The 140,277-nt window shown below is 51.1% G+C and overlaps 4 protein-coding genes and 2 non-coding genes across 21 annotated transcripts; 1 reads left to right on the top strand and 5 right to left on the bottom strand.

Annotated features, from left to right (window-relative positions):
* Positions 1 to 22,171: 22,171 nt before the first annotated feature.
* MIIP (migration and invasion inhibitory protein) lies at positions 22,172 to 34,160 on the bottom strand. 14 transcript variants are annotated; one of them, XM_059913430.1, is made up of 13 exons: positions 34,078 to 34,160; positions 32,456 to 32,651; positions 32,104 to 32,206; positions 31,880 to 31,980; positions 31,364 to 31,445; positions 27,256 to 27,364; positions 27,112 to 27,170; positions 26,282 to 26,411; positions 26,024 to 26,120; positions 24,922 to 25,056; positions 24,134 to 24,306; positions 22,635 to 22,708; positions 22,172 to 22,477 (listed from the first exon to the last, which is right to left on the bottom strand). In XM_059913430.1, exons 2-13 carry the CDS (start codon positions 32,567 to 32,569, stop codon positions 22,422 to 22,424), a joined length of 1,233 nt encoding a protein of 410 aa, XP_059769413.1. In that variant the 5' UTR covers positions 32,570 to 32,651; positions 34,078 to 34,160; the 3' UTR covers positions 22,172 to 22,421. The 14 variants fall into 14 exon arrangements, 13 of the variants coding, with proteins under 13 accessions (XP_059769413.1, XP_059769390.1, XP_059769353.1 ...); XM_059913407.1 differs by having other exon boundaries at positions 22,172 to 22,541; positions 31,880 to 32,206; XM_059913370.1 differs by having other exon boundaries at positions 31,880 to 32,206.
* A 4,452-nt stretch (positions 34,161 to 38,612) lies between these two features.
* On the bottom strand, positions 38,613 to 38,739 carry LOC132354733 (small nucleolar RNA SNORD22). The gene has a single exon (XR_009499384.1). It is a non-coding gene; the product is annotated as a small nucleolar RNA SNORD22 (small nucleolar RNA).
* Positions 38,740 to 45,145: 6,406 nt separating this feature from the next.
* MFN2 (mitofusin 2) lies at positions 45,146 to 73,458 on the bottom strand. 3 transcript variants are annotated; one of them, XM_059913358.1, is made up of 20 exons: positions 73,221 to 73,458; positions 71,849 to 71,984; positions 67,028 to 67,206; positions 62,783 to 62,918; positions 59,536 to 59,698; positions 58,722 to 58,846; positions 57,894 to 58,002; positions 57,673 to 57,780; positions 56,112 to 56,265; positions 55,877 to 55,944; positions 55,614 to 55,735; positions 53,760 to 53,886; positions 53,235 to 53,339; positions 52,856 to 52,958; positions 52,000 to 52,040; positions 51,784 to 51,921; positions 51,081 to 51,236; positions 49,443 to 49,639; positions 48,467 to 48,601; positions 45,146 to 47,243 (listed from the first exon to the last, which is right to left on the bottom strand). In XM_059913358.1, the coding sequence occupies exons 3-20, from the start codon at positions 67,200 to 67,202 to the stop codon at positions 47,174 to 47,176; spliced, it is 2,232 nt and encodes a 743-aa protein (XP_059769341.1). In that variant the 5' UTR covers positions 67,203 to 67,206; positions 71,849 to 71,984; positions 73,221 to 73,458; the 3' UTR covers positions 45,146 to 47,173. The 3 variants fall into 3 exon arrangements, with proteins under 3 accessions (XP_059769341.1, XP_059769323.1, XP_059769333.1); XM_059913340.1 differs by having other exon boundaries at positions 51,784 to 52,040; XM_059913350.1 differs by having other exon boundaries at positions 51,820 to 52,040; positions 73,221 to 73,457.
* A 5,384-nt stretch (positions 73,459 to 78,842) lies between these two features.
* PLOD1 (procollagen-lysine,2-oxoglutarate 5-dioxygenase 1) lies at positions 78,843 to 114,172 on the bottom strand. Its single transcript, XM_059913328.1, has 19 exons — positions 114,017 to 114,172; positions 107,408 to 107,499; positions 97,502 to 97,635; positions 96,890 to 97,053; positions 95,631 to 95,743; positions 93,703 to 93,766; positions 91,964 to 92,061; positions 90,999 to 91,100; positions 90,293 to 90,424; positions 88,690 to 88,811; positions 86,878 to 86,982; positions 86,327 to 86,452; positions 85,876 to 86,017; positions 85,153 to 85,266; positions 84,407 to 84,472; positions 83,653 to 83,757; positions 82,275 to 82,421; positions 81,380 to 81,505; positions 78,843 to 79,944 (listed from the first exon to the last, which is right to left on the bottom strand). Exons 1-19 carry the CDS (start codon positions 114,090 to 114,092, stop codon positions 79,789 to 79,791), a joined length of 2,184 nt encoding a protein of 727 aa, XP_059769311.1. The 5' UTR covers positions 114,093 to 114,172; the 3' UTR covers positions 78,843 to 79,788.
* A 4,607-nt stretch (positions 114,173 to 118,779) lies between these two features.
* Positions 118,780 to 124,474, top strand: KIAA2013 (KIAA2013 ortholog). The gene is made up of 3 exons (XM_059913316.1): positions 118,780 to 119,847; positions 122,185 to 123,038; positions 123,768 to 124,474. Exons 1-3 carry the CDS (start codon positions 118,815 to 118,817, stop codon positions 123,783 to 123,785), a joined length of 1,905 nt encoding a protein of 634 aa, XP_059769299.1. The 5' UTR covers positions 118,780 to 118,814; the 3' UTR covers positions 123,786 to 124,474.
* Positions 124,475 to 132,693: 8,219 nt separating this feature from the next.
* LOC132355106 (U5 spliceosomal RNA) lies at positions 132,694 to 132,809 on the bottom strand. Its single transcript, XR_009499526.1, has one exon. It is a non-coding gene; the product is annotated as a U5 spliceosomal RNA (small nuclear RNA).
* Between the last annotated feature and the right edge of the window lie 7,468 nt (positions 132,810 to 140,277).

Below are 140,277 nucleotides of genomic sequence, written 5' to 3'. Positions count from 1 at the left end.
TTTCTCTGAAGGTTCAGCTTTAACCCTTCCCTTCCACCACCACCCGAGGCGCACTAGGTACCCCAGACTGTTTCCAGGAACGCAGCTACTAGCACTCAAGACAAAAAGGGAGCAAACACGTGCAGAGATGACTCAGGAAAGCCACACTCCCCTTTTGCTGTTTGAATGGCCTGCCCCGGATTTGACAGAACCGGGTCCTGCTGCTTCGGGGTGGGGGGGTGGGGGGTGGGGCAGGGTGTTGCCCAGCCCAGCTGGGCTGAGGGGCGGGGAGAGCAGCTCCCGCCCCTGGATGGGGGAAAGGGGGCGGGTACTCACAGGAGATCGGGAGGCTCCAGTGGGTCTCAACCGTCCCACCCCAACCCAAAAAATGGTGACACCTGAGTAAGTTCCTGCTCCTGACGCTCTAATCGACCCAGACCTTCTCTCCTGACCTGGAGATTCTTTGGAAAGGACCGCTGGAGTCAGGAGACTGCAGAGAGAGCCACCATCAACAATTCACTCCCATTCATAAATATTTGGTGTAAAATGAATCAGTAGACGGATGATAGATGGTTGGGTGGGTGGGTGGCTAGGCAGATGGACTGACTGTTGGAGGGACTGATGGAGAAAAGAACAGACATTGGTTATCAATCCACAGGTGTTTCCCTGCCCCCTGAGAGTTTTCTGCCTAGAGGAGGAGACTAGCACTTTTCCCTAAAAGAAAGAAAACGTACAAGCCTCATTCGAATTAAGTTCTCACTTGCAGCAGATGATTTTCCCTTCCAGTGCTTCTCCATCCCATGGGTTCTCGGCTCCTTTCATTCTACATTTCATACATATTTGTTGCACGTCCACTGAGTATGCCGCAGGCCAAGGGTTCATTTGCTTGTCTTGTGTTTGTTTTTTTTCAGAAGTGGAAACCAAGGCTCAGAGACAGGCAGCTGGTCCTAGGTGCTCTGACTAAAGATGGCCAGAGGACATCCAAGGACCGAGGACCATCCAGGTTAGCCCGCGGACCCTCAGGATTCTGCACTTCAGTCTGTCTTGCAAGGCGTAAGGCCCCCATCTTCCAGAAATACCTCCATCTCCTTGGGCCACTAGCAGCTGTCTCCCATCAGGACCCTCCCAACACAGTCTCCACAACTCTCCTTGAACTCCTGGATTCCACTTGAAAGGTGCCCATATTGTGCACCCTCCCTGGAGACCCACTTCTGGGCTCTCCCCGGATGCACCAGGCCCAGCATCCTGGGATGTTTGAGCCGGGATTGTGGTTAAACAATTAAGAGATTATAGAAGTGACCGCCATGGCGTCCACAGAACCAGGCAGGGGCAGGAGCAACCCAGGACGCCTGCTTCCCAGTCCGGAGCTTTCTACTGTAGAAGAGCTGGTGCTCTGAATAAATAAATACTTGTTAAACACACATCCGCACACAACCAAATAACAACATCAAAACAGCTGACGCAAAGGGAGATACAAATTAACATTAATTACAATCATGAAAATTCCACCTTTCTAGCAATCGAAGAGATGCAAATCAAAGCAAATTAAAGCAAATTTTGATACCTTTTTAGACTTATTAAGTCATCAGGGTTTTTTTTTTCTTTATAAAAACAACTTTGGTAAAATCCAACCCCAAAGTTGTGGTGAAACCAGAATACACGTTCATACTCTGCTAGTAAATGTTACAACCCTTTTCAGAAAGCAATATGGAAGTTCTTAACAAACACCCCACCCCACCCCCCTAAAAAAAAGCTTACGACGTGTGGCTCAGTAATTTCACCCTAGTAAAGAAAAACTAAGAACGTAGTTGAACTGGAAAAAGAAAAAAGAAAACTATAAACACAGTCACGTTTCCTAAAACATTATTTATAAATTTTGGAAATACCCTAATAATCACAAAAACAAGGAATGGTTGAGGAAATTGTGGTATGCCCATTTAATGGAATACTACACATCCATCAGAAATGATCATTATATGATCATTATAGCAATGCAGTGGAAATCTGTCTCTCCCTCCTGTCCTTCCCCTCCTTGGGCAGAAAGGAACCCTTCACCCAGCCTGCTCTGTCGGGGTTCTCATCACCTGACAAATTGTATCATTTACTTATTGTAATAATAGTAGCTGCCTTTGAGTGCTTATTTTGTGCTAAGAGTTTTCAGGCCTTGGTTCCTTGAATCCTCAGGGAAACTCCATGAAGAAGATCCAATTTGTGTGCCCGTTCTGCAGGTGAGCAACTCTGAGGCAAGAGCAGTGAATCCACGAAGCCCGGGGTCCCCAGAGCCAGTGGTGCTCAAGGCCCTTCCCCGCCTGGCTTGGTCCTACGTCTCCAGCTTTACCTGTGCCTCTCCTCCTCCCTGCCACCCCCCAGCGCTCCAGCCTCTCAGGCCACACTCCCCCCAGCCCCACGCCTTTGCACACAGGTCCTCCACTTAGAACACACCTCCGACTCCTGTTTGTCCTCAGAACCCGCTCCAATGCCACCTCCTCTTTGCAGCTTTCCTGGCACTGTTCCCTCCCCTCCCCCAGCCATCTTCCCAGTCAGAAAGGCGGTTTCTCTCGTTTTTTTGGTAGCTCAATTCTAGAACTGATCTCACTGTGTCATGACTGTAATGACTGATTCATGTATCCCTCTGCCCCAGGAAACGGTGGGTTCCTGGAGCACCAGGATGTCCTGGGGAGCCTGATACAGAGCCTAGCCCAGGGCTTCGAGCCAATGACCAGCCAGCCCAGAGAAGGGCGCATCCTGTGGCCAGGGAACAAGCTGGGTCCCAGGAGGGGTTGGGGGCCGGGGTGGGGGAACGTCAGCCTCTATTGGAGAAATTGCAGCAGCCAAGAAAAATGGATGCTTGGGGGATTCTAAAGGGCAGGCACTGGCCAGAGCTGAGTCCCTGTCTTCTGCAGGTTTCAGGTGGTTCGCCAACCCCTGAACGCATGTGAAAGTGCTTTGAAGGGCGGGAGGGGAAGTCCCGAGGGCCCGAGCGAGGCACAGCAGCGGGTCCTGTTGTGGGATCGCGGGGGGCCCCAGCAGAGCAAGCTGTGGAAGCCAGGCCCCCAGGCCTGCAGGAGGCAGGAAGGTGAACGGCACTGCCCGGACCATCTCATCTCGGAGGAAGGGGGCGGAAAGCAGGTGCAGCAAGAAGCTCTCTGCAGAGGACTGGGAACCTGTGTCACCAAAGGGATGCTGAGCAAGACACCAGGTTCCGACTTGGTTCAGGAAATTCAGGGACTTCCCCAACAGCTGGAACCCCAGCCCCAAATGGCCCCAAAATACCCTCAGCAGATAAAGGGATTCTTTCTGCCGCAGGCAGCAGCAGGCAGGTAGGAGGCTGAAAGCCAGAGGGGGAAAGCCTGGACCTTTTTTCTCTGATTGGCACAGGTGCTTCTCTGAGTCCCTTTCTTGAGAGCCTTGATGGAAGTGGGACTTCATTTGGGGGCTTCTCTGGTGGGACCTACATGTCAGGCTGCCTTGCTTGAACTCAAGCCCCCAGAGCTCTCCCCTCCTCAAGGCCCAGGACTAGCTAGACCCTGGTCACTCAGCTCTGGCCCCTTGGAGGGGTGGTAAGAAATGGTGGAGTTCAGGCCTCTGCATTGGGAGAAAATATTAGGGGCTCTCAGCTGACTGGGGGGGACCCCAACAATGCACAGCGGCAAGCCGGATACCCAGGCCCTTGGCCAGACATTTAAGCCTGGCAACAAGATTTTATTCAACTCAATATTTCTATCTCCACTTCATAGATGAACAAACTCAGAGTAGTTAAGTAACTTGCCTGAGGTCTCACAGCTTGAGAGTGGCAGGGCTGGAATTTGGCTCCAATCCACTCTAACTTTCAAGCCTCAGCTGCCTTCTCTTCCCTCTCTAGGTCCCTGGTGCCCTTGCTTTCCCCAGGAGAAACAGCACTGGTATGGGAGTCCTAGTCTGGCCGCGCGACTGTGGGCGAGTCATTTCTTTTCTCTGAGTGTATTAGTTATCTATTGCTGTGTACCTCAAACCTTAGCAGCTTAAAATCACAAACATTGTAGCACACTGTTTCTGTGGGCCAGCAATTTGGGAAAGACTGGACAGGGTGATTTTTCTAGTAAGGTTACAGTCAAATGTCAGCTGGGGCTGCAGTCATCTGAAAGGCTTGACTGAGGCTTCCAAAATGAACCACTCACATGGCTGTGCAGGAGGCCTCAGCTGCACAGGGCTGCTTGAGCGTCCTCCCAACCTGGCAGTGGGCTTCCTCCAGAGCGAGTGGTCCCAAGAGAGCAAGATGGAAGCCACATTGTCTTTTATGATCTAGCCTCAGAAATCACAATTCATCATTTCCACGATGTTCTGTTGGTTGCACAGGCTACCTCTCCTCAAGGTGAGTGGGGACTGCACAGGGGCAGGAGTACCAGGAGGCAGGTGGGGATCATCTGGGCATGTTTCCTTCTCTGCCAGATGTGGATTTTAGCGCTACCCGGCAGCCTTCTGAGGGTTGCAAGGAACCCTGAATGAAACAATGGACATAGAAATCTCTTTGGATTAGAGGAAAGAAATCAATGTAAGGGGCTTTGCCGTCCTTTGCCCTAAGCCCACCAGGTACCCAGGCCCCTGCTAGGGCACCAGACCTCTCCATTCAGGACCACAGCTGAAATGCCCATGGCCTGGTAGTCCCCTTCCCAACGGGTGAGTTGACCACGGCATTCACCATTCCAGCCAAGAGGTGACTCATGCAGAGGCCCACAGGCAAGGCCCCTGGGGATCAGAGGTCTTTCCCCGCCCCTCAGGTGATGCCAGGTGGGTGCCTCAGCACACCGAGCCAGCTGGTCACACAGCCACTGTGGGGACCCTTCCTCGGGCCTCGGGCACCCAGGTCTGGCCTCAGCCATGGCTCCACCTTGATAGGTAGCAGTTCTAGTGTGCGAAGACCACACGGAGAGTGAGGAGCCCAGCCTGAGGGCCAGCTCGTCCTCCAGCCCTGTGACTTCTCCTCCCGGGGGCCTCTGCACCGTGGTCTGTGAAATGAGGGGCTGGGATTTGATGATCTGCTCTGAGGCTCCAGGGAGGGTGAGAGAGATAGGAGGCCTGCATCCACATCTGGGCCTGGGGGCTCCTGGAGGATGCTTCCAGCTCTCTTCTGGGCTGGCCTAGACCTTGCAACGAGACAGCCCGGTCAAATCCCGTCTCTGCCACTTACTACCTGTGTAGATTTGGCCAAGTTTCTCGTCCTCTCTGAGCCTCAATTTCTTCATCCATAATATGGGAATGATGATGTCTACCGTAAAGTGTTGTAGCGAATGACACCATGGGGAAGCTCTCTCTCCCAGCCCCAGCCCCAGGAAGGGCATCTGTCCTCAGCGACAGCCTAGCCTCCAGGCTCAGGCACCTGTCACCCCATCCATAGCCCTGTGGCTCTTACCCCTCGTGAACTCCTGGGACTGGTGGCTGGGGAGCCATCCAGCCACCGGTCCAGCCACTGTCCAGGATGTCCCAGTCCTGGGACATCTGCTGTGTCCCATCATATCTTTCCACCTTCCAGAGAGGCGGAGGAGGAAGGTAAGACCAGAGAGGGAAAGAGACTTGGCCAAGGCCCACAGCATGGCGGGGATGACTCCCTGGGCCAAGACTCTCCATCATGGAGTCCCCGTCTCCCCCAGACCTACCTGCTCAGCAGGGCCGTTGTGAATGGGGGTGAGTCATTTAGACTCTCAGGAAACCAAACCCAGTCCAATATTAATCACGGAATCAGAGGCATCGGGTGCAAGAAGGAAACAGAAGCAACGGATGGCGGCGGCGACTCAGCCGGAGGTGCAGCCAAGGAGTGTGTACTCATGGGCGTGTCCGCACAGGGAGCTCCCCGGTCCCGTGTGCCCCGACGGGAAGGCCAGGGCTGCACCCCGAGAAGGAGAGGACCACTCCTCACAGGGCCCTTCTTATCCCAATGAGCCATTACTCTCTTCAGAAGCACTGTCCCCACCCTACAGAAGGAAAAATTGAGGCCAGGGTCTGCTGGCATCTTGGGAGGAAAAGCATCACCCAGGGCAGGGATTTTGCCCATCATGTTCAGTGCCTGGCATCAGCAAAAAAGGCAGAATGAATCAGAGGTGCTTACAAGATAGCCGGCACAATGGCCCTGCAAAGTGACAATTTAAAAACATTTCATGAGAAAAGAGACGCTTGGAGAAGTCCGTTGCTCAAGCCACACAGTAAGTTCTAGAGCCATGATGCAGACCCAAGTCTGTGACTCGAGGGTGGCCCTCTCCCCTCTCTAGGGCGGTGGTTTTCCTTGCTGTAGCTGTGCCCCCGCCTCCTGTTGTCCTGAAGGCCGAGGGGCGGCCCGCACCCCCTGGTCGCCCTGGAACCTGCTGTTGGCTCCCAGCGGTGTCTGTGGTGAAGGAGTTTGCTATGCAGAATTGCCCTTGGGTTCCTTGTCACCCCACTCCTGCCCCACGTGGGCCAGGTCTCTGGCAGTCAGGCTGAGGAAGACTCCCAAGGGCCGGCTCTGGAGGATTTGAGGGGGCCAAAGGTACCCCATCCTCAAATCAAGACTTACAGCACAGAATGTTCCAGAAGCCAGTTTCACTTTCCTGAAGGCTGAGAACTTAGAGACCCAAGGAGGGATTGATCAAGGCTCCATGTACTGCGTGCCCCTCAGCCTGAAATTCCACCATTACTCACTCCTTTGGGCCAAGGTATTGAAGGCCCCAGTTAAAATGTAAATCATTTCTGGGGGAAACCACTTGATAAGTCATTAGCGGGTGTCACTGCCCCACATGGGCTGGTTTCTCAGAAGAGCCTGGGAGGAGAACGGGGCCAGAGGGTCTGATGGCCAAGTGTAACGTGCTGCTCTCTCAGCAATCTGAGGAATGCTCAGATTCAGACCCCAGCTTCTCAGCTCGGCCAAAAAGTGCCCCAGGTGGAGCTCCTGCCCCCCTGACCTTATCCCCTGTCACATTCCCCACTGGCCTCCTTTCTGCTCCTGGGGCCACCAAGTTTGTCCCTGCCACTGGGCCTTTGCACTTGCCAGTCCCTCCGCCTAAAACCCTCTTCCCCCAGCTCTTTGCCCCTCCCAGGAAACTTTCGGGGTAATGGATATGTTCATTATCTTGGTTGTGGTGATGGATGAATACAGATGCCAAAATGTATCAAACTGTACACTTTAAATAGGTGAAGTTTATCATACGTCAATTACACCTTAATAAAGCTGTAAAATGTATATATATATATATTTTTTATGCAGCCCCTTCTCATCCTTCAGGTCTTAGCTTAGATGAAACCTCTTCAAAGAAGACTTTCCTGACCACCCAAGCTGATATTACCACTCTGTGTCACCTCACCCTGTTTATTCCTTTCAAGGGTCAACACACCACACCACCATCTGAAACCGTGTATTTGCCAGTAGCCTGACATTCCCCCTAAGATGGGAGCTCGCGGGCTCGGGGACTCTCTGATGCAGATGGGGGCTTGGCTTAATGCATATTTTCTGGAGGACTGAGTGACCAAGGCCAGGGGCCCTGGGAGGATGGCGGACATCAGCCCTGCCTCCCGGGCTTCCCTGCAGCTGTGCGGCGTGGAGACTGAGAAGGACAGCCTCTGCTCTGAGAGTGAAACCGGAACGGAGCCTCTGCCCGCGCTTCCGAGCCATCATCCACGTGGTCACCGCAGGAGGGCAGCGGGCCGCACTCCCGGCAGGAGGGACCCTGTTCCCTCCGGGGTTTTCCTCATCAGTCCCGCCACGCCACTGGGGGAGGGTAGGCCCCACACCCAGGCCCTTCTCTCTCTCCAGATCGGAGCCATGAGGCCTTAAGGTCTGGGGAGGCCTGGAGCTCACCAGCCGTGAAATCTGGGAGATCCGGGGAAACTAAGGCATGGTCCCACTCTGGCCTCAGTTAGGTCTAGAACTCATGGGGTTCCTGCTGGAGACTGGGACATGGTCTGGGCTATGGAAAACCAACAGCTGTCATCCACAATCCCAGCTGCTCATGATCAACTAGTTTCTGATTTGCGTAAGAAGGTGATCCAGAGTGTGAGAGCCGAGGGGATCTGGAGAGTAAGAGTCCCTCCGCCACCTCTTCACACTGACCCTGAGGCCAAAGTCATGCAGCAAGTTAGTGCAGGGACAGCCCCCAGACCCAGGCTTCTGACACTCCCACCTTCGCCACCACCTGCTTTATCGTGTTTCTTTGCTGCTTTGGAGCATCTGCCTTCTCCAGGCCTGCCATCAGGGGAGCAAAGGCTTGACCCCAGAGTTTCAGACCCTGGCAAGGGAGGCAGGCGGGGAGCCGGATGACTGCAGAGGCTGATGGAATGTCAGGGGTTGGGGAGTGGTCGGCCTGTTTGAACGCTGCAGGCACAAATGCCCCGCGCACACACCCGTGCCATCCCAGACACCCGGCACAGCAGATCCATCGCCACCTGGAAGTGGTCCTGGTGTCTGTCCAAAGAGATACTGGGGAAATAAGCACCGCACCAAGAGTAAGAAATGGGTGTGTCGTCTGCCCCGTGCCCGCCTCCCGGGGATCTGTGTGTTGGTGGGCTGACACTGCGTTTCAAACGCCCACTAGTTGGCTGCAGTAACCCAAAGGAAGCAGCCTGTCCTGTGCTCCTTGAGGCCTAAAGGCCAGCCACTCGCCGGCATCCCACCCTTGTGCTTGGCAGCAGTTAGAGCAGCTACTGCCCTTACTGGGAGGGACCCTGCTCAATGGACCAGGGGCCTTTCTGAGCCATGGCCTTTCAGCTCTGTAAGAGCCATTGAACTAAGCCACATAAAGAAACTGTCAGTACCTACAGGTAGTGGTGGCCGTCACTGTGTCCCCAGCCCCTGAGGCCCCTTCCGTGTTGTGCTACAGGGACCAGAGCTTGGCCATCCAGGCCTGTGTGGCATGTCAAGTAGAGCTGGGTGCCCACCAAGACCTGGAACTCAACCAGGCCCACATCCCATGGGACCCGACCAGTGCCGCGGGTTTAACCCGCCTGCAGGAACAAAAATGTTTGGATGAGAGGAACACATTGCCACTTGTTTGAGGGGGTGAGTGGTGGGAGTTGTCATTTATTCATTCAACAAACACTACAGGGGTGTGGGTAGCAGGCCCCCGGGCTAGGTGCTGAGGATACAGCAGTGAACACAGTCAAAACGCCCTGCCTTTGAAGAGTTTCCATTCTAGTGAGGGGAAGACAGACAACACAGAAAATAAATGAGTAAAGCGCTGGGATTTTTGAGGGGAAAGTGCTGTAGAGAAAAATAAGGGGAAAGGACAAAAAGCAGGTATGCTGGGGCGGAGGAGTACACATTTAAATAAAGTGATCGAGAAAGGCCTCACAGAGAAAGTGACTTTTGAGCAAAGACATGAAGAAAGATTGAGAGGGAGGGAGCACAGAGCAGCCAGTGCAAAGGCCCTGAGGTGGGGTGAACCAGCCCGGGGGGCTGGCAGGGGGTGAGGTCAGAGGAGCAATGCAGGGTTGTGCAGGGCCTGTGGTCTCTGTAAGGACTTTGGCTTTTACTCTCACTCAGATGGGGGCCACTCAGGAGCTTTGAGCAGAGGAGAAGCATGACCTAACTTGGGTTTTGCCGGGGTCACTCCAGCTGCCATGTTGGAAATAGGGCTGGGGAGTGGGGTGGAGGAATGGAAGCAGGAAGGCCAGGTAGGAGGCCGACTAGAGCATTCAGTGGAGAGGTGATAGAGGCTTGGACCAGGAGGGAGCAATGGAGGATGTGAAAAGGGGCCAGATTCGAAAGGGAGAATGGACAGAATTGGCTGACAGAGGCATTGAGGACGACTCAAGGGAACCTGGGAAACTGGAAGGATGGAGTTGCCTTCAGCTGAGATGGGAGAAGGGGATAATTAATTGGTCACCCACTGGTGACTGTTAGGAGGGAAAGCGAGTGCTGCAGAAGCACATGGCAAGGCCACCTAACCAGACTGTGACGTGGTGCGTGTGGTGGTCAGAGAGGGCTTCCCGGAGGAGGTGACATTTAAGCTGCGACCTGAAGGAAGAACGAACGGGCTGGGGAGAAAGGACGAGAACCAGCAGAGTAGGGCTGCTGGGAAGACTTCAATGAGGGCAGTTAGGGGGAACTTCCAGCAGCCCCAAGGGGCCCGAGTGCGCTGAGGGCTGAGGGTGAGGCCAGAGGTGGGCAGGACTGGCCGGGCTGCTTACTCAGCACCCAGAAGGGAGGAGGCTTGGCCCTGGAGCAGCCCAATCAGACCGAGAAATGGAAATGGGTAATAAATAGCCGCAAATGAGTCATCTCAAGCCCCAATTTTGAGCCTGCTTTGCAGCTCTCCCCAGCCTGCATCCTTCCCGGGTGGGGCCTCTGATTTCAGAATGACCAGGTCAGGCAGAGCTCAGCCCCCAGGGCCCCCCTTGCCGGGAGCTCACCCCTGCAAAACCCCAGGCGGTAAGGCAGCTCTTCTTGCAGGAGTTGGGTCCACATCACCGTCCTCAGGACTCAGACTAAAATGAAGCACACACAGAAAACCTTTTTCAGACCATCAGTGCTTCACATTTTTTTAAAAAAGAAAAAGAAAAACTTGTACAAATAAAATGCAATTGGACGTACTCAGATGTTTGTTTGTTTTTAAGCATTTGAAAAAGTCAGACAAAGTTGGGTTCAAATCCCACCTCTGCCGCTGCCACAACTGAGCAACTTGGAACAAGTCGGTTAACCTCCAGGGGCCTCTGTTTCACCCACTTCATAGGGTTGTGCAAAGATTAAAGGAGATGATAAATCTTAGCACAGAGCCGGGCACACAGGAAGCTCTCGAATACTCATTGCCCAACTGCTACAAAGACAAGGATCTCTTCTAAATATGTGGCCACCTAGTCAGGGCCCAACCACATGAACAGAAAGGGCCGCCATTCTTTCCATAGGCCTCCCGGGTCCCCTGGGCCGGAACGCTGGAGCACCTGCCCCTGGCGTCTCAGGACCTCTTCTGGAAGACACTATCTCTGTGCAAACGTCCTTGAAAAGATTGTCCAGGCCAAAAGCTGACCTAAGATGTGTAGAAACACCAGGGAGAATTATCTCTCAACAATAATATTGACTACCTTTTACTGAGCAGTTACTATGTACTCGCCAGAGCTCACCATACTGGCCCTTGGATTAGTTTGCTGCTGCTGCTGCAACAAAATACCACAGACTGGGTGACTTAAACAACAGGAATTTATTTCTAACAGTTCTGAAAGCTGGAAGACCAAGATCAAGGTGTCAGCAGCTTTGGTTGCTCCTGAGGCCTCTCTCCTCGGCTTGCAGTCAACCACCTTCTTGCCGTGTCCTCACATGGCCTTTTCTCTGTGTGTGCACATCCGTGGGGTCCTTTCCTCTTTTTTTTTTTTGGCCACGCCGCGCAGCTTGCAGGATCTTAGTTCCCCGACCAGGGATTGAACCTAGGCCATGGCAGTGAAAGTCGGGAATCCTAACCCCTAGGCCACCAGGGAACTCCCCCTTTCCTCTTCTTTTAAGGACACCAGTCCTACTGAATATGGGCCCCACCCTTATGACCTCATTTAACCTTAATTTACCTCTTTAAAAGGCCTGGCTCCAAATACAGTCACACTGGGAGTTAGGGCTTCAACATGTGAATTTTGGGGGAACATAACTCAGTCATGCTTCCCTGCATGAGCACATTTATTCTCCCCTGTATCTCACAAGGTAGGCATTATAATAGCTAATTTATAGATATGAAATTGAGTTGAGAGGTGAATGTCCAACAACGCATCAGGAAAAAAGATACAGGCGCAATTTCCTGCTATTCAAGTGAATAATACACTTCTCCCTGCCCCTCCCCCCCCAACTCCAAATAACTCCAAAGGAAGAGGGAGTCATGGGACTTGGGGTCTGAAAATCTCGATTACCCGTGCGCCACAACTACCGAGCCTGCGCTCCAGAGCCCGCGAGCCACAACTACTGAAGCCCACGCGCCTGGAGCCCGTGCTCCGCAACAAGAGGAGCCACCGCAATGAGAAGCCCATGCACCACAACAAACAGTAGCCCCCGCTCGCCGCAAGTAGAGGAAGCCCGCGCGCAGCAACGAAGACCCAACACAGCCAAAAATAAAAAAATTAAAAAAAAAAAAAAAAAACCCACGAGAGAGATTGAAAAAGAAAAAAATCCTTCCCAGTCAGAGTGAAAAGTGAGACTGAGAGAAACTGAGTGAGAAGATTTCAGCAAAAGAAAAGCCAAACGTCGGCTTCCATGAAAGGACGCGGCCCAGTGGGTTGTTAAATGACTAAGTGCTGGGGCCACAGTGACAGAGACAGGGCCTCCTGCGGCACGTGTGTGTGTAAGGGTGAGTGTGAGGGTGTGTGCATGAGGCTGTGTGCCCACAAGGGTGAGAGGGCGTGTGCCCTCGAGATTATGTGTGCACAGGTACAGAGAACAAACTAGTGATTACCAGTGGGGTGGAGGGGCAATACGGGGGCGAGAGTGAGAGGTACAGTCTCGGGGGTATAAGATAGGCTATAGGGATGTACTGTACAACACCGGGAATATAGCCAATATTTTGTAGTAACTGTAAATGGAAAGTAATCTTTAAAAATTGTATAAAAATAAAAAAATTTTTAATTGAAAAAAAAAGACAAGAGGTAACAAGTGTCGGGTAGGATGTGGAGTAAAGGAAGCCCGTGTGCACTGCTGGTGGGAGTGTGAATTGGTGCGGCCACTAAGGAAAGCAGTATGGAGACTCCTCAAAAAATTAAAAATAGGAGTATCATATGATCCAGAAAAAGATTATGTGTGTGCCCATGGAGGCATGAAGTGTGTAGACACAGGATGCGTGTGTGAGAGGGAGCCCGTGGGCCCGCACACGTGTGAGGCCGTGCGGTCAGCAGAGCATTCAGGATCCTCCCCAGCTGCACAGCGGCCGGGGCAGAGACGCCCCCGTCCCCCGGGGAGGGAGGTGAAGCGCAGGGCAGCAAGGTCACTTGCCAGTGTTCCCCGGCCCGGGGACCACACTCAGGACCCAGGCTTTGCCACGGCTCCCTGCTGAGCTGCCTCCCAAGGAAAACTGGAGTCCAACCCCAAGCCAGCCCCCGGAGGCAAGACATACCAGGATGGTTGTCCCTGTGGGTGTGTGGTGCAGGTTAGACACATGAACTGTGGAGTTCATGGTGGTCTGAGTTCAAATCCTGACTTGGTCATGGGCTAGCTGTGTGGCCTTCGGTACGTCACTTGACCTCTCTGTGCCTCAACGTCTCCACCTATAAATGGGGATAATAACTTTACCTCATAGGGTGGTTTTGAGGACTCGAAGGGTTAAGAGATGCAGAGCTCTTAGAACAGCACCTGGCATATAACAAGCGCTGCATAAATCTTCCTTGTTAATATCATAGCAATGAGCTCCCGGGACAGGTGAATCCCAGGATTATAAAAATCCCAAAATGCATCAGATGCTGGAGTGACAGAACACCAAGAGCGGCCAGGCTGAGTCCCAGCGTGGTGGTGACCGGGGCAGAGGCAGGTGTGGTGAGGCACCTTGTCCCCAGGCCTGTCTGCTGCTCACCCCCTAAACCTCCGCCATCTGCCCCAGATCTCCTCTCCTCCACACATCGTCCGAAAGACGCTGGTTTGTCTGGGAAGGTGACTGAATTTCCAGGCAGAAAAAACAAGGCTCAGGCCAGGGCAGCTCTGGGGTGCAGGGTTCACGGGCGGGGGCTGTACGTGTTACCCCAGCTCCCTTCCACCTCCTCAAGCCCCACGAGGAGTTTCCCAGCACGAAGGGTGTCTTGGTCTGCTCGGGCTGCCATGACAAAGCCCTACAAACCGAGCAGCTTAGACAACAGAAATGTATTGTCTCACAGTGCTGGGGACTGGAGTCTGATATCCAGGCTGTGGCCTGGGTTGGGTGATGGGTGTCGGGGAGTGGCTGGGCAGGGAGGCCGAGGACAAGTTTGGGCAATAGTCCCCGGAGGAGGAGACAGACAGAGGCTTATGTAACCTCCACGCCCACAGCTGCCATCTTCCAGGCTGTGTCTCACACTGTCCCACGCCCCCAGACTTTGAACCCAAGGATTCCTGGAAGGGCCTTAGTGCTTTCCAGGCCTCTGACCCTTCCACCTCAGCCCAACAGAATTATTCTCACCCACCCAACTCTCCCAGACCTGCAGGCCTACGGGGGCCCAGCCCAGCAGGGACACCGAGCCAGAGTCCTTCATCAGTCATTTACTGGAGAAGCTACCTAGAACTTTTCCCTTCACCCTCTCTCATTCCTGTGTTTCAGGCCAGATGAGGTAGACTGCCCCCAAAACAGGACCCCCATCCTGCAATATGCACATGAGCCCTTGTTTTCAAATAATAATATCTCATATTTATTAAGCATTTATTAAGCACTTACTAAGTGCCAGTTACAGCTCTAAGCATTTCATTACCTGACTGTCTCATTTACTCCTCAAAATACCCATGTGATGTAGGTAGCATTATAACCTCCATCTTACAGATGAGGAAACCGAGGTTCAGAGAGGCCCACTGGCTTGCCCTCAACCCCAGGCCTCAGCTCCAGGTCCAGTGCTCTGCTCACACAGCTGGCACCGGCCCCAGACAGATCCAGGAGGCTGTTCCTTCATGCTGCTGGCAGACTTGGGTGAGAGGATCCAGGGGAAGTTTGTCAGAGTTCTTTGGGAGCGGGAAGGATGGGCAGCTGGGCCTCCATCTGGGCTGGGGTCTTCTGATCCTTCTGGTGCAGGAAGGGTCCCCCGTACCAGATCTGGGACCTGGAAAATTCTCAAAGCCCCCGCCTCGCCTCCCCTCTCTGCTGAGACGCCCCGGCTCCTGAGCCCTGGCCAGCTGAGAACGGTCTCTTCACCTTGGCAGCTGGAGCCTAGCGCGCCTGGGTCCTTCTGGCGCCCTGCCCAACATGGGGCCTGGGGGGTCTCTGTTGAATTTCAGGGGCTGTCGGGGGGTGCTCCTGGGGAGGGAGGGAGAAGCCTCATGGCCTCTGGCCACAGACAAAGAGGGCCTGAGGGAGAACACCGTGTGGTCAGGGCTCAGCCCGGTGCCACGACAGGGGGATGTCCCCAAAGGCCACCTAAGCCACCGTCAGACACCTAGTCATCACTGGGGCCCAACCTCATGCCACAGCATGGTCCCACAGGGCCCGGGTTTCTCCTCCCGACTTCCTACACAGCCCCGGCCGGCCACCATAACCACCTGGGGCGCTGGCCACGGGCAGGGCGCTGGTCACCACAGCCCCGCTGGCTGCCTTAACCTCTCTGCCTCCCTGTGGGCAAAGCCCTAAACCTGGTGAGCTGACCGCTGGCGTGTTTGCTGCAGTTGCTCTTAGCCCAGAAGCAAGGAGTAGCAGGGAGAGCCAGGCTTTAAATCAACTGACTTGATACGTTATTTCTGGTTCCCTTTTATCTCCCCAGGGAAGGTGTGAGCTCGACCGAGTGAATTCAGAGAGGGCAGGCCCCTGTGCCTGTTAGGGTGACATTGGTGTCATGACGGGATGGGGTGGGGGGACAGGAAGAGCTGATGACAATCATGGTGTCTTATCACCCTCTTCTCGGGCCAGCCCATGGGAGCCCTCCACCTGTCTGATCTCCTGTACCTCTCTCTCCCTGGCACTATCACCCTGCACAGGTGATGTCACTGAGCTAGAGGGGTGAGGGGACGTGCCCAAGGTCACAGAGTCAGGAAGCAGGATTTTCTATCCTGCAACTTTAATGAATTGGTTTATCGTTCTAACAGCATTTTTGTGTGGGCTTTAGGGTTTTCTATATATATCATATAATCTGCAAATAGAGAGTTTTACTTCTTCCCTTCCAATTTAGATGCCCCAAACGGGGGGGAGGAGGGGGAGGGGGTCTGAACTCCAGTCTCTTTGAAGCCACGTTCTGCGCCCCTCCCCCAGGTCAGGCTTTCAGTGTGGCTCCCCATTTGGACCAGTCGGACTGGCAAGGTTGGCGCAAGCCCAGCAGGAACTTTTGTTGCAACAAAATGTACATCCTCAGAAATCAGGATGCTATGTTCAAAAGGGACCTGGGGAAATGATTCTGGAAAATCCTGTGCTTTGCGTTTCCTGGGCCATGCACGGTCCACCTCCATGAGGTCACAGAAGCAGGAGTTGAATGGTCTCTCATCCCCTCCAGGGAGAACCACCTCCTAGATGGCAATCAGGAGATGATTCTGTTCTTTGGGCAGCTGGAAGGGTCCCTTGGGAAGCCAGCTGGGGTTCATTTGTCTTCACACACTCCCCAATCTGCTCAGCAAGGGCCTGGAACCCACGGCTGCTGTTGGGTGAGGGAGTTGTCACAGCTGTCCCCAGTCACTCCCCACCTCCCATCCCGGAAGGCCAGACACCCCAGGGGGTGCTGGTGCTGAGCAAGACCCATGATGATCTGCCTGAGACACAGGACAACATGATGTACTGAAAACCAGGAACAGCTGCAGCAGCTACCGCGCACCCCCAGTGTCACATTCCTGGGACACACTCACTTCAGGTCCCTGAGCTGTGTGGCCTGTATCTTCCCAAGACCTGGGGGCTCATTCACTTGTTCATCCAACATCTATTTACTGCGCACCTGTCATATGCCACATGCCGTGCTACAACAGAGCCGAGGACAAGGCAGGCCTGGTTCCTGCCCTTGAGAAACATTACAGCTGAACATGGGGCTCATGGGGACTGTTCCTGTTGTTGCCACTGTGTGGTTTACCACTGCGCCCGCAGAGCCTGGCACAGAGGCTGGCACAGGAGGGGCCCGATGCGTATGTGGTGAATGAATGAATGAGAGAACGAATGAATGAATGACCTGTGCGGGGCTGTGTCTCTGCTGTGACACAAGTGACAAAGTCAGACCCTCTGTTCCCATTTCTAAATGACTGGCATATCAATTTTGTCAGACATAAGTGAATCTTGCTTTTTTTCCTTTGGGACGTATGCTAACAAACAAAAAACACCACTATTATTAAGCATGTAAGGTATCCAACCACAAGGGTCCTTGGGTTCAGAGAAATTAAAGCATCCTTCCCAGCACCTTCATGATGCAGGTGGGAAATCAGGCTAGAGGGAAAAGCCAAGTCCTGAAATACAGTTTGGTCACTACTTTTGAGAAAACAGGAGGAAAAAAAAAATTCCAACTAAGAGAAAAACGCCACCTCTGCTTAAATTCTGGCAGGGGATAGGGAGACACTAAAGCAGTGAGCCTCATGGTTAGTAATTTAATAACACGTGAGGGCTGGGATGGAGAACGGCAGGGAAGTGCAGTGTGCGATGCGGTGGGTGCATCTGAGGGGCCCAGGGGTTCAGGCAAGGCCCTCTTGGAAGAAGAGACCCTCCAGCTGAGATGTGCAGCTGGAAGGGGTGAAGGTGGGGGACAAGAAGAGATCTGGGCGACCCCAAGTGAGAGAGGGAAGGCCGGAAGGAATTATGAATGGCTTGCAGGTACCTGGGAGGACAGCGGTGACAGTCCTGGAACAGTGGGGAGCGTACAGGTGAGTGAGGCACGGCTGGAGACTGGAAGCTCTGTGCAGGGGCCTCTCTGCCCATGACGTTCATTCTCGGGGCCCCTCAGGTTTGAAAAAGCCTATTCCCCAAAGAGCCTATTCATTCAGAGTGGCCCTAGAGAGGCAGCATGGGCAAGACAGAAGCTGGAAACCTTCTAAATTTTCAAAAGAATGGGTCCTTCCAGAGAAACCACTTGCCCTGATGATTTAAGGGACCCCACACTGCAGTCTACACTTTTGTGGGAAAGAAACATTTCTATCTTGTTCAAGCTGTTGCTCTTCTGGGTCAGCTAAACTTAGAAGGTGATCTCAGCTGTAAATTTCATCATTTTGTTTGACAGAAGGCTTCCAGATTCTCTTCTCCTTCTGGACAAAGAATTTCTAACAAAACCGCTGATTCCCACAGGCTCTCTGACTTAAAATCACATGTTGAACAACAGAAAAACAAACAACCCGACTCAAAAATGGGCAAAGGAGTTGAACAGACATTTCTCCAAAGAAGATATACAAATGGCCTATAAGCACGTGAAAAGATGCTCAACATCACTAACCATCATCAGGGAAATGCAATCAAAACTACAATAAATAAGATAACATGTCACACCCATTAGGATGGCTATTATCAAAAAAAGCAGGAAATAAATGTTGGTGAGGATGTGGAGCAACTGGAACCTTTCTGCATTGCTGGTAGGAACATAAAATGGTGCAGCAGCTCCTATGGAAAAGAGGACGGTGGGTCTTCAAAAGATTAAACATAGAATGACCATATGATCCAGCAATTCCTCTTCTAGGTTTATACCCAAAAGAACTGAAAGCAGGGGTTCAAACAGATATTTGTACACCCCTCAGAAAATTTAAGAAAACTGAAACCGTATCAAGCATCTTTTCTGACCAAAACGTTATGAGATTAGAAATCAATTACAAGAAAAAAAAATGGGGGCTTCCCTGGTGGCGCAGTCATGGAGAATCCGCCTGCCAACGCAGGGGACACGGGTTTGATCCCTGGTCTGGGAAGATCCCACATGCCGCGGAGCAACTAAGCCCGTGTGCCACAACTACTGAAGCCCGCGCATCTAGAGCCCGTGCTCCACAACAAGAGACACCACCACAATGAGAAGCCCGTGCACTGCAACGAAGCCCCCACTTGCCGCAACTAGAGAAAGCCCGTGTGCAGCAACAAAGACCCAACACAGCCAAAAATAAATAAATAAATAAATTTTAAAAAGAAAAAAAAACTGTAAAAAATACAAACACATGGAGGCTAAATGGTGCACTGCTAAATAACCAAGAGATCACTGAAGAAATCAAAGAGGAAATTTAAAAATACATAGAAACAAATGACAACAAAAACACGACAACCCAAACCTATGGGGAGGCAGCAAAAGCAGTTCTAAGAGGGAAGTATATAGCAATTCAATCTCACCTCAAGAAAAATCTCAAATAAACAATCTAACCTTATACCTAAAACAACTAGAGAAAGAAGAACAAAGAAAACCCAAAGTTAGTACAAGGAAAGAAATCATAAAGATCAGAGCAGAAGTAAATCAAATAGAAACAAAGAAAACAATAGCAAAAATCAATAAAACTAAAAGTTGGTTCTTTGAGAAGATAAAATTGATAAACCTTTAGCCAGACTCATCAAGAAAAAAAGGGAGAGGATTCAAATCAATAAAATTAGAAATGAAAAAGGAGAGGTTACAACTGACACTGCAGAAACACAAAGGATCTGAAGAGACAACTACAAGAAACTACATGCCAATAAAATGGACAACCTGGAAGAAATGGACAAATTCTTGGAAAGGTGCAACTTTCCAAGACTGAACCAGGAAGAATTAGAAAATATAAACAGACCAATCATAAGTAATGAAATTGAAACGGTAATTAAAAATCTTCTAACAAACAAAAGTCCAAGACCAGATGGCTTCACAGGTGAATTCTATCAAACATTTAGAGAAGAGCTAACACCTATCTTTCTCAAACTCTTCCAAAAAATTGCCGAGGGAGGAACACTTCCAAACTCATTCTACGAGGCCACCATCACCCTGATACCAAAACCAGACAAAGAAATCACACAAAAAAAGAAAATTACAAACCAATATTACTGACCAACATACATGCAAAAATCCTCAACAAAATACTAACAAACAGAATCCAACAACACATTAAAAGGATTATACACCATGATCAAGTGGGATTTATCCCAGGGATGCAAGGATTCTTCAATATAGGCAAATCAATCAATGTGATACACCATATTAACAAATTAAAGAATAAAAACCATATGATCATCTCAATAGATGCAGAAAAAACTTTTGACAAAATTCAACACCCATTTATGATAAAAACTCTCCAGAAAGTGGGCATAGAGGGAACCTACCTCAACATAATAAAGGCCATATGTGACAAAACCCACAACAAACATCATTCTCAAGGGTAAAAAACTGAAAGCATTTCCTCTAAGATCAGGAACAAGACAAGGATGTCCACTCTCACCACTCTTATTCAGCATAGTTTTGGAAGTCCTGACCACAGCAATCAGAGAAGAAAAAGAAATAAAAGGAACAGAAATTGGAAAAGAAGAAGTAAAACTGTCACTGTTTGCAGATGACATGATACTATACATAAAGAATCCTAAAGATGCCACCAGAAAACTACTACAGCTAATCAATGAATTTGGTAAAGTTGCAGGATACAAAATTAATGCACAGAAATCTCTTGCATTCCCATACACTAACAACGAAAGATCAGAAAGATAAATTAAGGAAACAATCCCATTTACCATTGCAACAAAAGAATAAAATACCTAGAAATAAACCTACCTAAGGAAGTAAAAGCCCTGTACTCAGAAAACTATAAGAAACTGATGAAAGAAATCAAAGATGACACAAACAGATAGAGAGATATACCATGTTCTTGGATTGGAAAAAGCAATATTGTGAAAATGACTATACTTCCCAAAGCAATCTACAGATTCAGTGCAATCCCTATCAAATTACCAATGGCATTTTTCACAGAATTAGAAAAAAATTTTACAGTTTGTATGGCAACACAAAAGACCCCAAATAGCCAAAGCAATCTTGAGAAACCAAAACGGAGCTGGAGGCATTGGGGACCTTTACTTCAGACTATACTACAAAGCTACAGTAATCAAGACAGTATGGTACTGGCACAAAAACAGAAATATAGATCAATGGAACAGGATAGAAAGCCCAGAGATAAACCCACGCACCTATGGTCACCTAATCTATGACAAAGGAGGCAAGAATATACAATGGAGAAAAGACAGCCTCTTCAATAAGTGGTACTGGAAAAAGTGGACTACATGTAAAAGAATGAAAATAGAACACTACCTAAACACCATACACAAAAATAAACTCAAAATGGATTAAAGACCTACATGTAAGACTGGACACTATAAAACTCTTAGAGGAAAACATAGGAAGAACATACTTTGACATAAATCACAGCAAGATCTTTTTGACCCACCACCTAGAGTAATGAAAATAAAACCAAAAATAAACAAATGGGACCTAATGAAACTTAAAAGCTTTTGCACAGCAAAGGAAACCATAAACAAGATGAAAAGATAACCCTCAGAATGGGAGAAAATACTTGCAAATGAAGCAACTGACAAAGGATTAATCTCCAAAATATACAAATAGCTCATGCAGCTCAATGTCAAAAAACAAACAACCCAATCAAAAAATGGGTGGAAAACCTAAATAGACATTTCTCCAAAAAAGACATACAGATGGCCAAGTGGCACATGAAAAGATGCTCAACATCACTAATTATTAGAGAAATGCAAATCAAAACTACAACGAGGATCATCTCACACCGGTCAGAACGGCCATCATCAAAAAATCTACAAACAATAAAAGTTGGAGAAGTTGTGGAGAAAAGGGAACCCTCTTACACTGTTGGTGGGAATGTAAACTGATACAGCCACTGTGGAGAACAGTATGGAGGTTCCTTAAAAAACAAAAACTAGAACTACCATATGACCAAGCAATCCCACTACTGGGCATATACCCTGAGAAAACCATAATTCAGAAAGACAGATGTGCCCCAATGTTCATTGCAGCACTATTTACAATAGCCAGGTCACAGAAACAACCTAAATGTCCATCGACAGATGAATGGATAAAGATGTGGTACACATATGCAATGGAATATTACTCAGTCATAAAAAGGAATGAAATTGGGTCATCTGTAGAGATGTGGATGGACCTAGAGTCTGTCATACAGAGTGAAGTAAGTCACAAAGAGAAAAATATCGTATATTAACACATATATGTGGGATCTAGAAAAATAGTACAGATGACCCTATTTCCAGGACAGGAACAGAGACACAGATGTAGAGAACGGACGTGTGGACACAGGGCGGGGTTAGGGGAGGGTGGGATGAACTGGGAGATCAGACTGACATAAATACACTACCATGTGTAAAACAGAGAGCTAGTGGGAACCTGCAGTATAGCACAGGGAGCTCAGCTCAGTGCTCTGAGATGACCTAGCTGCAGGGATGGGGGGGGCGGATGGGAGGGAGGTCCAAGAGGGAGGGGATATATGTATACATATAGCTGATTCACTTCATTGTACAGCAGAAACTAACACAACATTGTAAAGCAATTATACTCCAAAAAAAACCCACAAACAACTGAAAGCAAGGATTCAAACAGATATTTGTACACCCATGTTCATAGCAGCATTATGTACAATAACAAAAGGTGGAATTGACCCAAAGGGCCATCGGCAGATGAATGGATAAACAAGATGCAGTAGATCCATACAAGGAAATTTTTTTTTTTTTTTTAATAAATTTATTTATTTTTTTGTCTGCGTTGGGTCTTTGTTGCTGCGCCCGGGCTTTCTCTAGTTGTGGCGAGCGGGGGCTACTCTTCATTGTGGTGCACGGGCTTCTCACTGCAGTGGCTTCTCTTGTTAGGAGCACGGGCTCTAGGCGCGCGGGCTTCCGTAGTTGCGCCATGCAGGCTCTAGAGCACAGGCTCAGTAGTTGTGGCGCACGGGCTTAGGTGCTCCGCGGCATGTGGGATCTTCCCGGACCAGGGATTGAACCCGTGTCCCCTGCATTGGCAGGCGGATTCTTAACCACTGCGCCACCAGGAAAGCCCCGGAAATACTTTCCAGTCTTAAAAAGGAAGGAAATTCTGGCACTTTACAACATAAACCCTGAGGGCATTATGCTAAATGAAAGAAGCCAAATAAGAAACAAAAGACATACTGTATGATTCCACTTGTATGAGGTCCCTAGAGTAGTCACGTTCATAGACAAAGTAGAACGGTGGTTGCCAGAAGCTGGGAGGGGAAAATAGGGAGTTAGTGTTTAGTCTGTACTGAGCTCCAGTTTTGCAAGAAGAAAAAAATTCTGGGGATGGTTGCACAGCAACGTAAATGGACTTAGGGCCACTGAACCGCACATATAAAAGTGGTAAACTTTGTTATGTTTTATACCACTGAAAATAAATTTTTAAAAATTAATTTTAAAACTTACATGTGGAAGAGACTTTGTTTCTTCAGGTGCTAGAATCAAGTGGCAAACCATGACCTGCTGCTGAAATCTGCCCAGACACGTACTTTGGATCAGAGGCATTTGAACTTGAAAGCCTCTGGAGGGGATGCGTGCTTGCCAGGTGGCCCTGAGCCCCCCACTCCCAGGCACCTTACTTGCCTGGCTACTGAAGGCGTTGGAGGCTGGAACCCCAGATGGAGCAAGGGAAGACGTTTAGGCGAGAGCTCGTAGTGTCTGTTATTTTTGCGAATGGCCTTTGCTGCGCAGGAGGCCTGCCTTGCGGGGACAGAGCTGCTGAAGTCAGGATGTGGAGGACAGTAACGCTCACCCAGTACCCCATGAGCCCCCTCCATGTCCCAACTCCCTGTGACTAGTTCTGGCCAATGAACCATGAGCACAAGTGACCTGTGTGTCATTTCTGGGCTGAAGCAACTGGTGATGTCCCCCACAGTGGCGCCTCCATTGGCCTGGGTCCCCGAAAGACGATGTCAAAACAGAGGCCCCATGTGACCCATGACAGACAGGTAGTATGAGCAAGTCAGCAAGAAACAGGCCTTTATGTCAAACCACTGGGATTTAGGGGTTAATTTGTTACCGTGGCATAACCTCGCTTATCCTAATATATGTGCTGTGCTGGATGGGGAAAGGTTTTCTCAGCTTCACAAGCTCCAGGTGGGAGCCACGGACCACAGCCATAGTTCCACCGCTCTAAGCTAGAAACCTCAGAAAAAGCACATGCTTCCCCTGGGCTTAGGTTCCCCAGCTATTCCATTTGTATCCTAAAAATCAGGAATTTCATATTGTTCAACCTACGGGAGTATAAAGACAGGTGCTGCTTACTAATCCAGGAGGGCAGATCTGGGCTCTCGGCCAAGCTTGCCTCTGACTCCAACCCTCCTGGCCCTGTTTCCCCATGTGTCCCTGACGGGGTTCTAGATCACCCGTGGCTTCTAGGGCTGGGCTAGAGATGGGAGTGAAGGAGCCACCTGGCCCAGGGACTTCAAGAGAGTCCCTCCATCACTGGACCCGTGTCAGGGCCCAAGAATAAGGGGAGAGCTCACTCATTCCCCTCTGTCACAGCTTCAGCCTCATCCACAGCGAACAGCCTGAGACCCCAAGCCCCTTGCTGAGATGGATTTTTAACGCTGACCTTGGCCTCAGCCTACTTTGGGGAGCCTCACCCCCACCTGTCTGGTGGGGAGGCCGCCTACCCAGAGTTAGAAGCTGCACAAAGAGCCACACTCAAGGCGCTGGATCCACCCCGCCCAGCACAGGTTGTCAGAGGTGTCCTTCTGCAAGTGAGGGGGGGCAGGCCGAGGCCAGGGCACCTCCAGGGCTCTGAGGGCATCAGCAGGACAGACCCGGCACATGTGGGAATCTGGAGCTGTAGGGAGTGCCGAGCTTTATTTACAAACGTGTCACAGAGTCCCCCCTCCCAACCCCAGGGTCTCCTCTGTCCCCAGGAAGGAGACAGGCCTGAGGCCACCCACCGGCCCAGCCTAGGAAGGTGGGGCCTGAGTCCACCGCCAGCTGAGGCTGGGCAAAGCTCCCCTATCGTGGGCGCCCCCGCCGGAGGGGAGAGGCGGAAACGACGGTGGGGGCACTGTCCACCTCCCAGTGGCCAGTCCTCAGGGCTTCGGCCGGGGGGCGTGGGGCTGGGGCACGGAGAGTTCTGACCAGATCGGGGTGGGGGCTGGGACCCGCGTTGGCACGGCCTGGAGAGTGAAGGGAAGGGTGTCAGAGGGGCCTCTTTGGGGGCAGCCTCATCCCCTTCTGGATCTCAGAGTTGGGGTCACCTTCCAGGGTGGGGTGGGGTAGCCAGCGGGGAGCAGTGGTGCCTGGAGAGGTGCCGTGGGTCAGGGCCAGGGCTAGGGCCAGGGAACCCCACAGAGAGACGTTTCCAGGCTCTGCACTCCTACCCCAATCCTGCCCCCCAGGACCCTGCGGTCCCCAGGCTGCTCCAAGGCATCTGTCTCTCCCAGGGCACCCTGGACCGTACCCGGTGAGAAAGGCTGGCGGCTGACAGCTTCCGACGTTGGGCCTCAGAAGAGACACTGGACCAGAGGTCCAGGCTCTTGGGGGCTGAGCTTTTCTCAGACTTCGGAGGAAGAATGTCCCAGCCCAGCAGGCAGTGCTGTGGAGAGCAAAGGGTTAACGTGCCTGGCCTGGAGCGGGGCTCCCCGCTGACTGGGCACACCCCAGGGAGGGGCTGTACCTCTCCTCTTGGACTGGCAGCATCCTCTAGGACAGGGCTGTGTCTCCCATGAGGGTGAAGGGGCCCCCCAATCACAGTGTCCCCCATGGACTGAGGCTCCCCGAGGGCAGGGGTCTTATCCACCACTGTTACCCCAGGCCTCCCTTTCCTAACCCTGCTGACCCAGGCCTTGGGCCCCGACCACAGATGGGTGGAGGGAAGGCCGTGTATGCTGATGGAGCACGTCCTGTGTGCCAGGTTCTGTCCCAAGCCCCTGACAGGTATTGACTCACTGACCTGCCCCTTGCCCACCCCATGAGCCTGAGGACAGTATGTTGTACCCATTTTACAGATGAGCAAACTGACTTTCCTCGGTACCCCTTCTCCTCCCCACAACCCCAGCACCCCCGGCCTCAACTGGGAATGAGTGGGGTCCCCAGTGACCCCTGTCCTACCCAGGAGACACAAAGGACCTGGGTTCAAATCCCGGCTCTTCCATCCGGCTGACCTTGGACAAGTCACTTCCCCTCTGCCTCAGTCTCCTCATCTGTAAAGTGGGATAACAGTAGGACCTGCACTCTCGGTTGCTGTGGCTCCACGAGATAACTGCCCTAAGGACTGTGCATGTGGCCACAAGAGCGCAAGAAATGGGGCCTGTGTGCACTAAGCCAACGCACTGCACGGGCAGACAGTCCTCCTGGAAGCCAGGGGCTGGGTGGGGAGCCCAGCCTCCCTCAGGGAACAAGCACGGTACACATGACATGAGTGGCCCAGCCCAAACTCCAGAGACTTGGGTCCTTGAGCCCAGCCTCGCTGTGTGGCCTTGGGACAGTCCCTGGCCCTCTGGGCCTCAGGACACGTCCAGAGACCTGGGCCAGACAGGGGGCAGCCCCAAGGCCATCCTCACCCGGGGCAGCGCCAGCGTGTCGGAGGCGTCGAAGCTCTTCCGCCGGTGGATGCGGTACCGGTGCGGGGGGTCCAGGACAGACAGCGGGATGCTCACCCTGGGCGGGGATGACAGTGGGGGTATCGCTGCAGGCGCCTCCAGGCTGCTGTGGCCCATCCTGCCCTCCCTCAAAACCACAGGCCCCAGGCTCTGCTCTCGTCCTCAGCTGCGGCTGCCCCTACAGCTCCCCCCCGCGTCCTGCCTGCTCTGGCCACTCACCTGACCTGCGCTGGCTCTGCCAGGGTCTCTGGACCCCGCTGGTCCCGTGGTGTCCGGCACAGGCGGCAGGGGGTGCCGGGATCCGAAGGCACCAGAAACAGGCGCCGGTTGACACGGTAACAATACACACCTGTGAGACCCATGAGAAGCAGAAGCCCCCTCTCAGCCAGGGAACCTAGGTCCCTGGACCCCAACCACACAGGCCCACCCACGTGTACACAGACAAGAGCATGCACACGCACACGTGCTCACATGCAACAACACTGAGCACCGCCTTCTACTCAAGCGTGACACACGCATGCACATGCTGGCAACTTCACATGTGCAAATGTCATCCGTGCAAACACAAAGCACGGCTTCATACAGTCGTATCTGTGGACACACATGAACGTACCTACACTTGTAATCACACACACAGGGTGCACACACACGTACATCCATAGGAACACGCCTCACACACATATGTACACACATGTATACACTGTATGCTGCTCGTGCAAACCCACAGCAAAGATTTGGGTGCTCACGTGACTGAGCTGGCACCGCCCCCCCACTGCCCACCCAGACGACCCCTGGGCAGAGAGGAGGGGGAGGGAGTGGGGACACATGGGAAAATGAGGCAGCTGGGAGGAAACGGAAGGCACGGGCGAGGGCCGAGGTGGGTAGCACAGGGCTGGCCCTGTTCCCCATGAGGCCAGGCCTCAGCTCACCCCAGGCTCGCGGCCCCCTGCCTGGACCCCAGGCCTCCCTCCCCCCGTCCTCAACACCTCAGCTGCCTCCCCAGGCCCCCAGGCCTTAGCTGGGCTACGGGGCGGCCGCCGAGCGCTTACACTCACATTCGTGGTCCCCCTCCACAGCACCACTGTCCTGCAGGCCTAGGAACTGGGATCTGTGAGGGCGAGAGGGTGAGCAGGCCAGGGTGACACAGCCCCTGAGCCAGCCGCCCCGCCCACCCTGCGCCTGCCCCTGCTCACTCGGGGTCACTGCAAATACACTCCTCCTTGTTGGCTTCCCGGAACTTCTGCAGCTTCGAGAAGAAGGCCTCGGGCTTGCTGGCGACGGGAGAGCTGTTGTCCAGAGACCCTGGAGTGGGCAACACACAAAGGAGCTGCTGTGTGGCCAAGACTCAGGGGACACTCGGCACTGGCACCCCAGGCCACCTGCTTTGACCTCACCATGCCTCGTACAGACCTGGAGGGGACCCTCCACTCAGGTGACTGTTGGTTTTGTCTCGTGTCTGTCTACCCTCATGCATATACAATCGTCCATGCAAAAAATATTTATAGAGCCCCTACTATGGGCCAGACGCTGTTTTACGTGCTGGGGAAAGAACAGCGATCTGGACAAAGCCCCTGCCCTCGTGAGGCTTACATTCTAATGTGGCAACAGACGAACTGGTCACCAAAGAAACCTGTAATACAACATTGACAGGTGACACCTGCCAGGAAATAAAAGAGAGTCAGGAGGGACTTCCCTGGTGGTCGAGTGGTTGACAATCTGCCTTCCAACGCAAGGGACGCGGGTTTGATCCCTGGTCAGGGAACTAAGATCCCACATGTCACGGGGCAACTAAGCCCACGTGCCGCAACTACTGAGCCTGCACTCCACAACTAGAGAGAGAGAAGTCTGTACGCCACAATGAAGAGCCCACGTGCCAAAACTAAGACCTGACACAGCCCAAAATAATAAATAAATAAATAAAAGAGAGTCAGAAAACTGAACTTGGTAGGGCAGGGGAGCCAGAGGAAGTTTCCCTGAGGAGGTGACACCTGAGCAGAGACCTGATGAAGGGAGGGAGGGAGCCGTGGGGTCATCCCAGGCAGACAGAAGAGCAAATGCAAAGGCCCTGGGGCAGGTGTGGTTGGTACATTTGAGGAACACCCAGGAGGTAAAATAGGTGTAGGGGTGAGGGTGGGGGGGATGAGGCTGGGAAGCCAGCAGTGGGTTTGGGGACAAGGAGTGACGCAATCAGATCAGCCATGTACTTTTACAGGACCCCCCTTCTGGCTGCTGCAAGGTGAGGGGAAGCAGGGGCACCAGTTAGGAGGCTACTGAAGGCATCCTGGTGGAGACACACAGTAAAATTCTAGAAATATGTGGAAGGCAGGATTACCAGGATGCACAGTGTGTGAAAAGGAGAGGAAAAACTCAAGGCTGATCTCAAGATCATGGCCGTTAGCTCCATAAATGCAGTTGCCACTAACAGAGACAGAACAGACTGCAGGAGGACCAGGTGGGGCGGAAATCAGGACCTTGATTTTGGACCTGAGATTAGTCTAACACACCTAATGAGCTCTGCAGAGAAGAAAGCCAGATATACAGGTCTGGAATTCAGAGGAGTAGCACGGGTAGAGATAAAGTCAGGGAGAAGAGAGCATGGAGAGCCTCGGCACTGAGGGGGGCACCTCTGGAATTTGGAACAAGGAAGTGGATCCAGCAGAGACTGGACAGAGCAGCCAGGGAGGTGGGGAAGAGCCAGCGGGGGTACCCGGGCCTGGAAGTCAGAAGAAGAAAGAGCTTCGGGGAGGACGGAGTGGCCGCTGTGTCCATGCTACCCAGGGGTCAAGAAAGCTCTGGACTGAGCACTGAGCCGGGAGCTGGCAACGCAGAGGTCACTGCTGACCCGGCCGAAGACAGCGTCGGAGGGTGTCAGGGGCTGAAGCCCAGTTTAAGAAAAAGTCGGGGAGAGAAACAGGAGACAGCGAGTCTAGATGGCCCTTTTGAGGAGTTTTGTTATAAAGAAAAGCAGAGAACACAGGCAGTAACTAGAAGCAAAGGCAGGATATAAAGGGAGCGATGCTTCCTCAGGATGGGAAATCACAGACTGCAGCTTTACCCCGACCAGATGTGAAACTTTGCTAAGTTTTTCAGTCTCTTGATGCCTCAGCCTTCTCATCTGCCAGTGGGGACAGTAACAGCATCCACCTAATCAGATTATTGTGAGGAGTCAAGGAGTGAATGGGAGCGAAGCAGAGGAAAGCTCCTGGGACAGGGCCCGGCACATAATAAGCACTCACTGAAATCAACTGTCATTAATATTCCCTGGCGTTCGTAGGCTGACGGGGCAGAGTGATGGTGGAGGAAGGAGAGGAGAGAATCACAGGGAAAAAACCCTCTGGGAGGGACTTCCCTGGTGGTGCAGCGGTTAAGAATCCGCCTGTCAATGCAGGGGACACGGTTTCGAGCCCTGGTCCGGGAACATCGCACATGCCACAGAACAACTAAGCCATGCGCCACAACCACTGAGCCCGCGAGCCACAACTACTGAGTCTGCATGTTGCAACTACTGAAGCCCACGCGCCTAGAGCCCGCACTCCGCAACAAGAGAAGCCACCGCAGTGAGAAGTCCGCGCACCGCAACAAAGAGTAGCCCCCGCTCGCCGCAACTAGAGAGAGCCCGTGCGCAGCAACGAAGACCCAATGCGGCCAAAAATAAATTAATTAATTTAAAAAAAAAACCCCTCTGGGAGCCAAGAAGGGATGGGGCTCGAGCACACAAATGCAGGGACAGGACGGGGGCTCGGAAAGGGGGGAGAGAGGTGCGCGTGCACACGCACACACACACACACACACACACACACACACACAGGGCAGGCAGGGGGCAGCCGCCTCTGCTTTCCTAGAGACAGGAAGCAAAGCAGTGAGCTGGCAGTCAGGGAAGTCCTTGGGATGGGGCCTGTGTCCCCACCACCGCAGGGTCTCAGCAGCCCCACGGAGCACCTGCCTTGGGGCAGCAACTCAACTTCTCTGTACACCAGTTTCCTCCTTTGTGAAAGTGAGGGTCCGACAGCACCAACCTCCTAGGGCTGCCCACTCACTCACTCAGCCAGCGTTGGCTGAGGGCCTACTACGTGCTAGGCACCGTTCTAGGCTCAGACTCGGGGAGCACAGCAACAAAGAGATGGCCAGGCCCCTGCTCCAACAGAGCTTACAGTCCACCGGAGGAGTCAGACAAGAAACAAGCAAACAAGATGACTTCTGAGAATGAATGAATGATACAAGGAACATACAAACGGCTGATGCAATAGACAAGGATGCAGGCGTGGTGGCCCTACAACGTTGTGCTCGTGGAAGGCCTACCATTTGAGGTGAACACTCAGTGACGAAAAGGAACCAGCAGGTGTGAACCTGGGGAAGTGCATTCAAAGCAAAGGGCACAGCAAGTGCAAAGGCCCCGAGGTGGCCATGAGCGTGGCAGGTTCAAGGACCAGCAAGGAGGCCGGCATGAGGAGTCAGAAGGTAGATGGTTAGAGGTCATGTCACAGGGCCAAGCAGAAGCCAGATCACACCTCAAAACTCTAGATAAGGATTTTAGATTTTACTCTAAGTGCTAAGTACTCTGAGTGACATGATCTGATTCCGTGTTTAAAAATTCGTTCTGGGGGCTTCCCTGGTGGCGCAGTGGTTGAGAATCTGCCTGCCAATGCAGGGGACACGGGTTCGAGCCCTGGTCTGGGAAGATCCCACATGCCGCGGAGCAGCTGGGCCCGTGAGCCACAACTACTGAGCCTGCGCGTCTGGAGCCTGTGCTCCGCAACAAGAGAGGCCGCGATAGTGAGAGGCCCGTGCACCGCGATGAAGAGTGGCCCCCGCTTGCCACAACTAGAGAAAGCCCTCGCACAGAAACGAAGACCCAACACAGCTGTAAATAAATTAAAAATTTATAATAAAAAAAAAATTCGTTCTGGCTGCTGTGCCGAAAATGGATGATAATGGGGGTGAAAGGGGCCAGAGGGAGACCAGCCAGGAAGCCACTGAGGTTGCTGGGGGAGTGGGGGGATGGGCAGTAAAACATAAAGAGATGACACACATACAGAGTTTCACAGGGGCCTGGCACACAATAAATGTCAAAAAAATATGGCAGCTCTGATTCGTTCATTCATTCAACAAACACTCGGTGAGCACCGTCTCTGTGCCTGTCACTGTGCCAAGGGCCGAGACAGGAGACGCGGTACCAAAGGTGCTCACCGAGGGGGGCGGAACAGTCGGAGAAAGAGCAGCAGCGCCCGCCGGGGGCGCAGGCAGGTGCATAAGCAAGCTGGGGCCTCCACCCGCGCCCCCAGGCAGGGGGGCTGGCCACACCTGCAATCCAGTCGTAGCCCAGGCACGGTCTGAGGCGCCAGCTCTTCTCAGGCACAGGAGACTCCTTGTTGGTCACTCTTGGCTGAGGAGGGAGGCAAAGAGGGGCAAGGGCTAGGCCAGCAGGCCTGGCCCAAAGGAGGTCCCACCTTGCAGGGAGGAAAGGGGCTGTGTCTTAACTCATACCCTGACATGGGCCCCAGGGCTCAGCCGAGGGCTTGGGGGCTGGAGGACAAGAGTTTGGCCCCCACCCCCCTCCATGTGTGACTTTGAACAAGTCTGTCCTCTGAACCCCCGTCTTCCCATCTGCATAATGGGGCTGGTCACCTTCTTCCCAAAGTGCTGTCTGAGAAACTAATGGCTACAACTTATCAAGCACTTAGGCTGAGCTGGACTTGACTCACGGTACCTCCCAGGAGCCTCACCCTGGAAGGGAGGTTGCCCATGAGTGCATCTGTCGGGGGGAAACTGAGGCTCAAGGAAGTGCCCATCAGTGCATGCTCCGCTCTCCCGCATTACCTCGGACAGCTTGCTCCGCTGAGCCAGGATGGACTTCAGGGCCTGTGCCTCCTGGGTGTCTAGACTGTCCAGCTCTGCTGAAAGCTCTGGGTCGCTCAAGCCTGAGGTGGCCAGCAAGGGAGCCGAGTGGGGCCTCAGTGGGCCCGGGGACTCCTGGTGGAGGCACTTGGCAGGTGGGAGAGAGACCACCCCGGAGCTGGCCCCGTCCCTATCACAGGGGTCACCTTGGTGGGCATCCTGTGGGCAGGAGGCTCTCGAGGCCACTGAGGACGCCTCTTGGGATGACGGCATCTCTGAGTCGTAGCTGCTGCTGGAGCCCAGGCTTGACTGGAACAGAGAGACCAGGTCACCCAGCCATCTACCCAGCTGGCCTGCACTAGGCATGAAGGCCTGGTCCTCATCCTTGCTCCAGCCTCTGCATGTCCCAGGCCAGTCCCTTCCCACGCTGGGCCTCACTCGGGTTTCTCATCATCAGTAAAATGGGCATGCTGCACGAGAGGACCCGGAAGCCCTGGATTCTGGCCTGAGGGTTAGGCAGCCCCTCCCTCACTCCCGGGACGTGGCCGAGGCGCTCACCTCTGAGGCTGCCTTGGCCACGGACCGCCGCACGGCATCCTGTCTGACCCACAGCTGCCTCAGGAGCTCCAGGTTGAGCTGCCGCAGCTGTGCCAGATCTCTGGTCTCCACCATCCCAGGCGTATCCGCTGGCTTCCCACGACAGGTGTCACCGACTCCCGGGCCACAGAGTGCCCTCACGGCCGGGTCCTCCTACCTGAAGCCAAGACAGACAGCATGACATGGCGCTGAGGAGGCCGCCCTGCGGAGCCAGAGGCCGGGGTTCAAATCCCCACTTTGATACGCCCTAACTGTGCAGCCTCAGACAAGTTATTTAACCTCTCTGTGCCTCAGTTTCCTCATCTGCCAAACAGATGATAACAGCATTGACCTCATAAGACTGTTGTAAGGATTAAAGGAGATAATGTATATTAAATGTTAGTACAGTGCCTGGCACACACAGTAAGCACTCAATAAATGCCTATTATTATTACACTGGCCACAGTGTTTCCTAACATGTCAAAAGAGATCAATCCCTCTTTAACAACCTTAACTATGAAATTACTAGATTAATTTGTAGAAGACAACTGGGGCAGGTCCACAGATGTAAAGCATTATAACTTTCAAATTCAACACAAATCAGATTTCTGAAGGGACTCTTCCCTCTCTCCTGACCTCCCTCCTTCTTCCCTTTCTTTTTTACAAATGAAGAAACCAAAGTTCAGAGAAGTTAAGCTACTAGACCCAAGTCACACAGCTTGTAGGTGGCAAAGCCAGGATTTGAACCAAAATCGGGCTCCGGGGTACATGGTTATGCCAGCCTTTCCCCAAACAGTGTGGAGGGGGGCCTGGGAAGCTGCCTCCTCCTTCTCCCAGCCTTTGGCCCCCCAGGGATCCAGGCTCAGGGACACACTGATGCCTCTGGAAGGGATGTCTGCAGACTAGGGGGAAGAGGCTTCCTCTTCCCTCAGAGTCCCAAGCCCAGATGCCTCCAACCAGAAACTGAGTCTCCCCCAGTACACACGATCCCTTTCTAACACTGCGTCCAGACAGACACCCTACTCTCAGAACCTCTGCCCTGCCTCCAGCCCTCCCACCCACACGCCTCACCTGTGGACCGCCCACACCCGGGGCGCCTCCTCAGGGCCCGGTTGCAGGGGCTAAAGCAGAGAGAAGCCAGGCTACCCTGGAGCCGTCCCCACATATACCCATGCAGGGAAGGCGGGGCAGCGGAGATGCGAGTACAGACGACTGTGGGGGGGGTGGGGCAGACAAGCGGGGTAAAAAGTCTCATCCGCAGAACAGGGACTCCCGGACCCCGTCCTTATCTGACTCTGGGCCAGACCTATAGTCCGAGGATCTCCGTTTTCGCACGGTGTTAAAGAGAACACCTCCGACTCCGGCGGGCTCTGGAAAGCTAAAGCTGCACCAAGGTAACGGGAAGGCGACGTTCAAAAGAGAAACTGGGGCAGCAAGAGTACCAGCTGCGGTGCTGCGGAACAAAGGGGCGGGACCCCCGGGATAGGGAGACTCAGCCTCCCTCTTCTTTCCCTTCGCGGGCCCCGGACCTCCGTGGGGGTGTACGTGGGGCAACCCGTCCAGCCCTTCCTCTCCATCCCCGGCCCCGCCACTCCCTCACTCACCGCCAGGAAGCCCCGGAACCGCGCAGCCCACCGCCGCCTGCGCTGCTGGGAGTTCCGCCCAGCCCGCCCTACGCTACGGCGGCCGGGGGCGGGGCCTGATCCGGGAGCCCTGATTGGTCAGATGTGGGGCGGAGCCGGGACGCTCTTGCGAGCTTTACTTCGCCTTCAGAAGCTGCCGTTTCAACATTGAGGCGGGGATAACGACGGCGCTCAACATCTGATTGGTCAACTTCCCAGGTCTAGCGGTCGATAGTCGGAATGGGGCGGGCCCCCAGAAGACGGGCTCCGATTGGTCAGGACAAGGCCGCGGGCTATTTCGCGTTTGGTGACGGCAGTGTCAGCGTGTGGAACTGATGCTTCCGCAAAGCCAAGGGAGGCAGCTGTGGGTAGGCGGCGGCCAGTGACCCATGCTTTCATACTTTCTTTCGAGTACTTATGCCTATTTTGTGCCAAGAGGCACTGTACTAAGCACTGGGAGGCAGGAAAGAATTAAGAAGGGTCCCTTCCTGGAGGAGGGGGAGAGAGGCAGCGGGTAAGATATGAACACAGGTAGCTGTGATCCAGTCTGTAAAATATGGGCAAGTTTATATGGAGTGCCTACTTTGCGCCATGTATTTTCCATATGCCAATGCATGCCAGCCTCATAAGTGTGCTTTAAGATGAATATTATTGTCCCGTTTTACAGACAAAGCAAAAAACGAGGTCATGAGAGATGAAGTGACTTGACCAGAACCTTTTAGAGGCAGTCAGTATAATTCCCAAATTAACAGACGAAAGGAAAGAAAGAAAAGCCATCTCAATAGATACAGAAAAATCCACCAAGCACTGTCCCTTTTTCTTAGTAGTTGCAATTGGAGTGCCATAATCTTTTAACTTGAAGAGATGTTCCGGCATTTGACAAAATCCAACACTCATTTCTGATTTTTAAAAAAATCTTCCAGCTTCATACAACTCAATAGCAAAAGAGACCCCAAACAATCCAACTTAAAAATGGTCAGAGGATCTGAATAGACATTTTCGCAAAGAAGACAGATGGCCAATAGGTACATGAAAAAATGCTCAATATCAATAATTATCAGGGAAATGCAAATCAAAACCACAATGAGTTATCACCTCACATGTGTTAGAATGACTATTACTAAAAAGGCAAGAAATAACAAGTGTTGGCAAGGATGTGGAGAAAAGGGAACATTTTGCACTGTTGGTGAGAATGTAAATCGGTGCAACCACTATGGAAAAGAGTATGGAGGTTTGAAATTTCCTCAGAATTTAAAAATAGAACTACCTTATTATCCAGCAATTCCACTTTTGGGTATTTATCTGAAGAAAGTAAAAACACTGATTTGAAAAGCTAGATGCACCCCCATATTCATTGCAGCATTATTTATAATAGCCAAGATATGGAAACAACCTAAGTGTCCAGCAATGGATGAATGGATACAGAAAGTGTGGTATATATCTATAATGGACTATTATTCAGCCATAAAAAAGGGGAGATCTTGCCATTTTCAATAACACGGATGGAACTTGCAGGCATTATGCTAAGTGAAATAAGTCAGATAGAGAAAGACAAATACTATATTTCTCTCTTATATGTGGAATCTAAAAAAACAAAACAAAAACAAAAAGCAAGCTCATAGATACAGAAAACAGATTGGTGGCTGCAAGAGGCAGGGAGTAGAAGAAATGGGTGAAGTGGGGTTTTTTTTAGTTTAACTAAATTAATAAAAATCTTTAAAAATAAAAATCTTGGGGCTTCCCTGGTGGCACAGTGGTTAAGAGTCCACCAGCCAATGCAGGGGACACAGGTTCGAGCCCTGGTCCGGGAGGATCCCACATACCTTGGAGCAACTGAGTCCATGCGCCACAACTACTGAGCCTGCGGTCTAGAGCCCACGAGCCACAACTACTGAGCCCATGTGCCACAACTACTGAAGCCCACGCACCTAGAGCCCGTGCTCTGCAACAAGAGAAGTCACTGCAATGAGAAACCCGCGCACCGCAACGAAGAGTGGCCCCCGCTCACCACAACTAGAGAAAGGCTGCACACAGCAACGAAGACCCAACGCAGCCAAAAATAAATAAAATAAATAAATATATAAAAAATAAAAATTAAAAAAAAATCTTCCAGCAAACTAGGACTGGAAGGGAACTTTCTCATCTTGATAAAAGGCATCTATGAAACACCTACATTTAACAGCATATTTCATAATAAAAGACTGCATGCTTTCTCCCTACAATTAGGAAAAGGTAAGGATGTCTGCTATCATCAGTTCAATTCAATATTACACTAGAGTTCTAGCCAGTGCAATAAGAAAAATCAAAGGCATCTGGAACGGAGAGGAAGAAGTAAAGCTCTCTTTATTCACAGACAGCATGATAACAGAAAATCTCATGGACTCTACAAAAAAGCTACTAGAATCGTTAATGGGTTTTGCAGTTGCAAGATACAAGATCAATATACAAAAATCAGTCGTATTTCTATATATTAGCAATAAACAATCAGAAACTGAAATTTTTTTAAAACCATTTAAAATAAATCAAGAAATATAAAAATTAAATACTTAAGGATAAATCTGACCCAAAAAATACAAAACCTATACATTAAAGTTATAAAACAGTGTTGAGAGAAATTAAAGGAGAGTAAATAATTGGAGAGATATACTGTGTTCATGGCTTGAAAAACTCAAATTTTTAAGATATCAGTTCTCCCCAAATTGACCTATAGACTCAATACAATCCCAAATAAAATCCCACCCAGTAAGTTTCTTTGTATAAACTGACAAACAATTTCTGAAATTCATATGAAAATGCAAAGGACTTAGAGAGCCAAAACAATTTTGAAAACAAAGAACAAATTCAGATGACCTACGCTACCTGCTTTAAGATTTATTATAAAGCTACAGTAATCAAGAGAGTGTAGTATTGGCATCAAGGTAGACAAATAAGTGAATGGAATAGAATAGAAAGTCCAGAAATTGTCTCACACATACATGATCAATTAATTTTTGACAAAGATGCAGAGGCAACTCAGTGGAGAAAGGACAGCCTTTTCAGCAAATGGTACAAGAACAATTGGATGTTCATATGCTAAAGACACACACACCACAAAACAAAACAAAATTTTTAAAACCCTCTATCTGTACCATATCTGTACCATATGTAAAAATTAACTCAAAATGTATCATAGACCTAATTGTAAAACCTAAAACTATAAAACTTCTAGAAGAAAACCGAGAATAAAATCTTTGTGACCTTGCATTAAGCCGAAATTTCTTAGATACGACACCAAAAGTACAATCTCTAAAAGAAGAATGGATAAATTGGACTTTGTCAAAATTAATAACTTCTGCTCTTTGAAAGACATTGTTAAGAGAGTGGAAATACAAGCCACAATATTGGAGAAAATAATTGCAGATCACATGTCTAATAAAGAATTTGTATCCAGATTATATAAATAACTCTCTCAACTCATAAGAAAACAACCCAATTTTTTTATTGAAGTGTAGTTTGTTTATAATATTGTGTTATTTTCAGGTGTATAGCAAAGTGATTTAGTTAAATATACATATTTTTCATATTATTTTCCATTATAGGTTATTACAAGATATTGACTATAGTTCCCTATACAGTAAATCCTTGTTGTTTATCTATTTTATATATAGTAGTGTATATCTGTTAATCCCATACTCCTAATTTATCCCTCCCCCGAACCATAAGTTTGTTTTCTATGTCTCTGAGTCTGCTTCTGTTTTGTAAATAAGTCCATTTGTATTATTTTTTAGATTCCACATATAATGTTTGTCTTTCTCTGTCTGCCTTGCTTCACTTAGTATGATATTCTCTAGATCCATCCATGTTGCTGCAAATGGCAATATTTCATTCTTTTTATGGCTGAGTAATATTCCATTGTGTATATATATATATCTCACATATTCTTTATCCATTCATCTGGTTTTTTGTTTGTTTGTTTGTTTTAAGTTTAAAAAACCCAAAACTTTTATTTAGAAAGGCTGAAATGATTGTATGCTAATTTGAACAGCTAGGTTGTATAAGAAAGTTCCTTTTTTTCTTTTTTTTTTTTTGGCTGCGCCTCACGGCTTGTGGGATCCTAGTTCCCTGACCAGGGATTGAACCCAGGCCTCAGCTGTGAAAGCACAGAGTCCTAACCACTGGACCACCAGGGAATTCCCAAGAAAATTCCATTTTTGATATCTTCCAAGAATTGGATTCCATTATGTGTGCTTTGTTCTTTCTTCAGTCAGACTGGAGTTGAGCAGAAATATGGCTTACTCCTTTCCCCTCAAATCATTCTCAGGCTCCAGACAAGGAGCTGGACCTTTGGGTGAACAAGCAGGTAACTGGCAATGGTACCTTTTAACTCGGGAGGCTTTCCAGGAGTATACAGGAACAAGGAACAAGCTGCTTCTGAATGAGAAGATCATGTAATTAGCAAAGTATCTAAAATAGCCAAAACTATTCTCGCTATGAATAGCCAAGAAAAGCTAAGCAAATGCTATCCACAGACATTTGCTGTATCTTAGACAGTTCCTTATGGAACAAGTGCTCATCCTCTCTCCCAGTTAGCTCCAGTGGGTTCACCATTACAGGCTCTGGGGCTAGAACAGGGGTAAGACAGGATGCTTGCTTTCCTCATTGGTATCCATTCATCTGTTGATGGATACTTAGGTTGCTTCCATGTCTTGGCTAACAAACAACCCAATTTTTAAAATGATTAAAAGAATTGAACACCAAAGAAGAGATACACACAGATGGTGAATAAGCACAGAAAAGATGCTCCACATCACAGAACTCTCCTATTGAGGCTGGTCAGAGACTCAGCTCAGCATCCTTACCCACCATTAATACACCTAGCACCAGCTTTTATCCCAATCTGGCTTTCTAGAGTCTTCTCTTGCTCTAGGCTCCATTTGCTAGGCAAATGTAAAATAAAACCAGAATGAGACACCACTGCCTAACTACTTCTATGTCTAAAATGATGGCATGTAAAATCAAAGACTCACTATACCAGCGTTGGCGAGGACAGGGAAAAACTGGAACCCACGTGCTCTGCTGGTGGGAATGTAAAATGGTACAATCACTTCAGAAAACAGTTTGACGGTATCTTAAAAAGTTAAATATAAATTTACGATATGACCCAGAAATTCCAGTGCTAGTTATCTACCCAAGAGAAATGAAAACATGTCCATGCAAAGACTTGTACAAGAATGTTCCTGGCAGCATTATTCATTATAGCCACAAAAAAGGGGAAATAATCCAAATGTCCGTCAACTCATAACTGGACAAGCTAAATGTGGTATCCATACAATAGAAAATGGCAATAAAAAGAAATGAAGTACTGACACGTGCTACAAAATGGACGAACCTCATAAACATTATGCTAAGTGAAAGAAGCCATACGAAAAAGACCACATATTGATGACTCCAATTATATGAAATGTCCAGAAAAGGACAGAGATTTACTGCAAATGGGCAGGAGGGATCATTGGATTGTGGTGATGGGGCTGCAGAACTTTGTAAATTTGCTGAAATGATTGAATTGTACACTTAAAAAGAGTGAATTTTATGATACATATATTGTACCTCAGTAAAGCTTGAGAAGATGTAAACTATAGTGACAGAAAGATGAGGGGTTGCTTGGAGATGGGGTGGGCGGGAGGGACGATGACGGGGCACGAGGAAACGTGGGGGATGATGAGTTTGTTCACTGTCTTGATTGTGGTGACGCTTTCATAGGTGCATACATCTGCCAAAACTTATCAAATTGTACACTTTAAACATGGGCAGTTATTGTATGTTAACTATATCTCAATAAAGCTATTAAAAGGTATGAAGCAAGTAAGCAAACAATAAAGAACTTGGCCTAGCTGGGCTCAGTATGTTTGCCCTCACTGGAAATGGACCACTTCCACTCTTATGCCATGACGCCGCCTCAGGGATGAAGGTTAATCCTCCTGGTGGTCAGAGCTGTGAGCTGTACACTTGGTCATCCATTCGTGAGGACGGATGAACAGTCTAAGGAAGAGATGATACACAGTCTTCTGGGTGGTGGCAAATGGTGTGGCTGGAGGTCAGAGCTCAGGAGAAAGAGATCAGAAGACTAGCGCCAAGAACTGGGGAAGGGGGAAGATGAACCAGTGATGTCCAGTACATGGGGGCGCACGGGATTACATCTTGGTGTCTCATGTTTCGAATCCATCAGAGGACACCTGCTGCCCGGGAGACGGTCCACGACCAGCTGGAACGGACGATGCAGCTGGTAAATGTCAACCCCCCTCTCTGCTCAGCCACCCCAGTGCAGGTGCGATGGGCCCAGGGACAGAGCAGCCAAGATGACGGGGGTGAAGTAGCCTGGGCTCCTTTCCTAAAGGCTCGGTCCTGCTGCTGCTGGACCCCTAGTCTGCAGGACCAAAGCTGAGCCCTTGATACGGCATCTCCAAGAGACCAGCCAGCCATTGATCTGGTGGCAGATCAATTACATCAGGTCCCCTTTGACCCTAAAGGGAGCGATTTGTACTTATTGAAATTGATGCTACTCCGTGAAAGGGTTCGCCTGACCTGCCTTCAGGGCTATTGCCCGCACCACCATCTGAGGGCTGCCTGATGTAGTGACGTGGTATGCCACACCACATTGTCTCACACCAAGGGACCCATTTTTTGGCAGAACAGGTGGGACAATGGGCATCTGACTAAAGGATCCACTGATCTTACCGGGGACCCCAACACCCGAGTGACATGGCCTACTAAAAAGACATAGCTCAGGGACCATACGCTACAGCTCTGTTCTCCAGGAAGTTGGCATATGCAGCTGTATCCCCTGAGGCTAGATTACATGGCGCCGGCAAGCAGACGGTGGACCCTCTCCCTACTGCTCGCAGTGAAGCACTTGTGGAACTTGCGTTTCCTATCCCTGCAAACATTGGCTCTGCCAGGTTGGAGGTCCCAGTGCCCGGGGCTGGGAAACTTCTGCCAGGGGACACGATAGGGTCCCACAGTCCCAGTGAACTTGAAGACGTGACCATCACCTGGTCTTCGGGCCTCTCTGCTGGTGGACCAGCAGGCAAAGAGAATTACTGTACTGCTGCGGGTAATAGAGTCCCATCACCATGAGGGGTCAGGACAGCGTGTACAAAATGAGGCAGAGGTGTTTCCAGAACCTCCTCTGGTGTCTCTCGGTGTCTCCACACCCACTGATAATAGTAAGTGGCAATTGTGGCAATCACAGTCCACCCACGGCAAGACAGCCAAGGGCTCAGATCCCTCGGGGATGAAGATCTGGATGACCCCACCAGGAAATAACCAGACTAGCTGCAGCTTTGGCCATGGACGAGGGACCGACCGTATCACCGTGAAGAGGACTCGGTTCAATGGGACTTAGACCTCCCCTCTCGGGGAAGAAGGGCGGGAAGGCAAGAGCAGATCTGAGTGATTGGATGGGTGAATGCTTCAGACCCTCTTGGCCTTACCTGCCTTTTGTTCCGGCTCTGCCTCGGCTGAGTGGTCTGATGGAAACGCAACTCGCCCGGCCACACCCCCTGCCTGAGTCCTGGCCCTCTCACCTCCACCACCGCCGTGGGCCCCACTTGGTGCTCAAGCATTTCAATATGCAACCCAGAAATGCACAGAGTCAATGTCCCATGGGGCAAATCTTCACCAGCTGGAAGAGGGAGACGGTGAATAAATTCTGCCCCCTTCCTCTCCGCCAGGAAAGGGTGCCGAGACTCATTACATGGCTCCTCAGGGTCACATTTGGTGGCGGCCAGCTCCACCACGCACACTCCTGCTGGCTCTCCCTCCTTCTGACTGCCCCCCGCCCTCACTGCGTTTCTCTGGGGTTGTTCTGCCGATTAAAACGAGGGCGCACAAGCCTTCTGCTCTAGGCTCTGCATTCCGGGAACCCTAAGCTGTGATTGCCACCGTCACATGCTGACTCCCCAGTGTGCGTCTCTGCACCAGACATCACCTGAACTCCAAGTTCACATATCCAACTACGGAAGAGGGACCCTAAGTTCAACATGTCCAAAACAAAACTCCCGATCTTCTCTCCCACACCTGCTCCACCAGGAAGTTTCCCCATCCTGCCACCGACCCAGGACAAAACCCGAGTCAGCCATGACCCATCCAGTCTATCAGCACGTCGCATTGTTTCTGTCTTCAAAAGGTCTCCAGAACTGACCACTTTTCACAGCCTCCATCACAACCGCCCGGTACAAGGCACCATCCTCTCCTCCCTGGAATATTGCACTTGCCTCCTGACTGGTCCCCCCGTGCTTCCATCCTTACTCTCTTGTCTACTCTCCCTATAGCAGCCCAGGACCCCTCGAGTGTAAGTATGTCAGCTCACGTCACTCCTTGGCTCGGAACTCTCCATGGCATCTACCTGGCTCGCGGTGAAGCCAAGGTCCTCACAGTGGCCGGCAAGACCCCAGTCTCCCCTGGTTCCTTTTGCAACCGAAGTCCAACCGCTCTCCGCCCCCCTCGCTCTGCTCCAGCCACACTAGTCGCATTTTGTTCCTTGAAGACACTGGCATGCTCGTACCTCAGGGCCTTTACACATGCGGCTCTGCCTGGAACGCCCCGCCCCAGGTGTCCACAGGGCTTCATTCCCCGCCGGATTCATTCAGCTCTTTCTTCAAACGTCATCTTCTCAGCCAGGCCTACCCCAGCCACACTCTTGTTACCCCCTCCCTGACCTTCCCTGCCTCCTTTTCCCCCATAGCCCTTATCTTCTGACATACTCTTTTACTCAGTGGTTTTGCCTGCTGCCTGCCTTCCCCCACGAGTATGTAAGCGCCATGAAGGCAGGGATTTTTATCCACCTTATTCACTGCTGCGTCTCCAATGCCCAGAACCATGCTCAGCGCGCAGCAGGCGCTCAAATATTTTGATGAATAAACTCCTTGGTTCGTACAAAGGGGAAAATCGATCAGTAGGCTTTTGAGAGGATTGGAAGTCACGCGTATGCATGTCTGACACAAGCCAAGCCCTCTGTAAAAGTTGCCTGTTCTAATCTCTGAGTCTGACTCAGAGACAGAAAACCCTGTCCTGGAGGTCAGAGTGAACCTAGCTGACATCTGTGAGCAGGGCCCAGTGCTTGGAACAGGGAGGTACATTCCTGGCTACGTATTCTGTGATTAAATGGCGACACTGTTACTGAAAGGCCCAAAATCTCAGGCTCTTGATTCCCCAGAACTCTCAGTGGGCAGATGAGGTAGTCTGAGGAACCACAGGAATGAGTCTGGCCTTGACTGGGAATAAAGAACTAGGAGGTGTTGAGTGAGGCAAAGAGGGTAGAGCACCTTTTTTCAAACGACCGGTCATGACCCAGGAGTGGCTGGTGAGCAGTTTAGTGGGTTGCAAACAGCAGCTTCTTCATGAGAAAATACCTGTGTATTGCAGAAAAGGGGTAATGATTGAATTTTTTTTGGTTTCACTTGCACATATATGTGTGTACTCAATCGTGATAAATTTCTAATAATGGGTCAGGGTAAAAAAATGTTCAAAAGCCACTGGGCTTTGGGGAATTTGGACTTGGGCTCCAATCCAGGTTCCATCACCCTCCAGCTGCTGCTGTCTGAACTAGTCCCAACCTCTCTGAGCCTCAGTTTCCACAGTGGAGTGGAAAATGTTAATTACTAAACATACAACACACTTGAAAGCCCCCTAGGTGCCATGCCTACCTATAAGAAGTTTCCAGTAGCATTTGTTACTTCTGCCCCCAGCGCTAGAGGGTTGATAAATGGTGCGACTGTGTTATCAGGACAGGATTTGTTAATTCAGCAAGTATTTACTGAGTTCTGATTCTGTGCCAGGCACTGGTCTAGACCCTGGGTGCTTACCAATGAACAAAACATGTAAAATTCTCATATTTTGCTTATGTTCTTAGAGCTTATGCTCTAGCAGGCGCAGACACAAACAATATTGCTCAGATGATGAGTAGGTAGGAGGGTACTCAGAAGGGTACTCAGAAGTGCCAGGGAACAGGGGAGAGAGGGATTTTAATAGGGAGGGGTGTGCATGGACCTCAATGAGGTGACGTCTCAGCAGACTTGGAGATAAAGGAGTTAGTCAGCTGTGGTGCATTCTGGACCACGGGCAGAGAGTCAGCCAGGCAAAGGCCGTACGGTAGAGTGTGGACAGCAGTTTCAAGGAAGAGCAAGGACCAGTGTGGCCGAAACAGAGGGAGCCGAAGAGGGAGGGGCAATCAGAGGCAGTGGATCCTGAAAGGCCACCACAAGGACTTGGGCCTCGATTCTGGGTGGGACAGGGAGCCAGAGCCGTATTTCGAGCAAAGGAGTAATACGAGCTGAGTTCTATTTCCAGCCTACGTCAAGGTCACTCTGGCTGCTGCTTTGAAACAAGTGTGAGAGGTGCCAGGGTGGGAGGAGGGGCTGAGTTAGAGGCAGTAACGTGGGTCAGAGCCGTGACTGTGAATGGAGTGGATGAAATGGTCAGGGGTGAGGTGTATTTTTAAGACAGAAACTGACAGGTTGGACGCAGCACGTGTGACAGGGGAGTCCAGGATCACGCCCCAGGTTTGTGACCTGGGAATCTGCAGGGACGAGGATGCCATCCGCTGAGGTGTGGAGGCCTCTGAAATGGATGAGCAGCGAGGCGAGTGGGCAGTGCAGAGCCCAGGGGACAGGTGTGCAGGGTCAGCGAAACGGACTAGTCATGCCCCAGCCACTGCTGAGGGCCGTTTAAAAAAAAAAAAAGAAAGAAAAGGTCACAACCAATTTCTCAGAAGGCCAACTAGGGTGAACCAGTCTGAGTCATTACTTTTTAAGTGAAAAATGAATGGTTTAGAGTTATGGCGAAATCTGTAAAGAAATCACTCTAGATTTCCTGGTTCTTAAAGATCAGTTACGCCTTTTGTTCTTCTGAGAGTATCAGATTCCTTCCAGAGTCAGGAGGAACCCACAGGCAGATTACAGTGGGAACTTCCCCTAAACGAAGTTAAGGTCATTTCAAAATACAGCCTGCAGACTTTGTCATGTCAAAGAGAGTTTGCATACGAACAGTAAGCTGAGGAGACACACAAAACAAATGGTTTCCAACTAGGTTTTATTTTAGTGTTCAATATTATCAGCAATGATACAGGAATAATTCAGGCAAATATATCACCTTAAATACATCAGAGAAAAACCCACCATGTCAAGCACGTCTTGCACTCCAGCAAATGAACATAAAAACAGAGAACAAAGTCAGCAGCATTAAATTAAAGTGCTTTTTGCCACAGTTCTTTCAGAGTCTCGCCCTCAGTGGTGTAATTTCAATTTTACTTATTGTATAAGAAGCTCAAAATCTCATTCATTGCCCAGAGGCTACATTCAAAAAAAATTCATGTTTAGTTATTCTAAATAATAACCACCCCCCCAAAAGCACAAGATTCACTGGAATTGTGTGACACTGATTTCGCCAGACACACTGGGAGGGAACCACCATCCAGGCTGGCAAAAAGCTCAGAGCGCCCTCCCGCCGCATGGTGGCCTCGGCGAAGTCCATCACTTTGTTCCACGCACCAGGGTAGACTGAGGGTTTGAAGGACAAGCGGGCACCTGGAGAGCACGCCACCTGCGTGCCACCCACCAGTGAGCAGAGGCCACCAAGTCATTTCCCCAAAGTCGGAGGGCGGGTGGATTCAAGAGAGCAGGACAAGCCCCACCTCTCTGCCTGAGCCTCTTTCTGGGAGAGACATGCCGCTGGTTTCTAGGAAGTTCTCTGACCTGCCCTGCAAAGGCTGTCACCCGAAGGCTGTTTGCCCCAGACAGTTAACACCTTGGAGACAGGAACCTGCCCCCACTTTGACCGGTAACGATCCCCAAACTCAACAACAGGAAACACTTCTCAAAATCAACACGAGGCCCCATGTGTCAGCTGGAGGCTCTGGGATCAGGGAGGGTGGGAGGCTGGGTGCTGGGTTCCCCGCACTGTCTCTCGGCCACGTGCAGCATCGCTGGCACAGGAGACTTCATCCAGAGGTCTGGTGGCCAAGGGCAGCTTGGGCCGAGGCAGGGTGAGGGGTGGGAACATGTCTCTTATGGAACATCAAGCTAGTAGAGTGGGCTCTGAGACCCCACGAACCCCTCACAGAGCAAGGTCAGATGCAAGGTCCTGTTCTGCATCAACTCCAGATTCTCTAGCTGTCCTGGGAGGGGCCCACTGCTCTCAGCCTGCCGCCAAGGTTCCCTCCTTCCGCCATCTTTCCTTCTACTACATCCTTTAACTATCTGGACCAAACCATCTTTCATGAAAAAGAAACCAGAATAATAGGCTAAGGACCAAAACCAGAACAAGGGACAGAATGAGGAGGAGGCAAGTCTCTCCCCATCACGGCACCGGCCACCCGTGACAGCAGGGGCTTTAGGACACACCCTCCACACGCCCCTCCCCTACGCCACTCAGCGTTCCAGCTACCTCTGCACTCTCAGCCCCACCACCAAGACTGAAAGGCTGGTCTGGAAGGCTCTGCAGATGGGACGAAGAATGAAAGCCGAAGGACCAAACTGACACGTAAGCCACAACCCTCCTGGGACAGCCTTGGCCTTCCTGGAACTGTTCCCAGCGCAATCCGGGAAGAAAATGCAACCACCCCCTAAGGTGGCCTTTCTCTGCGGATGCGCTGGGGTGCGCGGTAGGCAGGTGCGCGTGGGTCAGTGTTAGCGTTGGCTGGAGGAGGGGGTGTCTGCCTGATATCCTTAAAGGCCCAACCAGGCCTTCTGCAATGCTGGCTGATCCCAAGGCCTCATCAAGCAATCAGATGATTGTCAGTCAACAGAGCCGGACAAAACAGAGAAAAGACTCGACTTCACTCCTCAGTGTCATGCTGTCCAGAGTCATCACTGAAAAAAAAAAGTCTCCTTCAGGGGTATGAGCCGGAATATCTTCCTGCAACAGCAGGCAAAGGAGGGGGAAAATAACTAGCGTCTCAGGGCTCAAAACGGTGGGAGACAGTGGGTGCTTTCATTCTCACGGTGGCGGCAACGGACGGGAGCTGCGCGTGGCCCCGGCGGGAGGCCCCTCGCGGCTGGCAGCGCTGCCCCTCCCTACGCAGGCGCCGGCTCCGGGCTGCCCACTATCTGCTGGGCTGCAGGTACTGGTGCGTGAACATGTTGAGTTCGCTGTCCAACCAACCAGCTTTATTCCTGCAGAGAAACGGTTACCTTGTAGCAGTAACAGCTGATAACAAGTAACGGCACGATGTGCCAAGGCCAAGTGCCGTTCTACCGGACACTTGACTTGTACAGGCTCATTTACTCATTATCCCTCCAATAACCTCCACTTCACCGAGGAGGAAAATGAGGCCCAGAGAGGTTCAATAACTTCCTACGGTCACGCGACCAATCAGTGGTGGAAATAAAATCAGGTTTTTCTGACCCTCAAGCCCTGTGTTTGCTTCGTGCCGGGACCACGGGCAAGTCCCTGGACTGCTGGGAACACGGTCTTCCTGCCTGTCAGCAGGAGGCTGGGCTGCTCACACGCAGCCCTTTTCAGGTTCACCCTGTCGCTGCAGGTGACGAGCAGCAGAGACACCCACCCCAAACCCACCGGCCGCTTGAGACTTCCCCGGGGATGCGCGGCGTGTCTCTAGAACACAGCTGTCCCAGGGCAGTGGGCGGGGAGGGCAAGGCCCACCGACGCTCTCTGATGCAGCTCCCTCTGTGCTGACGTCAGGGCGGGGCAGGAAGAACAGAGTCCCGTGTGCTGATGTTATCCCAGCCTGAGTGGGCCGAGGACTTCTGCAGAGCACTTTCACACGCAGCTCTGTGACTGTGTCATGAAACCTTACTCCATTTCACAGATGAAAGCAATGAGACATAGGAAAGCTCAGTGATTTGCCCAAACGAGGGTGCCAGGACCAGAAGCCAGGACTCCTGACTCCTGAGACCCATCCTCTCCCCGGCAACCTGCTGCTGGAAGCTCTGACTTTCAACAGAGACCCTACGCAGACCTGGGTTCCGATCCGGGTTCTGCCGGTCCCTGGCTACCCGGCCAGCTCCCCTGTGGACACGGATGCTGATGTGCCGCACCGTGAAATGGCGGGAGCTGGGGGCCGGGTGTAGCCCACTGTTCCCGCCCACAATAAAGGACAATCAACGTGCGGAGTGTCAGAGAGTGCTGGAGCCCAGCACGCCTGGATTCTTCTACTCCTGGCTTGACCACTTACTGTGGGATCCCAGATAAGTTACTTAACCTCTCTAGGCCTCGATCCTCCATTTTATAAAGTGAAGGTGATGATACGTTCCTAAAGGGATGCTGAAGATGGGACAGCACGTGTCAAGTGCCTGAGACATTGCGGTTAAGGACGTGCCTGTGAGCTGTAACCCCAGGGACCGGACTTCCTCTGCTGCCACATGGCCAACCTCACCTGAGCAGTTTGGCTTTGCTCTGAAGCGAATCAAGAACCTCAATTTTCTTGTTCATGGCGGCAATTTCCTGCTCCAGGTTCTCCCGGGTGACATCAACTTGCTGGCACAGATGGGCAAAGGTCCCAGACAGTTCCCTGAGGGGGGAGAGTCAGGATCAACCAGGCCACGTCGGTGGTGAAGCAGCCAGCCCATCTGTCACCTGCGCCTGTCCCGGTTTGTCAGAATCGTCCCCGCCCGCTGCTGAGACCGCGGACATCACAGCCAGCACACACACGAGCATCAGCACAGGGTGAGAACCAGGAGCACAGAGCAAGACGCCCCGGCTTGGGCACAAGAGACCAGGATTCAGATCCCGGCTCTGCTGCTACAGGGGCACGGGGAGTGGCTCTTCAATTTCCTGCACTCAGTCGAGTGCAGGAGACACATGACTCCTCTTCAAATCTCAATTTCCTCATTTTGAAAAACAAGGTGCCAGTAAAAACGTCTACCTCAAAGGGCTCAGGGAGAAAATGAAGAGTTAGGTGCAAAATGCCTAGCAGAGGGCCTGCCACATAGCAATAAAAGGCAGGCAGCCAGCGCCTTCCTGACCACCACCCAGATCAAGCCATCCATTCCCACCTGCCCTAAGATACGCCATGAAGAATGGGCTGTGGCTCAGAACGTCAAAGCTACACCCACAACCCAAGCCCTTCGAGGTAACCTTTAAAAGATGGCTACAGGTAACAGCCCTCGTCTTCCCATGTCTTCCTTTCTTGGGAGACCAGAGGCCTACCTGGTCCCAGCCCAGGACGTAAGGTGTCCCTGGAGACTCCTCCCCCATCCCTAGCCTCCACGCTGGCACTGCACAGCTGAAGGCCAGAGTCAGACAGCGCTCAGGGCCCAGTGGTTTCCAGGCCAGGTTAGGAGGAAACCTAGAGGGCAGTCCTGAACCACGGGAGCCGGCACTGGCCCCTCGGGGCTGACGGGGCCACTCACTGCTGGACTTGGTGGCTGCAGTTGGAGCCGGTATAGCTGATGATGAGCTGCAGCTTCTCGCTGGCGTACTCTACAAACTGGCGCTTGAAGGCCCTCTCCTTGGCCTTGGCGGTCCAGGTCAGACGCTCGTAGACGTACAAGAGGCCATAGAGGCCAAGGGAGAGGGCGATGAGTCGCCAGCCCACAGCCTTCCACACCTGCAGAGGCACAGTGGTCAGCTGGCACAATCCCTCTGCCATCCCACCGCCCATCCTCTCAGCCAGGACTTTCCCAAGAGCCTCAAAGAGCCTTTGTGCTTCTACTCAGAACACTCCTTTCAATGTCGTCCTTGGTCTCACTGAGGCCAGAAGGGCAGGGACCATGTCTAGTTTGGAGACGAGGGAAACTTAGTGTGGGCCACACAACATGACTTGTGCAAAGGCCACCTCTGTGGTTGTGAGCACCAGAAGCACAGATCCAGGCACAGAGGAATCTTAAAGGTAAACGTTAGAGTACTCTGAAGGGACACTCCATTCTGGTGACACTGACAAGCAGAATTCTGCACATTGGTCCTCAGTAGACAGCTTCTTTTGGTCTGGTTTGTAACACTTTGGTTGGAGGCAGTGTAGTTACAGTCAAAGAGCACCGGACTTGGAGCCAGAAATCGAGGCTCTAGTGTGCAGCTCTTCCTTGGCTGTGTGACCTTGGGCAAATTTGTTTACACCTGTTTCCTCCCAAAATAGGATAATGGCCTCCACCCAATTCTCAGGGTTGTTTGGGTAAAATGAGACACTGACTGTAAAAAGGGTTACATAACCGTCAAGTGTCAGCTTCTCAGATCATGACCCTCTGCCAGGTCACCATCTGTGAAAAAAAAAACCAGAGCATGTACCGTCTACAGGCCAGGAGGGAGCGGGCCTCAGCTCCAGCCCGCCCTAGTCTTACAAGCTGAGAATGCAATTCCTGGCAGTTTTGTTACAGTTGCGTTCTGCCACCACTCCACAACTCAAACGACCATGACAAAGAGAACTTGCCCACATCATCAAGAAAATTCAAGGCCTAAATAACTCTAGCTGCAGTGTGTCTTGGGTCACACAAGACATGGGGAGTACCCCAGTAATCAAGAAGGCAGCCTGTGATCTCAGGCCTTGGGGCAGAAAGAAAGGGCAATAAGACTGCAGCTGGAGAGACAAGGGTTCAAGGCCCAGCCTGGCCTCTTTCTGTCTCAAGCCCTTGCAAGTTTTGCTCTCGGTTTCCTCACCTACCAGTGAGAAACTCCTGGTCATACCCACCTCTCTAGAACCCAGCCAGGTTCGTCAATTTCTCAGGTCACTTCCCTACCCTACTGGCCCTACAGGGGAAAGAATATGGTCCTGGAGTCAGATGGGGTCAGAGCTCAAATCCTAGCTGTGTGTCCTTGGCAAGCCAACTGCCGATGTTCTTCTGTAAAACGGGAACCTAAATGTCACGTTAGTTAAGTGAGACTTAAATAAGTCAATGAATGTATGTTAAAGGGCTAAGGCTGCACGGCTCCTGAGATCACAGCAAAAAGTCGTCACGGATGTGAAGCGCAGGGCCGATGTGGGGACACCCACCAGACTGTGCCTCTCGGTCCCCACCCCCCTGCCCGCCCCTTCCCGAGCAGGGCTTGTCACTGACCACTCCTCCAACAACGAGAATGCCCATGGAGGTCCTGGAGGTCAGGGAGGCCAGGCCGGTGACCATGGAAACCATGAGCTCCTCCTGGGTGAGGGAGCCCTGGGGCAGTGGGGGCATGCTGGGGTTGGCCGGGGTCAGGGGCATGGGCCGCTGCACCTGCAGAGAGAAACGAGGAGGGGCTGAGAAGATACCGGCCAGTCTCTCATTCTAGGGTCCAGAACAGGGGCACGGGGAGTGGCTCTTCAATTTCCAAAAGGGAAAATGAGCTTCACATGTAGCAGAGAAGAATTTAAGCTCCTAACAGACCTGCCGGCCCAAAGGTGAGCACCGTGGGGTACCACAGAACGGGCGCAGTGGCCGCCCTGGAACGCTTCAGCACAGGTCCCCAGGTGTGGGACGTGGCCCGAGAGCAGCCCGGGCAGTAACTCCAGTGGTACAGAGATGGGGGGTTCAACATCTAAACATGAAAATGGTGGTATGTGGACAGCTAGGTCATCTATATTTAATAGTTACATGCTCACTTTAACGTGTAATAGAAAAAAAAAATGCGGCTTGAGTTTGTAATTTCACAAATATTAGTGCTTAGGATAAAGCTAGGTTGATTTGTGGCAAAAACCTGACCGTGGTGGTGGCCCACATGCCACGGCTGTGACCTCAGGGCACCCCTTTCAGAACAGTTTGTGTGCCTGGGGTGCAGACTGACCTCCCTTGATGCCCGAGGGTGCGGGACTTCGCTTGCCTGGTCGTTGTAGCCCATCAAGGCCCGGCGGCTGTTCTTGGGGCCCAGGAACCTATTCACCAGCATGGTCCACCCGAGAGAAAAATGGAACTCGATGTCCTCCTGAAAGTCGGCACACAGCTTGTCACAGTTCAGGTCGTAGCTGAGGGAGAAGCACTGCCGAGGGACCAGCAAGTCTACCTGACTCCGCACAGACACAGGAAGGAGGGGTTTCAAGCCGTCTGTCAGGAACAGAAGCGCAGAGAAAGCACAGCAGCTCAGCCCCGTGCGGCGCCAGGGCCGGGCCTCAGGGCACTCGCTGCGGCCCGGGGCGCTGACGGTGAGGCCCGGAGACCAGGCCCGGAAGGGCGGGCCAGTGGGCGGGGGGTGCAGACCAAGGCTCCACACTAAATCCGCTAACGTGCCGATGTAAGGAGGAGGCCGAACTCTCAGCCTCTGCTAGTCCCATGTGGTAACACAAGACACCCCCACGGGGACCTCCCTGGTGGCGCAGTGGTTAAGACTCCACCTGCCAATGCAGGGGGCACGGGTTCAAGCCCCGCTCCGGGAAGATCCCACGTGCCGCGGAGCAAGTAAGCCCCTGAGCCACAGCTGCTGAGCCTGCACTCTAGAGCCCGTGAGCCACAACTACTGAGCCCACGTGCCACAACTACTGAAGCCCGCGCACCTAGATCCCATGCTCCACAGCGGGAGAAGCCACGGCAATGAGGAGCACACGTACCACAGCGAGGAGTAGCCCCAGCTCGCCACAACTAGAGAAAGCCCGTGCGCAGCAACAAAGACCCAACACAGCCAAAAATAAATAAATACATAAATAAATAAATTTTTTTTTTTAAAAAAAAAAGGACCCCCCCCCACTGACCCCCCAAGTCTATGTGTAGAATGAACTCATGACACATGCCCAGAACCCCAAGGTATGGAGCTGACTCATCATAAAAGGTGACAGACAAGGAAAGGCCTTTACTTCTGTAGACTGGCCTGAAACTGATCTTTGGGCAGCCCAGGGACCAGGTCGCGAGGCCCCCGCAGCACTGACCTATCATCTCCTGCTGCATGGTCTGCAGGGAGCTGGTGATGGCCGTGGAGCAGCGGTCCGACATATTTCGGCCCAGTCCTTCCTCTATATGGCGGTGCAGTTCCTGCAGCCAGAAGAGAGGCGAAGGGAAGTGGCGCCCTCTGCCAGCGGTTCCCTCTGGGGAGCCCAGGGACAGGGAAATCCGAGGCTGGTCAGCCCAGGCCCACAAGGCAACGGCGGCAGGCAGGCCGCATGGGAGCCTGGGGCTCGTGTCCCTGGCTGAGGGGCCCTGACTCAGAGCAGCAGGGGCTGAATCGCTGTCTGCTTGGTGATTCCTTCCAGTAGCCAACAGGAAATAAGGGGAGCCCCTGCCCAGAGCACCTGCCACTTAATGACTCACATTCTTATAAACCTTGAGGACCACTGGGGAAGGGTGGAAGTCCATCTGGTACTCGTCCACCAGCACAGAGAGGCGCCGGATCTCCTCAGCCATCGCGGTGGACACCTACAGCAGAAGCAGCGTGCTGGTTAAGTGTCAAGGAGGAATGTGGTTCAATTCTGCAGCACCAGGAGAGAGTCTAACAGACTCTAACACACTGGATATCTTTCCCCTCACCCATGCAGTGTCCTCAGCTGATCTACGGAATTAAAGTTTTTGAGGTAGAGGGGATATGAGAGACTGGCTGACCAAACACCCCTGTAAGATATGGAGGAGGAGGCCCAGAGGAGGGGGGACTTGCCCAGGGTCACACGATAGAAGAGCAAACCCAGGGAGGCGCCACGTTCTTGAATCAGGGCCACGACTTCCTCCTGGAAGGCTGAGGAGCCCCCAAGTAATAGGATGTCTGCGTTTTCACTTTTCTAGCTCCCCAGCCTCTACTCGGAGTCCAAATCTCCCCAGTGTGCTTCCTCTCCCACTTCTCACCTGCCTCTCAACTTCCTCCGTAATCTGCTTAATTCGCAGTTTGTAGTCTTGCGCCAAGAGCTCCAGCTGCTTGTCAATAAATTTCAGCCGCTCCTGCCGCTCTTCTCGCATTTCCAGGCAGTAAACCCTGAAAGAAAGAGCTCTGGTTACGCGACGCAGGTCCCCACGTGACTAAGCAGAGAAGCAAGAGGGGACGCGGGGAAGCCTGTGTGGGCCCCAGCGGCGATCCTGGCGGTTCCATGCACGTCCCCGGAGGCCTGCTCTTCCCCTTCCCAGGTATGAGGGAGAGACGGCGCCGACAACTCACTCAAGTTTTCCAAATTTGGAAGACGTGGTGGTGACAGACAGGGGAGAGCGCTTTCAGGGGCTTTAGAACAAGTTCTGCCAATTAATATAGAAAAAAATCACTAGTATAATCAAGAAAAAGAACAAAGAGGTACTACGCTACCCAGAAGCCTGGCCAAATTCCCCAAGTCTGAATTACTGATGGGGTCAGGGAAATGGGAGTTCCAGCATACACTGCTGGTGGGACCTCGGATGGGTTCAGATGTTTCAGAAAGCCACAAGTAAAACTGGGTAAAACTGAAATGCATATACCCTAAGAGGAAACGTTCCACCTCCAGGAATTAATGCTAGAAAGACACCTGCAGATGTGCACAAGCGGACACACAGACTGGCATCCACTGCAGCAGGGTTTGCAATAGCAAAATAATGAAATCTAAAAATCAATCTACAGGAAAAGGAGGTACATTCACAGTGGACTACTCTATAGCAGCTAATAGTCCTAAACTCCATCTACAGGTACCAACAAGGACAAAGGGTAAAAACGATGCTGAGTGGAAAGAGAAGCCAGGTGCAGCATGATCCTGTATCTGTGCATTTAAAGCACTTGCAGAGCAACATTATGTATTCTTCAGAACTTACATAAAAAGTATTGCTTAATGAATGACAGGACTACACACCAAATTCATGATTGCAGTTGCCTCTGAGGAGTGGGCAGAGGGACACTGGGACAGGGGCTCAAGAATCAAAGGGTATTCAACATTTTTTTCTGTGTTGTTGTTGTGGGTTTTTTTTAACATCTTTATTGGAGTATAATTGCTTTACGATGTGTTAGTTTCTGCTGTATGTCTTTTATTTTAACTTAAAAATAAAGCAAATATTGTCAATTCTGTGCAATGGAAGCACGGTTTATTCTCTGTATATCTTTCCTATATTTTAATTTCTCCAAAAAAAGGGTATTTTTAAGAAGTATGCCCTGGGGCTTCCCTGGTGGCGCAGTGGTTGAGAATCTGCCTGCCAATGCAGGGGACACGGGTTCGAGCCCTGGTCTGGGAAGATCCCACATGCCGCGGAGCAACTAGGCCCGTGAGCCACAACTACTGAGCCTGCGCGTCTGGAGCCTGTGCTCCGCAACAAGAGAGGCCGCGACAGTGAGAGGCCCGCGCACCGCGATGAAGAGTGGCCCCCGCTTGCCGCAACTAGAGAAAGCCCTCGCACAGAAACGAAGACCCAACACAGCCATAAATAAATAAATAAATAAATAAAAATTTAAACAATAAACAAAAAAAAGAAGTATGTCCTGCTTCAGGCTCTGAGAACGGCTGCAGCGCTCGGCGCAGCGCTGGGCCAAGGCCGCCAACGCGGGCTTGTGGGGAACCTCACTGCACAGGCCAGGTGGGATGGACAGACGCCCCACGGCCTCCTTGCCAGGCTGCTCCTCGTGGCTCGAACAGGGCCTGGAGGGGACCCTGAGGCTCTGATCTGGCGGCCAGGCTCTGGCCCTGGGCCGGGTCCAGGCAGGGGTGAGGCGGTCACTGCCACGCTCCCTCCTGTCACCTCCGGGGCTCTTACCGCTGCTCCTGCGCCGCGATGTGCAGAGAGTCCATGATGAGGCGAACAGCCTCCGCGATCTGCTTGGCCCGGACCGTGTGCTGCTCAAACTTGGTCTTCACAGCCGACTGGGAGATGCACTCCTGGAACAGACAAGAGGCGCAGAGGGAGGCAGAGGCCACCGGCCAAGGGCCAGGCTCTGGCATCCACTGCCAGGGACACGGCTGGAAAGGGCCGGGGAGGCACAGAATCGCCAGACACCAGGATCAAAGGCTTGTGCTCACCTCAAATCTCCTCTCAAAATTCTGAAACTCAAGCATCCTCACTTGAAAGCCTTCTGCAAGAGCGCCCCCTAGGAGAATTGCACCACATTAGTCCAGAAATAACTCGCAGTCGAGAGCTTCTCACTCAGGGCTCTTCTCACCACCTCGTTCTCAGAACTGTTTCTACTGGCTGACTTAGTATGAGACCCAACGACTCAAATGTTAGGGAAAAGCAAGAAGCTGGTTCCATCGTCACCTCCTTCGGGCATGCCCTGGGCCTTCTGGATCCTGGCGTTGAGCACCTCCTTGGCAGACACAAAGAAGATGCGGTCTCCAGCCTGGCCTCGATCCACCACAGCCAGCTCGTCCACCAGGAAGCTGGTACAGCGCTCCATGTGCTGCCGCCGTACCTGGAGCCCAAGCAGACGGGCGTTACGTGAGCAGGCAGGGTGCGGGTGGGCCCCTCCTGATGGAGCCCGCGGCCCCCAACTGTTTCTTTTCTAAAACACAGATAATCTGTTCACACAGCTCAGGGTTCAAAAGGTACAAACACACATGCAGCGACCATCTCCCACCATCTGTCCTCCAGCCACCAGGCTCCCCAGAACCCAGGTCACAGGGGTTCCCTGGGGTACAGCCTGTCAAAGACAGCTGGTGCATCAACAAGCTGAAATGCTTACACGTGCCCCAAATTGCCTTGTTAGAGCCTACAGAGTGTCTCACTTTGGCGCCCCAGAAGGAAAGGAACCTGGGTGGGGGGGGGGATTTGTCAAGAAACCTACACCTGGACTCTGTACTGACAAGCTGAGTCTTCCCTGGGCCTCGTTTATTACATGAGTGGCCGCACCCCAAAATCCCTCCTAGCTCTGAAGCCCTAGGGTTCTACTGCTGGAACTTAAAAGTGATGACAGCCTCTTGCGGACACCTGCCGCGTGCCAGGCCTTTTCTCAAAGTTAACAGATTTCATCCTCTCAACAACTCTATTATATCCAACTCACAGGTGAGGATTTACTGGAGGGGTTAGGGAATTCACCAGTCACACTGCCCAGCGTCAGCCTGCTGACTACGTGCTTTATCATCACCCCATATCACCTGTTACTCCTTTTTCCTTCATTTCACGCATAAAAAGTAAAGCATTCTGAGCTGTCAGTAAGAACCAATTATTCTTCACTCCTCTTTTAAGCTTCTTTCCTGGATGTCTTTCTAAAGCTAAGCCTGTTCTATAATGATTAATTCTTTATGAACTAAAGAGAGCAAGCAAGGGTGCAGCAGCTAACGTGGTAGGGACGTTTCTCAGACCGGGAAGAAAGCCTTTTGAAGAGTAGAGGGGTCCGGGAAAGCGAATGGGAGAAGTGAAGGGTTTGCATTTTGTTGCTGCTGTTGTTTTTTTTTGCCGCACCACGCAGCAGGCAGGATCTTAGTTCCCGGACCAGGGATTGAACCCGTGCTCCCTGCAGTGGAAGCACGGATTCTTAACCACTGGATCTCCAGGAAAGTCCCAAAGAGTTGTTTTTGTTTCTTCGTTTTGTTTTTGTTTGGTTTTGTTTTTGCCACACTGCACGGCTTGTGGGATCTTAGTTCCCTGACCAGGGATTGAACCTGGGACCTCAGCAGTGAAAGCACTAAGTCCTAACCACTGGACCGCCAGGGAACTCCCACGAAGGGGTATTTTTAAAGCCATCAGCGACCCCAAGGAACACCCGGGACTTCTCTGGTGCTGAAATTCATTCAGGGATGTGGCCTGGGAGAGCATAAAGAGGGACTGGGTAGACACATGGGGTGGCATTCCCCAAACTGCTGGGTAAAGAGGCACCCACCTCCTCCATGTACTCAGGCTCCGAGGCGGACGCGTCCCAGCGGTTGTTCAGGATGAAGATGTTAGGGCGGGACAAGCGCTCGCTCACCTTGTGGAAGAACTGCTTTTCCTGGAAGGGGGGGAAAGACCTCAGTGGGGGAGGAGCCGTGCCAGCCGAGGCCCTGCCAGCCCGCCCCCCCAGCTGGGTCCTCGGAGTGGGGGAAAAGGCGGAAGAGGGGTTACCGTCTGCATCAGGGTGGACTCTGAGTTGGCCACCAGCACGAACACATCAGCGTCCAGGCAAAACTTGTCAATCCAGCTATCCAGCTCTGTGGTGACATCGATGCCAGGGCTAGAGGTGACAAGGATAAACTGTCACCAGACACACAGACCATGGGCCCCATTCTTCCTGCTCTGAACAGACCTGAGGCAGCCAGGCAAAGGAGGAGAAAGCTACAGAAGGGAGAGAAATTGGGCCTGGCCCTTATTGGAGGGATTTTTACTTTTCATCTCGTATCCTTCCAGACTGTCTGAAAATGTGGTTTTTGCCATACGCACCTATCACCTTTATAAAAACCTAATGATCTGAATTTTACTTTGGGGGTATACAATTAAGGTGAAGTTCTGTATTTATGTGAGTCTGGCAAGCACCCTAGCACTGCATTTCTTGGTATAGTTACAGCCTGTCCACAAAGCAGGAGCAAAGTGTCCCTTTGAGAAAAATAAAATACAACATGGACCTCACCACCACAAGCTCCACCCCCCGCCCCCAATAAACACACTAGTGTTGGGTTGAGGCTGAGAACCTTCCCAACTTTTGAGCACCTCCCTATCCCTCTTTACAGACCATCACTGGGACATCTTCAGGGCCCTGACACCTGCCCAGGGATACAGTAACCAGACCCTGGAGGAAATCCAAGAGGCAGGAAGATTTGGTTGAGCCAATCTGAAAAGCAATATACTTAAGCAGAGCAACAACAGGACCTAGGGGATCCTGGCCTGGATGATCCAGAAATGGAAAGCTGGTGCCCTCCCAGCTTGGACCTCCTGGGGAGGCACCTTCCCTCTTACCTGTCCATTAGCACAAGGTCATCCTTGAGAAGCGGACACTTGGAGTTGGGCCACATCACACTCACCAGGCTGCCGGCATGCAGCTGCTCGTCCTGGTGAAGGGCGTGGGCCAGCTGGTTCACAGTCTGATGGGGGAGAAGGGAAAGAAAGATCAGGGCCGAGGAAGAGCCTCCAGCCTGGAGATTTCCAGTGCCATGTGGCCATAGCACGATGGCCTGAGACTGCTGCCTGATCTGCTACCCCTTTTTCTTTCATTTCACACATAAAAAAGTCAAGAGCTGGGAGCTGTCAATAAGAACCAACTATTCTTCACTCCTCTTTTGAGTTTCTTTCTTGGATGTTGTCCTAAAGCAGAGGGTTTTCTGCATTAATTAATTCTTTATGAACCAAAATGAGCATCTGGCCCCAACCAAGAATGCAGCTGGCTCTCAGAAAGATGAAAACATGCAAGCCCCGAGCTGACGTGTCAGAATCACAGAGCAAATGCAGGGATCGCTCTCTGGCAACACGCCAAAGAACAAGGCACATATGCTCTTCATCACAAAGAGAAAAGGCCTGCCCAGCAATTCACAAGGACTGTGAATCCGGACTTCAGGCGCTCCGGGTTTCAGACCCTCCCTGAAGCTCTCGCAATTCCCAAGCAGCCAGGCTAGGACAGGGCCCCCCCAGACTCCACCGCAGTGGAGGGCACTGCCTTCTCCTTAGACCTTCCAGTGGTCCTGGCACAGTGGATGCGCTGGCTGGTCTAAGCCCGGATTTAACCCACCAGCATGCCCAGGGAGGGCTGAAAGCCGGGCCGGCGCTGCTCCCTCACCTTGACATTCCTCTTCTCCTCTGAGCCCTCCGTGAGGAGGAAGGCCTCGTGGCCATCTGTGCCCTCCACCCGCAGGAAGCAGTTGGTGGTGTGGCCGATCCCGGAGGGCAGCACTTTGTCCCAGAGCATGGCATTGATCACAGTGCTCTTCCCGTTGCTCGTCCTACGAGGAAATCCTGGCTGTCAGTGAAGCTACCGCTATCTGCGTCTCAGGCTGTCACTAAGAAGTTACAGCCTGCAAGTCCAAAGTCTTGTCCTCCACAGTGATGCGGCGTGTGCCCAGACAGGCAGAGAGGGCTCTCTGTGTTTATGAAAATGCTGGACAAACACCCGTGACCCGTGCTGTGATGTGCTCCTGGTTCATCACGGCAAACCAGGCTACAAGGGGCTCCCTCAGTGTGGCGCCGGCACGCAGACGCTCTCTGCCCTCGAGAGAGCCCACCACCGAGCTTGAGGCTCTCAGCATCACTCTGGAGACCACCTGTCTGACTCCGAGGGATAACCCACCCCTCCTCTTCTACTTGGAACCACTCACTCACCCCCAGGGTGGCTTCCTCAGTCTGAGTGACCTCAGCTGAATGACCCCAAAGTCCCTGGTTTTCTACAAAAGGCCAATTTTGCTGCTCTTCTCCCATCACGCTCCTCCCAAACATGAAGCCCCGCCTGTCAGTCCCAGCTGATAAGGGCCGGCTACAGGGCAGATTACTGTAGCATTCCTGCCCGTCACGCCCCTTTCCGACATTCTGGTTCTTGAAAACAGCTCCACTCTGCAGACTCATCTCTCCAGCTCACCAAAGCCAGGGCCACAGCTCTGAGGGGAGGACGCAAAATGACAGCCCGGAGGTCTGAGGGCCACCCCTGAGGTGATCAGGGGCAGGGGTGGCAGAGTGCCAGTTCCTCAGGCTGCCACTGTGCGCACAGCATCCACCCGTCTGGGTGTCTTTTTTTTTCCTGTATTGGGCTTTACTTTTTTTAAAGGTGCTGTGGTATAACAAGAAATATGTTTGGTCTTTGTCCCTAGTTCCTGGCACAGAGCTCCTAAAACCCTTGGAATTTCCTGAGTGGTAGGAGTGCCTTTAGTTACTCATAAGGAGCCCCTGTTGAGCACACCTGTTTATGCTAGTGAGGTGACTGAGGTGGGGCCCCCAGGCAGCCTCAGGATGGGCTGGTCACCAGAAAGACCAAGTGATAAGAGGGTTGGGACTTTCAGCCCCACCCACTGACCTCCAGGAAAAGGAAGGAGGGCGCTGTGGATTAAGCTCCATAAAATCTCTTGAACAATGAGAACTGATGAGCTTCAGGGTGGAAGGCAGTGCACCTCAGTTCCACAGGGACAGAAGCTCCTGTGCTCAGGACCCTCCCAGACCTCACCCTGTGTACCTCTTCACCTGTATCCCTTACAGTACCCCATTATTTATATACTAACCAGTAAATGTAAGTAAATGTTTCCCTGAGCTCTGTGAGCCGCTCTAGCAAATTAAGAGGAGGAGGTCGTGGGAACCTCTGATCTGTAGCCAGTGGGTCAGACGCCCAGGTTTCCGAATGGCACCTGAAGCGGGGGCGTCTTGAGGGACTGGGCTCTTAACCTGGGGGGTCTGCCGCCACCTCCAGGCAGCGCGTCAGAACTGAGTTCACTGTGTAGGCCACCCAGTCAGTGTCCACCGAGAACTGGAGAAGTCCTTGGTACTGTAGCAAACATTCCAGAGGTGCCTACCAGACCTCAAAGTGTAACAAGAAGGATATCTGAGGGCTAAAAATATAAAGCATTTAGAAGAAAACATAGGGGAAAAACCTCATGACACTGGGTTTGGCAATTTCTTAGATATGACATCAAAAGTATAGGCAAAAAAGTATACATAAATTGGACTATATCAAAATGAAATATTTCTGTGCATCACAGGACACAGTTAACAGAGTGAAAAGGCGACCTATAGAATGAGAGAAAATATTTCCAAATCATATGTCTGATAAGGAATTAAATCCAGAACTCTTACAACTCAAAAACAAAAAACAAAAAAACCACACCAAAACGACATAAAAAAACCCCCCAAACAACCCAATTTAAAAGTGGGCAAAGGACTTGAATAGACATTTCTCCAAGGAAGATATACAAATGGCCAACTAACACATGAAAAGATGCTCAACATCACTAATCACTAGGGAAATGCGAATCGAAACTACAGGAGATACTACCTCGCATGCATTAGGACAGCTACTATCAAAAAAACAGAAAACAAGTATTGGGAGGATATGGAAAAACTGGGACCCTTGTGCACTGCTGGTAGGAATTAAAATGGTGCAGTCACTATGGAAAACAATATGGTGGGCAATTCCTCAAAAAATTAAAAACAGGGGACTTCCCTGGCAGTCCAGTGGTTAGGACTCCGAGCTTCCACTGCAGGGGGCACAGGTTGGCACGGGTCCAATCCCTGGTCAGGGAACTAAGATCCCGCATGTCGTGCAGCGCGGCCAAAAAAAAAATTTTTTTTTTTTTTTTTTTTTTTTTTTTTTTTTTTAATTTTTTTTAAACAGAATGATCATATGGTCCAGCAATTCCACCTCTGGGTATATTCCCAGAAGAATTGAAAGCAGGGTCTCAAACAGATATTTGTACACCCACGTTCATAGCAGCATTATTCACAATAGCCAAAAAGTGGAAGCAACAAGTGTCCATCATGGATGAATGGATAAACACGATATGGTATACACATACAATGGAATATTGCTCAGCCTTAAAAAGGAAGGTATTCTGACAAATGCTGCCACATGGATGATTCTAGAGGACATTATGCTGAGTGAAAGAAGCCAGTCACAAAAAGACAAATACTGTGTGATCCCAGTTACCTGAGGCACCTCGAGTAGTCAGACTCATAGAGACAGGAAGGAGAATGGTGGTTGCCAGGGGGGTGGGGAGAGGGGAACGGGAGTTGTTACTTAATGGGCAGAGTTTCAATTTTCCAAGGGGAGGAAGTTCTGGAGATGGATGGTGGTGATGGTTGTACAACAATGTGAATGTATTTAACAAAACTGAACCATACACTTAAGAATGGTTATGATGGTAAATTTTACGTTATGTGTATTTAACCACAGTTAAAAATAAAGAAATAAGCAGGAGAGCACTGAACTCTGAAGCATGCCAGCTGCTTCTCTGCCTTGGGGCCCTCAGGCTGCGATCCCACACAAAGTGCCTGCCTCCCTGCCTGCCCCCAGCTGGGAAGAAAGAAGGTATGAGGGCTTTGAGACTCACCGGCCAAAAAAAGCCACTTTCATGTGCCGCCGGGCCAGCACCTCGCTGATGCCCCTCACTTTGGACAGGTAACCTCTGACGTCCAGAACCTGTTCTTCTGTCGTAACAGGGTCCAGTTCCGCATTCCTGTAGGTGTCTGGAGGTGGAGATTGAAAATGGCTCACCCCACGGTCAGAGTTCCACAGTCACAAGTCTGGAAGGCAGAGTCCACCACCACGGCTCCCTGCTCCTCCCTACTGTGGGCCGCAGTGCAGTTAAGAACACGGCTTCGGGGACTTCCCTGGCGGTCCAGTGGTTAAGACTCCAAGCTTCCACTGCAGGGGTTGTGGGTTCAATCCTTGGTGGGAGGACTAAGATCCCGCAGGCCGCGCAGCCAAAACAGAAAGGAACACAGCTTGGGAGCAAGACTGCCTGGGTTCCAGTGCAAGAAGTGCTGGCTCTTACCTCTTCCTGACTCTTTGTGACCCCAGGCAAATGAACCTTCCTGGTCTTAGTTTCCTCACCCTTAAAACACAGATAACAACAGTACCTACTTCATGTGACTAGTGAAAGGATTAAATGGATTAAAACACAAAATCGCTAAGAATGGGGGCCGGTACCTAATGAAGTTGTATGTTTTTTACTTAACAAATACTTACCAAGTTCTCACTATATGCCAGACACTGTTCTGATCACTTTTCTTTTTTTTTTTTTTAATTTTAATTTTATTTATTTTTGGCTGTGTTGGGTCTTCGTTGCTGCGTGCAGGCTTTCTCTAGTTGCAGCGAGCGGGGGCTACTCTGTTGTGGTGCACAGGCTTCTCATTGTAGTGGCTTCTCTTGTTGCAGAGCATGAGCTCTAGGCAAGCTGGCTTCAGTAGTTGTGGCACACGGGCTTCAGTAGTTGTGGCTCGTGGGCTCTAGAGCGTGGGCTCAGTAGTTGTGGCTCAGGGGCTTAGTTGCTCCGCGGCACGGCATGCAGGCTTTTCCTGGATCAGGGCTCGAACCTGTGTCCGCTGTATTGGCAGGCGGGTTCTTAACCACTGCGCCACCAGGGAAGTCCCTGATCACTTTTCAAATACGGCCTCATTTAATCCACGGCATGTACCCATCAGAGTTAGCAGATGGCAGAGCCGGGATTGGGACCGGGTCCCTGTGCACCTTCACGAGGCTCTGCCTGTTCTGGCCCCGCTCACTGCTCCAGCCAGGTCTTGGGCACCTGCTGCCTCGCATGCTGCCTCACCACATCCCCACACTCGCCACTGCTCTGGGCTTTGCTCAGTGCTTCCCCACGCCCCTCCCCCACTCTGAAGAACTAATGCACCGCCTCGGGGTGCTCTGGCTCTTTCCCACTTAGCCTGCCCTGACCACCCCTGAGTCAGGTCCCCTTGTTTATGCTCCCACAGCACCCTGTACTTCTCCTATCTTAGCCCTTATCTAACCACAGGGTAACCGCCTAGCTCACCTGTCTGCACCACCTACCACGTGAGGTCCAAGCTGTCTGATCCCAGCACCCAGCGCTCAGCGGGTGCACAATGTTCGCTAAGCAAACAGATACTAGGATCACTGCATTGCTTCTTCCCAGGGCCCTTGACAGGCAGATGGATAACATACTATGACAGATGGGAGCAACTGAGCAAGATCCTGACCCCATCCCATCTAGTACTTACACGAGGAAGGTCATGAGCTGGCTGGACAGCAGACGGGTGTTTGCCCCTCAGCACACTCTTGCTGCAATGGACTAAATGTTTATGTGCCCCCATGTGATGACGGTATGATGGTACAGCTGACCCTTGAACAACACGGGGGTTAGGGCGCCGACTCTCCACACAGTCAAAACTCAGCATGTAATTTAGTCAGCCCTCCGTATCCACGGTTCTGCATCCACAGATTCACCCATGGATTCTGTACTACTATAGTATTTGCTACTGAAAACAATCCACATATAAGTGGATCCGCGCAGTTCAAACTCATGTTATTCGAGAGTCAACTGTATATAGAGATGGAGACCCCATGCCTGGGATTAGTGCCCTTACAAAAGAGATCCAAAGAGCTAGCCAGCCACTCCTGCCATGTGGTTACATGTGATGATACAGAGAAAAGACAGCAGTCTAGGAAGCTGGCCCTCACCAGACACCAAATCTGCCGGTACCTTGATCTTGGGCTTCCCAGCCTCCCGAACTGTGAGAAATAAATTTTAGTTGTTTACAAGCCACCCAGTCTATGGTATTTCTGTTACAGCCTCCCAAACAGACTAAGGCACTTGTGAACCACTGGGCTGATAGGCCCCAGCACTGAGAGCACTCCCACAGCGTCCAGAACACGACAGGTGCATTTCAGAGATGCCCAGCGAGCTTCCCCTGCAGTTGTTGCCACGAAAGGAAGTGAGCAAACCAACAAGACCTCCCCCATCCGCTGGCCACCCCCTACTCAGACCCATCAACATTCTTCCCTTATGTGGGCACCTGGGTGTGGCCTTTGGAATGCGCCCCGGAGGAAGCTGGCTCTTAAGCCTGTGGCTACATTTAAAAGAAATAGGCAGTAGGCCAACAAGCTCTTGTTACCTGCCCTTTAGAGAACAGTCCCAAGGCAGTAGCCATCCCCTTCCCTAGCCAGGACAACCCCAAATACATCTCAGGATCGCTCCAGCGCTTTCCCTCCTAATACAAGAGGCTTCATATTTCCACAAAAAGAGAAACCAAAACACCCACTCTGGATGCCGTCACACAAACACCTTCATTATTAATTAAGCCGGTGTTCGTCCACAGAACCATCTGAGAGAGTCAGAGCATCACAGAGGGTTAGTCTGGGCTCCGGCGGGACAGGGGCCTGGTCTGTCCCATCTCTGCAGGCACAGGGCCAGGCACACCAGAACTATTGCTAAACAAACAGATAATAAACTGGAATAATTACAACCACCAATCTGATAACCTTGAAATTCAAATTTTTAAATTTAACAAATACTTCGGGAACGCCTCTCTTGCTTCAAGCACCACGCTGAGGGCAGGGCATAAAGAGTGCATTCTTAGTCCATTCGGGCTGCTCCAACAAAATACCATGACTGGTGGCTTAGACACAACAGAGGTGCATTGCTCACGGTGCAGGTGGCCGGCAGTCTCGAATCGGGGTGCCAGCCTGGTCAGGTGAGGGCCCTCTTCCAGGTGGCAGATTTCTTGTTGTATCCTCACGTGGCGGAAGGGGGCGAGGGAGCTTTGTGGGGTCTCTTTTATAAGAGCACTAATCTCATTCATGAGGGCTCCACCCTCATGACATAATCCCCTCCCAAAGGCCCTACATCCTAACACCAACACTTTGGGCCTCAGGATTCCAACATGTGAACATGGAGGGACAAACATTTACACCATAGTACTGGAACTATTTCCTTTCTTTAAAGGGAGCCTAAAGTAGCAGCCTGACATGTAACCCAACCAGAAGCCAAGGTGCTCCAGTGGAAAGCAGAGAGTGGAGAGCAGTGTGTCCCAGGGGCATTCCCATTGAACTTTTAGGGTTCTGCAGACTAGAATTTGGAAACCCCTGGTCTCACCTGAGCCCCTCTTTCACAAATGAGGAAACCAAGGACAGATAAGATTCAACTACTGGGTCTTCACTGACAATCCCAGGACCTGGAGCCAAGGTGTGCCTTCTAGAGAGGGAGTCTGAGAAGCCAGTGGCTGGAGTTGGTGCTCAGACCTAGTGGGGCCCTGGGAACCAGTCCTTCTCTGCTGACAGAGCAGGGATTAGAGGTTGGGCTCAAATTAGTAACTAGAGGAAAAGGTACTGGTGACACAAGTTTCTTATTCATAGTCCTGTTGTCTAAAAATATCAGTGAGAGAACACCCTGGTCAGGAACAACCAACACCCGGACAGTGCCGGGACTGATGGCAGCCAGACCGGGCCAAGGAAAACACCTGGGCTTTGGAGTCAGAGACACCTGGGTAAAGGCTGCTGTGTCACTTACAAGGTATCAAACAACTCTCAAAACCTCAATCTGCTTGTCTCTTAGATGAGGATACGATTCACCTACCCCTCGTGACTAAATGGAACAGAGTTCGTAGAATTCTTCAATGATAGGTCCCTTGTTTTCCTGGCCCAATCTCCCCGGAGTCCAATTCCACATGATTCCGAGAGCAGAGCACCGCTGAAGGTGACAACCCATCTGGTCATGAGCTCCTCAAGAGCAGGGCTGTACCCCCCCATCCCCAAATCCTGCCACCTAAATACTGAAGCTGACAGGAGTGGGCCTGGCTGAGTGCGTTGCCTGTCTCACCTTCAAGGAAGGCAGCGCTCTCCTGGATGTAGGCCCCCAGCTGCTCAAAAATGCCATTGATCTTCTTCTTGGCGGTGACAAAGTGCTTGAGCGGGGAAGCATTCACTTCAGCCATGTGTCTCTTGTCCTTCTTGACTGTGATGATGGAGTTGCATCGAGAGAAGAGCAGGGACATTGCGCTGCAAGAGAAAGAAGACACGTGAGCGAACCCGGGGACACCCAGCTCAGGACGTTCTGCTGGGGTGTAGTGGGGTGCAGCAGGGGGACGGGCACCAGCTCGAGGGTCCATCCAGAACATGGGCCCTCCAGGACTAGATCAGGGACAGCAAGATCAGAACCAGCACCTCAAGAGTAGGAAGGGACCACTTGGGCCAGTCTCCATGTCACACAGTGTGGGCACCCAGGGCCCTGAGCTCAGGCCTAGCGCTGGCTGTTCCCTGCCTGGTGAACAGGGACAGGCCTGCCCTCCCCATCTCAGAGGGGGACAGAGGGGAACCACAAGGTAACACACAGAGAAGCCCTCCTCCTAGCCTTATGCAGAAAAGAGTGACAGAAATCTCACGTATTTCCTATACATCACCCTCCTGAGAAAAAGCACTGGATATTGAAAGCAGTGAAAGCATAGTGACCCTCGAGGTCAGGCACTCCCACCACCCCGCCCTGGCTCCTCTGCCGCCCGGTCCCGATGGCCCTAATTCCTAACAGGTTTTTGCTTTTTGTTTTTATTTTTGGTTGCTGGGGAGGGGTGGAGGAGTGGACGGCAAGGAAGGGTGATCTTCAAATGAGAGAGGTCTACTTCTACAATTTACTTAAAAACGTTTACTGTTCTCTTTCATTATAAATGTGTACACTGTAGAAAATGTGGAAACTACAGGAAAAAAAATCCACAACCCCACCATTCTGTGACAGGCACTATTAACATTTGCTTATCATCACGGTCTGTTTTTGTGTGGGTAGCTCTCCTGCTCTCATTCAACCACATGCACATCTTTGCAGGCTCTTTTTCTTCACATGGCAATAACATGCGAGGGGCCGTGAGGCTTAACTCCAAAGCCCTAGAGATCTTTGCTCAAAGTCAAAAGAGGGAGACAGACCAGAGAAGGCGGTCCCCAGATGTGGCTGGGCATCCCTGGATCGTTCCTCAGAGTTCCCAGCTCGCACAGTGCCATTTCTTCAGCAGAGCCCTCAGACGCTGGGACGTCACGGGGAAAAGGCCGTTCTGAGGATGAGGGGAGTGTGCACAGCTGTGTGTGCCCGGTTCTGCCCTCCTCAACACGCAGCAATTTCTTGTCGGCCCCTCCCGCCCAGCCACCCTAATCACACCGCTCTCCACCAGACCCGGCACTCGCTCTAGCTGGGAAATGACAGCGCGTTGCCCACGAGTGAACATACATGAGAAACTGCCAAAGTGTGTTGAACCAGTTCCTGAGAAGCAGAAAGAACATCTGGAACAAATGCATAATAACTGAAAAGTGGCCCTTAGGAACTAACCATCCCAAAGGGTGGGCAGAAAGAGAGACCCACAGGGAAATGGGGACCCGCAGGTTTTGCCCAAACCTACCAATTATTTTGCGCTGTTCATGATTTCTGGGGAGATGAGAGAGGAAAGTGAGTGTGTCCTTCCTCCCCAGGAATATGCCACAGCTGGGAGATTTTCTAAGCATGGAGCCCACGTGTCAAGGGCTGAAATAAGAAAGACAGCAGAGCTCTGAGAAGGGGAACTAGGAAGAAAATACCACTGGCTCCTCCAAAGCAGAAAAGGAGAGTACATTGAAATCAGGCTTACTGTGGCCCAGCAGGAAAGACTCTTAGAGAAACAGGGGATATGTGTAAGCAGAAGAGGAAAGTCACCGAAAGGAGAACTGGGTCTGGGATGGCATGATGTAGCTAGCATTATAGATAGATTCTGGAATCAGACAGAGCTGGGTTCAAATCGTGACTGTACTATTTCTCGGCTGTTTAAACCTCAGATGCTTGGATTCGTCACACGTACAAGCATGATATCACATAGACAGTGAGAAGATTAAAGATGACATGGCATGAACTCAAAGGTAGTTGTACATGTTATAAAACAACAAGAGTAATAAACTCCACCAGCAAGATCACAAGACTTCCCCCTGGAATAGCCAGCCTTCAGGGGAGGGCAGAGGCAACTCTATCACCAGCACGCCCACAGCTGCCCGACGGCTGCCATGGGGATCGAGGACACAGGTCAGCTCAGGGGTGAGGCTCAGCAGTGCCCCGCCCCAGAAGTGACTTGCTTGCAGGCAGCAAGTTCTCAGAGATCAGCTGGGCTTTTAGAAGCAAGTGCTTTCAAATTCTGGTCATTGTTTGCAAGTCCAAAGGGTATGACACCAAAGGCGTTAGTGTTCGGTAAATGCAAGATTTAAAAGCATACACACTAGTTAAAGCTTAGTGCTTCAAGGTCACCTGGTCTGCTCACAGTGCAGTCCATCCAGGCGCTGCCCTGCTCTCACACTCCCCAGCCTGCGGCTGCACGTCCCGAACCGCCAACCCCTCCAAACTGCTTTCTCTGCCTCTGTTCGTGCCTGAGCTGAGAGTCCATGTTGGTGTTACACATGTTGCTTTCAGCCTGGAATTGTCTTTCCTTATTCTCCCGTTTGGCCTACTCCTCCTGTCCTTCTAGACCCAACTCTAGTGTCACCCCCTCCATGAAGCCTTCCTTGACATCTCTGGGGAGGCCATGCAACCTTACCAGACTTTTGGCTTTTTTTTTTTTTGTCATACTTTCTCCCTGTCTAATCTGTGAGCTTCTAGAAAGCCAGTCTCTAATACAGAGCAGTGACCTATTTCCAATTCTACTTTCCTCCTCTACAACTGTAAGAGACATGGTTTGAGATAGCGAATGCCCCTAAAGGGGATTACCTTCCTACCCTTCCAATCCTGGAATACATATATTTACTTTTTTCTTAAAAAGCAGCCTTTGGCTAAGCATCTGTTTCTTAGTATTTGGAGTTCAGTGAGTCAAGAGAGTTAAACAAATCTTTCAGACTCCAGAATGTAATGCTTCCAAAGAGCAAGCTGGGCATACACACGTGCACAAACAGACCACAGTTGCAAATACACACACACAAGCCAAGATAGGGCCCCAGCTATCTTGGGGTTCCACCTGCTGGCTTCCTATGCTTCTAGAGCTGGGGGAAACAGCTGGTTCCTGTTCCTCCTCTGGAAAGCCCCGACAGCCCCTACTTCACCGCAGGGCTCACGGCAGGCACGCAGAGCCAGTCCCCCAAGCACAGCTGGGCCAGAGTTGAGCTCCAGTATCAGCTATACACTAAGTGGCACGCTTCAGGCTGTTGGGACCGCCTCAAAGTGCTCTTGAGGTCATGGTTTCAGAGAGTTTACGGCAGCATTTCCCAACGCGTGGTCCACAGAACTGCAGTGGACAAAAATGATTCCATAGCAGAATCAATTGGTAAAACACTATATGCTACAGTCCCCCTCCACTGGAGTACACGAGCACAGCAAAGACTCTGGGAAGGAAGGCCTGTTTAACTGTATTTAACGCAGCATTTCACAAACTTATCTGAAGAAACCCTTCTTCTACGTCACAGTTTTTAAAACCCTGACGGTCAGACTTTGGGAAAAGCCTCATTCATCCTAGTAGTCCCCCACTCCCACCCCAAACAAGTGCTGGGGGCACAATATTAACAGGTATTAACCTAAGACCAGAACCAAACCCAATTCTAAACTGAACCCACCAGGGACTTTCCTGGCGGTCCAGTGGTTAAGACTCCATGCTCCCAATGCAGGGGGCATGGGTTCAATCCCTGGTCAGGGAACTAAGATCCCGCATAATGCAGCCAAAAAAAGAAAAAAATTAAACAGCTATTAGCACTCCCAGGTACTGAAAAGCTCTGCCTCAACCTAGGCTATTAGTTAAGGAGGATTAAGTGCCTTGGGTATAGGGACAGCAACAGCAAAAGTCACCACAAGGTGTGTCTGGATCCCAGGCACAGTCCCTGAATCCACACCACCTCTTCACCCAGTTTCATGCACAGCAACTCCTAGCAGGGAAAATAAAATGGATCCACGGATTGTCTGCTGGCACAACTGGAACAGAGGAAAAGCTGAGAAACTGAAACAAAAGAGTATGCAGGGTGGGCTTCCCTGGTGGCGCAGTGGTTGAGAATCTGCCTGCCAATGCAGGGGACACGGGTTCGAGCCCTGGTCTGGGAAGATCCCACATGCCGCGGAGCAACTGGGCCCGTGAGCCACAAGTACTGAGCCTGCGCGTCTGGAGCCTGTGCTCCACAACAAGAGAGGCTGCGATAGTGAGAGGCCCGCGCACCGCGATGAAGAGTGGGCCCCGCTTGCCGCAACTAGAGAAAGCCCTCGCACAGAAACGAAGACCCAACGCAGCCATAAATAAATAAATAAATTTAAAAGTAAAATCACAGGTTTAAAAAATGGCAACTGTTAAAAAAAAACAAAAAAAGAGTATGCAGGGTAAAGGGGCAGAGTAGACTCTTAGAGGAGCCGTGATCAGGAGCCAACGAACCAACTTCTGCTGGGCAGAGAGGGGGAGGGGGGAGCCAGCACAGGAGAGAACAAACGAGGGAGATAGAGACTCATTCTTCAGGGAGCCCAGAGATCCCAGCCACTTTCTGAACAGTCAATCTCTAAACGGGCTCTCTCGGCAACCAGTGAAATCCTCCATGGAAGGTGAAAGGAACTACAGTTCTTTCCAACACGGGCTGGAACGCTCCAGCTCTGCGCAGAGATGACCCCATCCGAGAGACACCCCTTTCCACTCCACCCGGATCCAGGGAGCCAGATGTCACAGCCACCCCCACTTACTTTATGGATGGTGAGAGACCTTCACAGGGTGGCCATCATGGACATGGCTGGAGTCAAAAAGACGAAAAGATTCTGCGTTCTCCTCTGTCCTGTCTCAGGTTGAGGTTGGCTACTGATTGTGTTGACTCCACCAATTCTGAGTTATTGGAAAGGAAAAGGGACATGTCAACAGGGCAGGAAAAAAAAAAAAAAAAAAAAAGATGCCAAAGAAGTCTGATCAGGTTTAAAAGCCAAACAAACTCATCCCCGAGAGAAGCTTACTCACTGAGGTATTGGAGTGGCATGTGAGGAAGTGCCCTGGGGAAAAACACAACACACAGGTGCGAGGCCAAGCCCGGGTGTGCACAAACACGTGTTCAGACATGTGCTGGTGAGAAGCAGGGACCCTGGTAAAGGCACATCCAGAGGGGTGAGAGGAGGGGGCAGAACCAGGTCAAGGACTGGGCTTGAGGACTGTGGCACGGAGGATTAGAGACGGGAAGGTGGAGTTGAGAGAGAGAAGTGGAACTTACTGAAAGCCTCTATCTGCCAGATGCTGTAAAATATCTTACTTAATTCTCAATTCCATGGTGCAAAGAGAGGCTTGGAATACTTAAGAGATTAATGGACTGCTAGTTAAGTGGCCAAGCTGGGAACTGAGATAGCACCTCCCGTTGACTGTAAAGCTCACTTATTTTCAATTACGAGAAGCTGCCTTACCCGACCCTTGGGGATGGGAAGGGTGACAGTCAGAGCCCTTTCTGGGAGGAGAGAAAGAGAGTAAATAGAGAAATTAAAGAAACAGGGCAATCAAGGCTTACAACAGACGGGAATGGGAATGGGCAGTTTTGGCTTCAAGCATCCAAGCAGCTAATTATTCGACATTTTCTGTCTGCCCTCTGTGTGTGTGTGCTAGGCGCTAGAGTTAGAGATGGATAAAAAACAGTCCCTGCCCTCAAGGGGGCTTACCGTCCATTGAGAAACCAAACAAGAGACAACTGTGCGAGAGCAAGAAATGCCCAAATTTGGGGAAGTCAGAGCAGGGCGCCTACGGTGATGAACGTAGGCACCTATCATGTGCTGAATAAGTGCTGGCAAATACAGAGAACTGGATGAGAAATGGGGAAAGGGCAGGGGTGGGATGTGGTGGTGAAGGGTGAGAAAGCGCGGGTGACAAGAAGCCTCAGGGGAGCCCACTCCCGAGTCCCGCGTCCCGCCCCCTCCTGTCAGGGCCGCTGAGGGCCCGGCGGCGAGGCCGGAGCGTGGGGACGCCCGCCGGCCCGGATCCTGAGTCCCCGGGAACCCGGCGTCCCACAGGCCCACACCGGGGTACTCAGGACTCGCCGTGCTGCCCCGGGCCGGGCCCCACCACCCGACGCGCTCGCCCTCTCACCTTCACCTTCCCGGCCTCCCGGCGGCCATCATAACCCCGACGTCACCAACACGCTCCCCCCGGGGACAGGCGGGAGGAGGAGGCAGGACGCGCGCGTCACCAGCCGCCGCAGGTTCGCCGTTCTGGTCCCAGTGAGTCGGTGGACTCCGAGCTCAGCAGGTTCCACCCTACTAACCCTTATGTGTCAGGGATCAGCTGCCTCAGCGCCTGGAGAGGCGCCTCAGCGATCTTATTCACCGCCCAGGCGTCCCAGGCCGATGACGTAAATTTCGGGACACCCGCTGCATCATGGGGGCTGTAGTTCCGCCAGGCGCCTGTAAGGGCTGGGGTGGGCGGGGCCACGAGCTGTCAAGGGGAAAAGAAACCAAGGGCGTAGATTAGCGGTTCCCGCTTTTTCGTTTGTTGCCCCAGAGCCTGACCCCAAGGACCCTGTCTGCTCTGGAATCCAAGCTTGCGTTTGGTAATTTTAAACAAGAGCTCTCAACAGGAAGACAGGAAGCAAGCCTGGGCCTGCCGCCCTTCAATTGACTTTGAGGAAGTAAGAACAGCAACAGTCCCTGAGTAGGCTACCTAACATACGTCGTTTTGACCTTCACAGCGGTCCCAGTTGGCTCAGAGGGGAGATTACCCCAGCTCACATATGGCAGCTTACTAGGCCTCATTATGTGCCAGGCACTGGGACACGGCAGTAAACAGGCTCCTGATGGCCTCAACAGCAGCAGGGAAGGCTCCAAGCCTGCGCTCTCAGGTATGGTACCCCCCAGCCGTGTGTGCTACGAGCTCCTGAAATGTGGCCAGTGCAAACTGAGATGTGTAAGACTTGGTAAGAAAAGGAATGTAAACAATCTCATTGATATTTTTGTATTGTAAAATGATAGTATTTTGGATAAATTGTGTTAAATAAAATATATTACTAAAATGAAGTTCACCTGTCCATTTTACTGTTTAAAATGTGGCTACTAAAAAATCTAAAATTACATAAATGGCTCGCTGTGATATGGTGGTTTATAATAAGAACTATATATTTGGTCTTTGTCCACTGTGCCTGGCACAGAGCTCCTAAAGCCCTGGTAATTACCTATATAAGAGCCATAGGGGCATCTTTTGTCATAATATTTAGTTTTGTCCTCAGTTTCTGAAACAGCTTCAGAGCTATTCAAATAAAGGTGAAATGAGTGTCTTTTTGTTATTCACACCTTTCAACCACACCTGAGTTTATGTTAATGAGACAACTTTTGGGAAACTCCTAAAGATGGGGGCTGGTTGCCAGGGGAACCCAACCACGTGATTAGAGGGTTGCAACTTTCAGCCTCACCACCCCTCTCAACCTCCTGAGAGAGGAGTTGGAGATTGACTTGATCACTAATGGCCAATGATTTAATCAACCATGCCTATATTCTCCGTGAAAGAAATGTTCTTGTCCCATGGCAGAAAGAATTCAGAGATGAGACAGGGAGGTCAAGAAAGTAAATTGAGTATTTATTTAAGCAAAAGTACGCTCTCAAAGGAAGAGCGGGCAGACAGGTGAGTAGCTGCCCCGAGTTTTCTTGGCAAGCCGGTCATGTGGGGTGTACAAATGAAGGGGCGGAATATTCATTGCAGAAGGAAGGCTTGGGGGTCGTGTTCCCTGATTTTCATTCCAGCTCCACCTTCCCAAGGGGAGGAGGGGTTTTTTTTTTTTTTTTTGGGAGGAGGGATTTTTGTCCTTATTTACCCTTGATTGGAAGTGTCATGGAGCCAGTGTATGATGGGTATTTCTTATCTGCAAGGCTAATTTTTATTGTAATGAGAGCATAATGAGCAAAAGGTTACGTCTGGACACCGGAGATTCCCACCTTTCCCCACCTTTCTTTGTCTGCCACCCCAGGATATGTGGTTTCCTGTCAGTCTGGAGGTTCCTGCTTTTCTCTGTCTGCCTGTGGACCCCAAGATGCATGGTTTCCTGCCATCTGGCCTGTGCTCCCCTTTCTCTGCTCACATCTAGCTACCTGCCTGGTTTTTTGGTGTATTTTAAAATAATAATTAATTAATTGATTAATTTTATTTTTGGCTGCGTTGGGTCTTCGTTGCTGCGTGTGGGCTTTCGCTAGTTGCAGCGAGCAGGATCTACTCTTCGTTGCGGTGCACGGGCTTCTCATTGCGGTGGCTTCTCTTGTTGTGGAGCACAGGCTCTAGGTGCATGGGCTTCAGTAGCTGTGGCACGTGGGCTCTAGAGCACAGGCTCAGTAGTTGTGGCTCACGGGCTCAGTTGCTCCGTGGCATGTGGGATCTTCCTGGACCAGGGCTCAAGCCCATGTCCCCTGCATTGGCAGGCAAATTCTTAACCACTGCGCCACCAGGGAAGCCCTACCTGTCTGTTTTAACACCTATGTAATGAAGTCCTCATAAAAAGCCCTGAACTATGGTCCAGAGAGCTTCCAGGCTGGTAAACAAGTGGAGCTGCTGGGAGGGTGGCGTGCCCAGAAAGAGCATGGAGGGCTTCCCTGGTGGCGCAGTGGTTAAGAATCTGCCTGCCAATGCAAGCGACATGGGTTTGAGCCCTGGTCCGGGAAGATCCCACATGCCGCGGAGCAGCTAAGCCTGTGCGCCACAACTACTGAGCCTGTGCTCTAGAGCCCACGAGCCACAACTACTGAGCCCATGTGCCACAACTACTGAAGCCCGCGCGCCTAGAGCCCGTGCTCCGCAACAAGAGAAGCCACTGCAGTGAGAAGCCTGAGCACCGCAACGAAGAGTAGCCCCTGCTCACCGCAACTAGAGGAAGCGGTGCACAGCAACAAAGACCCAATGCAGCCAAAAATAAATAAATAAATAAGTTTATAAAAAAAAGAAAAGAAAAAGCATGGAAACTCCTCACTCCTTCCCACATGCCTTGTCCTATGCATCTCTTCCATCTAGCTGTTCCTAAGTGGTATCCCTTTATAATAAACTGGTAATCTAGTAAGTAAACTGTTTTCCTGAGTTCTGTGAGCCCCTCTAGTAAATTAATCAAACTTCAGGAGGGGCTCATGGGACCCTCCAATTTATAAACGGTTCATCAGAAGCACAGGTGACAACCTGGACTTGCAATTGGCATTTGAAGTGGGGACGGTCTTGTGGGACTGAGCCCTTAACCTATGGGATCTGATGCTATCCCCAAGACAGCCTTTCTGTTTTCACTCAGAATTGGAGGACTGCTTGGTGTGGGAAAAACCCAGACACATTTGGTGACCAGAAGTGTCATTAAGTGGAGTATTGTGTGGAGTATAAGGAAAAACAATAGAGTTTTTCCTCTACACTCGGATTTGTGGTTCACATTATACAGTTGTACCTCGGTATCCACAGGGGATTGGTTCCAGGACCCTCCCGGGACACCAAAATCCTCCAGTGCTCAGGTCCCTTACATAAAATGGCGTAGAACAGCCCCACCACATGCAAATACATATTTGGATAAGGAAGGCCAACTTTATTCCTACTGGACTGCACTGCTTTATAACCATGGTAGAATCTTGCCTACGGACACCTCAAGAGGCAAATCGTTAGCCTCTGGACCAACCAGCTTATCAGTTCCCAGTGAGGTTGGTCAGAGGTAGCTGTCCCACCCTTTCTGTGCTAAGTGAGCTAGAAGCCTCCCATCCTAAGAGTCAGACCCCAGACTGTGAGGCCACACTCAGACCCTGCCTCAGGGTGTGGCCAGGCCTCTGGATGTGGCACACACGGGGGTCTGTACTTGCCACCTTGTAGAGCAGCTGTTTTCCTCCCCCAAGCTCCCTGGCCTCCCTAAGGGGACTGTCAATACTCCAAGGGCATGAAGTGAATTCCATTTCCCTTCCTTGGCAGAATCTTGCCCAAGTCAGGAGGAGGCCTGGAGGATCTCCCCCTTAAACATCTGTCCTGTCCATTCCCTCCTGCGAGCTCTGGCCTAGGCGCTGGTCACTTGCCTGGGCTGCTGCAGGAGCCTTGGAATCCATCCCCAGCCTCTAGTATGACCGTCCACCCAGCACCCTGCTTTCTCTCTGAAGCACTGCCTCAAGCTGTGAGGCCTCCAGTGACAAGGCTCCCCTAGCTTGGCTGGTGGTGTGATTGTGGGGCTGGAGGGCAGGGGTGGGGTGCATTCGCAGGACATCTTTTCCACGTTACCTATTTCTATTTTGATGAACTTTTCCATGGTGGACATGAATTGCATTTGTAATCAGAAAAAGGTTAACAATGGAAAACAACCCTAAGACACACACACACACACACACACACACACACACACACACAAGTATAGCACAGACCCTCTCAGAAAGGACACCCAAGAAACTGATAAGACATGGTCACTTCTGGGGAGAACTGGGAAGCCAGGGGTGAGAGATGGGAAAGAGATTAAGATTTGCACTGTTTGAATTCACCACGGGTTTTTTAAACACAAAAACGTATCTTTAGAGGGAAGGGATAAATTAGGGATTTGGGATTGACACATACACAACTACTGTAAATAAAATAGATAAGCAACAAAGACCTAATGTATAGCACAGGGAACTATATTCAATATCTTGTAGTAACCTATAATGGAAAAGAATATACACATAACTGAATCACTTTGCTGTATACCTGAAACATTGTAAATCAATTATACTTCAATTTAAAAAAAATTTTTTTAAAAACTTACCTTTAGTATAGATATGCAAAACCCCTGAGTGACTCCAATTAAATAAAGTCCAACTCTCCTCAGCCGGGGAAAATGGGTTTTGCAATCTGACCCCCTCCACCCCACGCACACGAGCCAACCTGCTTCTCAGACCCCACCTGTGCCTTCCCGGCTCTAGCCCTTGACCTAAAGAGTGTCTCTGCCTATTGGATACCTCCTGCCCCTCCAAGGCCCAGCTTAAATGGCATCTGCTAGCAGGCTTCTCAGCCTCAGCACTACTGATATTTGGGGCTGGGTAATTCTTTGTTGGGGGTCAGGGATGCCTTGTAGGATGTTTAGGAGCGTCCCCGGCCCCTACTCACTAGTGCCAGCAGCATTCCACCCCCCTTCCCAGGGTGTGACAACCCCAGATCCCTTCAGACATTGCCAAATGCCCTTGGGGGCAAAATCACCTCAGGTGAGAAGCACTGTTACACACGCTGCTGGTCCCTCCTGCTCCCCACAGCAGTTCTTACAACCATTGTGGCATTTATCACACCGGGTCCACAGTGAACTGCATTTGGTTTTTTGTCCTCACCACTGATTACAGGATGCCTGGCGGTGCGGGGGTGGGGGGTGGGGGGGGCGGGCAGGGACCAGATTTCTGCTGAAATCATATTCAAATCCCTGTCCTTACCACTTGTGTGACTTTAGGCCAATCACTTGGCCTCTCCAAGCCTACATCTCCTCATCTATAAAAAGGTGATGCTAGCCCCTACCCCAGAGGACTGCGTGCTGAGCCGGCCTGACATGCACGATGCCCAGCCCAGAGCAGGGACGGATAGAGGTTACTGCTTATTATTAATAAATGCCCTGAAGTGTTATTGGTGCTACAGGTCTGCCCAGGGTATGGTGGGGCAGAAGTTCACTGTTCCCTGACATTCATGTTTGCAAGAAGGGTGGTCAGCGAAGGCTTCAGAGGAGGGTGACACCAGATTCAGATCTTAAGAGATGACACAGTATGCCCCAGGTAGCAGTGCCTGGCTTATACGGAGGGTTTATGGAATATACAAATGACATGGAGATCACATGTGACTGGGTGTGGGAAACACAAGTCACCCAATCTGCCTGACCCAATCTGCCAAGTCACCCACGGCCGGCCTTCCTTGCCAATCGTGAGCTGTTGAAGCTTCTCCCTGCAGACACCCGCCCTGACATGTATACACCCGCCCACCCCAGCATCTCCCACTCAGTGGTTTGAATGACCTTTAGTAGAAACTCTCCTGTTTCTGACTGTCTGTCCCTCTCTCTGGAGGCATTCAAGACAGGGTGACACAGTGCAGTGTGTGGACACAGCACTCCCTGCTCTGCGCCCCCAGCAAGGGTCAAGTAGAGGATGGAGCTGTGGCATCCGTGCATTTCCTGTCTCCCAGGAGGTTCTCTGAGTCACCGTCTCCAAGGGACAGAGTTTTGCTCTCATGATAGGAGCCAGGGAGGATGGGGCTTCAGCAGTCCCACGGTCAGGGTGGGGACTTGAGTCCGATCCAGGTCTCGGTGTCAACCCTGAAGCTTGGAGCAGAATTCCCCGGGGCTGCAGCTCTGCCGGGGAGAAGCTCTGGGGCGTGGCTTCTCACCCCGAGAGTCTCTCTGGGCAGCTGGGTCAGCCCCTCTTCTGCTCAAGTGTTGCCGGAAGAGGTTTTTCAGGAAGAGGAATGGGAAAGGACGAGTTGCTACGAAGCAGTGAAAGTGAACAGTTTCCCCCGGGGCTGTGTCCGGAGCACCAGGAAAGTCCCAGCCAAGGAGGTGTGCTCTGCCTCTAGCCTGTGGCCCAGTCTCTCTGATGGCGGCTCCAAGAGCAATGAGAGGTCAAGAGCCTGGAGGCTGGATCTGGTTCCCTGGGACCCCGAGGTCCCAGAGGCTGCTGGGCAGTGGTTGTTGACAAAGAGGAAAAGGTCTGTGGTGGCCGGGCCGGGCCAATTAGGGATCGACGAAGGAGACTGCGATGTAGCGGGTGCCTTTGGTGGTGGGGAGCCCCTCGTGGTAGTGCGTGAGTCGCCCGGGGTGCATGAGAGTCCAGCCCTTCCGTGGGGCTCGGACGGAGCAGTTGTAGCGCAGGAACCGACAGCCCCCGCCCTGGGAGACAGGAGGTGTCAGTTCCCCAATGGGACGCTGGGCCCTTCCCCTGCTACCCCCGTTCTCCCATCTGAGCCATCACAGCCAAGGGGCTCTCAGCACAGCCTGCCTGGGGATGCCTTTGCAGAGCGACGGCCATGAGCTGCCTAAGGAAGACACTCAGCAAAGACCAAGGGACCAAGAGCATTGGCCTTGCAGGTAGGCAGCACTGGGCACTGCCAACTAACTCTGTGACCAACCTGAACCTCAGTTTCCCCTTCTGGAAAATGGGCATTAAACTGTACAGGGTGGTAAGAATTAAATGAGATGATACAAGTAAGAGCTTAGGGCTCAGTTTCTCAACCTCAGCACTACGGACATTTGGGGCCAGATAATTCCCCCCCACTTTTTTTTTTTTAATTGGGATAAATAACATATAACGTAAACTTTCCCATCGTAATCATTTTTAAGTGTACAGTGGTATTAAGTACATTCACACTGCTGTACAGCTATCACCACCATGGACCAGATAATTCTTTCTTACGGGGGGTGTCCTGGGCATTCCTGGCCTCTACCCACTAGATGCCAGTAGCACCCCCATAGTTGTGACAACTTCAGGTATTACCAATGTCCCCCCCCCCCCCAGGGAGAGGGGCAACATCACCCCCTATGAGAACCTTGATACATTGTAAACTCTCAAAAAAAATGATAGGTGTTTTTATGGGTGTCCTTCACAGTGCCTGCTCAGGACTGAGTCCCGAAAAGCTCTTAGAAAATAGTAGCTTAAGGAGTAAATGAATGAATGAATGGCTGGCTCCCTGGCTGATCACAGCCAGAGGCCTTCCCTGGGGCCCTGAGGCCCTCAACTGCTCCTTCCAAACCCTCGTGTCTTCCTGGTTTCCCCAGCCCTCCCCTCTGGCCTCCAGCTTGTGCCCCGCACCTGCACTAACTCTGTCCTGTCATTCCCAAAGCTGCGTCTTACTTTCAAGAATGATGAAAACCCTAAGCTTTTGATTACTAATAGCTATCATTCCTTGAGTACTCATTATGGGTCCATGTAAGCAATTACCTGGATGAACTCATTTAATTCTCACGATTCTACGGGGGCCCCTCTAGGTTTTCCCATCTAAGACGTGAGGAAACTGAGATGCTAAGAAACGTGCCTGGTTATATGTTACAGAGAGCTGGTGAGGGGAGAGGCAGGACCCAGGTCCAAGCGGTCTGGTCCCGGTCCTCCTGTGCCGCTGCTCTATTATGTCTAAAGCCTTCTCCCTCCCACCAAATTGGGCTCTGAACCCACCCCTTCCAAGAAGCCGTCCCCATGGACCTGGAACCCTTTCTCTCGGGTTCTCTGGCACCGGCATACCCTGGGCCCCTCTGCCCGACCACCTTGTGAGTGCTCCCCAGCCAGCCCTCCCCCCCGGCCTGCCCCCGGCCCAAGGTGGCCGCCGCTCACCTCATAATCCACCCCAACCCGGTTCAGGGCAATGTTAATGGTGAAGGTGGAGGCGTCATGGTGTGGCATCAGCGAGGGTTGCTCGTCAGGCTTGTAGCGGACAACAAAGGCCAGGTCGAACTGGGCCTGTGTCGAGGAAGCGGGACGAGAGAACTGGAGTTAGAGAGAGGCCCCCGAAGGCCGGGAAAGGCAGGGGTGCACAGAAGGGACCCCTCATCCAGTCGCTGGAACGTTGGCTGGGAGGGCAGGTCTGTTTATGCTGTGTTTTCCAGTGCATGGCACAGAAAAGGTTCTCAGTTAACATGTGGGGAGGAAGGGAAGGAAAAGAAGGAAAGGGAAAGAAGGGGAGGACATGGAGGAAAGGAGGGAAGAGAGGGAGAAAGAGAGGATGGAGAGGAGAGGAGGGGAGAAAAAGAAGGGAGGAAATGAACTTAATCCTCACGACCCGTTCTGGCTGGTGATTCCTTGAGGGTAAGGCCCAGGCACACTCAAAGCAGGTATTTGGAGAAAACCATTTAAAGAGGAGGTGACTGAGAGAAGGAGTGCAAAAGCCAAAGAGACAGTCAAAAGACACACGAGGCAGGAGCTAAAGGAATGGGCACGCTGGCCAGCTAACTGGGGGCTTGTTTGGTGGGCTAGCATAGGAGTCACTGAGGCAGGATTTAAGTACACAGAGAAAGATGCAAAGGGGTGAGTCAGAGGCTAGAGGCCCAGTGGCCTTCCATTACCCTAGACACCTCCCGGGGCCCCGCCTCACACCTGATGGGAGGAGACTTCACTCCCGGAGACCAAATATTCTGTCACTTCTCCCCCAAGCCAGGAACACCCTCCCCCCCACAAGCCCCAGCCACTCCACCCCAAGCCCTCATCCTGGCTGCACCCCAGGCACGCCCACCCTGGTGTAGTAGCCCGGGTAGAGTTTCTCCGTCATGGGGGCGATGTACTCCACCAGGAACTTGTGCCACTCCCGCTCAAAGTTGATCTGGTTCATGTGGATGTCTATGGTCGGCACGTTTTCGTAGCCACCCTGGATGCGGTTGTCCTGGAAGTGACCAAGGAGAGTGTGGTAAGCCGAACTCTAAGATGGGCCCCCCCACCCCAGAATTCCAGCCCCCTGGTGTACAGGCTCTGTCTAATCCCCTCCCTTTGACCTGTGAACCTGACGGGATAAGGTTAGGTTACAGGACAAAAGTGAAGGGGTTTAGCAGATGTAATTAATGTAACCAGTCTATTGACTTAGGGTTAATCAAAAAGGAACTCATCCTGGGTGGGCCCTTCAAGGAGGATCTTGAAGAGGGAGACTCTGTGTCCTGCTGGCCTGGAAGGAGCAAGCTGCCTGAAATTCTACAGCTGCAAAGAAATGAGTTCTGCCACATGAGCTTGTTAAAGGACCCCAAGCCTCAGATGAGACCCCAATCCCGGCTGATACCATGACTGCAGCCTTGTGAGGCCCTGAGCCGGACTCCCGACCCACAGAAATTGGGAGATAATAAATGGGTGTTGTTTTAAGCTGATAAACTTTGTGGTGATTTGTTACACAGCACAGGAAACCAATGCAGAAGGCCACAGGTTAGCTGGGACACTAGCATCTCAGGGCTGGCCCGGTCAGTGCAGCACGAGGGTTCACCAGACCCCACACATGGGCTACGTGAGTTACTGGGTTCTGCAGATGAGCTCTGCCACCAAGCATGTAGATTAGGCAGTAACCAGAACCACTGCTTAGTCAAGTCAAACTGCCAGCCCAAAGGTTAGCTGGTCTCTGAGGCACGTAGGCCCAGGGGCTCACGTGCTTTTAAATATGGTTCCTGAACTTTCCAAGACGTATGAATTCCTCCTTCAGGGAATGCACAGCCTGTCACATCCACCACGCCCCTTGCTTCTGCTGTCTGGTGAACTTGGCACTGCTGTCGCTTCCTAATTCTTCTGCGTCCCACACTTGCTCATTCCTCCCCCATCTCCATCCACGCCTGATCTGGGGAAGGAAGCTAAATCATTCTAATCAGAAACCAGGAACTGGAAAACTTGCAATTTAAGCTTAAGGCAGCTCAAAGTCACCCAGCGGCAATGGCAGCTTGAGGACCAACGCCCCATCCCATTTCTCAATCCCTCTACTCCTAAGTGCCCACAGGCACCCTTGCCAGTGCCCCCATCTCCAAGAGTCCCAGAGAGGTTGGCTGGCTTGCCAGGAAAAGAGCCCAGCGGGCAGGCATGGGGGAGGGGCAGCCTCCCCCAGTGGCAGTCCAGGCGTCTGGGACCCCTTGTTATCTTGTTACCCTGTTATCTCCCAGAGACCACCGGCCGTAGTGCTCCATCTCCTCCACCAGCTCATCACAGGCCGTCTCCGTGAAGATGGGGAACCAGTAGACGTCTGGGCAAGGCTGAGGAGGGCGGGGACTCGGTCACAGGGTCCAGAGTGGCCTCACCGCATTCTCCCCCTGCCCCCGTGGCCCTCTGCAGAACCCACCGCAGGCAAGGCCCCTCATGTGATCTATGCCCGGTCCCACACACTCCAATCTGTGAGCCCTCCATGTCCCCATGAGTGTCCCCAGGGAGCAAGGGCTCAGGGAGCTGCTGAAGGGAGAAGGAAGCAGAGCTCAGAGCTGGCCCTTCTCAGCCAAGAGCAGCCAGGGCCAGGTCCAGGAAAGGGACATGCGTATCCCCAGTGCCCCCAGGGAGCAGAGGCCCGTAGGCTCCGGGAGAAGCAGAGAAGCATTTGTTTCTCACCCTAGGCCTGTGGTCCACAGTTGAGACCACATTTGGGGATATTTTCTCCTTTCTTGTTCAGGCCAGGGAAGAAGCGTCAGGCACCCCCAGGCCCCTGCAGACTCCAGCTGGAAAGTGCCAGCAAGAGGAGGGGGCCCATCCCACTGTCCACTCCCTCACCCCAAGCAGTGCCACAGCATAGAAAGGTGCCTTCTCCCCGCCCAGGTCGGCTGGCTTTGTTCCTCTGCTGTTTGTCCCCACCCCCGCAGCAGGTGCCGGATATGAATCCAGCAGCTTTGTTCCCAAAGGGCCTCCAGTCCTTACCATCTCCACCATCTTCCCCGCCAGGGCCTTGGTGTAGTTCTCGTGGATGTACTTCTCCTTCCAGTCCTGTGGGGAGTGGGAGAGGTGGGGTTCTCAGGCCTGCCTGGGCCAGCTGGGGCTCACCCCTTGTTCCACTGCATGAGCTGCTCCAAGATGGAGTTCTGCCCCGCAAGCCCCCTGCGGGGCGCGGTGGGGGGGAGCCGGTATGTGCCTATGCCACTGGGTCATGTGAGCTGATGGGCGCACAAGTGTGCCTGCAGGAGAGGGTGTCTGCATGTGCGTGTACACGTGTGTGCATGTGTGTACAGGTCTGCCTGCAGGTATGTACATGTGCCCACATCAGCCACAAGCTTGCAACGTCTAGGGATGCTGTCACAACTTTCTCCTCCTCTGATCATCACAACACCCTCAGAGGTGAGGCAGGCTGGGCTAGTACACCCATTTTAGAGCTAAGATAACTGAGGCCCCAAAGGTGGAGAGGCTCAACTAAGTCACAGCTGATGGACCACAAACCTCGGCCTCTGACTCCTGGTCCCTCTTCCACCAGATGGCGCTGCCTCTGGAGATATTCTCCTCTCCCCACTGAAATCCTGCCCAACAAGCCCCCTGGGGCAGAGGGAGGCAGTGGGGGTAGGGGTGGCTTGGGGTCCCAGCCAAGGTCGGGCTGTGAGAGGGAGGCTCCTCAGGCCACAGGATCACTGGGGTCCCCTCCGCTCCCACCCCTGCCCACCCACGAAGGGCCTCACCTCGGGGTTGCTGAACACCTCCCAGAGGTCGTTATGGAGGTGGGTGGTTTGGTAGCTGTCCAGGGACAGCAGGTGGCCGAAGGCGTGCCGGTTGGTCAGGAACAGGAACACATCCTGGGGAGAACGGGCCGGATGGAAGACACCCTCCCCCTCCCCTGCACGTCCCCAGGGGCAGGGTGGGGGGCATGACTGCAGCCTCCTCTGCCCACCAAATTTGAGTTCACCCCATCTCCCCAGTGCCTGGATGAGGCCTGACACTGGGGATGCAATCAAGGAAGACTTCCTGGAGGACTGAACAGGAATGAAAGAATGAATGTGCAAAAGAAAAGGATGGTGTTCTGATCCTGGAGTTAGTTGTGGGCACAGGGGAAACATTACCCTGCCATCACAGTTTTAAAAATAACCACAAAATAATATTGCGTGGGGCACGGGGATAGGGTAAGGGCATCTCGGGCACATTACTTGGAGTAAAGGTGGAAAGTTTTAGGTAGAAAGTTTTCTTTAGGCTCTGTCGAAAACGTAAATAAAAGAGGTGGTGTGAAAAAATGATCCTGCAGATCCCGAGGACCAGCCCTCATGCCCGGGGCCCCAAGTGTCCCCACCAGGGCCTGGCAGCCTTGAAGCAGCCCTGCTGGGATCTCAGAAGCTGCAGGGCCTACGGTGACAAGGTGGTCCATCATCCCGGTCAACAGGGCCTCTTCTGACCGCCCAGCCCGGGCTAACCTGCTGCCGGATATTGGCACAGAAGGCCATGTCCGGGTCCAGCTTGCTGTGGTGGAATAGGTCCATCTCCTGCAGCTCAGCCCGCAGGGCACTGCCCTTGATCAGGTAGATGTTTGAGATGTAGGGCACGTTCCAGACGCCGCTAAGGGAAAGAAAGGAAGATGGAGGGGGCCACAGGCGATGGCGAGGGGTCATAGTCTGGGGGTCAGGGGGAGGAGGAAAGGGGAAGTCACAGTCTGGGAGGGCACGATGGTGGTGATTTGATTCCCCTACCCTGGGCACATGGGCCCAGGATAACTATCAGGAAGTCCTTCTGTGTGTCTGACTGCAGTCTTCCTTTCTTCAGTTAAACAGGAATTTGAGAGCAGCAGGACAGGAATACTGGGGAGGGCAGTGCTGTGAGGCTAAGAGGGAGACAGATGAGGGTGCCCCCCACCCTGCAGGTACTCACACACGCCGCCCCTGCACAATGTCCACGTAGTCCTCGGAGCGGGCGTAGTAGCCGTCTGCACTCAGTGTCCCCCAGAAGTTCGACCACAGCCTCCCGTGGCGGGTCATCAACGGGGCGATGACATTCCTGGGGAAGGAAGCACCTCAGAGGGAGTCCCTCTGCCACGGGGAGGTTGGGGCAGACCCAGGTATGAGGAAGGGGAGGGAGAGTGCCTTCACCCTGCAAGCACCTCCCTAGGGTAGGGCCTGGAGCTGGGTCTGGCCCATCTGGTGCCAGCTCCCTCCCACAGGGCAGCCAGGAAAGGCTGGGGTGGGGGGTTGCGGGGATGGGAGTCGGGGGGTGAGGCTGGGGTCTTGTAGCCGGGAGGTGGGGAACATCCTAGACCAAGGTAGCCAGGCTGGGAAAAGCCCGCGGTCATAGGTGAGGCCAAGGCGGGGGAGGAGGAGAAAGGCAGGGGAGGGGCTCCCACCCCAGGCCCAGGCCCAGGGGCATCGTGAGCCCTGGCTCCGAGGGCCTGCTTTTCCAGCAGGCACAGCCCACGCAAGCCTCACTTGTTCTGCTCGATTAGCAGCTGCAGGGTTTTGGGCTCGGTCAGGGCCACATCGGCATCCACGCTGAAGTAGTAGGTGCAGCCACGGTCCTGCCGGCACAAGTCCCTGCAGGGAGGGGGACACAGGGTCAGCGGGGACAGGGTTCTGGCGCCAGCCTCCCCACCCAGGATCCCAGAGCTACCCCGAGGCTGCAGTCCCCAACCATTGCCCATATCTGCGATCACCAGGTACCAGCCAAGGGTCTTTAGGGAGCTCAGGCCGGCCCTGCTGCAGGCTGGGACCAGCCACCTCCAGGTCCCTCCCAACTCCGAGGCCCAACCCCTGGGCTACGGAGCTGTCAAGACAAGGCCCGGAGCCTGGCAAGTGGTGTCTAGTGCCCTGAAAACCTTGCTACTGGCGAGAGCAGGCCCACAGACAGGTGCCTACACTGCCCGGGGCTATGGGTAAACCGGTTCTGCCTTTCTGGAGGATAGTTTGGCAACTTGTACCCAAAATCTTAAAAATCTCATACTAAGTAAAGTAAGTCAGACAGAGAAAGACAAATGTGATAAGATATCACTTATGCGTGGATTCTAAAAAAATAATACAAACCAACTTATTTACAAAACAGAAATAGACTCACAGACATAGAAAACAAACTTATGGTTACCAAAGGGGAAAGGGAGGGGGAGAGATAGATTAGGAGTATGGGATTAACAGATACAAACCACTACATATAAAATAAACAACAAGGATTTACTGTCCAGCACAGAGAACGATATTCTCTATCTTATAATAACCTATAATGGAAAAGAATCTGAAGCTGTACACCTGAAATTAACACAATATTGTAAGTCAACAATAGTTAAATTAAAAAAAAAAAAAAACTATGTTCTTTTTGTTTATCTGGTGCCGGGCTCAGCAAACTACGGGCCACAGTCCAAATCTAGACCACTGCCTGGTTAGCTCATGAGCTAAGAACGGTTTGTTGTTTTTTTAAAATTTATTTTATTGAAGTATAGTTGATTTACAATGTTGTGTTAATTTCTGCTATACAGCAAAGTGATTCAGTTATACATATATATACATACACACACACATTCTTTTTCATATTCTTTTCCATTATGGTTTATCGCAGGATATTGAATATAGTTCCCTGTGCTATACAGTAGGACCTTGTTGTTTATCCATCTTATAGATAATAGCTTGCATCTGCTAATCCCAAACTCCCAATCCATTCTTCCCCATCCCATCCCACAAGTCTGTAAGAACAATTTTACATTTTTAAATGGTTGGGGAAAACAAAAATCAAAAGAAGTCACGTGAAAATCGTATGAAATTCTAATTTCAGTGTTGATAAATAAAATGTTATTGGAGCACTGCCACGCTCAATCGTGCTCCAATAGCCGGGCTGAGTGGTCATGGCAGAGCCCACAAAGCCAATTTACACAGATTTACTAGCTAGTCCTTTATAAAAAATTTGCCAGTCTCGGATCTGGATTTTCTAATTCTTTTATAGTCAACACAAATTACTTGTTTGTTTTAATGATAAAGGAAAAAAAAATCAGAGATTGTTTCTCTAATTGTCAGCATTTATCTACTCTGGCCCTCCAGTCCTTCCCCTTTCTCTCATTTGCTTCCTGAATCCAAATGACAGTGCTCAGCCCTTCCCAGGAGCACCGAGGTTGGCTCAACTATTTCCCCATTTGAGAGATGGGAACACTGAGGCCCAGAGAAGGGCAGGACTTGCTGGAGACCACACAGCCTTCTGACCCCGTCTCCCCGCCTGGTGCTCCTGATACTGCAGCCCCTCTGCCGTGACCCCCAACTCACACGCCCATGTTCCTGGCGTCCGCGTTCGCCACCCGCACCTCGGGGCCCAGCAGTTTCACAGACTGGTACTCGCTGCCATGCTCTGCCAGGAACTGCTCCACCTGAGTCTTATGTTGCTTCTCCTGGGGGTGAGGGGATGGAGGGTGAGGATGAGGCTTCACCCCAGGGACCACAGCACCTTCTGCTACTGCAGGCTTTTCTCCGTCATGCCTGGAACATCCCTGGCCATCTGCTTTCCTAGCCCCAGAACTCTGCCCGCGCCAGACCTTCTGCCCGGAGTGCCCTTCCTGGCCCATCCTTTGACCATCCTCCTCTGACCAGGCCAGGCCCACAGGCCTCTTAAGAGCCTCTGTCACCAGGACAGTGCCCCTCACCCCACAAGCCGCACAGCCATAGTCGTTGATTCTGCTGGTCCAGGGTGTGGCCCTGGGGTCTGCTTTGCTCTAAAACGCTCCAGGCGATCTTCAAAGTGCACTTTGAAAAACAGTTTATACCTGGAGCCCCTGCACCGGGAAGTGGAAAGAGCAGGGTGTTTAAAAACAAACCCAGGGTTCAGAGAGAAGTCCAGCTCTGCTCTGATTAGCTGCATGAACTTGGACAAGTCACTTCACCCGTCTCAGCTTCAGTTTCCTCCTTTGTAAAATGGGAGGGCGATCATGCCTCCCTCACGGGGTCACTGCAAGGAGTCAACAAGTCAGAGCACAAAGTAGGTCCTCAAAGACTGCCTGGAACAGTTCTCTTTTCCTATACAAAGTCACAGTTCATGCGTGTGAGGTTTGATGTCTCCAGGGAAGCTGGGAGCCTCCCCAGGGCAGGGCCTACACCCTCCTCCTGTTTCCAGGTGGCACAGTTGAATGAATGTCTGTGACCCACTCAGAGCTGAGCTGAGTGGGGGACCACAGGTCCCTGGGGGTGGGGTGCAGACAGTCAGGGCCGAGAGGTCTCGGAAAGGGGTGACCCTAGACGGGGCAGCTGAGAAGACTCTAGGGAAGACAAGGAGCCTTAACAGCAGGTAGAATTTGGAGAGCGTATTTGGCTTCTCTCAGCAAAAGCTGAGAGGTGGGACTTTAACTGGCTGGGAAGGAGAGGCAGGCAAGGGAGGGAGCTAGTCCTGCTAGCCACAAAGTAGCAGGCCTCCAGGCCCTCCCCGATTCCTCAGAAGGTACTCAAAGAATGAAAACCAATTTGACTATCACCAGATCAAATCAGGAAAGACAGCCTGGAGCAGGAAGGGAAACAATGACAATGACATCAGCTGAGAGCACCTACCGTGCAACTTGTTTAACCCTTGCAGCAATTCTCCGTGGGCTGCACTAACATTATGCCTATCTAATAGACCTAAGAGATGAGAAAACTGAAGCCCAGAGAGGTTGAATAACATGCCCAAGGTCACACAGCTAATATAAGCAGTGATGTTGGGGTTCAAACCCGGCCAGTCTGACTCCAGAGTCAACCCAGCGACTGGGGATACAGCCCACTGCCCACTTCCGTTTGGCACAGACAACCCTGGTTCAGTCACTTCCTCAGAGGTCTCAGGGCGTCTCGTGAGGCTGAGCCCTTGACCCAAGCCACACGGCGACCCCACCAAGTGCCTGCTACTCACATGGCTGTGAATGAAAAGCCGCAGCCGTTTCCGGGGGTAGTGGAGGCGCAGGAGCCGCTGGAAGAACAGGGACAGGAACGGCGTGGGCTGTTCGATGAACACGCCAACCAGGACCGTGGGCAGAGCTTCATCCTGCATGGGGAGAGGGTGGCACAAGAATCCGGCGATGTTCAGCCACTGCGCCATCGCTGAGCCCCGAGGATGGCCTGAGGGATCTGGAGCCACAGGCAGACGCTTGCGGACTTAGCAGGAAAGGGGCCTGGGCCGGGGCGCTCCTAGCAGGATGTGCAGATGGCAGAGGCCGGGACCGGCAGGGAAGCAGCAGGAGGCTGTCCCTGCCGGGGACGAGAGCAGCGTGAGCCCAGACTTGGAGCGAGGACGGGTTGACGGCACGCCGTCGGGAGAGCTTGGCTGGCATGGGGTCTGAAGTGGGCCTTAAATGAGGAGTAAGTTTCGTGGGATGGGGAGAAGGCTGCAGGAGCACCTGAAGGACCAGGCAGAAGAAACCGGAACGCAGGCATCTGGGGGAAGCTGGAGCATGTAGTCTGAGAAGGTTTCCAGGAGGAGGTGTGTGGGTGAGGAGGAGGAGGATGGAACCCCAGACAGGGAGGTGACCCCTCTACCTCCCACCAAAGACAACAGAGTCTCCAGAATCCACCATCCTCCCCTCCCCGAGGGACGGAACCCCGGGGTCCAGCAGCCTCACCCCGATGCCCTTGAGGCTGCGCAGGCCCTCATCACACACAGCACATCCCGTCTCAAAGGTCCAGAAGCGTGGGATGTAGTTGCCCAGGTAGTTCAGCTGCAGCTGTGGGGAGACGGGGGTCTGAGAGGAAACAGACTCAGCCCCCACCCCGCCCCCCAACCAACAAGTCACATCTCCCTGGGCCCCTTGTGGGCCTGCACCCCAGCCTCCCCTAAGGGGCCAGGAATGTGGCTTTATTTGGGGTGGGACTTGGAGAGCATGTCCGTCCCCCTGGAGATCACCAAAGCTGCTCTGAGGGAGGGCCGAGGGAGGACTCAGCACTCTGGTGCTTCTTCATCTTTGGATCTCCTGGGAGCTTGTAAAATGCAGATTCCTGAGCCCCACCCCTGCAGACATTCCAAATGAGCAGCTCTTGGGTGGCATCAGGAAATCTGCATTTTAACACCCTCTCCTTCCCCTCCGTCCACATGATTCTGACGAGGGTGGTCAAGGACCACACTCCAAGAAATGTGCTGTGATCCAGGGGCCCGTTCCCCAGGGGCCAGTTGGGTCTGGCCTGCTCCGCCGCCCCTTCTGTAGCTCTGGGAGCACAGGGAACAGTCTGTCCTGTTCAGGGCTGGCGAGGCCTCATGCCCTGGTACAAACATTCAATCGATGTTTGTTGAATGTAGAAACAAGCCTGCCCGGGAGTGGCAGAGTACAGATGACTGAGGGCAGCCCAGTCTGGGTCTGGATAGGGACAGGAGCCTCCTTTGTGGTCCAGCAGAGATGGACAGGGCACCACCAACCACCACAGTAAGGAGAGAAGGCACCACACTGCACTCAGATGTGAGGTCAGAGGCGATAAGTGGGTCCCAGGTGGGTGGCCCTGACCCCAAGGAGAAGCGGTGGTGTCACAGTGGGAGTACAATTGGGATTCTGGACCCTCATCCCACTCTCCCCCGGGAGCTGGGGCCCCTCCCTACCTTGGTAGGCCCATTGCCATGAATCAGGACTGGGAGGGTGTCGTAAGCCAGGTTCCTTGCTCTCACTTGGCCCATTTCAAACTTGAGCACCACCTCATCTGGGGGGCAGAAAGCAGAGAACTGTCCAGCATCAGGCCCACAGGCCAAGCTCCAGGGCTGACAGGCTGGGCTAGAATCCGAAGTCTCCCCCAGTGAGGCCCTGGGCTAGTCACTTCACCTCTCTGAGCCTCAGTTTCCTCATCTGTAAAATGGGGGTTAGAGTGGGAGGATTCCGTGTCCTGCGAGTACTTAGCACCACGCCTGGCACGTGGTAAGCATGGAACCCATGGCAACCCCTGCTGTTTGTTGTGATTACTTATTAGAGCCGGAAGCAGCGGATGGGAGCAAGCAAAGACCTGAAACATCCCAGCTCCAGGTGCAGTTCAACCAGCAGGGAGGCCTGGGTCGGGCAGGGACAGATCCTGTCCCGGTGGAGAAAGCCCCTGCAGTAGGGTCCCAATACCCAAGCTCTGACCTGGTCAGTCTGCACGTAAGACAGCGGGTAGGACGCTGCCTTGCCTGACAGTTAGTTAGAAAAGGTCCTTTTCCCAGAGGCCTGAGAAGATGCCGGGCTGGGAGGCCTTTTGTGGCAGGTGATCATGTGATGGGAGCCCCTCTGTGCAAGCTCCTGATCCACCTAAGAGGTGGTCTGGACCCAGCTTCTTAACCTAGGTTCACAAACTCCCAGAACCCACAGGCCAAAGCGCGCAATGCTTCTGCACCTCCCTGGGAGGGGAGCTGGAGCTCTCCTCAGATTCTCAAAGGGGTCCATTTATCCCATTAAATCACCAATCAATGATCTGGTCCAAATTCTCTTTTCTAAGCATGGGAAAACTGAGGCCCGAGGGGTACGTGTGTGTGTCTTGCCTGAGGTCACCCATCAAGATAGTGCCAAAGGGCTTCCCTGGTGGCGCAGTGGTTGGGAGTCTGCCTGCTAATGCAGGGGACACGGGTTCGAGCCCTGGTCTGGGAGGATCCCACATGCCGCGGAGCAACTGGGCCCGTGAGCCACAGCTGCCGAGCCTGCGCGTCTGGAGCCTGTGCCCCGCAACGGAAGGGGCCGTGATAGTGAAAGGCCCGCGCACCGCGATGAAGAGTGGCCCCCGCTTGCCGTAACTGGAGAAAGCCCTCGCACGAACCGAAGACCCAACACAGCGAAGAATAAATAAATAAATAAATAAAGTAGCTATAAAACTGTAAAAAAAAAAAAAAAAGATAGTGCCAAAGCAATGTCATCACCAGCCACCGACAGGACCAGGCCAAGAGCATTTGTGGTTTCAAGGGCCAAGTGGCCTCTCTGCTTCCGAAGTCATCCATCAACTCCCCGCCCCCAGCCCAGGAAGTCTTCACGAGGGAGGTGGGAGGGCAGGGGAAGGAGGTGAAGCAGGCTCACCTCTAAAGACCAGGTATGCAGGGCAGGGATCAGGTACCCGCTGAGTGCATCACCCAGCTCCTCCCAGGCTGAGCCTTGGTGTCCGGCAGGCTCTCTGGAATGACCTCCTAGCCCTCCTTTCTCCACCCCAGAGAGACACAGCTCTGCCCCCAGAGGACATCCAGGTGCTCTCTGGGGACCTGGGGATGAGGTGGGTGACATCCCAGCACAACAACCCAAGAGGAACCTCCTCGGCTCAGGTCCTGCCTGGAACCCTCATCTCCTTACCACTCCTCTCAGGATCCCCCTCCCCATCGGGGCTGCTCACCCAAGGCTCCATCCAGATTCTGGAAGATACGGCAACGGTGGTCCAGGGTGATATTGATCCCCTCCTGCAGGAAAGAGGGCACCAGGCTGCAGCAGGGACAGGCCCTGGCAGAGGACAAGGCTCCATCACCCAGTGTGGGGAGTCTGTCCTCCCACTTCTGCCACTTCCTTCCCCACACCCACTTTGCCCTGTCACATCAGGGCAGCTGGGAGCCCTGGGAAGGCCAGCCAGTGGCCAAGCCCCTGGGATCTACTAGTCTAGTGGCTCTATTCACAGAGAACCAGGGACCCTCAGAACTGGAAGGAATCTAAGGAAACAGCTGGTTCAACTACAACAACAACCACAGTAATAACAAATGCTTGTTTAGCACTTTACTATGTGCCAATCACATCCTAAGTATTATATGTACATTAAGTTAATCCACACAACACCCTTATAGATTTAAAAACAAGGCACACGGACTTCCCTAGTGGCACAGTGGTTAAGAATCCGCCTGCCAATGCAGGGGACACGGGTTTGAGCCACGCTCTGGGAAGATCCCACATGCCGCGGAGCAACTAAGCCCGTGCGCCACAACGACTGAGCCTGCGCTCTCGAGCCCAAGAGCCACAACTACTGGAGCCCGCGTGCCTAGAGCCCGTGCTCCACAATAAGAGAAGCCACGGCAATGAGAAGCCTGCGCACCACAATGAAGAGTAGCCCCCGCTCGCCGCAACTAGAGAAAGCTCGTGTGCAGCAGCGAAGACCCAACGCAGCCAAATAAGTAAATAAATAAATAAAATTTTTTAAAAAACCAAACAAACAAGGCACAGAGAGGTTGGATAACTTGCTCAAGGTCACACACTTAGTAACTGGCTAAGCTGGCATCTGAGCCTGGCAGCCTGGCCCTGAGGTCCACGTTCACTGCATAACGCTGCCTCTTCGAGATCTGACTGTGTCTCATGGAGCCCTAGGCCAGGCCAAGTGACACTCTAGGCTCAGCCCTCATCCCACAGAGAACAGCTCCACTGTTTTATTTTTGACCATGGGCTTCTGCTAGCAATGTCACTGGAGGCAAAGGGGAAGGAGGAGGAAGGACTGAGCTAACTAAAGATCAAGTTCATAGTTTCCACTGCACAAGTCCAATTGCTTCATTTCATTATTTCACGGATAACAAAAATCGAGGCCCAGAGAGGGAAAGTGAGTTACCCTATGTCACGCAGCACAGAATAAACAGGGGTTGGGCGGGGGTAAGCAGGGAAGAATCCAGGAATACTGACCCCCCTCAAGGGCTCCCTAAATTTCCTGCCTGCCCAGAGGACACTGGCTGGCTTTGGGGCTACACTGGCCCAGTTCTACTGCCTCCATTCCCCTCAATGATCTCTGTGTTTTTTTTTTTTGGCCTTGCCACGTGGTTTGAGCGATCTTAGTTCCCCAACCAGGGATTGAACCCGCACCCTCGGCAATGAAAGCACAGAGTCCTAACCACTGGACCACCAGGGAATTCCCCAATGATCCCTGCCTTGAGACAGGCTGAGAGGCCTAGCTTCTAGGGCCCAGGTCCAGCCAAGATCACATCAGCCCCCTAGAAACCCTCCAGGTAGGGTTGGGCAGGGGCAGCTCAGCCTGTCAGTTCCTTTCATGACCATCCTCACCACCTGACACGAGGCTGTAAATTCCTTGTGTCCCCAGCTTGAAGGTCCAAGAGGGCAGAGACCCCAGCTGTCTTCTTCATTGCCATATCCCTGCCCTACACCTGACAGTGTCTCACACACCACAGGCCCTCAATAAATACCTGCTGAATAAATGAGTGAATCGAAGAATAGATAAATGGAGTGTCAATGCCCAACCCAGTGGGTCAGGCCTCGGGGGCAGGCACCGCTCCCAGTGCAGCCTGGTCTGGGGGAATCCAGCGTCAAGATCCCACAGTCCCACCCACTGCCTCTTACCCTCTTCTCCGGGTCCAAGAAGATCTTGGTGTAAAAGAGCTGGTCACTGTCACTGTCTTGACCCTCCCACTCGGCCACCAGTTTGCTGAGGTTGGGGGCATAACCGATGAAGCCTGGGGGTGGGGGACACACAGAGACAGACACTTAGCTTCCGGCCTCTAAGCCAGGGGCCTCTTCCCAGCCTCCCCTCTCATCCACCTCCCACTTCCTTACCCATAAGCCCTGCCTCCTCTCAGAAGCCCTCCTGGATTAAGAAGAGGTGATGTCTACAGGTTGGAAACAGCCTGCCAGTTAATGCCACTTGGTGACAAGTTCCCACTGAGCCCAGAGAGAAAAATCAGTGCTGTCCATTAAGCTGCACCAGCTCAGGTCCTGGGCACCACACAGGTGGTGAATAAATGAATTAGACCAGAAGCCCAGGAGAGCAGGGCTGGTGGGGCCTAGGCTTGGAGCCCCTTTTCTACAGTTATCTGAGAAACTTGACCCAGAGAAGGGCAGAGGCTGAGCCAAGGTCACAAGGTACAGGAGGGCTTAGAGGGTAAGGCCCACACAGCCCCCAGGCTACAGTGCAGACTGGTGAGAAGGGAAGAGAAAAAGGAGAAGGTGGGCAGCCAGGGAGGGCCCTGCCCCAGGGGACACCTCTACCCCTGGGCCAGGGCCAGGCCATCTGGACTGTGCTAACTCTCCTGGTCGATGGGGAAACGTGGTCCCTGGGGGCGGATCCCCCTTCCGTGGCTGGACAGAGGAATCCAGAATAAAATACGGATTTTATTCTCCGTGCAGTAGGAAGTCACTGAGTGATGTGTGTAGACTCGCATCTGGCTGCTGGGTGGAGAATGGACTGCAAGGGGCGAGGGTGGAGGCTGGCAGAGCAGTTAGGAGACTACTGCCTATGCCAGGGGCCCCATGAGGCAGCGGCAAGGGGCGTGGACATGAGAGGGCAGATTCCAGAGATCTTTTGAATTGGGAGTGATGTGACCTGCTGATGGACTACGGTGCGGGAAGGCAAGGGAGGAATCAGGGGTGACTCCTTGTTTTGCCCTGTGCAGATGGGGGGCTATTGAATGAGACAAGGAAGATTGCAGAGAAGCTGATTTAAGAGTTAAAAAATCAGGAGTTCTACTGAGGACATTCTGCATTCAGGACGTGTGAGCCATCCGCATGGGATGTCAAGCCAGGGGGGGTCCTCACCCAGGCAGCAGATGGGCCCCTCTGGAGCCTGCCCAGCCTGCCACACACTCCGCACCCGGGCTCCTCACCTCCAGAGCCCAGGAACCTCTTGCCGTCAGATACCACCGGGTACTTGGCCTCCAGCCTGCGGTCTGGGTAGATGAGCTCCTCGGCAGAGAAGACCACCTGGCTCCTGGCCTGCCGGAACTTCTTCAGGAGCTCTCGGGGCCCCGAGGCAAACAGCACGTCGTAGCTGTGGCCAGAGCCGGGAGAAGGCAGGGCAGGGCAAAGGTGAACAGGGAGGAGAAGGGGCGGGGGAGAGGGAGGCAGGGGCTCAGGAGGGTACAGGCAGGAGGAGACCAGGGATCAAGGCTCTCCCCCTCCTCCCACGCCAGCCCCAGGCCACATCTGGGAAATGGATCTGCCCTGTTGCCTTTGCCCCTGCCCACCACGTTTCCACCCCCTTCCTGGGCAGAGACGTGGTCCCCATAATCTGTGCCCATCTCACACTCAAAGCATAGCTCACCATACCTGGGCAGGTCCCCCCACCCATCTTTTCACCAAGAATGGACATGGGTCTTTTCTGGGGTTCATAGACCCCTTAAAACTGCAGGCAACCTTAGCTAGAGTAACCCCCCCTCATCCCTGATGTCCTGGCAGGGCCTCATTCTAGAATATTCTTCTACCTCTCAGCTGCCTACCTGTCTGTGAAGAGAATGACCAGGTCCTCCTTGTCTGCGTGCTTCTCCAGGGCTTTCTTCAGTAGTCGAACCTTCAGCCCTCCACCTGCCGACATCTCCTTCTCCCCGTGCCAGTCCTCCCCCAGCCCCAGCGCCTGCAGAGAAAGGCCCCTTAACATGAGCTTTTGGTAAAGAAAAATCTGGCCAGCTCAATTTCCAACCCCACCTGGGCAGTGCACATCTTTGCTTCTGTCTGTGTCCAGCACCTCCTCCCTTCTCCGTGGGAAACCATTCTAAGACATATGTGTGGCTGAGCAGGCTCCTGGTGTGGTCATGTGACCATGGCTGGCCAATCAGAGTCTCCCATCTCTCCCAGAGCCACGAGTTTGAGCATGCAACCCAAGTAGGGCCAATCAGAGTCTCCCATCTCTCCCAGAGCCACGAGTTTGAGCATGTAACCCAAGTAGGGCCTATCAGAGTCTTCCCTGGGACTGTTCTGTTAAAGGTAAGGAAAGGTTGTCTTGTTCTGCTGAGGTTGTGAAGCTGGGGCATGTGGGTCTATGGCTGGTGGTCGTCCTGCCACCATGTAGAGAGAGCATGTCTGCAAATGAAAACAAACAGGGCCTGAAGATGGAAAGACAAGGCCCTTACCATGCTGCTTGAACTCCTAGATCCAGCTATGCCTGAAGCAACCCTCTGCCTCAAGCCCCATTTACGTAAACTAATACACTTTCTTATAATGAATTTTTAAAATTTTATTTATTTAATTTGTGGTGGCCCCCAAGCTGTAAGCTTATTCAGCTTTCTGCTTTCCGGAGAACTGCTTGTCTCTTTCTTGGTATGCACTCCTGACACTGCGGTATTGAGCGTAAAAAAGGAAAATGGCTTGCGGCCAGTTTCGTTCCAGGTGCCTGCTCTGGATCTAAGAGCCCCTGGTTGTTCCCCAGAAGAAGGACGTGCTGCCCTGAGGGGGAAGTCTGTATCTCCAAAGAACGGCCCATAAGGCATGCTGACCCATAGATAGTGGCGCATAGATAGTGATGCATAGATAGTGATGCATAGATAGTGGCGCATAGATAGTGGCGCATAGATAATGGCGACAGAATTATGTGGAAATACAAGGTTTACTGATTTGTTGCCTAGTGTTCGTTCTGTGCTGAACCTATATATACATTCATGCTCTTTGAATAAACTTGCCTTGCAACCATCAGTTGTCTTGGCCCTTCTGACCCCATACTGGTGCTTTTCAGTTCCTTACCCCTCACCGCCAGGAACTTCTAGCTTTCTGCAGCCGGTCTGCGGCAAGTGGCGCCCGAACAGGGACCTGAGTGCGTGAGGCATTTCGGAAGATTTCAGGTAAGTAGAACTCTCGAGTGAGATAGTGTGGCCACAAGAAATAATTTCGTTTTTAGGACGGTAACTCGAGAGTCAGAAGTAAAATAAAATGGGACAAAAGGGCTCTAAGGAGCGTGATTTATTTGCTCAGGTTTTGCTTTCAATGTTAAAAGCCCGTGGAACTAAGGTAACTACCTCACAACTTCTGGAATTTTTGCAATTAGTATATGATGCTTGTCCTTGGTTCCCTGAAGGAGGATCAGTGGACTTAGCAATTTGGACTCATGTAGGAGATGAGTTATCTAAATATCATGAAGCTCATGGACCATCTTCTGTTTCAGTTTCCATTTTTAGCTTGTGGAATTTAATAAGAGATTGTTTTAATCCAATTTATGATTCAGTTCCAAAATTAACAGCTAAATCTGTAGAACATATTGCTGCAGTAGCTACTGCTCCTCCGTTGCCACCGAGGATAAAGAGTGTTAATTCACTTGATGATGATGACTTTTCTTTTGATTTAGCGGGTGAAGAAGCCAAATATGAGGCTGAAAAATATCCTGATGAAAATATTCTTCCGCGGTTACAGCAATTACATGTCTCTGTCCCTATCCCTCCTAAGCTTAGTCCTTTACAACAAGCAGTACGGGGAGCTCTTAATAGAGGGGAGGATCCTTTATTCTGCTGTCCGGTGGTGGAACGACCCAATCCTCAAAATCCACAACAAAATAATCGGGAATATCAGCCTCTCTCCTTTAAGGTTTTGAAAGATTTAAAAGCAGCCTGTGCACAATATGGGCCTATAGCCCCTTTCACTATTACTATGTTGGATACTATTGCAACAGAAGCATTGCCTCCAGCAGACTGGAAATCTATTGCTCGTGCTTGTCTCACTGGTGGCGACTATTTACTTTGGAAATCAGAATATTATGAAAAGGCTGCTGAACAAGCTGAAAGAAATACTGCACATAATGTGCTAGTAAATTATGAGATGTTGATTGGGGAAGGACAACATCAGTTATTACAGGATCAATTAGCTTTCCCTTTTGTGGCTTATGCTCAGATCAATCATATAGCTCTACATGCATGGAAACATTTACCTGCCTCCACTAGGACTGAAGACCTTGCTAAAATAAGGCAAGGGGCAGATGAACCTTATGCTGATTTTGTGGCTAGATTATTACAGGCTGTTAATAGAATTATATCTGATGGTCCTTCTGGAGCAATTATCGTCAAACAATTGGCTTTCGAAAATGCTAATAATATTTGTCAAGCAGCTATACGTCCATGGAAAAGGAAAGGAAATTTAGAGGATTATATTCGAGTTTGTTCTGATATTGGATCATCTTACTTACAGGGAGCAGCTATAGCTGCAGCCCTAACTAAGGCAGGATTTGGGCCAAATGCTAAAAGTAAAAACTGTTTTAAATGTGGGAAGCCAGGTCATTTTGCAAAAAATTGTACTGCTGATACTCCTAATATGCCTATCGTAAATTCTGTGCCTCAAGGTAAATCTCCTCCTCCCACAATTTGTCCCCGATGCCAAAGAGGACGGCATTGGGCTAAAGAATGTCGATCAGTGACTCATAAAGATGGAACTCCCTTGTCGGGAAACTTCCGGAGGGGCCTGCTCCGGCCCCATCAAACAATTGGAGCAATGTCAATAATCCCCTCACAACCTTCTCTACCGCCTCCAGCTCAGACCTTTGTTCCTCAGGGAATGGAATCTCCTCCCTTCAAAGGGCCACGCCAAATAGTGCAGGACTGGACCTCTGTGCCTCCACCCAATTCTTATTAACCTCGGATATGGGACCCCAAGCCCTTCCTACGGGAACTTTTGGGCCTTTACCCCAGGGAACGGTTGGTATAATCCTTGGAAGAAGTAGTATGTCTATGAAAGGCTTAACTATTATTCCTGGGGTGATTGATGCTGATTATGAAGGGGAATTAAAGGTTATGGTTCAAACATCAAAAGGATCTTTTCTTATCACGCCCGGTATGCGAATAGCTCAGCTTCTATTAATTCCATTCATACCAGAAGGAAAAATTTTACAATATAACAAAAGAGGAACTGGGGCTTTCGGTTCCTCTGATGCAGTTTACTGGATTCAACAAATTGGTAGGGAAAGACCACAATTGGTATTAAAAATAAATGGAAGGCCTTTTTCTGGGTTATTAGATACTGGTGCTGATGTTTCTGTTATTTCGTTTATACATTGGCCAAAAAATTGGCCCGTGCACCAAACCATTATACAGTTGCAAGGTATTGGCCAATCTAATTCTCCACAACAAAGTTCGCAATACCTACATTGGCAGGATGCTGAAGGTAATCAAGGAATATTCAAACCCTACGTATTGCCTGGATTGCCAGTTAACCTTTGGGGAAGAGATATATTACAACAAATGGGAATCCTATTGCTTAGTCCCAACCCTACTGTAACTAATATATTGTTAAATCAAGGGTATGATCCTAGGAATGGTTTGGGAAAAAATCAACAGGGAAATAAACTACCCTTACAGACTGATAATAAACGGGATAAAACAGGCTTTGGTTTTTTCTAGGGGCCTTGGATTCTCCTCCACCACATGCTGACCCTATAACTTGGATTTCTGATAATCCTGTCTGGGTGGACCAATGGCCCCTTTCTAAGGAGAAATTAATGGCGGCTCATAATATAATTAATGAACAGCTTGCTTTGGGCAGACTAGAAAAGTCTAATAGCCCTTGGAATACTCTTATATTTGTTATAAAGAAAAAATCGGGAAAATATCGTTTATTGCAAGATTTACGTGCTGTTAATCAAACTATGGTAATTATGGGAGCTCTGCAACCAGGTTTGCCTTCTCCTGCAGCCATACCTAAAAATTATATGATTATTATTATTGATCTTAAGGATTGCTTTTTTACTATTCCTCTATTTCCGGCTGATAAGTTGCGATTTGCTTTTAGCTTACCCTCTTTAAATTTTATAGAACCTATGCAACGTTATCAATGGAAAATGCTGCCTCAGGGTATGGCTAATAGTCCTACTTTATGTCAACAGTTTGTAGCTCAAGTTATTGCCCCTGTTCGTAAACAGTTCCCTCAGATATATTTTATTCATTATATGGATGACTTATTACTTGCTTATTCTGATAAACATATTTTACTTAAGGTTTATAATTCCCTTCAAAGTCATTTGTCACGATCAGGACTAGTCATTGCTGCTGACAAAGTACAGATGAACCCACCTTTCTCATATCTTGGTAAGTATATCACAAATTATAATATTACACCTCAGAAGATAGGGATACGGACTGACGTTCTTAAAACTTTAAATGATTTTCAAAAGTTATTAGGAGATATTAATTGGCTGCGACCTTCTTTAAAATTAACTACGGGTCAATTACAGCCTCTTTTTAATATCCTAAAGGGAAGTCCTGATCCTTCTTCCCCTCGTATTTTAACTTCTGAAGCTCAACAAGCACTCAAGCTTGTAAACAAAGCAATACAATCTGCTCAGCTAACTAGAATTGAGCCTTCTTTACCTATACTATTAATAATCTGTGCTACGTCACATACCCCTACCGCCTTATTATGGCAAGAAACAGGAATTCTTGAATGGATTCATATGAAAAATACGCCTAATAAAGTCATTACACCTTATTATGAGTTAATAGCAACCCTTGTTCAATTGGGTCGTAGAAGAAATATTCAGTTGGTAGGATATGAACCAAATTCTATTATTATACCTTATACTACTTATCAATATTCTTGGCTATTATTTGTCTCTGATTTTTGGGCTCTTGCTTTTGCTGGATATTCAGGAATTATTGATAATCATTATCCTTCTAATAAGCTCCTTCATTTTGCTACTCAACATCTATTTATTTTTCCTAAAACTATCTGTTCAACTCCTATTCTCAATGCCCCAAATGTTTTTACTGATGGTTCTGCCAATGGCATCGCTGTGGTTATTTCTGATGACTTACTTCATAAAGAACAAACAGATCATACCTCTGCCCAACGAGTTAAATTACATGCGATTTCCTTGGCTTTTCAAATCTTTTCACATTGTTCTTTTAATCTCTATACAGATAGCCATTATTTGGTTACTATTTTGCGTAACATAGAAACTGCTATAATTGGCAATACTGTTGATTCTCAATTGTTTCAGACTTTCTTTCAACTACAAAAGATTATTCGTCAGCATAACTTTCCTGTAGCCATATTACATATTCGAGCCCATTCAGGTCTCCCTGGCCCATTGTCTTTGGGAAATCAATTGGCTGACGAAAATACAAAGATTATAGCCTTAAGTTTATCTCAACCTCAGGATCTTGCTACTCAATCACATAATTTACATCATCAATCTGCTGCTATGCTTCAAAAACAATTCTCTATTTCTAGAGAAACAGCCCGATACATTGTTAAGTCCTGCTCTAAATGTTTACCCCACCTTCCTGTTCCACAATTTGGAGTCAATCCTCGGGGTTTACTCCCTCATCATCTTTGGCAAATGGATGTTACTCATATTCCCTCTTTTGGTAAATTACAATTTGTTCATGTAACTGTTGATACTTACTCTAATTTTATATGTGCTACGCCTTTGGCTGGGGAATCTACTAAATATGTAATTATTCATTTATTTCATTGTTTTGCATCTATGGGAATTCCTAAAGCTTTAAAAACAGATAATGCTCCAGGATATACAAGTAAAGCTTTTGCCAATTTTTGTGCAACTTTCCATATTTCACATAAAACAGGCATTCCCTACAATCCTCAGGGTCAAGGTATTGTAGAACGTGCCAACCAACAATTAAAAATTACATTACAAAAAATAAAAAAGGGGGAATATGATAGATCTCCTCAGATTATGCTTAATCATGCTTTATTTAAATTTTTTAACTTTAGATGCATTTAGTCACACGCCTTATGAACGATTGTTTACAGGTCTTTCTGGAACCCCTCCTGAAAAAGCGCTTGTTAAATGGAAAGATCCCATGACTAACCTTTGGCATGGACCAGACCCTGTTTTAGTATGGGGCCGAGGCCATGTTTGTGTTTTCCCTAGGGAGGCAGACTCTCCTCGGTGGCTCCCGGAGCACTTGGTTCGACATTATCATGCCATCACCAATAAACACCCTGACTCGAAGAATGCGTCGCCTGAGGCTCTCGCAATCGACCACAGCACACCCCAACCGGTTCCCCCGGCGGACGAGAAGAATGCGGCGACGGAGTAGGAGACAACTTGTCAGGAAGGCGAGGGGAGATCGAAATCAAATTACTTGGTATCAATTGCAATGTTTAGTATTTCAAGCACGTAGGATTATGGAGGAGCGTGCTCATCCTCGCTCTCCTCTTACCTTTTTTTTAGCCATGATAGCTGTATTGGCAGCCCCACCTATAGAGGCTAAATCTTATTGGGCTTATGTACCCGATCCTCCTTTATTACAACCTGTTACATGGTCTGAAGCTGACCTTCCAATTTTCTATAATGATTCTACTTTTGGAAGAGTGCTAGGAAATTTGCCTATTACTAATACTTCTGTTAACTACTCTAATTGGTTTAATACTCCCCCTGTTTGTTTAAGTCCTATGAGTACCAATTCTGGTTGTGTTAAGGCTGTTGCTTTAGAACATGCTATTTCTTACCAAACCACTGTAAATTCTCAATTTTTTACTCATTTACGTAAAAATTATAAAGCTGTGGGATCTAATATTTGTCTTCCTTGCAAACAGACTGTTCCTAGACGAGAAGATTTATCCACCTTTGTATTTTGGTATAAGGATAACGTTCCCATTCACATGAATGCTAGAGTAACTAAGCTTGCTTCTAATACTTCGTTGGATCATTCTCTATGCATATATCGCTTGAGGATTGAAGATACTGGACATTATTTGTGTATTGAAACTACCATAGGTAATCAAGGGACGTTATTAGCTGGACATCAAATTACGGTCGTAAAGACTGTCACAGGACTACAATTTCCTGCTTTTATGGCTTCTGAATTCCCGCAGTTTGATTTTCCTGTTTGTAATGATACATGGACTAAAGCCTCTGTCTGGTGTACTTTAGATTATGATAATGGCACCATACTAGTTTCTTCTGTCCCCGTTAATAATAACAGCCTTGTTTTTTACAAGCAATGGGAATTCTGGAAACTTGCCTTATCCTTTTCTTATAGACCGGTGATTACTTGCGTCGCTCCTCCTTATGCTTTATTGATTGGAGATTTAATTGTAAAAAACACTATGAATCCTATAGGTTATAATATTACTTGTGTTAATTGTATCTTTAGTAGTTGTGTTTTGCCCGTTAAAGGATCTACATCTGTTATGATTATGAAGCAACCTTCTTATATAATGTTACCTGTTAATTTGTCTGAACCATGGTATCATAACACTGGCATGCAAGCCTGGCTGGAATTGACTGAAGCATTAAAACGACCAAAGAGATTTATAGGTGTTCTAATATGTGCAATCCTAGCCTTAGCAGCTTTAACTGCTACTGCGGCCACTGCTGGGATTGCTCTTTCACAAACTATTCACCAGGCTCATTATGTTAATCAGTTATCTAAAAATATTAGTGTAGCATTAGCCCTACAAAGTCATATTGATACCCAACTAAAAACGGAAGTAGATGAATTAAAAAATGTTCTAATAGGAATAGGGGATCAAGTTATGGCTTTAAAATTAAAAATGCGTTTGATTTGTCATGCCAAATATACCTGGATTTGTGTAACTCAACATTTACATAATGATTCACAATGGGATTGGGAAAAAGTAAAAATGCATATATTAAGTGTATGGACTGATGGACACATTAGCCTTGATATTCAAAAGTTAAATGCCGAAATACAAGCTATTCAAGAGGCCCACCTGGACGAAGATGGACCCCAGAATTTGATTCAAGGATTATTAGATCAACTACAAGGGCTAAATCCGATACAATGGATTCATGGAGGGCTCTCAGGCCTGATATCAATTGGTGTACTACTTTTATTGGTGATCGGTTTATTACCTTGTGTTGTTAGATTTGTAATGGGGCCCTTCGCTGTCTTGCGTCAGGATGTTCATGGCTTAAAACTACATTATCAAGCTTTAAAAAATAATAAAAAAGGGGGAAATGTGGTGGCCCCCAAGCTGTAAGCTTATTCAGCTTTCTGCTTTCCGGAGAACTGCTTGTCTCTTTCTTGGTATGCACTCCTGACGCTGCGGTATTGAGCGTAAAAAAGGAAAATGGCTTGCGGCCAGTTTCGTTCCAGGTGCCTGCTCTGGATCTAAGAGCCCCTGGTTGTTCCCCAGAAGAAGGACGTGCTGCCCTGAGGGGGAAGTCTGTATCTCCAAAGAACGGCCCATAAGGCATGCTGACGCATAGATAGTGGCGCATAGATAGTGGCGCATAGATAGTGGCGCATAGATAGTGGCGCATAGATAGTGGCGCATAGATAGTGGCGCATAGATAGTGGCGCATAGATAGTGGCGCATAGATAGTGGCGCATAGATAGTGGCGCATAGATAGTGGCGCATAGATAGTGGTGACAGAATTATGTGGAAATACAAGGTTTACTGATTTGTTGCCTAGTGTTCGTTCTGTGCTGAACCTATATATACATTCATGCTCTTTGAATAAACTTGCCTTGCAACCATCAGTTGTCTTGGCCCTTCTGACCCCATACTGGTGCTTTTCAGTTCCTTACCCCTCACCGCCAGGAACTTCTAGCTTTCTGCAGCCGGTCTGCGGCATTAATTTATTTATTTTTGGCTGCGTTGGGTCTTTGTTCCTGCGCACGGGCTTTCTCTAGTTGTGGCGAGCGGGGGCTACTCTTCATTGCGGTGCGCGGGCTTCTCATTGCAGTGGCTTCTCTTGTTGCGAAGCATGGGCTCTAGGTGCACAGGCTCCAGTAGTTGTGGCGCACGGGCTTAGTCGCTCCGCGACATGTGGGATCTTCCTGGACTAGGGCTCGAACCCCTGTCCCGTACATTGGCAGGCGAATTCTTAACCACTGCGCCACCAGGGAAGCCACAAACTAATACACTTTCTTTCTGGCTTAAAGCCACTAGACTGCAAGCTGTGTAGGCAGGGCCCTGGTCTGTCTCGTCCATCATTCTGTCCCCAGTGCCAACCACGGTACCTGACACAAGGAGGCACTCAGCACACTCAGTGAAATGGAGAAATCTCTCCCTGCAGGGCTCAGCCCCACAGACTGCAAGCACAGGACATGAAATCCATGCCACTGATGGACATGGCGTTAGCTTGTGTTTCTTTACAGCAGTGTTTATACAGGTAAGATATCCAGATGAGGGCATCCCCAAATCACCTGGGAGGCCTTGTGGAAATGCTGATCCCCAGGCCCTACTCTCTAAACTAGCCACAGGTCCCCCGGTGAGCCTTATGCACTAACATGAGCACTCCCACATACCTCTCGAGTCTCACCTTCCACACACCCTCTATCTCCAGCACCTCCTAGACTTTGCTTATGTTCTTCCCATCTTACTTTTCCAGAAGATTTCCCTTTGGGCCCAAGTCAGTCTGGGAAAGGCAGACATCCAGCTCCTGGACTCTCCCACCACCCATCGGCTATCTCTGACCCACCTGGGGAGCCCCTTACCTGGATCTTGTAGCTGAAGAACTGGGCTGAGCGCTTGAAGCGTCGGAACCCCTCGGTCTCCTTTGTGGCCACTGTGAGGACCAAAAGGTTGTCTAGGGATAGAGAAGAGAATGAAGGATGAAGAGAGGTGACAGCAGGAGTGGATGACCGTGCCCAGCGGGATGTGTCAAATCCCACAGGATGTATCTTCATGTCAACCCATTATAGACAAGGGCCCAGGGCCCAGGTAGGAAGAGACACACCTAAGATCACTCAGCTGGTTAATGACAGACCTGGGACATAACCTGCGTCTCCCAATTCTCCTTCAGGGCTCCATTCATCTGGTAACTGACCAATGTGGCAGGAAGTACCCAGAGCAGAGGTGTCTGCACCTCGCATTGTGAGACTGGGTCTCTCTGGATTTAGGAGCAGAGGAAGGGATTCGCTCTGAATGCTGAACAACAGGAGGACCTCTCTGGCCAATATCAGACATTAGCCTGGCAACAATCACAGCTCTCCATGCCTGCACTCAGGGCAGACATTGCTAATCAATCCCAACAGACTTTCTTGCTGAGCCTCACTTGGCCTTGGATTCTCCCAACACTGTGAGAACCAATAAGAGCTGGCCTGCAGTGGAAACTGACTTGAAATCCTGGCCTTTGGCCAGAGCGGCTATGCTACCTTTTTAACGAGGGACCTCTCTGAGCTCTGTAGTGTGGCTTCGCCTCTGCAACAGAACTTGCTGGAAACACTCCCAGATGCCATCTCTGGGAGCCCTGAAGAAGCCCCTCCCAGACCATACTTTGAGGCTGTGTTCTATGAGAAGTGAAGGCTCTGGGAGTCCCCTGGCGGCCTAGTGGTTAGGATTTCGGGCTTTCACTGCTGAGGCCCTGGTTCAATCCCTGGTCGGGGACCTGAGATCCCACAAGCCACGCTGCACAGGAGAGGAAAAAAAAAAATTCCCTGTAGCTGGCCTGGTTAGGCTCCTAGCTCTGCTCCTCACCAACTGTGTGACCTTGGGCAAGTCCTTGACCCTTCTGAGCTGGTTTCCCCCTTGTAAAATAGGGATAGTAGTAGTACCTACTTCCCAGGGCTGCTGGACTAATTAAATGAGATCAGGCCTGTAAAATCCTTGTTGGGATGCTGGCACACACTAAGCTATTATTGGTGCTTATTACTGAGAGGCAAACGCCTTGCTCTGGCATTCAAGGCCCCCATTGATTGGCCTGGTGACACACTCATTCCCTCCATTGAGTGGGCCCTCCTCCTGGCTGGGCTCCTCCCTCCTGCCAGGGCTCCCTCTCTCTGCTCTTTCTCTAACCTTCCTCCAGGTCCCAGGGCCAGTGACACTTCTTCCCTGCCACCAGCTCTATGAAGCCTTCTTGGATTTCTCCTGACCTCTCTCTGGGCAGAGGGCAGGACCCCACTTTGCAGCGCCCATCATTGTTTCACTGGGTGAGCCTTACTTCCCTGGGGTCCAGGTCTTAACACTTTTCTGGGTGAACAGACTCACCAAGTGGCCAGGCCAGCACAGGCAGGTAAGGCCCTCCCACCTCGACCTCCCCAGGAAGTCAGGAGGAGCCTGGGGTAAAAGAACAAAGGAGTCCAGCCTGACAGAGCTGGCTGAGCCGAGGGGCAGGCTGCTGGTCCCAGAGCAAGGGGTTGGTGCCAGGTGGCCCAGCCAGGATTGGCAAGAATCCGCTGTGGGTGGGTCCAGAGACCTGGGGCAGAAGCGGGTGGATTCACTAGGCAGATGTGGAGAGGGGAGGCCTCACCATCTGACCCTGGGGTCCAGGAAAGAGGGGTGCTGCTCACACTTGGGGAAGGGCTCCCCCCAACTCCTGCCAGGATGGTTAAGTCTGCCCTCAGGCAAGGAGAGCCAGAGCCCCAGCTCTGAGGCCCTCTTGTCGACAACAGGGGCTGCTGGGGACAGGAAGAGTGTCACATTTCATGGATGGAAAAAGCCAGCGTGTGTATCTATGTGAAATTCTGGATTCTCCATTGGACCAGGGCTCCTGAAGTCAGGAAGTGGGGGAGGGGAAGTGAGGAACCCAAGACTCAGACACGGTAACCTGCCCAAGGGAGCCATGAAGTGGCAGCACCATGATTTGGACACAGATACCTGGACCCAGAATCCCCTCTCTTAACCTCTGCACGCACCGCTCAGGCCTGAGACGTGGCCAGGCGTCCGTCTCCATCTGTCTAATGAGACTAACCAGCTCAGGCCGTGCTGGACCCTCCCCACACGCCCCCTTCCTCCTGCCCAGCCTGTCTCCGCTCAGTTTTCCTGCCAGGTGCTTGCAATGGCGCCTTAACAAATCCTGGGTTCCTTGGGCAACACAACGCCCACTCTCCTAGCCAAGGACCCCACAAAATCCCCCAGCGCAGAGGGCCCCAAACCTGCCTGCATATCAGCATCACAAGGGAGGTTGTGAAATCCACACTCTTGGGCCCCAGGACCAGAGATCTGAGATGGACCCAGGAGTCTGGATTTGTCCTACATTTCCCTGGTAATTTCTGATGTCAGCCACATTTAGAAACCGCTGGTCCAACACATCCCTTGGTCCTCTGACCCTAGGCTCCAATGCAGGGGCCTGGGAGGTGGTTCACAGCAAGAGAACGCAAGGCAGGTCCCTCCCGTAAGGGACCCTGGCATCACCCCTCAACACCCCCATGAAACTGCCTCGCTGAACCCAGCCGGCACCGCATTCCTTTGTCCTGCCTGCAAAACTTGCTCCTTCCCCTGAAAAGGCCCCAGGCCACTTCCTCCAGGAAGTCCTCCTCAATCTCATCCCCTTACCCAGTCAGTCCTTGGCCCGTCTCCGTGTGCACAGCAGGTGAAGTACCAGTACAAACTTGCTCCTCCCTTTGCCAGGCCAGGCCCACGTCTCTATTTCCTTGGTGTCCCTCCCCCTCCCCAGGACTCGGACTGAGTGTGACTTGGGCCTCAGGTGCAGTGTCTGGCCTTCAGGAGCCCTGTGGAGATGATTAGTAACCGCTAGCACTGTTGAGCCTTTTCTAGATGCCATGCACCTCATGAAGCGTGTTACATTCATTATCAAATTTAACCATCAACACCCTGTGCGGTAGGTGATATTTTTACCCCTGCTTCTACAGGTGAGGAAACTGAGGCACAGAGAGGCTATATAACCTCGAGGTCACAGGACCTCGAAGTGAGAAGGAAATGAGCTGGAATTCCAAATGCCCATGCCCTTCACCGCACTGCTTCCCCGTCCAACATCCCAGAATGCTGGGAATCCCAGCTGTAGACTGAATCCAGCATTTCCAGCCACCTTCTCTCAGACCTCCCCAGTGTGGGCACCCGCTCCAGTCACTGGGTGAGGTCTCTTCCCAACTCACTGCACAGCCAGAGCTCTGGGCAGCCTACAGGGTGACAACGTGGCCCAGGGCCCCGCCCACGGCCACCTGCTTTCTGTCTGGTCCAGCCAGCTGCCTTGGGCTGAGGCCAGGGCCCACGTGAGGCCCGACATACAGGGCTCTTGGTCCCCCTGACCTGCTGCTCAAAGTCCAGCAGTGGTTTCCCCAGATGGATGACCCATGATCCAGGGTCAGCAGAGACAAACCAGAGAGCAGAGTGGAGTGGCAAACTGCCACAGATTGCTGGGAGAGTAACTTAGCCTCTCTGTGCCTCTGTTTTCTTATCTGTAAAATGGGAGTAATAACAGTAGTACCAGGGAATTCCTTGGCGGTCCAGGAGTGGTTAGGCCTCTGCGCTTTTACTGACAAGGGCCCGGGTTCAATCCCTGGTCGGGGAACTAAAGTGCTGCCCTGGAGGGCAGGGATGGAGAGGAGCTGCGTTCCTGAGAGTGAGAATGATGGGAAGTCGGGGGGGTGGGGCACGGGGTCCTTGTGGGGAGTGCAGACATCTCTCTGGGATCCTAAGAGAAGGCTGAGGACTCAGGCCCTGTTCGGCTGTGCTCCTTCAGATGCCACCTCCTCTCCCCAAGCAGTGTCGGTCCAGGCAAGGGGGTGGATGGTCAGTGTGTGGCCTTGGCTCCCAAGGCACGGTCATGACACACCCAGTCTGCTCTCTGGGGAGGTGGGAATGAATGAAGCTCCTCTCCCATCCCCCACACCCATCTGGGGCTGGAACGGAAGCCAGGAGATGGGGATTCCCAGGGCTGGAGCCAACCCTGCCTCTTCCCCAGGTCTGGCCTCCCACTCATTTCTGCCACCTCAGGTCTCCTCACACTCCCCCGCCCTGACACACACACAACCAGCTGGGTCTGCCTGCTTCTCCATTTCCTGCGGCGGAACAGCACGACCTGAAGCTCCCACCCAAGCCCAGCCGGCATCCCTGGAGTCTCAGATCTCAGCGGCCATCGGGCTCAGGCCGGTCCTTCCCTCTCCGTGGCCAGATGAAGGCCTGCAGGGAAAGGCATGGGCCCAGGGAGAGAGGGGGGCTCAGCTAGAAGCAACTACAAAAAGAAGGACGGACCATGTTGCACCTGGACTCTCCCGCCCCCTCAGCTCTGTGCAAATTTGCTTGCTCGGATGCTGCTTTGTTGAAGGCCTTTTTCTGTCCCCCACATCAGTCTGGGGGCCCCCCAGGGCAGGGCACTGACGCCAGTGGGCAGCTTGGGCAAGGCCTGTAGGAAAAACTACCATCCTATGCTGCCTCTTTGGCCAGCAGGCTGAGGGGTCCCAACCACCTGGGTCTGGGACAGTTGGGCAGACTTCCCCAGGAAGCATCTGCCGGCAACACCTGCCCCCCCATCTGGAGGTAGGGGTCAGCAGGAATGGGCAGAGGGTCTGAGTCCCACCCAGTGATGCCACTTCCAATCAGCTGTGGCAACCTGAGACCAGGTGTTTAACCGTTTAGGGTCTCAGGCTTCCTATCTGCAAAATGAGGCCAACGATTCCTTATGTATCAAAAGGGTCTGAATGGAGCAAGGGAAGCACAGGGCCTCAAACTTGAGAGCGGCCTGACTTTCGCCACATGCCTGGGGACCCGCTTACTATCTACTAGGTACTTTACCTGGATTATCTCAGCAACACCCTGAATCCTGTACCCTCTGTGGGGGCTGCCTTGTGTCTCCTCTGTCCCCTCCCATCGCCTGCTAGGGGTCAGGGCACCCGAAGCCTTGTCATCAGTTTGGTCCCTCCAACTCACCTCCCTGGGCTTCATCACCTCCCTGGGCAGCTGGAGTTTCTCTCCTGGCATGGTCTGGGGTGGAGGGAGCCTACATCAGCAGAAGCAGAGGGAAGAGAGGCCCAGGGGGAAAAAAGGCCAGCAACTGGACCCAGGCCACAGGACCTTTGCACACACCACCAGCCCAGCCCTGTGCTTAGCACCTCCCTCGCTGGATTTTTTGACCTGTCTTACTGCCCTGCTGGGATACTCCGGGAAAGCTGGCAGCGCTGGGCCAAGAAAGAAAATGCGTTTATGGGCTGGGCATTGAGCTGAACTCTCACCAACAGGCCACATCCCACGGAATCCTTGTCAAGAGCTCTAGGACAGAGGTATCATCACGCCTGTTTTGCAGGCTAGAACACCAAGCCTCATGGAGATTAAGCACCACTGCTTTACCACGGGAGACACATGGCCTTGGGCAGAACCTGGCACAAAGGAAGTACTCAAGAAATGGTGGTTCCCATCCCTTTTCCTGGCCCAAGGGTCTGCTAAACTACCATCCTGCCCCACTCTGGTTCCCAGTTTCTCTAGAAGAGTGGGCCAAGGGGAACGGGGGATGATGGAGGGTGTGGTCAGTCTGGCTCTGCTTCGCTGGGACTGCCAGCGGTCTGTGTCCTCCTGGGGCTCTCAGATGCTGACCGGGCGGCCCTGCAGGTGGTCCAGGGAGGGCTGGGGAGGAGAGTAGCACCCGCTCAGGATAGTGGGACACACTTTGAAATCCAATCTGCCTTGGGGTTGTAGAAAAAGCACTAGACCCGGAGTCCAGCAGATCTGAGACCCACCACGCCAAAGCTGGATCCCCCTGGGAAGTCACTACGTCTGTCTGGGCCTCAGTTTCCTCATGTGCAACCCGGAGAGAGCAAGACCCACCTGGGAGGGGCAGAGCAGACCACTGAGGACACGGGTGAAAGTACAAACGGTTCTGTGATGTGAGCCACCCCTTCTGTCCCCCACCCCGCCCAGGTGCCCCTCGCTCCATAGTTATGAGGCCTAGGTGTGAATCCTGATTTCAAAGCCCACAAGCGGTGTGACCTTGGGCAACTGAATCAACTCTGGAGCCTCAGTTTGCCCAGCTGGAAAATGGAAATGATAGAAGGATGCACTTCCAAAGGTTAGGATCCTGCTTAATTGACGTCTGACTCATAGCCAGTGCTCCACAAAGGTAGTTATGGTCCTTATTATTATGAGTGCTATTATTATTTGACCCTCTGGGTACTGAACGGGACTTGGGCCGTTCCTCCCCTCCAGCTGCCCGAAAGTGGGAAACGCAACCCTAAGAGGGGAAGTGCCTTGTCCAAGTCACCACTGATTCAGTGGACAACTGGCCTGAACCCAGAACCCCTCGGAAGCCCAGGCCTCCCCTACAGGCCGGTCCTAACGGAGGCAGCCCCCAGACCAGCCCACCTGCCCCCATCCCCCCCACCCCACCTCCGGCCCCGGATCCCCCCCTCCCGCCCCCGGCCCGGAGCCCTCACCCTCCGGCTTGGCATCACCCTTCGTTTCGACCAGGAGCAGCCAGCCCAGCGGGGCCAGGAGCAGCTGGAGCCGCATGGTCCGGGTCTGGGAACGTCCGGCGTGTCCAGCGGCGCTCGCTCGCAGGCTGGAAACTTCCCGACGGGGCCGGCGATCCCGCTGCCACGCACTGGGCCCGCCCCGGGGGCGGTGTCGCACCGCGCTGCCGGGGGGAAGGGTTTCCTGCAGACTCGCCCGAACCCGCGGCCTCTCCGAGTCCGGGCAGCTCCCTGCGGGCCCGTCCCTGCGGCTCCCGGGTCCTTCCGCCGCCGTCCTCCTCCCTCCCTTCTCCGGGGGCTTCACTCCGACCGGAAAGAGGAGGGGAGACGGGGGCGAGGCAACAATTTCTATACCCCGGACCCCGCGCCAAGCCTTGATGGTATCAATAAACGTTAAGCCTCGGTTTCCTCTCTGGAAAGTGGGGTTTATAATGATATCTATGCGTTGGGCCTTGCACGGGTTAATGACATTGTTACCTGCAGTGCCCTTAGAACAGCCCCTTGATAAGCCCTCAGTAAATCTCAGCTATTCAGATTTCATTTGCCCTCGTCCAAAGCCTTGGGCGTGAGGGTCTGAGCCTGGAGCGGGCGAGGCCTGGCAGGAATGTGTTCAGAGGCATCCAAACGCCTGCCGAGACCCTCCTGGCTGCTGCAAGTGCAGAAAGCGCATCACCGCCCCGCAAAAAGGGACTCACTTAATCTGCCTTTTTGTCCCTGGGAGGCAAAGGGAACCTCTGAGACAAGGAAGGTCTTGTTCCTGAGGTCACATTGTTGAATGAATGGATGAATGAATGAATGAGAGAGAGAGAGAAGAAAGTGAGGGAGGGAGGGAAGGAGGGATGAAGGAAGGAAGGAAGAAAGAAGTTGTTTAGGGTCTCTTCACAGATGTGGGTCTTTAAAAAACAAATCAAGGGTTTCTAGAACAAGGGTTCCTGGAGCAGATGTCAGCTAGAGGCAGCCATCTCTGGGAAAACAACAACAACAATTTTCATCCTTGGAAGAGACCCTCAAAGGGAGATCCTTCCCAGCAGGTTAGGCTCCAGAGGAGTGGGTAGTGGGTACAACCCTGGGTGGGCAGGGGGTTCCCCACTCGCAGGGGGAAAGGGCAGAGGGAGGAGGAATGTCATGATTATCAATGAACAACATAAAGCAGGCCACGCTAGGTCCTGGGGAAAAGAGAAATCAGCAGTACTCTTAAGACTGCTTCAGCCAGGGTAATGCACTACTGACATGATGTTACATGGGAAAAGCAGTATATACTGTATGACCCCACTCAGCAAAAATATATCCTTACAGATACAATGCATAGAGATGATGCTAAAAGAAAATGACAGCCAAATATTTACAGTCATTATTTCCAACTTGTGGGAATGTGTGTGTGTGTGTTATTGCCAGGTAGTTTTTATTTTCTTATTTATATTTTTCATTGTTTTTACAATCATTTTACAATGAATATATACTATTTGTTCAATCCAAACAAAGCCAACACATGTTCTTTTTAGTTGATAGGTACAATGCCTGGGAACCTGGGAAATGATCTCACTGAACAGAGATTTACTCATGGTAAAGATGGTAGAAGTAAGGCCCAGGGGGACCCAACAGCAAGCTTAAATTCGAAAGGCAAGTAAAGGGAAGAGGCATGAGTGCAATCCAGGGCCTCTGCCACCCAGCTGGGACCTGGGACCTAGGGCGGGGTGTTTCTGCAGCTGGGGACAGGACATGGTGCCAGAATCCACCGGATGTTTTTGAATTCAGGAGGATGCAGACTGAAATTCCAGCTCCTTTGAGGAGGAAATGGAGGGATAAGCAGAGGGGAAGAGAAGGAGCATGTGTTGACTGGCTCAATTTTCAAAGCTCTGGCTTATGCCAAGTTCCCCACAGCCCTGCCAGTTAGGTAGTATTGCCCCCATTTGTGAAATAAGGAAACCGGGGCTCAGAGATGTGAAGCAACTTCCTCGAAGTCACACAGCTGATGGGGGACCACAGTAAGGGAGGCGACTTTGGAAACCGGCTCTAACTTCCCTTTTGCTTGGGCCCAAGGAGAACCTCAATGGTGACATACTATGGACGGAAAAAAATCCTTGGGCAGTGGAGTTCCCAGAGTCATTGCAAAATCAGGAGGGGGAATCAATCTTGGAGGCTGCTGGCCTCCCCTGGAGAAAGGATTCACCCTGGTGAAGCCTGCCTGCCACCCTTCACCAAAGTGCTGGAACTTGAACTCGGTCCAAGCTTCATCCAAAAGGAGGACTTGTCTCTTTAACCAGGGGTGGCTGCTGCCTAGATGTTACTCAGGTTACGTGCTGCACGTGTTGTGCACAGTTAAAGGCACAGGACTCTGCTTTTCTGGGAAGCAGAAAGGATAGCTGGACTGGAGGGTAGTGGTCTGGTGCCACAAGGGGCTTTTCTCCCTTTCATCCTCTGCTTTTCTCCATTTTTACCATTTCCTTTCTTGACCCGAGGAAGCGCGATGGCCTCAGTGGACAGCCACGTTCTGTGCTGCCAGCCGATTCTCAGCCTCCTCCCCCTTTACACCCATCAGCTAGTCCCACTGGCACCTACCCCCTTTGATGATGATGATAATAATAATAATAATGGAATTTCCAAGCTGTTCCCTTAAATGAAAAAAGCAATATGCAAGAGTATATAATATGCTACAATTTCTGTGAAGGGAAAAATATAGGTCTCTGTCTATATGGCTATATATCTGTAAGTGAATAGAATTTCTGGAAGAGCATCCAAGGAACAGGAAGCAGTGGTTGCATCTGGGAAGAGGAACTGACTAGCTGGGGCTCCAGGAAAGAGGAAGACTTAATGGCCGCTCTTCCCCCTTTCGTATAGGTTGAATTTTGTGTCATGTACATGTGTTTCCTGTTTCCTAGTAAAGATAAATTAAATAATGAATGGTTATTTTAAGCCAGGCAGTATGCTAAATGTTTAACTTGTTTATCTAACTTAAGTCTCAGAGCAATCCTACTCTGTCTCATGATCCCCATTTTATGGATGGAGAAACCAAGGCCCAAGGAAGTTAGCTGACTTGCTAGCAAGCGGCAAGGCCAAGATTCAAAACCCCAGCAGCCTCACGCCAGTGTCCTTACTCTTGACCTCCTGGCTTTGTTGTGGCTGTGTTGCTGATCGTGGGCTGTGATTCCCTCCCCTGGGGCGTTTGAGAGTGGTAAGGGAGTTAAGAGCACCAGCATGAGACTTCTCTTTAACGTAGGAATCGACTTCCAGGAATTGCTCCCCCAGAAGCAGTCTCAGAAGTAGGCCAAGGTATATGTCTATTACACAGACATTCGTAATAGGGAAAAATAATTATGTGGGTTTACATTTACTGTGTACTTACCCCATGTCATGCACCTTGCTTGCTTTGCCTGTATTAACTTACTTATTCCTCAGAAACCTGAGAGGCAGTTTCTCTGGTCATCCCCATTTCACAGGTGGGATCAAGCCTGGTTTAGTCCTTTGCTCTCATCTCACTGTGCCTCCCAAGTGTTTCTGCCTCCCTGAGGGGCTTGGATGGATCCTATCTCTCTAACTGTAGGTTATGGATTCCTGCACATCCATGAAGTTATTCTGTGGGGTTTGTGAAATCCTGGTGGAAATTAAGAATTTTGTGTGTATGTTTTGATAATGATCTTAAAAAAGAAAAAAAAGAAGGTAAGCATACTGTAGGATCACCTGGACAGCTGCCTTCTTATAGGGTGCTGGCCCTAAGACTTGGCAAACACACATGTGTCTGCTCACAGCCCACAAGAAGCCACCTCAAATGACCGTTTAATTTTCAACAACTGGGAAGCACTGTCTGTCTGGCTTTGGAATGTCCTGAAACTAAAGTGGAAACAATCGCCCCATTGTCTGCCCCTGTGCTCAGATTGAATTTTTTCCCCAGAAACAAAACAAAATTTGTCTTTTGCATTGATAATACACAATTTAAAAGCATTTTCAAAGCATGAGACTTTAGTGTTTTATGTTATTTAATAAGTTAAGACTCACGGTTGACATCAAGCAGACGAGTTGGTGTGGTAGAGAAATGGACAGTCCTGGGCCTGATTTGTGTCCCATATGCTGTACATGCAGCCAGACAGGTCGGGAAGAGTTGTCAACAAAATATATCCTAGGAAGTCTGGTTGACAGTGCTTACTTTCTTATCTTTTTCTTTCTTTCTTTTTTTGGGGGGTACTATTCTGTACAGTTCTAAGTCTTTTATTTTTTTTTGCAGTGAGGATCATTTTCACAGAAAAAAAGTTTTTAAATTATTTTTTAAAAATCTTGGGGCTGTTGAATCCATTAGTAGCGAATGGGGCCCAACACGTGTTCGGTTTAGCTAGCGCGGTGGGTTTTTTCGTTTTTGTTTTTGTTTTCCATGAATTGGCCGCTTCCAGTCCTCCGCAGACCCCTCTCCTCTTCTGGACTTGACTTTGCAGGCGCGAGAACTGACGGTCCAAACCCCGGCGGTGCCCGCCCCCTCTTCGCCGTGGCCCCGCCTCCTTCTCCCGGGCCCGCCCCTCTCCCCTCCCTCCGCCCTCCCCTTTTCCATCTGTCGCAAAAGAGTAGGCGGCGCTTGACGGCCCGTGTCGTTTGACGGCCGGAGGCAATCGAGGAGGAGGAGGAAGCGGCTGTGGCGGCTGCCGCGGCGCCTGTGACGGGGGCTGGGGTGGGCGCCGCGGTCCGGGCCCGGGAGTGAGGCGCGGGCGGCCGGGCCGGTGGGCTGGGCGGCGGGCCCGGCGGCCGCCCCCGCGCCGCGCCCGCGCCTGGCGGCCCGATGTGGCTGCAGCAGCGGCTTAAGGGGCTGCCGGGACTGCTGTCGAGCAGCTGGGCCCGCCGCCTACTCTGCCTGCTCGGCCTCCTGGTGCTGCTTCTGTGGTTCGCAGGCTCCGGGGCGCGGCGGGCGGCGGGCGGTCTGCAGCTGCTGCCCTGGCCCCGCGGCGAGCCGGGCGCCGCCGAGCCCTCTGCCTGTCTGGAGGCAGCCACCCGCGCGTGGCGCGGCCTGCGGGAGCGGGGCGAGGCTGTACCGCTGGGCCCCGGAGTGCCGGCCCTGGTGGCCAACGGCTTCCTGGCCCTGGACGTGGTCGCCAACCGGCTGTGGGTGACCCCTGGGGAGCGGGAGCCCGCCGTGGCGCCGGACTTCGTGCCCTTCGTGCAGCTGCGCCCGCTGAGCGCGCTCTCTGAAGCTGGAGAGTCAGTGTTGCTGCTGCGGGAAGGGCTGCTGCGGCGGGTGCGCTGCCTGCAGCTCGGGACTCCGGGTCCCGGCCCTGCGGCCGCCGGCCCGGGCCCCGCCTCGGCCTCCGGCCTCGTCACGGGATCCGGCCGGGACTGCGTGCTGCTGCAAGAGGACTTCCTGGCGCACCGGGGCCGACCCCACGTCTATCTGCAGCGCATCCAGCTCAACAACCCCACGGAACGCGTGGCCGCGCTGCAGACTGTCGGGCCCACTGCCGGCCCGGTCCCCAAGGCTTTCACCAGCACCCTGGAGAAGGTCGGAGACCATCAGTTTCTCCTCTACTCGGGCCGGTCCCCGCCTTTTCCCACGGGGCTGGTGCACCTGTTGGTGGTGGCCGCCAAGAAGTTAGTGAACCGTCTCCAAGTGGCTCCCAAGACGCAGCTGGACGAGACTGTGCTGTGGGTGGTGCACGTCTCCGGCCCTCTTAACCCCCAGGTGCTCAAAAGCAAAGCAGGCAAGGAGCTCAAGGTGCTCCAGGACTTGGCACGGAAGGAAATGCTGGAGCTCTTGGAGATGCCGGCGGCGGAGCTGCTTCAGGACCACCAGCGCCTCTGGGCCCAGCTCTTCAGCCCAGGTGAGGCCTGGCGAGTGCTTGGTCCACCGTCCACACCTTGCACCAGGGTGAGCACGGTCCACCCTGGAGATGCCCCTGCAAAGTCTGCAGAGGTGACACTGAAGGGCGGGGTCCCGGGGTGGTTCAAACTTGGGCTTGGCGTTTGATCTGGGGCTGACTCTTGCTCCACCACTTAGTAGCTGTGTGACCTTGAACCCTACTCTCTCTGGGCTTGTGTTCAATAATAGCAGTCGCACCCACCTCAGAGGACTTTTATGAGATTGTCATGAAAGAGGAGTGTGAAGGGCAGGTCTTATTGTTATTCGTTCTTGTGGCTGAAGCCTTATTTGAGCAGCGTGGTTTGGGAGGTCAAATGGTAAAGGATAAGCCAGAGGCCTGGCCGATCCCGGGATTCTTTTTTTTTTTTTTTTTAAATGTGCTAATTTATTTTTGGCTGCGTTGGGTCTTCACTGCTGCACGCGTGCTTTCTCGTTGTGGTGAGCGAGGGCTACTCTTCATTGCGGTGCATGGGTTTCTCTTGTTGCGGAGCACGGTCTCTAGGCGCGCGGGCTTCAGTAGTTGTGGCACGTGGGCTCAGTAGTTGTGGCTCGCGGACTCTAGAGTGTAGGCTCAGTAGTTGTGGCGCACGGGCTTAGTTACTCCGCGGCATGTGGGATCTTCCGGGACCAGGGCTCGAACCCGTGTCCCTTGCATTGGCAGGCGGATTCTTAAGCACTGAGCCACGAGGGAAGCCCGATCCCAGGATTCTTAACTCAGTTCCCCACAGTTCTGGCTGGTGACAGGCATGGGCTTCTTGACATGGCTCCCGCTAGCCTGAGCTGTGGCCTCGCTGTTGTGGCTGCAGCTTTCTCATGGGGGTGGGTAGTGGAATCTCTTCAGCAGGTGGGATGCTCCTGTCAAATGAAAACTCCTTCGCCCCGTTGACTGCTTAAGAAAAGGAAATCCTAGTGTAGAGGAGAGAGAGATTAAGAGATTTTGGTTTCCAGGGTTCTAGTTGTCTAAATCCTAAACTTAGTTGCTCAAAGAGTCTTTAATTTAGTCAAGTATTTATCGAATGCTTCTGCCAGAAAGTGTTCTTCACGTGGGGCATACGGAAGCAAACAGAACAAAGTCCCTGTTCTCATGGTTCTTAAATTCTGGGCGGGTGGAAGACAGACATTAGAAAGCGAAAATTTGGATTAAAAAAAACGAGATAGCTTTTTAGGCTCAAGCGTTTTAAGGAGAAAAGATAAGAATATGTGCTTGGGGGTGAGTGACTGCAGTGGGTGGGGCGAAGAGTGTCAGGGAGGCCTCTCCGAGCAGGAATCGCAGAAGCTGAGGCCTACACAGCTAGAAGAAGCGCCGTGTGGTGGTCTGGAGGGAGCCAGCAGGGCAGAGGCCCTGAGGCAGGGGCGGGCTTGGTTGAGTGGCCACTGTGGCTGGCAGGTAGTGAGCAGGGGGAGGGTGGCAGTGGCCAGAGAGAGAGTAAAGGGCCTTGGGGCCTTGGTGAGGACAGTGAATTTTATTCTAAGTGAGATGGGAGGCAGGGTGGAGGCACTACCTGGTGCAGATTTTTAAAGGTCCCGGTGCTGCTGTGTCAGAGTGTAGACAGTATGGGGGAGAGGGGGGAGGTAGAGTGGGGAGACCAGATACGAGGTTTTGGCCGGAGCCCAGGTGAGAGGACGGTGGCTGGGACCAGAGCTGTGACCGTGGAAGCAGAGGTGGATGAGTCGGATACTTTTGCAGCTGGAGCCGCCGGGGCGTTCTGTGGACTGGCTGTGGGGAGTGAGAACTTGAGGGTGACTTCTGGATTTGCGGGGAGGGCTCCAGCGGGTGACTGGAGATGATTTAGGGAAGGATTAGCATGGGGCTGCAAGGATTCAAACCTTGTCAGTTTCCAAATGCTTGTCAGACATCCAGCTTGAGACACCACATGGGCGGTGAGCTGAGTCGAGAGCTCATACAAATCTGGGAGATCCTGTGCTCAGATGTTTAAAGCTGCAGGCCCGGTGAGAGAGAAGCAGCCCACGACTGGCCAGGGCGTTGATGACAGTTCTTGGAGTCGGGGAACTGGCCTTTTTACTTGGCGCCCTAGGCTTGGCTAAATCTGTGTTCTTCTGGGCTCTGGCAGGAGCCCCACTGGCAGGATTTTCAGTTTCAGTCCCAGAGAGCTCAAGGTGGTCACGTGAGGAAGCCAGGCAGGATGCTGTTCTCCCGTACTCGTGGGAGACTGGAGCTGCTGTTTTCATCCCTAAGGACAAAAGCTTCGTGTCTCTGCTGCTCTTGGGCTTTGTTTCATAACCTCAGCCTCTTGGCCATGCCGTTCCTCCTTAACGTACAACCTCTGTGGTGTTACAGGTGTGGAAATGAAGAAGATCACCGATGCCCACACTCCGTCAGGCCTGACCGTGAACCTGACGCTGTACTACATGCTCTCCTGCTCCCCCGCACCGCTGCTCAGCCCCGACCTGAGCCACAGGGAGCGGGACCAGATGGAGTCGACACTCAACTACGAAGATCACTGCTTCAGCGGCCACGCCACCATGCACGCCGGGAACCTCTGGCCGGGCCGCCTGTCCTCCATCCAGCAGATCCTGCAGCTCTGGGACCTGTGGAGGCTGACCCTGCAGAAGCGCGGCTGCAAGGGGCTGGTGCGGGCGGGCGCCCCGGGCATCCTGCAGGGCATGGTGCTCAGCTTCGGCGGCCTGCAGTTCACCGAGAACCACCTCCAGTTCCAGGCCGACCCCGACGTGCTGCACAACAGCTACGCCCTGCATGGCATCCGCTACAAGAATGACCACATCAACCTGGCCGTGCTCGCGGACCCCGAGGGCAAGCCGTACCTGCACGTGTCGGTGGAGTCCCGCGGCCAGCTCGTCAAGATCTACGCCTGCGAAGCGGGCTGCCTGGACGAGCCTGTGGAGCTGACCTCGGCGCCCCAGGGCCACACCTTCTCGGTCATGGTGACGCAGCCCATCACGCCGCTGCTCTACATCTCCACCGACCTCACGCACCTGCAGGACCTGCGGCACACGCTGCACCTCAAGGCCATCCTGGCCCACGACGAGCACATGGCCCAGCAGGACCCCGGGCTGCCCTTCCTCTTCTGGTTCAGCGTGGCCTCCCTCATCACCCTCTTCCACCTCTTCCTATTCAAGCTCATCTACAACGAGTACTGTGGGCCTGGCGCCAAGCCCCTCTTCAGGAGTAAGGTATAAAGCCACTGCGCCTCCAGAGCCCGGGGCCCTGGCCTCGCGTTCTGTCCCGAGTCTAGTGTAGTGGGGTGGAGCGTACGTTAAGCTCCAGCTCTGTGCTCCCACTCTTTAAAGAGCCCGGACTCAGGAGAAACGGGTTCTGTGGCTTCTGGTTTGGAAAAGGAAGTAGCACTTGATCTGAAGGAGTGGGAGAAGGGCCAGAGGCAGGTCTGAGCTCCTCAAGCGTGAAGAACCCGGAAAGTCAGATCAAAGGGAAATGTGCAGGCCGCCTTCCCGGGTGGCCGTCACAGGACAGGGGCTGCGTTTGCATCGCATGGATCTGGCAGCCTCTGTTAAGCAGGCGGGTGAGCTGCTTCTCCCTGCTAGGTGGTGGGCTTCTCTGCTCTTAATCTGGCGTATCCCCATTCGCCCGTGGTTCCCAGCTGATCAGGGGTACAGGCCAAGCTGCCTTCGCAGGTCCTGCCCAGCGTCGTCTGCCCGCCCCCCCAGCCGGGCCTGGCCAGAGCAGAGCCCGTGAACTCGCCGCACCCGCCTAAGGAGGCACCTGGGCCCCCGGGTCTGTGGCAGCTCTAGCCCGTCCCTGGGCCAAGCGCTGTCAGCAAGGCGGGCTCGGAGCCTGGGTGGGGTGCCAGCAGGGTGTCTCCATCGCCTGCTTCCCTTGAGATTGCTGTAGCTGTCCACCGGGGTTGGCGTGAGCAGTAACGACCTGTCTTGTTGATTGAACAGGAAGATCCCAGTGTCTGAGTGGCATCAGTCCTGCTTTCAGTCACCACTTGCACAAGACACCCAGCACTGAAAGTCCTGCTGCTGCGAACAAGGGATCCTTGGAAAGCACCCAGCCTTTTGTGCCTTGTTGGGGGACACCAGTGACTCGGAAGTGCGTGTGGATGTTCAGGAGTTTGCATCGGGGAGCGGGAGGGGAGGGGCTGGTGGACTTTTTGTAAGCTTTCGACTCAATAAAATGAACCTATACGGAAAATACTTGAAATTGAACTCACTCTTTCCACTTTCCTCCTTTCTTCTGTCCCAGGAAATAGACCCTCTTTTGAAAAGACTTGTCTAGGAAAAAATGTGTTCTTTTCCTAATTTAATGTGTTCTTTCTTGAATGAATTTTTAATTTATTGTTGAGATTTTGCTGGATGGCTTTTGCATCCGCTCTTGGTAGTGAATCTTGGCAGTGATTTCCAACATGCACCACCTCGGGAGGTTTGGAGGCCCGCATGCCGCCTGCGTGGAGGGGGTGGGTCTCCGTCGCCCTCGGGTTTGCACATTGCGTCTTTCTTATCATGAGCCTATGGAGATCTGTGGTTTTGTACCTCTGGGCTTTAGGGGAGGTGTTTAACTTTCTAGTGATGATGATTGTTGGGTTTTGGAATACCAAAGCTTTTTTTTGTGTTCTGTTTTTAAATAAATCTCTTTCAAACCTCCACAACCGGTTTGCGTGTGGTTGAGATCTCTGGAGACATCGGACTTTCCTCGGTCACCAGGCTTTTGGATAGAGTCCGAAGCAAAGACCCCACCGTGGTGACAGTATTCTTTTCCCACGTCTTCTCCTCGTCAGAGGAGCCCACTCAGAGGCTGTGGAGGTGGCCCCCGTGCTGCCCACCTGGGGGATTGCTGCATGTCCCAGCTGAGTGGGCTGCTCGAGGAGCATTACCCTGGCCCCTTCCTGCTGCAGTGCCTCTCCCCCTGCCTGCCCTAAGGAGAGTTGCCTGCCCCGGTTTTGCTGCCCATAGGACCGGGGGCAGGAAAAACCATGAGTGGGCCTCCTGCAGATTGTTCTCGAAGCTAAGGTCTGAGTCCTTCCTTTGTGGGGAGAATGGAGCAAAGAGGGGCCAGGCTGAGTGTGCACCATCACCTTAGTGTCTTGGTGGTTTCCCTGGCTTCCCAGATGGGCAGCCTGACTCACCAGGAAGCCAGGTTTGCTTGCCAAGTTGCCGAGTGTCCGGCCCCCGCAGGTGGCTGGGAGAGAAAGTACACAAGGGTTTCAGGCTCTTCTAAAGTTGCTCTGGTTTGCTGTCACTCAAGTCCTGTGCGCCTTCCACCCCTGCTCTGAGGGTGCCTCACCCTTCTGGCCAGGGGCCCTTGGCTGGCCGGGGGTGAGGTGGGCTGTGGTGTATGGCGTGACATGCCCTCTAGTCATTGCATTCAACTGGAAGTTACTTGACCACAGGAGCGGCACTTCATGGCTCCCACTCACCCTGTTAACTTGGAGCCAGGCATGGTGTGGGCTCCCGTACATGTAAACACGAACCCACGTACCTGTGCCTGGAGAATACCGAGCCAACGACTAGAATTTCAGTAGACGAATACTTGCGAATTATAGGTCATTGAAGTGAGCACGTGTGTTAGGTATTTTACATCAACACGGCCTCATGCAGGGAGGAGGTCGCTAAGGGTTAAGATCCCAATCTGAGAGATGAGGAACCGTGCTCCAGGCCGAGCAGCCCAGGCTGGGATGCAAACTGGGGCTCGCTGTCAGCCCAGCCTCTCTCTCAGCCCCCACACTCTGTTTCTCCCCATGCTCTCTCCCCACACACTCCTCTGATGGCTCCCGCAGGATGGGGTGGGTAATGCATTTGCTCCTGCCCTCTGGGATGACGTCAGCCCACTCTGAAAGCGGCTGGGCGTCTGCCGTGAGCCTCTGCAGTGCCTCCAGTTCAGCCTTATCTGGGAGCAGGCCATCCACTAACTCTAGTGGGTCTGCCTCTCACGGTCCAGTAATGCACTGGAGCTTTCTTCTTGGGCTGGATGCACAAGGAGGCTTGGTCAAGATGCTTTTCAGGGGTAGACACCTGGTATGGAATTGCATACTACCCAGCACTTCCCAACAGCTGAAAAGTTGGTTTGGAAATGTATTAACTCCCTGAAAACCTACGGGCACCTTGGCCTCTCGTGCTCCATCTCACGTCCTCTCAGGCCACCTTTCACTCCTGCCGTGGTTGCAGCCACCAGCTCTTTCCAGGTGCGGGTTCCTGGCAGCATCTGACCGCACCTTCTCTCTGACCTTCAGGAAGCTGCTCTGCGCTCAGCATGTGTGTAGCCTCAAAGCAAGCCAAGGATATCGCTGCTAGGGGCAGCCCTTCTCCCATGAGAGACGGAGCCAGTGGACCAGTGCTCCCTCCGCCATCCCCTGGGCGGACAGTTCTGTGACACATTCTACACGGCTCCTCAGACGGCAAGATCAGGCCCCCCACTGCCCACAGTGGTGAAGAACCTGGGAAGACACCCTTGATTCAATTTCCCTCCCTCCATTTTACCCTCCCCCAGCCTCCCTCTGCTGTCCCCTGGGATCTCTTCCTAAATAAACTACCTGCACACAAGTTTTGCTTCGGGTTAAGACACTAACCAGGAGGTCTGTGGCTCCTCTGGAGGGTTTTTCCAAGAGGAAGTTGGATTCTCCTGTGGATGTTGTCACGCACTGATTCACATGTTGAAGCCTAACCCCCAATGTGATGGTGTTTGAAGGTGGGGCCTCTGGGAGGTGAATAGATCATGAGGGTGGAGCCCTCATGAATGGGATTAGTGCCGTTATACAAGAGACCCCAGGGAGCTCTCTAGTCCTCTCCCTGCCGTGTGAGGACACAGAGAGACCACAGCTATCTCCAGCCCAGAAGAGGGCTCTCATCAGAATCTGACCACGCCGGCACCCTGATCTCAGACTTCCAGCCTCCAGAACTGTGAGAAATAGATTTCTGTTGTTTATAAGCCACCCGGTGTGTGGTATTCTGCTGTAGGAGCCCAAACGGACTAAGACAGTCATATTCTTCCAGTGGAGGAATGGAACTTTTCAAGGGTGATAAACCAAAAATCCAGACATTCATAGTGTCTTAGATTAAAAAAACCTTAGAGTTTTTTTTGCTCAAGGGTCCATAACCTGGCTTCAAGTGACTTATGAACCCCTGGAATTGCAAAATGTATGTACTTTTTTTTTTCATGAGGAGAGTTTCTGTAGCTTTCCTCAGATTCTTAAAAGGATTCCCGACCTTTAAAAAAACCCTTAAGAAGAAGATAAGACTTTGGGGTCTTGTTTTCAGCCCCCCACCCCACACCCAAGAAGTCTGACCTCCGGCCATCTGCTTAGGGGTCTGGTGATCGGGTGGATCACCTCACTTGCTGAGGGGCACTTGTTCCCTTGCAGAAAGGAGGCCCATCTCAGCTGAGCTGAGCAAACAGCCTCGCCATGAACAAGCTACCTAGTCTCATAACCGTGCTTCCTGGGAGCTTCTCCTCTGGACTTTGGCTGATGGAAGCTTCAAGTAAATCATTTGACTCTGTAAACGTTCATTGTGAATCTTTGGGATTTCCGTGGCGGTCCAGTGGTTAAGACTCTGCGCTTCCACTGCAGGGGGCATGGGTTTGATCCCTGGTCAGGGAACTAAGATCCCACATCCCACATTCTGCATGCCGCGCAGCGAGGCCAAAAAAAAAAAAAAAGAAAGAAAAGTTCATTGCGAATCTTCTAGCAGGCCATGCATCCGTCCAGCCCTTGGGTGTCAAAGGGGGAATGGTTACGACTGATGATCATCGTCTGTGTGCTTGGCACTTCCCCACTAGCTCAGGTTCTGTGAAGGCAGTGGCTATACCTGTCTTTGACTCTGGATGGCCAGAGACTACAATGCCTGGCACAGGGTAGATGTTTAAAGAATAATTGTTGAATTGTGTCTGTATGTGTTATGTCATTCAATCCTTGTGTTTCAGTTAAAACAAAGGGGGTTGCAAGTGACAGAAAACTTAATTATAACTGGCTTAAACAAAAGGAAAAGTACTGGTTCCATAAGAGTATAGTCCAGGAGGAGCTTCAGGAATGGCCTGATCCAGGACTCAAATAATTTCAGTAGGATCCATCTCTTAGCTCTGCTTCCTATAGATTGGCTTCCATCCTCAGATTGGCTACACTTGTGGAAACAAAATGGCCACAGTTATCATAAGCCTTTTGCCCTCCTAACCAGGACATCAGAGTCTGAGTTCCAGCATTCCTACCCAAAGTGCCGAAGTTCACCTCTGATTGGACAGCCCATCCCTGAGCCAATCATGGTGACCAGGGTGCAAGGGATATATTAATTAGGTTAGACCATTCAGGCCACCTCAGAGCTAGGCATTGGGTCAATCTCAAACCATTGAACAGAGAATAATAGGAGAGGAGTGGTTCCCCAAAGGAAATTTGGGGTACTCTTGTCAGGAAGGAGGGGAAGTAGATGCTTGGCAGCAAAGCACAGCTCTCCAGTATACCCTGTAGGGCAAGCTTTATTCCCATTTTACAGATGAGGAAAGTGAGACTCCGAGGTGATAAGGCACTAGGCCAAAGTCACACAATTTGTGGAGTCTGGGATGTGTCCCAGGTCTGCTAGCTCCAAAACTAGAGGCTCCCACTACTTGTCCAAGTCACGGTGGACACATTTTGGAAATAGCCACTTGCCTGTTTGCCCAGAGCTGCACCAGTCTCTTCTTTTTTTTTTTTTTTTTTTAAATTTTATTTATTTATGTTTGGGCTGCGTTGGGTCTTCATTGTGGTGTGCGGGCCTCTCATTGCGGTGGCTTCTCTTGTTGCGGAGCACGGGCTCTAGGTGCGCGGGCTTCAGTAGTTGTGGCATGCAGTCTCAGTAGTTGTGGCTTGTGGGCTCTAGAGCACAGGCTCAGTAGTTGTGGCGCATGGGCTTAGTTGCTCCGCGGCATGTGGGATCTTCCGGGACCAGGGCACGAACCCGTGTCCCCTGCATTGGCAGGCGGATTCTCAACCACTGCACCACCAGGGAAGTCCTGCACCAATCTCTGTTGATCAGGAATGTTGTTGTTTTTTCATCCAGAAGTCTCTCTGGGCAGGACATTACGTGGACTGTACTTATCTCCAAACCCATTTATCTGATGTGGGGTTCTCAGTCCCTGTATTTGACCAAATCCCCTTAGTAATCTTGTTGACTGGAAAGAGGTCAGATACAGACCCTGAGCTGGAGGAATGCACAGTCTAAAGGGGAGACAGACAGATAAGAAAATGGACAATTATACTGCGATCGGGGCTGTGGAGTATGGGGCTGGCACATCTAACCTCCACTGGAGGGTCAGGGATGGCTTCCTGGAGGATGATGAGTGTTCCCTAGGTTAAGGTGTGGGAGAGGACCGTCCAGGCAGTGGGCAGAGCACGAGTAGACATACAGAAATGGGGAAGTTTAAAGAGGCAATGGACAGTAATACTTCAGTTTGTCTGGAGCATAGAATCCAGGAAGGGAAAAAAAGTAGGTAATAAGCTTAGAGAGTTGGGATTTAGGGTTCCACCTCATTGACCTGTAAAGGCAAGGGGTAGGTGGGCTCTGGCCCTAACTCATGGCAATGATAACATTACAGGTAATCATTTCTCCCGAGGATTAATCACTTACTCTCCCCTAGTTACTGTCATAATTTTAGCCAATCTTTACAGCTTCCTCCAAAACCAAGGAGGACAGTTAATCATCCTGTTTTACAAAAGTAGAAACTGAGACACAGTGAAAGAGACTTGCCAGAGGTCACTGACCACCTTGCAGGACTGACACTCTCCCAGTGGCAGGTTAACTATCACCTCTGCTAGTATGTGAAGGAGAGTGCTGGAAATCAGAGCTCCTGGTAGCCCGCGAGCACCACAGGAATCAATGTGACTGTTCAAGGGGGTCCTGAGAGATGACCAAACGGAGGACAGGTGAGCTCAGGAGAAAGACTGTGGCTTCTCTCAAAAGAAAACTTCAAGAAAAGTTAACTAAGCAGCATTTCTGGAGCTGGGAGCTGGATGCGAAAGAGTGGGGAGTGGGCTGGGAGTTAGGGGACCTGGGTTCTGTCTCCAGCTCCGTCATTATCATTGTGTAACCTCAAACAAGTGGGTTAAGTGTTACACTCTAGGTTCCCACCTGTAAAATGGGTCTAGTAACACCTTCCAACTTCAGAAAGATGGTTAGGAATTCCCATGAAATAAATGACTCTGTGTGAAGGTGCTTTGATAAATTCAAAACCTTCTCCCCATACAAGGGGGAATTGTTTGTATTATGTGCCTGGAGGCAAGGGAATGCAGATCAGGACTTCCAAACCTTGGGTCCCTGAACAGAATTCAGGGGGTCTGCAAAATTGGATTGGAAAAAAATCTTTATTTTCGCTAACCTCCAACTGAAATTCAGCATTTCCTTCCATGATTAACTTTGGCATTTGCATCATTGTCACAAATAGAAATCACAGATGCAGTCATGACACGCCCAGTGGTGGCAGGCATCTTGAAATATTGCTCACGTTCATCGTGACTTTGAAATGCTGGTAGTCATGAGACTTACCACTAGATACCAATATTTGATCTATTAATGAAGAAGTGCATATGTTACCAACCGCAAAGTTGTTTTTAAAATGTATTCAGGGAATTCCCTGGCGGTCCAGTGGTTAGGACTCCATGCTTCCACTGTAGGGGGCCTGGGTTCGATCCCTGGTCGGGGAATTAGGATCTCACAAGCCGAGCGGTGCGGCCAAAAAAAAAAAAAAAAAAAAAAAAAAAAAAATATATATATATATATATATATATATATATATATATATATTCAAAACTTTTAAATTATGAATCATGCTTAACATACACAAAAGTAGACCTAATAGTATAAAGAACCTCCGTGTGCTGGTTACCGAGTCCAACAACCATCACATAAACAAAATTTTATTTTTGTCTTTGTTTTTTTATTTGGGGGGTGGGGCTTTTTTTTGCACTCATTATTTTGAAGCAAATCCAAGATATAATAGCATTTCATCTGTAGATATTTCCGGGGAATTCCCTGGCAGTCCAGTGGTTAGGACTCCACGCTCTCAGTGCTGAAAGTGTGGGTTCCATCCCTGGTCAGGGAACCAAGAGCCCACAAGCTGTGTGGTGTGCCCCCCCCAAAAAAGTTTATATTGTAGATATGCCTGTAGGTACTTCTAAGTATAAGGAGGTTAAAACAAAAAACATTACCACAATATGATAATCATACCCCAAACCCTTCAGTAATTCCTTAGTATCATCAAATATCTGGTCAGATTGAAAAAAGAAGACATCTTATAAATATAAGAAGTTCTGAAAATAGTGTTTGTTTAAACCAGGATCCCAGTAAGTTCTGCTTGGTGAGACGGGTTCTTTTAACTCTCTTTCAATATATAGATTCCCTTTTTATCTCTCTCTTTCATTTCTTCTGGTAATTTATTTGTTGAAGAAATCTGGTGGTTTGCCCTGAAAAGCTCCTTGCAGCCAGGACTTGCTGAGTGCATCCATCCCCGCAGAAATGCAGACAAGCTCGACTGTGCTCTGCTGTTCTGTCAACTTCTAGTCTTAAGCAGATTCAAGTTCGATTTTCCCCGGCCAGACTACTTCATGGAAGCAGCATGCTCTTTCACCCGGAAGCATATAATATCTAGTTCTCTGGCTGCTCGGCGTGCTCGTTACTCTGAATTGCTGCTTTTGCCGAAAGTGAACAACAAACAAGTTAAAACCCCTATTTTAGATACACACTCATCCTTCAGAGTGCAAGAAAGCACTGTCACCGGTATTTCGTTCTCAGTGACCAGATCTCGTCGTGAAGAAAGCAGCGTTTCTAGGGGGACAAGAAAGCTAGCCGCCCCAGTGGGCAGGGGTAGACGGTGGACAACTGCTGGAGCCTAGGGTTCTGGTTCTCTACACAAGAGAACATCAAAAGGGCCTGGGAAGAGGTGGTCCCACAGCCGCGTTACAGCTTCCGCGAGGTTCCTTGTACACGGATGGGACAGCTGGCCACAGGGAGCAGCCTGGGAGGCAAGGAAACTTGTAAGAAAGAAACGTGCGGATGGATTCCCTCCTTTCTTTACTAGGGCAGACGCTGCTAGTTTCCTTCCCGCGGTATTCAGTTTCTCCCTCTTACGATCTACGCAAAAGTCACGGCTGCCTAGAGAAAGTACTACATTTCCCAGCCTACTTTGCAGCTACGCGTGCTCAGAAAGCTGAGTTCTGGCCACTCTGGTCGGTTGAAATGGTCTTTTCCGCTAGAGTTTCATCCAATCCGTTACAACCGTGAGCAAACGCCTTCCTTCAGTGGTATTTTTAGCGAATGATACAGTGTCTGTTTCAGAGCTAAATTATCTCATGAGAATAGAACAGCAACACTTACAAATACGCTCTAGGAACAACAACGAATCCACGCTTACACTTACTTCTAAACAAAATTTCTTAAAGACTTTTTTCGCGGTCCAGCGGCTAAGAATCTCTCCTTTAATGCGGGGTACAGCGCCTTAGGTTCTTGGTCGCGACACTAACATTCTACATAACGCGGGGCAACTAACCCCGCTGACGGCCATTATTGAATTCCGGGGCGTCGAAGCCTGAACACCATAACTTTAAATAAACTCTCTCTCCCGGGTAGGAGCGTTAAGCACTTAGGAACAACTAAGGAACGCAAACAAAAGCACTTTTTTGACTCCAACAGAACTACTTCACTTTCAGAACTTCGACACCTTTTTAAAGGAAGCTTATCGCATCTACCCCCAAATGTAAAGTAAAACCAATGTTATGAGACCAGTATTCGTTTAAAAAGCAACAACTACCTCCCGCGTAAAAGAACACTCGGTGTATTAAACAAAACAAACACCGATCTACCCAACTAAGAAATCCAAAACTTAACAATTCTAATTTTAAACATCATTATTGGCCTTGCTGATACAAGACCTCAAAAAATTGGGTAAAAACTCAGAATTGTTCCTCTCCACGGAAATCTTTAGTAAAAGGCGAAAGATTTATACGATCTGAAGAGAAACCAGAGTATGCCTTTCTCTAACCGGCACGCATTCCTCGGGTAACTGCTACCCCTAACACAGTAACGGTGATTATTTAACTGAAAGAGCTATTCACATCTGCTTTTTTCCCAGATAATTCTATGAAAGAATTCTCACTTCTGGGAAAAAATAGTTAAAGAAAGAAGGAGAATCTAGTCATTTTTAAGTCGAAAATTTGTCCTGGGTGCAATGCATTCTGGATATGCAAATGAAAATCTCAGTCTATACGCTCCGGTTTCCGGAGATACCTCAAATAGTTCATTCATCTTGTGCTGGGACCGAGACTACCGCCAGGGGGCAGAACGGAGGCGAGACTTAACAGGGATAGTGAGCTGAGGCTGATCCAGCTAGAAAAAGTCTGTTTTATAGGTGGCATTACAAGTAAAATTTTCTCTTGGAGTTAAATAAAATAAAATAGAATAAAATAAAATAAAAATTTAAAAGCTTGAAATAATTATCTTCATTCATTCAACAAAAATTTATTGACCACTGTGTTCAACCCTGTGCCGGCCTCTAGGGATGGAGTGGTAACTGTAATATTTCATCTTCAAGGAGTGCTCAGTGTGATGGGGAACCAGGTGTCAGTGATGAGCGCTGATAACAGAAGACGACATCTGGGCAGCACAGGAGCCGGGTGGTGAGGGTATTCCGGGCAGGGAGGCACAGTGCTGAGAGGGCAAGTAACCAGATGGCCATCAGTGCCAGCTAAGAGCTTGGATTTACCCTGAGGACAGTGGGGAGGCAGTGAAGAGCTTTAAAAATGAATACATGATCAGATTAGCTTTTTTTTTTTTTTTTTTTTTATAAATTTATTTATTTATTTATTTATTTTTGGCTGTGTTGGGTCTTCGTTTCTGTGCGAGGGCTTTCTGCAGTTGCGGTGAGCGGGGGCCACTCTTCATCGCGGTGCGCGGGCCTCTCACTGTCGCGGCCTCTCCCGTTGCGGAGCACAGGCTCCAGACGCGCAGGCTCAGTAATTGTGGCTCACGGGCCTACTTGCTCCGTGGCATGTGGGATCCTCCCGGACCGGGGCACGAACCCGTGTCCCCTGCACTGGCAGGCGGATTCTCAACCACTGCGCCACCAGGGAAGCCCCAGATTAGCTTTTTAACACAGTGGTCCTGGGACCAGCAGATCAGTGTCACCTGGGTACGTGTTAGAGATGCAGGTTCTTGGGTCCTACTCCAAGACCCACTGAATCTGAAACTCTGAGAGTAGGGCCCAGCAGCTGGGTTTTAACAAGCCCTCCAGGTGAGCGTGATGCCAGCTGGGTTGAGAAACACTGTTGGACAACCACTCTGGTTAAAGTGTGGCTATTGTTGGAAAGCAAGGAGGATTGGGGAAGCTAATTAGGAGCCTGAGAATTAAAGCAGAGAGAAGTACGGTGGCCTGGATGGGGGGCAAGGCCTGGGAAAGGGTCAAAGTCGAGGAGAGAAAAAATTCTAGGGAGATCCTTAGGGGGTGGTGGCATTGAGGGAAGGTGATGCAGCAGGAGAAGCATGTGAAGGTCATTAGGAAGAGGCCAGGGAGGCAGAAGGAAGACCAGGAGTGGGGACCACCAAGAAGTCAAGGGCAGAAGGGAGCAGTCAGTTGTGTTAAAGGTCCACCCGAGGTCAATTAAGGTGGGGACTGTAAGGACCAGTGGATGTCACGGGACGGAAGTTAGTGACCTTGACCAGAGGCGTTTTCAGGGAGTGGAAGTGGTAGAAGCCCCACTGTGGGGAGCTGATGAGGGAGTGAGTGGGTTGGAGAGCGAAGGCTTCAGGGAGACCGGCCGGAAGGCGTGTGAGGTTAGAGGAGGACTTTTTCTTTCTTTGGCATCAGGAGAGTGTTAAAGGGGTTCAAACTTTGCTGGGGAGGAGGCAGCGCAGAGGGAGAGGATGAAGACGCAGTAGAGGGGAAGTAAACAAGGTCCTACTGTACAGCGCAGGGGACTATATCCAATATCCTGTGATAAACCACGATGGAAAAGAAGATGAACAAGAATATGTATATGTATAACTGAGTCGCTTTGATGTGCAGCAGAAATTAAACAGCATGGAAAATCAACTATACTTCAATAAACATTTTAAAAAGAAAAAGAAAAACAATAGATGAGGGTGGGGTGGGAAATGGGGAGGGGGCGGTAGCTGACTTCTGGTTAGAGGAAGGACCCCAAGTCCTAGGTAGCAGAAGGAAAGGAGGGAAGGGGGAGCATGGTGATCCCTCCACCCCAAAGACTGGCGTTGATGGAGCCCATTCCTCTATCCTCCTCCTCCTGCCTGCCCCAAGTTCCCTCCAACTTCCTCAGCTGGGAAGACCCCACCCTCTGCCTTTTCAGCATCTGCTCTGGGGCGGCTGAACTGCTGGAAATATCAGACGATTGAGCAAAACTCGGAGAAGGGCCTCAGTTTTTTTGGACATTTCTCTGGCTGTCCCACCCCCAGTATGCCCCTTTTAAACTTTCTCCTCTCACCTTCATGCCCCCCATCCCTGACTCACTCTCAGCCCATGACCTCCCAAGGGTTTCATTGAGAGAGCAGGAGCCTTATCTTCCCACCCCCAAATCTACCAGCTGGTCAGTATCTGCCCCTTGTCAACAGAATGAAAAATGCACAATCGAGGGTTGCGATTTTCAGGGGAACTGAGATCCCACATATGGCGCGGCCAAAAAAACCCCAAAACCAAACAACAAAAAGAGTTGTGGTTTTCAGCGTTATTCAGGGACCTTACTGAGGACTACAGCCTGGGAAATAGCTCCTCAGATAGCTCTGAGGACCTGCTCCAAAGAGGTAGGAGGAGAGGCCCAAATTAAATCAAAAAATTAAAATGAAAACTCCCACATGACCCAGCAATTCCACTTCTGGGTATTTATCTGAGGAAGACTAAATCACTAATTTGAAAAGATATATACACCGTTATGTTCATCGCAGCATTATTACAATAGCCAAGACATGGAAACAACCTAAGTGTCCACCAACAGATGAATGGATAAAAAGAATGTGTTTTATATATATATGTATAATGGAATATAGATAGATAGATAGATAGTGGAATACTACTCAGACATAAAGAAGAGTGAAATCTTCCCATTTGCAGCAGCATGGGTGAAACTTGAAGGCATTATGATAAGTGACATAAGCCAGTCAGAGACAGACAGATATAATACATGCTGCATGGTATCATTTATATGTGGAATCTTTAAAAAATAAGTCAAACTCATAGAAACAGAGAGTAGAAAAGTGGTTGCCAGGGCTGGGAGGTGGGGGAAATAGCGAGAGTTTGGTAAAAGGTTATAAACTTTCAGCTGTAAAAAAAATAAGGTATAACATGGTGACTATAGTTGATAACACTGTATTGTATAATGGAAATTTGCTAAGAGAGTAGAACTTAAATGTTCTCACACATGCAAGAAAATATAAATATGTAAGTTGATAGATTTGTTAATTAACTGGATGGGAGGAATCCTTTAGCAATGTATATGTATTTCAAATTAATGCAACATACACTTTAGATATCTTACAATTTTATTTGTCAATTATACATCAATAAAGCAGAAACAAATTAACAACAATAGTACTAAAAAAAATCACGAAATACTTCTAACTCCACAGAAAATTGTAACAAATGAAAGTGCATCTGACACCTGAATTTAAGAGATGTCAACATTTCTCCAAATATGCCTTAGGTCTGTTTTTATACAGTTGAAAACTGCATTTACTTCCTCTCCAGTAAAGCTGAGGTGGGTCCTCCAAACACAAAAAACTTTGATCTTGTGTTTTTAAAATTCAGGTTTATAATATATTTGATCCATCCTTCTGCAACATGCCTTTTTCGTGCAACATTTATGTTTTCAATATTTATTTGTGTGGGTATATCTGTAGACCTAGTTCCAGGTCATGCATTTTATCTGCTGTGTAACAACCCATTTTTAAATTAATTAATTAGTTAATTAATTATTTAAATTTTGGCTGCATTGGGTCTTCGTTGCTGCGCACAGGCTTTCTCTAGTTGCAGTGAGCGGGGGCTACTCTTCGCTGAGGTGTGCGGGCTTCTCACTGTGGTGGTTTCACTTGTTGCAGAGCACGGGCTCTAGGCGTGTGGGCTTCAGTTGCTGTGGCTCACGGGCTCTAGAGCGCAGGCTCAGTAGTTGTGGCGCACGGGCTTAGTTGCTCTGTGGCATGTGGGATCTTCCAGGACCAGGGCTCGAACCCATGTCCCCTGCGTTGGCAGGTGGATTCTTAACCACTGTGCCACCAGGGAAGTCCCACAACCCATTTTTTGAGTACACCACAGTACCCAGGTAAAAGTAGGGCAAGCGGCTCAAGGTAGAAAATTAGCAGCCTCCATTACGTCTTCCAATCCCTGTACCCTGATTTTGGCTCTAGAATGGACAATAGTGGGTATGGGAGGCTGAAAAATGGCCCCCAAAGATACCTAGGTCCTAATCCCTTATGTGGCAAAAGAGACTTTGCAGATGTGCTTACACTAAACATCTTGAGATGGTCCTTATAAGGAGGCATCAGAGTGGGATTTGACCACAGAACAGGAGAACGTAGAAGCAGAGATTGCAGTGATGTGCTCTGAAGATGGAGGAAGGGGCCATGAGCCAAGAAGTGTAGGTGGCCACTAGGAGCTGCCAATAGGACATTGTCGAGAAGTTCTGCCCATTTAATAGGCGAGAAATGGTATCTTGATGTCATTTTGTTTTTTTAAAAAAATCTTTTAGCTTCCATACATTTTTTAAGTGATAGGCCTTTATTTTATTTATTTATTTTTTAAATTTTATTTACTTATTTATTTTTGGCTGCGTTGGGTCTTCGTTGCTGCGCACCAGCTTTCTGTAGCTGCGGCGAGCAGGGGCTACTCTTGGTTGCTGTGCGCGGGCTTCTCATTTCGGTGGCTTCTCTTCTTGCGGAGCACGGGCTCTAGACGCGTGGGCTTCAGTAGTTGTGGCACGTGGGCTCAGTAGTTGTGGCTCGTGGGCTCTGGAGTGCAGGCTCAGTAGTTGTGGTGCACGGGCTTAGTTTCTCCGTGGCATGTGGGATCTTCCCGGACCAGGGGTCGAACCCGTGTCCCCTGAATTGACAGGCGGATTCTTAACCACTGCGCCACTAGGGAAGTCCCCCAGTATAGTTCTAATTTTCATTTCTTTCTTAAAGTAAAGGTGAGCATCTTTTCGTATGTTTAAGGGCCATTTGTCTACCTCTTTCTGTGTGCATTTTCAGTTAATTTTTCTTGGAAACCTGCACTACCATCTTGCAGCTGCATATCGCAGAAAGGAAAGATTTTCCCTGTAATTTTAAAGAGCTCTTTATATATTAAGGATATTAGTCCTCTATCTGCCAGGTAAGTTGCTAATATTTTCTTTCTGTTTTTCATTTTTGTGGAGCAAAAGTATTTTTTAAAGATGGAGTCAAATTATCAATCATGTATTTATTTATTTTTAAAAATTATTTATTTATTTATTTATTTTTATTTTTTTGTCTGTGTTGGGTCTTTGTTTCTGTGCGAGGGCTTTCTCTAGTTGTGGCAAGCGGGGGCCACTCTTCACCGCGGTGTGTGGGCCTCTCACTATCGCGGCCTCTCCTGTTGCGGAGCACAGGCTCCAGACACGCAGGCTCAGCAGTTGCGGCTCACGGGCCCAGTTGCTTCGCGGCATGTGGGATCCTCCCAGACCAGGGCTCGAATCCGTGTCCCCTGCATTGGCAGCTGGATTCTCAACCACTGCGCCACCAGGGAAGCCCTCAATCATTTATTTTTTTCTAGGTTTTGAGTCATAGTTAGAAAGGGCTTCCTCATGCATATTATAAAAAGAATTCGCTCATATTTTCTTCTAGTACTTATATGGTTTCATTTTTTAAACATTTAGATCTTTGGTGTGTTTGAAGTTTATTCTGGTGTATGGTGTCAGGTATAAATATAATTTTGTATTTTTCCAAATGACTGGAACAGCTGGTATAAGAAAGGAGATAAGTACTCCTGAAAAGTTTGGTAGAACTTATCCATGACCGTTTTGGCTTGAGGCTTTGGGGATGGAAGGTTTTTGATTCTCATATCAATTTTTTTATAGGCTATTAATGTACAGAGACGTATTAATTTTTCTTATGCCAGTTTCAGCACTTTATATTTTTCTAGAAATGTATCCATTTTGTCTATGTTCTTAAATTTATTGGTGTGAAATTGTTCGTTAGATTTTTAAAAATCAACAAACTTTATTTTTTAGAGCAGTTTTAGGCTCACAGCAAAACTGAGCAGGAAGTACGGAGAGTTCCTATAGACCCTTGCCCACCTCCCTGCAACCTTCCCCACTATCAACGTCTCCAAGCAGAGTGGCACATTTGTTATGATCTATGAACCTACGCTGACACGTCATTACCATCGAAAACCCCTGGTTTACATCAGGGTTCACTCTTGGTGTTGTATATTCTATGGGTTTTGACAAAAGTATAAGGACACTTATCTACCATCGTAGTATGATACAGGGTAGTTTTACCACCCTAAAAATCCCCTGTGCCCCACCTATTCATCTCTCCTTCCTCCTTAACCCCTGGCAAGCACTGACCTTTTTACGGTCTCTATAGTTTTTCCTTTTCCACGATGTCATACAGCTGGAATTTTGCAGGATGTAGATTTTCAGATTGACTTTTTTTAACTTAACAATGTGCATTTAAGTTTCTTCCATGTCTTTTAATGGCTTGCTAGTTCATTTCTTTCTAGTGCCGAATAATATTCCATTGTCAGATGTACCGTGGTTTATTTATACACTCAACTATTGAAAAACATCTTGGTTACTTCCAGATTTTGGCAACTATGAATAAAGCTGCTACAAACACTCACATGAAGATTTTTGTGTGGAAATAAGTTCTTAACTCCTTTGGGTAGACACCAAGGAGTGCAGCTGCTGGATCACATGGTAAGACTTTATTTAGTTTTGTAAGAAACTACCAAACTGACTTCCAAAGTGTTTGGAATATTTTACATTCCCACCAATAACGAATGAAAGTTCCTATTGCTCCACATCCTCGCCATCATTTGGTGTTGTCAGTGGTCTGAATTTTGACCATTTTAATAGGTCGTAGTGATATTTCTTTGTTTTAATTTGCAACTCTGATGACATATGATATTGAACATCTTTTCGTATGCTTACTTTCTGTCTGTATATCTTCTTTGGTGAGGTGTCTGTTCAAGTCTTTTGTCCATTTTTTAATCTGAATGTTCATTTTCTTTCTTTCTTTCTGTCTGTCTTTCTTTCTCTTTCTTTTTTCTTTTTCCTCCTCCCCTTCCTTCCTTCCTTTTCTCTCTCTCTCTTTCTTTCTGTCTTTCTTTCTCTTTCTTTTTTCTTTCTTTTTCCTCCTCCCCTTCCTTCCTTCCTTCTTTCCTTTCTTCCTTCCTTCCTTTTCTCTCTCTCTCTTTCTTTCTATTGCAGTGGGAACAGTTATTGTGAGATACACTCTCTTAAAACATTTTAAGTGTACA

This window comes from Balaenoptera ricei, chromosome 1 (genome assembly GCF_028023285.1).
Source record: "Balaenoptera ricei isolate mBalRic1 chromosome 1, mBalRic1.hap2, whole genome shotgun sequence".
Lineage (NCBI taxonomy): Eukaryota > Metazoa > Chordata > Mammalia > Artiodactyla > Balaenopteridae > Balaenoptera > Balaenoptera ricei.
This window is presented reverse-complemented; position numbering and strand designations above follow the sequence as displayed.

Coding starts and splice junctions, on each gene's coding strand:
- MFN2 (XM_059913340.1), bottom strand. CDS start 67,202: ATGTCCCTGCTCTTCTCTCGATGCAACTCCATCATCACAGTCAAGAAG. Junction 52,959..53,234: donor TCCTCAAGGTTTATAAGAAT/GTGAGTCATTAA, acceptor TTCTGGCTGCAG/GAACTGCACCGCCATATAGA. Junction 52,041..52,855: donor CATGCAGCAGGAGATGATAG/GTCAGTGCTGCG, acceptor TGTTCCTGACAG/ACGGCTTGAAACCCCTCCTT.
- MIIP (XM_059913370.1), bottom strand. CDS start 32,569: ATGGTGGAGACCAGAGATCTGGCACAGCTGCGGCAGCTCAACCTGGAG. Junction 32,207..32,455: donor TGGCCAAGGCAGCCTCAGAG/GTGAGCGCCTCG, acceptor TCTCTGTTCCAG/TCAAGCCTGGGCTCCAGCAG. Junction 26,121..26,281: donor GCAGAGCCAGCGCAGGTCAG/GTGAGTGGCCAG, acceptor ATCCCCGCCCAG/GGTGAGCATCCCGCTGTCTG.
- PLOD1 (XM_059913328.1), bottom strand. CDS start 114,092: ATGCGGCTCCAGCTGCTCCTGGCCCCGCTGGGCTGGCTGCTCCTGGTC. Junction 107,500..114,016: donor GGGTGATGCCAAGCCGGAGG/GTGAGGGCTCCG, acceptor CTCTATCCCTAG/ACAACCTTTTGGTCCTCACA. Junction 86,983..88,689: donor GACGCCAGGAACATGGGCGT/GTGAGTTGGGGG, acceptor CCCTCCCTGCAG/GGACTTGTGCCGGCAGGACC.
- KIAA2013 (XM_059913316.1), top strand. CDS start 118,815: ATGTGGCTGCAGCAGCGGCTTAAGGGGCTGCCGGGACTGCTGTCGAGC. Junction 119,848..122,184: donor GGCCCAGCTCTTCAGCCCAG/GTGAGGCCTGGC, acceptor GTGGTGTTACAG/GTGTGGAAATGAAGAAGATC.